This window comes from Myotis myotis, unplaced genomic scaffold (assembly GCF_014108235.1).
Source record: "Myotis myotis isolate mMyoMyo1 unplaced genomic scaffold, mMyoMyo1.p scaffold_m19_p_4, whole genome shotgun sequence".
NCBI lineage: Eukaryota > Metazoa > Chordata > Mammalia > Chiroptera > Vespertilionidae > Myotis > Myotis myotis.
The window spans coordinates 60,324,447-60,468,625 of NW_023416346.1; the positions used below are offsets into that span (position 1 = coordinate 60,324,447).

General features: G+C 42.1%; 3 protein-coding genes and 1 pseudogene across 5 annotated transcripts; 3 read left to right on the forward strand and 1 right to left on the reverse strand.

Annotated features, from left to right (window-relative positions):
- The first annotated feature begins 2,237 nt into the window (after nucleotides 1-2,237).
- SYTL4 (synaptotagmin like 4) lies at nucleotides 2,238-83,612 on the forward strand. Of its 2 annotated transcripts, XM_036305514.1 has the most exons (18): nucleotides 2,248-2,354; nucleotides 3,524-3,618; nucleotides 37,550-37,729; nucleotides 38,590-38,805; nucleotides 38,939-39,048; nucleotides 39,275-39,377; nucleotides 53,264-53,365; nucleotides 53,854-53,929; nucleotides 59,304-59,394; nucleotides 59,510-59,613; nucleotides 60,123-60,233; nucleotides 61,373-61,551; nucleotides 61,770-61,872; nucleotides 72,338-72,499; nucleotides 76,467-76,575; nucleotides 78,646-78,745; nucleotides 79,544-79,752; nucleotides 81,697-83,612. In XM_036305514.1, the coding sequence occupies exons 3-18, from the start codon at nucleotides 37,620-37,622 to the stop codon at nucleotides 81,870-81,872; spliced, it is 2,061 nt and encodes a 686-aa protein (XP_036161407.1). In that variant the 5' UTR covers nucleotides 2,248-2,354; nucleotides 3,524-3,618; nucleotides 37,550-37,619; the 3' UTR covers nucleotides 81,873-83,612. The 2 variants fall into 2 exon arrangements, with proteins under 2 accessions (XP_036161406.1, XP_036161407.1); XM_036305513.1 differs by lacking the exon at nucleotides 3,524-3,618 and having other exon boundaries at nucleotides 2,238-2,354; nucleotides 81,697-83,611.
- Nucleotides 66,653-67,732, forward strand: LOC118654242 (annotated as a pseudogene).
- Nucleotides 83,613-95,038: 11,426 nt separating the features above from the next.
- Nucleotides 95,039-118,629, reverse strand: SRPX2 (sushi repeat containing protein X-linked 2). Of its 2 annotated transcripts, XM_036306075.1 has the most exons (11): nucleotides 118,228-118,629; nucleotides 115,708-115,925; nucleotides 111,063-111,143; nucleotides 105,246-105,437; nucleotides 101,546-101,722; nucleotides 101,118-101,244; nucleotides 100,548-100,669; nucleotides 99,313-99,492; nucleotides 98,832-98,965; nucleotides 96,626-96,747; nucleotides 95,039-95,565 (listed from the first exon to the last, which is right to left on the reverse strand). In XM_036306075.1, the coding sequence occupies exons 2-11, from the start codon at nucleotides 115,787-115,789 to the stop codon at nucleotides 95,385-95,387; spliced, it is 1,398 nt and encodes a 465-aa protein (XP_036161968.1). In that variant the 5' UTR covers nucleotides 115,790-115,925; nucleotides 118,228-118,629; the 3' UTR covers nucleotides 95,039-95,384. The 2 variants fall into 2 exon arrangements, with proteins under 2 accessions (XP_036161968.1, XP_036161969.1); XM_036306076.1 differs by lacking the exon at nucleotides 105,246-105,437.
- A 12,172-nt stretch (nucleotides 118,630-130,801) lies between these two features.
- Nucleotides 130,802-137,907, forward strand: TSPAN6 (tetraspanin 6). Its single transcript, XM_036305690.1, has 8 exons — nucleotides 130,802-131,024; nucleotides 131,996-132,184; nucleotides 132,434-132,508; nucleotides 133,344-133,442; nucleotides 134,012-134,146; nucleotides 134,543-134,626; nucleotides 136,046-136,151; nucleotides 137,106-137,907. The coding sequence occupies exons 1-7, from the start codon at nucleotides 130,938-130,940 to the stop codon at nucleotides 136,112-136,114; spliced, it is 738 nt and encodes a 245-aa protein (XP_036161583.1). The 5' UTR covers nucleotides 130,802-130,937; the 3' UTR covers nucleotides 136,115-136,151; nucleotides 137,106-137,907.
- Nucleotides 137,908-144,179: the final 6,272 nt, after the last annotated feature.

Below are 144,179 nucleotides of genomic sequence, written 5' to 3' on the forward strand. Positions count from 1 at the left end.
GAGCATTATGCTGAGTGAAATAAGCCAGTTGGGGAAAGATAAATACCACATGATCTCACTCATTTATGGAATATAATGAGCAACATAAACTGATGAACAAGAATAGATACAGAGACATAGAAGCATTGAACAGACCATCAAACCTCAGAGGGAAGGCAGGGAAGGGAGAGGGAGGGGATAAGAGATCAACCAAAGGACTTGTATGCATGCATATAAGCATAATCCATGGACACAGTAGGGGGGTGAGGGCATATACTGGCGGGTGGGAGTGGCCAGGGAGAGGTCAATGGTGGAAAAAGGAGACATTGGTAATACTTTCAACAATAAATAATTTTAAAAAAATTTTTTGAAGAAAAAAAAATAGGTGGAAACATGCAATGCCTAGTGTTGAGCAGAGAAGCCTTGAGGATGGAGTTGGGAAAGCTAGACAAAACAAAAGGTTTTTCTTTTTTGTTTGTTTGTTTGTTTTTTAATATATTTTATTGATTTTTTACAGAGAGGAAGGGAGAGAGATAGAGAGTTAGAAACATCGGTGAGAGAGAAACATCGATCAGCTGCCTCCTGCACATCTCCTACTGGGGATGTGCCCGCAACCCAGGTACATGCCCTTGACCGGAATCGAACCTGGGACCTTTCAGTCCTCAGGCCGATGCTCTATCCACTGAGCCAAACCTGTTTCGGCCAGTTTTTCTTTTTGAAATGGCTTCTTTGCACTTCAGGCTGTAGGCAGGGTACTGAAGAATTCAGGTATGTAAGAAAACACTTGGTAGACCCTGGGAGTTGAATTTTACTGTTTTGTCTTCTAGAAATAAAATGATTTTTTTTCTTTCTCTATTAAAGAGTTTCAAAAAACATGTTTTATATTATCAAAGCTATACATGCTCATTATAAGAAAGTTGACAAATACAGAAAAGTAGGAGGAAAAGGAAAAATTCATTTAGTTCCAGCACCTAAGATGGCCACTCTTAATATTTTGCATAATTCTTTCTAGCCTTTTTTTCATGACTATCTCCCCATTTCCATTAATTGTGATTATATTTTGTATTAAATGTTGTATCCTACTTTCAATTAATATTAGACACAAGCATTTTCTTGAACTATGTGTGAACACAGTATTCCCCATTATCTGCCAATTTGCATTCTATGATTTCAGTTACCTGAGGCCAACTGCAGTTGGAAAATATTAAATGGAAAATTCCAATAATAAACAATTCATAAGTTTTAAATTGTGTGCCATTCTGAGTAGTGTGATGAAATCTCATGCTTTCCTGCTCCAATCCATCCAGGATGTGAATCATCCCTTTGTTTAGTGTATCCATACTGTAAATACTATCTGGCCATTATTAATGTCTGGCTGTCTAGATTATCAGATCAACTGTCACAGTACTGCAGTGCTTGTGTTCAAGTAACCCTTATTGTACTTAATAATGGCTACAAAATGCAAGAGTAGTGATGCTGGCAATTTAAATATACCAAAGAGAAGCCATAAAGTGCTTCCTTTAAATGAAAAGGTATGTATAGGAAAAAAAATCATAGTATATATAGGGTTCAGTACTATTTGTGGTTTCTGGCATCCCTGGGTGCATTAGAATATATCTCTCATGGACAAGGAGGGACTATTATGCCAGTTTTACTGGCTATATAATATTCTGGGTCCCGTGGTGTGCCCCAGACTCTGACAGGAGGAAGATTTTCAAACCTTTGCCAATCTCATTATTATTCCAATTCGCTCTTCTTTTATTATGCTGAGTTGAATGTACCAGTTGTGTCCCTGTGTGAATTTAGTCTTATGTCCTTTGCTCAAAATGTTTCTATTTTAGATGGACATTTTTCTTTGCCATAAAAGACGGAAAGTCAAATGATCAGAATGGTATCATTTTATTTCCCCACATTATATGGTCTACTTTAGAGTCTTCATCTTCGTAAAAGAACACGACAAGTTTGATAACTTTTGGCTCAGTTGAGTGGCAGAGGCAGGTAATTTATCATCTGAGAGAGTGATCACAGATGGAAGTGAGAGTGGGGTCAGGTCTAGTCTTAGACCCTTATCTTTAGTCCTCAAGCGCCCTTTCCTAACCCGGGAGGACATCCGTCCAGTGCTTTAAGGCTTTGGCTCCAAGAGCTCTCCTTGGAGTGGCGCGATCCCCCACTAAGGAGCCCGGAGCCCTGTGCGGCCCCTTTAAGAGTCCAGCTCCTCCCCGCTCCAGGGAAAGTTGCAGCTTTTTCCGCCTCCCAGGAGGGTGAGAAGGGCCGGCCGCCTGAGCGAGATTGCAGTCTTCCCGGAGCTGTAGACCCTGTTCTGAATCGGACACTGGGACGTCTCGCCCTCTCGTGGCACCTGTTGCAGGTGACAGGTAGGTCCGCGGCCAGAGGCCGCCACTTCGCCGGGCCCCCACTCCTCCCGGGCCCCCAACCCCTTTTCGCTGCGCCCCCACCCCCATCTGAGGGACCTGCGCCCTTCCCAGTCTTTCCTGTCCCTTCCCCTGCCTGCCTCTCTGGACCTCAAGCCCCAAGCCTTCACTCCTGTCTGCTTGGGGTGATCCCTCCCCGCCAGTTGGCTTTCTCCCGGGGCCCCTTCCTTTCCCGGACGTCGCTAAGGCGGGCTGTGCCCCTCTGTGTACCCTGTCTCGCCTCGCGCGGAGTGGCTGGCTTTTCCCGCCTGCGGGAGCTGGGGCACGTCCCTGGGGCGGGGGTGGGGCCGAGTTCCTAGCGGGAGCTGCGCCCTCGGAGGCGTCGAGTCACCTTTCGCTGGGTCCTCTGGCAGCACCCAGCCTTTCCGCGTGGTCTCAGCCCCGCGCTTCTTCCGGATGGAAGGACGGGCCGGGCTGGGCCGGGCCGAAGTCTGGTAGCGTCTGCTTCCCGTGCCGGCCGGCCGCAGGTAAAGGCTGCTGGCCCTAGTCCTGCCTTAGTGGGCTTCCTCAGTGCTTGGGGCCCGGACGCAGCTGTGTGCTCTGGAGCTGAACTGCTTTTTCTCACCACCCTTCAAGCAGGCTTCAAGGATTTGCTCCTGGAGGAGGGTCCCCAGAACCCCCAGAAAAGGCACAGAACACTTCTGTCTTCTGTGATGGTTTGTAAAGGGGTAGATGAACGCCTTCAGCCCTTAATGTAGAGTGAAATGGTTGATTTTTTGGTGGGGAAATCATTTGGTTAGAACAAGTGATTGAACAAATGATCTGTTTCTCACTAACTAACCTCTTCTTCCCCCAGTACCCTGCTTCTTCAGAACCAGAGGACCTAGCATTCCAGAATACAGCCTTTACCAGGGTGGCCCTAGACCTTGAACATTTGTGGCAGAAATTAGTCTTCAGTACATCCTAGACCTCCTAGTTTTAATTGGCTTCTTTTCTGCTTTTTCAGGTTCCTACCTCCACCCTTCAATAAGTCCATTAATATTGCGGTATTATTGACCTAATGTGTTTACCCGCTGGTTTGTGGAGAGAACAATGTCTGATGCAAAGAATTGGGGCCCTGAGGAAGTATTTTGTTGTAGTTGTAGTTGACTTTTTTTTTTTTTTTTTTTTAGCATCTGCTGGAATTCCTAGCAGGAAAAGACCACCAATTTGGTGTTTGAGACTTTTCCTGGCAGGGGGTGAACATTTCTGGTAACACAGCTTCCAGGTAATAGCTCTAGGTCAGAGTATGTTGAGGGATAATTGGTCTATGAGCATATGTAGCATTCTGGATGATACTCTCTGAGCTTTTCCCCTTAAAGGCTGCTACTAATAATGGTTGTTAGAATCCACTGAGCCAGGCACTTTGATAAATTCTTGACATAATTATCTCATATAATCCTCATAACTCTATGCAGTAGGCACTACAATTATAACTGTGTTGTGATGAAAAGGAGACTCAAAGGTTAAGTGCCTTGCCCCAAGTCACCCAATAGATGAGGGGCAGAGCTGGGTCATCTGACTGAACTGCTGTGTTCCTATCCCCTGTCACACCACCTCTGCTGTATTAGATGTTAGAAACACTAAATAGCTCACAAGTAAGGACAAGTGATTAAAAATTTCCCAAGCTGAAGCATACATAAGTTTTGGCCCTTGATTCCACCCTGGATGCACTGTGGAGACTTTGGACCATTTACCTCACTGGTGTCTTACTCACTTCACCATTTCACTTCCAATAGGGGTCCAGTCACCACATTGCCACCATAAGCACACAGCCCTGAATGTACCTAGCTGAACGAAACATCTGGGGCTCCTAGCTCAATAGTAATTGTCCTGAAGTTAGGAATGGGTAATTCTGGATTCTAGGGATATGTGTTCTTGACTCAACTTCTTTTTTTGCTGGCTAGGGGAGAAATGAGGATGTGGTATGTGAAAAGGATTCCCCAACAGCCAGTCCAGAGAGCCTGAGGGGGAGTGTTTGCTTGTTTTATGGTGGGATGGGAGGGGTACCTCAGGCAGGGACAGTCCAGTAGAAAATGTACTCCTTGATCTCACCTTTGGGCCTTCGTTCAAACTTCTCCTTTTTTCCCCCCTGAAAAGCTAACTTGCTACCCATACCACTCCCCTGCCATTAAATCCTATTCATCTTTCAAGATTTAGCTCTAAAGTTGCTCATTTTGTTTACACCTCAGGAAAGCCCTTAATCCCTGTCTTAATTGTTTTTTTCACCTGGAACATTGTAACCTCTTTAAGGGCAAGGTCTGGATCATAGAGCTCCCTTTGTTTTAGGCACAAGAAATTAACAAATATCTGTGCTAGGAACTGGGGATACCAAGCCTTCAAGAGCCTGAGGTTTGGTGATGGTGGGGTTGAAGTACAAAAGAGGCACTTAAAATCCGACAGCTAGGAGTTTGTACTTAAATGTCATCTCCGTGGAACCTTCCCTAATTATGTTTAAACTTGCAACCCTTCCCTGAACATCCCATGTGCCCCTTCCTTACCTTATTACTATAATATATCATAGTGTGTATTTCATCCATTTTTCTTTCTTATTGTCTGTTCCTCTCCCCTCTCCATAATGTAAGTTCCATGTGGTTAGGGTTTTCTGTTTGTTTTATTCACCAGTGAACCACAGCATCCATAAGGGGGCCTGGCACATAGGTGCTTACTAATATTGTTAAATGAATTAATGCATGACATTACTGTTCTAGGAATCAGCACTTTTTTTTTGTGGCCTCCCGGAACTGAAATCGAGGGAACCCTGGCTGTCACCCTACAGCTGTAAGGTTGCCCTGGGCCAGTTCTCACTGTTTTCCTTCTGAGTTTTGCTTTGAGATTGCATTCCTGATAACAACTTTGACCTAGTTGGAAGTACTTCCTCTCTCTTTTTTAAGGCATGAGTCTCTGAATGGAAACTTCAGAAGTTTAAAGTGGAAATGTAAAGATACTGTGCTTCAGGTGGGTAGGGAGGGAGGCTGCACTGAGAGGATGGGGTGTGGATTGTCAGATGTCTTGAGGCATTGTAGGCATTTGGTGAGCTCAGTAGAAGCTGGAGAAAGTTACTGTGCAATAGGGAAGTGAACAGCCGAAAATTATAAAAGATGCCACAAATTAAGCATCTGGTCTCAGGTCACCTTTAGCCTTTTAGGCCTGAGGTAGTTACTGGATTATGAATTTATGGAAAAGCCATTGCTGAGCATTGTATAGTACTTGACTAGTTTTTTAAAATTGATTTTTAGAGAGGGAAGGAGGAAAGACAGACACACACACACACACACACACACACACACACACACAGAGAGAGAGAGAGAGAGAGAGAGAGAGAGAGAGAGAGAGAGAGAGAGATATCAAGAGATCAGTTGGTTGTGTCCCATATATGCCCTGACCAGGGATGTAACCTGCAACCTAGGTATGTGCCCTGATCGGGAAATCACACCCGTGACCTTCTGGTGCACAGGATGATGCTCCAACTAACTGAGCCACACTGGCCAGGGCAGTACTTGACTAATTTTATGTTAGAATTATACTGTGAGGAAACCATAGGAAACATAAAAGAATAAAAGTACTGTTCTGTTTAAATGTGCTTTGAAATATTCAGAAAAAAGGGGCTAGAATCCCTTAAAAGACAAGCTTGCAAGGAATTTGGCCCTTGATATGGTGGTAAATATGTGATTCTTCACCATTTGATGTATGTTAACTTATTCGATACTCAAATTTGTACAGAAAACTTCTGCTTACCCCCCCTATTCTACTAAATTTAGCTCCCCAACATTTGAACATTGGAGTGGCACAGGACTCAGTTCATGGACTTTTCACCATCCAAAATCTTCCTAGAAGCATTCATCCAGCCCTATGGCTTTAAATACCATGTATATATACACTCATCACTCAGAAATTTATGTCTCTCACCTAAGCCTTTCTTAGAAGCTACAGCCTCATGTATCCAATGGCCTTTTCGACGTCTCAAATGTAACATGGCCAAAACAGTACTCCCGATTCCTCTTACATCCCCAGCCCCTTCCCTCAACTTCCCCTATCTCAGTAAAATGGCACCAGCATCCATTCTGTTGCTCAAACTAAGAATCTGGGGTTACCCTTCATTCCTGTCTTTCTCTCAACCTCCCAACATCCAATTCATCAGCAGGTCCTGTTGACTGAACTTCTAAGTGTGTCATATATTCTGTCATATGAATCCATCTAATTTGCCTGTCACTCTAGTCTGAACCATCACAATGCTGAAATAAGTATCTTTGCACAATGCTCAAGGAGGGATATAGATATAAGATGCACACACATACAAATATTTATGTAGGATAACTTTCTATTAGGAGAATTGTTATGTCAAAGGATATATATTTTTAAAAATGTGAGTGGGCACTGCTGAAGTGACATCTAAGAAGGTTTATATTGTCACCATGGAAAGTGGCTTTTCTTATGTCCTTGCTAAGGATGGACTTTCTTTTTAATTTTTGCCCATCTGATAGGTGAAAAATAGTATATAACTGATTTATTTTGCATTTTTCTGATCACTGGGGTTATATTTTCATGTATGTTAACTATTTGTATTTTTCCTGAGACTTGCTTCTTAATATCCTTTGCACATTTTTCTTTTGGCTTATATGTTTAATTTGTTTGCAAGATCTCTGTGTTTATTAGGGATATTTACCCATTGCCTGTCATATAGTACAAGCTTTTTTTTCTCTCTAGTCTGTCATATGTCATACTTTGTTCATGATGTGTATCGCTCTTGTAATCAGATAAAACACACTATAAAACATTTAAAAACATGTTCATTAGATTTGGCAATTAGGAGGTCAATGACGACATCAGTGCAGCAGGAGGAGAGAAAGGCAGATTGTAGAGAGTTGGGGAGTGAGAACTGAGGACTGATAAGGAATATGGTATACACTTTGAAGGGGCTTGGCTATTATGGGAAGGAGAGAGTGTTTCTTATAGACAGTCAAGAAGATGTTGTTATTTTTGTTTTGTTTTAAATATAGAAGAGGGGTGAGCCCACTTATGTGTAGATGGCACAAAGCTTGATGATGTGAGGTTGTTGAGAAAGCAAGAGGATGGGGGCTCCGGATTGAAAGAGGTGAAAAGACTAGCCTTAGAGGAAGAGAGGTGGCTCTTCCATTGAGACAGGAGGGAAAGAGGGTGGTATTGGTGAGGCTGTGGAGAAGGAAGGAGCTGTAGAAGGACAGGATTTTGAGAGAGGTCCCATCTGATGAGAGTGGTGAAGAGTTGGAAAGGCATTTGAGAGGGATGGAAAGAGGAGCCCATTAGAGGCATATCATCCAGATTGCCACATCATAGCAACCGAAGAAAGTTTTGGATAACTTGAATGTGTTTTTGCCCCAAGTCACCGAACCCTATATCCATTCTCTCCAGCACTCACCAGCCTAGGTGTAGAAACAGAGTCTAGACAGTCTAGTTTGGGAGATTTTTCTGGGTGGCTGTGACAGAAATATAAGAAGGCATGAGATTGGACACTGCTGGCAGAATAATTGAAATGATGGACCACTGTGGCTTTCATATCTGTGACTATCTAAATCTACCTTGAACTTAAGTAATTCTTAAGACCTGGAAAATTTCCATGGCATCTACACTGTTTCTTGTTTGTAGCTCTATCAATTCAGGTATCAGAATAGCTTTAGTATCAGTGTCTTTAAACTATTGCTTGCAACTTTTAAGAAAACATGAGTTGATTTACTGAGGGCCTACAATATGCCAGTTTCTAGGCTAGGTGCTTAAGATGTAGTGGAGAAGAAGATAGATGATGGCTTTTTTTAAAAAAAAAAATTATTAAGTTATTACATATGTGTCCTTATCCCCACATTATCTCCCCATCCCCCCCCACTCATGCCCTCATCCCCCTGTTGTCTGTGTCCATTGGTTAGGCCTATATGTTTGCATATAAGTCCTTTGGTTGATCTTTTAAATCAGAGGTTCTCAACCTTTGGGTCGTGACCCCTTTGGGGGTCAAACGACCCTTTCACAGGGGTTGCCTAAGACCATTGGAAAACACATATATAATTACATATTGTTTTTGTGATTAATGACTATGCTTTAATTATGTTCAATTTGTAACAATGAAAATACATCCTGCATATCAGATATTTTTTTTGCATATCAGATATTTACATTACAATTCATAATAGTAGCAAAATTATAGTTATGAAGTAGCAACGAAAATAATTTTATGGTTGGGGGTCACCACAACATGAGGAACTGTATTAAAGGGTCGCGGCATTAGGAAGGTTGAGAACCACTGTTTTAAATGGAACATATTTTAGCAGGGGAAATATGTGTTAAACAATGTATCACATAATCAATAATTTAATCACAATTGTGATAGTTCTCTGAAGTTCAGTTTTTTTTAGAAATCAATTGTTACATTACTTACTCTAACAGGTTTTACCAATTTACATTTTATTTATTAATTTATTATTGACACTATTACAGATGTCCCCTGCCCCCTCACCCCCCTTTGCCCATCTCTACATAGTCCCCCCTCCTACACTGAACATTGCCCACCTCTACGCAGTCTGCCACCACATTGCTGTCTGTGTCCATGTGCTATGCATATATGCATATACTTTCTTTGGTTAACCTCTTCCCACCACCACCCTTCCCTCTGAGATCTGTTAGTCTTTTCCATGCTTCCATGTCTCTGGACCTATTTAGTTTGTCAGTTTATTTTGTTCATTAGATTCCACATATAAGTGAGATTATATGGTATTTGTCTTTCTCTGGCTGACTTATTTCACTTAGAATAATAATCTCCAGGTCTATCCATGCTGTTGCAAATGGTAAGAGTTCCTTCTTTTTTACAGCTGTGTAGTATTCCATTGTGTAAATATACCACAGCTATTTTATCCATTCCTCTACTGATGGACACTTGGGATCAATGTCACCAATTTATACTTGCAAACAAAGTATTAGAGTACCTCCTACATCTTCCTTCTTTAAAATTGAATATTGTCTTTTAAAAAATTTGCTGAATTGATAGGTAAATAAAAAATGTTATTACTATTAAGAGTTAAACTTTTACTTTTTTATATCTATTGGTCATTTGATCTTCCTCCTTTAAGAATTATCTGTTCATTCTCTTTGTGTATTGGATACGTATCTCTCCTTGTTTTTAGTGTATCACTCTTTCCATGTTTGAAATCATTAATCACCCTTCTCTTTCTCCTCCCTTAGCTTTGGAAACACTAAAATAGATTTCACCCAGTCTCTTAGGCCATTCCCTTTCTAGCTCCTTTGAACTTCTTTCTTAATTATTTTGGAAATGTTGGTGTGCTTATGGACTGACTATATTTTTATTACTTGACCCCAGAAAGATAACATAAATCTTCTGTTCTCCTCGCCACATTCCACTCCCTAGAGGTAACAATATTAAATGTGTATTTCTTTCCATTTATATATGACTATATAAACATTTCTTTCCTTCCTTCCTTCCTTCCTTCCTTCCTTCCTTCCTTCCTTCCTTCCTTCCTTCCTGCCTGCCTGCCTGCCTGCCTGCCTGCCTGCCAGTATGCACATAAATGTTAAAAAAATACAAATGGAATAATAATATATGTTTTACAGTGTATTGTTTCCTTAATACTTATGACAAGTTTTCAATGTCAGTATATATAGAACTACATCTGTCTTTTTAACAGTGACATAGTATTCCATTATATGTATGTACCATACTTTTTTAATCAGTTCCCTATTGGTAGATGTTTAAATTATTGTGTGTGTTTTTTTTTTTTTTTTTTGCTGGTTCAAACATTGAGCAGTCTTATGATATGTATTTGTGAATCTACTTGAATATCAGTAGGATAAGTTTTTCAAGATGGAATGGCTCCATCAAAAACTGGTCAGTGGTGCTAAAGATTCAGAGAGGTCTAGGAAGATAAAGACTGATTATTGTCCATTGGATTTAGAAGGTTCTTGGTGACAGAGTAATTTCAGGGGAGTGGGGGGCATGGAATTCTAGACTTTGGTAGGTTGAGAAATGATCGGGATATGAAGGAGTAGAGGCAGTGAACATGGATCATTCCTTAGAGAAATTTGGCTCTGAAGAGCAGAGAGAGGGTGGTAGTAGGGGAAGGGTTGAGATCGGGGGAAGTTTTTTCCCCCCTTTTTTAAGTTTAGAAGGGACTTACTAGTAGATGTCTTTAAAAGCTGATGGTAAGGAAGGGATAATTGATAGAGCAAAATCCTCACAGGGCAGAGTCCTTATGCCAGATGGAAAAGGATCCAGAATGAGGTGGAGGGATTACCCTTAAATAAAAGGAAGGTCATTAGTGTTGGGGAAAACAAAAGTGAATATAGACGAAAACAAGTTTATAGATTTGACAGAAGGAACTTACCTGAGAGCATTTTTATTTCTTGATGATATAAGAGAAAAGCTCATCCTTTTAGAGCAGTGGTTGGAGTGGAACAAAGTTTGGGTTGGAGATTTGAGTTACTTGAGGAAGGTTTGAAATAGTTATCATGGTGACCAGGAGAGCAAATTAGGATCAGGGAAGCATACTTTGAGTGTCAGGCAGTGTTGAGGTGAGCCTAGTGTCTAAGAATTGATATTGATAATAATCCACCAGATTGTGATTTTTATTTTCTCCAGTAGATCTCAGGAGTTCTAGTCATAAAAGCACAACAGTTGGGCTCTTTTAGGGCTATATTTTTGTAATCAGATATTTTCAATGAAAATATGGGTTATTGAGGATATTGACAAGAGTGCAGTTGAAACAACAGAATGCAAACTGTCTAGGAAAGGAAGAGAAGACAGGAAGGAGCTGACAGGGTAAATGTAGAAGGGTCTATGGAAAGACGAACCCTCCCCTATGGGGTCTAAGAACCAGTGGGAGCAGTTTAGAAGGATAGGGGATTGTAATTGGAGTGAAGTATTTGAATTAATGATATCAGAAGTGGAGAAGTTCTGGGTTATAAACTCTTAGGTGTGGCTGGGTATGATATATGGTATTTTTGATATCAGCTTATTCATTCAACAAATATTTATTGTGTGCACATTATGTGGCAGACAGTGCTCTTGGCACTGAAGGTATAGAGATGAATAAAACAAAGTCCCTTCTCTCACACAGCTTACTACCTAGTGCAGGAAATTATTCATTTTTATAAAATAAAAGGGAATCTTCACTGATATGCTGATTATTGAATGTGTAGTTCTATTTAGAAATAATAATAATGTCAAGGTCAAATATTTACATATATGGGGCTAGGAATTCCAGCTTGACATTTTGAATTCCTTACTTTATTGTACCTTACATTAACTGAATTATGAAAATTCCTACTTCCTCCTCCTTTAAAACATTTAAAGGTACTTTCATATGTTATGTCAGAATTGAAGATAAAACAAATATAACACATGTAATTTATAATTTTAGTACTTTAGTATTTTCTAATGTTAGGACATTTCTTCTAGCTATTGACCAGATGTTGACAATGCATGTACTAATCTTGTTCTAGGGATTTGATGTAATGTGTAAAGTAATTTTGGTTAAGAAGGCAGTTTAGTAGGGAAAGAGGGCTTACGGTATGTTAATATTTTACCTTTATTTTTTATGTTCTAATATATATCAACTCCTTTGTGTATGTATACTCATGTATGTATTTATTAATATTTTATTTGAAATAAACTAGTATTTATTTTATGTCTTATTGGCCTTAAATAACACGTTAAAATTATCTGCTATGTATACAGTTCAATTTAAGTTCAACTACAGGTTGGTTGATTGTGTTTAAGGTTTCTGTGGCCATAGCTAGATCACAGCATCCCTAAAATTAAAAAAGAAACCAAATGCGTGAAATCACAGTTATGTGTGAACATGGGTTGGATTAGTCACGAACCATCATGATTTCTCGTTTAAGGGGACTGTGTGGGTGATTTTTAGGTGACGTGGCCTGCAAGAAAGAATTAGATGGTAGCTAGAGTTCAGTTTAGAAATCCCCGCCATCTGTGATCCTGGCAAGGAGAAGAGGGTCTTCTCTGTGGGGGCTGCGGGTTTATCAAAGCTTGTTGACTAAGGAAAGATAATGGTGTTTCACAGTGATGAGGCTTATCATTGAAAAATGACATGTCAGGTGTCACCAGACTTGAAAAAATATTTTGTGCATATAAATGACCTGGATTTTTAAACAGTCTGTTCTTTTAGTTGGGGATTTTTTATCTTTTTAAGCTTTGACGCTATTAAGGAAAGGGACTTTGGCAGAGGAGAGGATGAACCTGCCATCCTTCACCTACCGACTTCATGGGGCCCTTGTCAGTCCACTTGGCTCATGTGAGAGGAAGCCTCAAGTGTAAGTCTTGCAAGCTGAAACACCAAATGGGATTTGTCTTAATATGCATTCACCCTGCCGGGGGGGGGGGGGGGAGGCGTGTATTTGCATTCATGGTTCCCTTTTCATAATATTTTCTACTTCTATGTACCATGTTTATGGAAATATGCCTCTAGGATTGGTGGTAGGTTTAAGGCATCTGGAATTGCTGAGGAGCAGGAAAAAATGTGAAATCATGAAAATAAGGCCACATTTCCATGTATCCAAGTAACCACTCTGCAGGAGAAATTTATAAACACACACACACACACACACAGGTGGGGCAAAAGTAGGTTTATAGTTGTTCGTATGAAAATAATACAATAATTAATAAATAATAATACAACAATAAATTCTGTTTCACATACAACTGTAAACCTATTTTTGCATATATATATATTCCCTCTGGGATTCACTTTAGAGAAGTATATATTATTTTCAGTGGGAATTTCTTCAAGCCATTTTTGAACAGAATTTGGTGGTATGGAAAGGTAACTTGAAATATTGGGGGGATCACTTTATAAAGTATGATTATCTAACCACTATGCTGTATAACCAAAACTAATAGAAAATAAGATTGAATATCAACTGTAATTGAAAAATTAAGTTAAAAAAGGTAGCCTTGTGGATTCAATCTATAGGAACTTGTACACTCTTATGATTCTGAGGACTAACAAAGGAGTTTATATTTTAGTTACTCCCCCACCCCCATATTCTCCTATCATCCTTGAGAAGGAATTTCCTGGATGAGGAGAATGGATCCTTTCCCATGTGTAAAGTTAATCTGAACCTGTTATACATCATTGCATGGGAAGGTCAGAGAACTGAGAAAATAAGCTGGACCGAGGGCCTCTCAAATGTTCATCTGTTATTAGCTGAGGACTTAAAAAAAAAAAAACGATGCCTCTAGTTCTAAATAGGATGTCCCCTTTCCCAAATAACACCATGTATGAACAATATTATCAGAATATGAAGACACTGTTTACCATAGTGGTTAAGAGCTCAGACTCTGGAACTAGACTGACTGGGTTCAAAAACTAGACTATCGTCACAGGGCATATGACCTTGGCCAAGTTATTTGCTCGATGTGTTCCTCACTTTCCTCAATTGTAAGACATGATAATATAGTACCTACCTCATAATATGATTGTAAGAACTAAATGATTTCATATATGTAAAGTGCTTAGAAATTTCTTGGTACATAGTAAACATTATGGAAATGTTATCTGCTTTCTTCTTACCCTCCCCCACCCCTCCTCTTCCTTTTCCATCCCCATCATCATCACTATTATCTTAAAAGGAGCTAAAACTGCAAAATACCTCAGTATATGCAAACTCCACTTTTGTAGAGCCTGTGTTGAAAAGGATTGTGGGGGCAAAAGAAAGTGAAAAACCAAAATCAGAATTTTGTAAAATTGAGAGTTAGTTATAAACATTTTGTTGTTAGAGGGGAAAAAAACTTGGCTACCATAATACTTTTGAGAATGGACCCTGTGTGGGCAGGCCTAGGTATGTTGTCTGAGGCATGGGTGTGCTCCATGGGTGGGCTTGCTAGAGTCTAAAACTCAGATGACCACTGGGAAGCCTCATTTGCCCTTTGGTTTTAGAGCCTGAATTCTGACTCTACTTTGTGTTCCTACTCTTGTTTTTTTTTCTTCCTTTTGATCCTATTTTTAAAATTTATGCTATTTTGTTATGTTTTATGTATTTTAGTAAGTCACTTTAAATCCTGTCTGGAACAGTGTATAAATAAGTACCTTTTAAACTGATCATATCTAATTACTAACATTTGCTTAATATTTATGCTTGTCAGCCTGCTTCTGTACAAAGAGGTACGGTAGCTTTCCATCTGGGCAAGAATACTGATTAGATTTCTCAAATTTCATAGTAAGATGTCAAAAGAGCCATATGCTAATATATTTTCCAAAGCATATGGTTAATATAATAATTCAAATTAAATAGCTACCAACATTGGGTGCTTATTCTAGACCAGGCTCTATTTTATGCCTTTAATGATGATGTACACTTGAATCATCATAGCCTTAGGCAGGAGCTCTTGTTATTAACCACTGTTTTTACAGCTGTGGAAGATGAGACTCAGGGAGGTGGAATAACTTGCCCATGGTCACACAGCTAAAAAGTCGTGAAGCTATGATTTGAACCCAGGCACCCTGACCCCAGATCCAGTGTTCACCTGCGCTAGTCCATGCTATACTACTCTTAATAAGAAATCCAGCACATCAGAACTCTAAGTCTTAGTAGAAACGGCTGTTCTGTGTTAGAAAACATTCACAGGTTCTGCACATTTTAACTCCGTGTTATGTCTTCAATATGCCCCTTTCCATCTCTGCTACCAATGTCCTGTACTTGGGGCTTTCACCATCTTTCCCTCACATGTACAGCCACTCCAAATCTATATTCTGCATAACTGTCACAGTGATCTAACAAGTCCTTGCCTTATCTAAAATATTTCAATGGTTCCCATTGTCTAAGGCTGATTAGCCATGTTGCTGAGCATAGCCTATCAAGATCTTCTGACCATGTGATGATTCCCACCTGTCTCTTCCACATCCTGCCTTACAATTTACTATGCAGTATCACTGCACTGCTTGCCCACACCATGTTGCATTGTGACTCCATACTTTTATAAATGCTGTGCACGCTACCTGGTTAACCTACTGGTACACATTATTTACAATCAGTTCATATCCTATTGCTGGTATCTCTTTCTAGTCCCCTTCCTCCAAGTTGGAGTAGGTGCCCTACTTTGATATTCTCATAATACCTTGTACTCATGTTTCTTTGATTGCCATGCTCTTTTTATGATTATTTAAGTATCTCCTTTGATAGACTGTGTGCTCTTTGTGGGCAGGGTTTATTCATTATTCCTTTTGCTGCTGTTGTTAATCCTCACCTGAGGATATTTTTCCATTGATTTTTTTAAGAGCGAGGGGATGGGAGGGAGGGAGGGGAGAGAGAGAGAGAGAGAGAGAGAGAGAGAGAGAGAGAGAGAGAGAGAGAGAGAGAAACATTGATGAGAGAGAGACACATCGATTGGCTGCCTCCTGCATGTGTGCTGATCAGGCCTGGGGATCAAACCTGCAATCCAGGTACATGCCCTTGACTGGGAATTGAACCTGGGACCCTCCAGTGCGTGGGTCGATGTTCTAACCACTGAGAACACTAGCCAGGGCTATATATTATTCTTTTATCCTTAGCCAACTAGCGCAACACTTAGCACATAGTTGGCCCTTCTAACTAATGAGCATTGTGTAAACAGTGCAAAATACAGAACTTCAGGTCAGTGAAAGAAGTAGGGTTTTGAAGGTCTGAAACCACATGCAGAGATAGTTGTCCTTGCAGAGATAACTGCAAGGACAGCAGAGGGAGGTTTTACAGAGGAATCTTTGAGGCCAGATGCATTTACATTATTTAATCCAGGAGCTGGAAGTGGCTTGGGATGATGGAAGGGGGTCCGTATCCAAAGAGAACTTGGCTAGATCTGAGAAACCAGATAGTAGCTTTGTAATTAGAATCTACATTAAATTTGTCTGAGTGACCTTGATTAGAAATCCAAGATAGACACATTTTAATAAACATATTTTGAATTGTTTTTTGGAAGGACACCATCTTAATATTGAAATGAAGAATTGACAAAATAACCAACATAGTTTTCAATGTCAATTTTATTGACTATAGCAATGTTGCATGCTTACTCAGCTGTCACCAACCAAAAAGATATCAGTCCTGGCCTGTATACTCAGTGGTTAGAGTATCAGCCCACACACCAAAGTGTCGCTGAGTCCCTGGTTCAATTCCCAGTCAAGGGCACATACCTGGGTTGCAGGTTTGATCCTTAGCCGCAGCTGGGGGCATGTGTGGAAGGCAGCCATCCGTGTGTCTCTCTCATATTTCTCTCTCTCTCTCTCTCTCTCTCTCTCTCTCTCTCTCTCTCTCTCTCTGGAAAATATCCTTGGGTGAGGATTAGCAATAAATAAATAAATAAACACATAGATGAATAAATAAATAAGATGTTATTAGTGGATACCTTTGTGCATAGGTGACTGGATCCAAACAAGGGTATTCAGGGAATATTGCACCCCTGGAAACTTTCTTTTCTTTTTCTAAATTTTTAAACATTTTAAAATTTTTTATTGAATTTATTGAGGTAACATTGTTTAATAAAATGATATCGGTTTCAGGTATACAATTCTACAATACATCATCTGTATTTGTATTGCGTGTTCACTACCCAAAGTCAAGTCTCCTTCCATTACCATTTATCCCCCTTCTCCATCTCCTACCTTCTCCCAACCCCCTTTCCCTCTAGTAATCATCATACTGTTGTGTGTGCTTATGAGGTGTTTTTTTTTTTCTGAGTGACCTTCACCCTTTTCGCCTAGCCACCAACACCCCTCCCCTCTGACAGCTGTCATTCTGTTCTCTGTATCTATGAGTATGTTTCTATTTTTTGTTTGTTAGTTTATTTTGTTCATTAGATTCCACATATAAATGAAATCATATGGTATTTGTCTTTCTCTTACTGACTTATTTCATTTAGCATAATAATCCCCAGGTCCACCCATGCTGTAGCAAAAGGTAAAATTTCCTTCTTTTTTTTATGGCTGAGTAGCATTCCATTGTGTAAATGTACCACAGCTTTTTTATCTACTCATCTAGGGATGGGCACTTGGACTGCTTCCAAATCTTGGTTGTTATACATAGCTATGTTATGAATGTAGGGGTGCATATATTCTTTTTAATCAGTGTTTTGAGTTTCTTCAGAGATATTTCCAGAAGTGGAATTGCTGGTTCATAAGGCAGTTCCATTTTCAATTTTTTGAGGTAACTCCATACTGCTTTCCATAGTGGCTGCACCAATCTTCATTTCCAACAGTGCACAAGAGTTCCCTTTTCTCCCCATCCTCGCCGACACTTGTTGCTTGTTGATTTATTGATGATAGCCATTCTGACATATGTGAAGTGATATTTCATTGTGATTTTAATTTGATGATTAGTGACATTGAGCATATTTTCCTGTCTATTGGCCATCTGTATGTCTTCTTTGGAAAAGTGTTTATTCATGTCCTTTGCCCATTTTTAAAAAATATTTTTTATTGATTTCAGAGAGGAAGGGAGAGGAAGAGAGAGATAGAAACATCAATGATGAGAGTCACTGATCGGCTGCCTTCTGCACGCCCACCACTGGGGATCGAGCCCGCAACCTGGACATGTACCATTGACTGGAATTGAACTCGGGACTCTTCAGTCCGCAGGCTGACACTCTATCTATACACTAAGCCAAGCCAGCTAGGGCTCCGTTGCTCATTTTTAATTGGATTGTTTGTTTTTGGTGTTGAGCTCTCTGAGTTCTTTATAAATTTTGGATATCAACCCCTTATCAGATGTATCATTGGCGAATATGTTCCCCCATTCAGTAGGTTGTCTTTTCCTGTTGTTTATGGTTTCCTATGTTGTGCAAAACCTTTTTAGTCTGATGTAGTCTCATTTGTTTATTTTTTCTTTTGTTTCCCTTGCCCGAAGTGATATATAAAAATGTCAGAGATTTTACTGCCTACGTTTTCTTCTAGGATGTTTATGTCCTAGAAACTTTTTTTCTACATGGGGACTGTTTTTTTTGTTTGGCAGACACATAGTTTGTATTTTGTCTTGGTTTTCCATGCTTTAAAACCCACTCTTTTTTAGGGTAAAGGAGGAATAAATGGTGATGGAAGGAGGCTTGAATTGGGGTGGTAAATACACAGTGCAATATATAGGTGATGTATTGTAGAATTGTACACTTGAAACCTATATAATTTTATTAACCAATAGACACCCCAATAAATTCAAAATTAAAGAAAAAATTGATTTTCAAATAATTAGTTTTTCCCCCAAAGGGAGCTGGATTTTACTAGCCTTTAGTGCTATGCTTTACCCATGTTTTGGAAACTCAGATACATAATAGGTATTAATTCTGAAGTACTTTAGATTGGTCTGCTTCAGATCCTGCAATTGCCTTGGTCACAATTAGTTAATAGAGTCCACTTTGGAATGTACCTTATGGCAGCACAAATCCTTATTCATTATCCTGCTCTACTTGCATTAGGGCAACTCCATTACAGTCATCAGAATGATTTATTCTTTCCTAATTGACATACATTATAACTTTAGGCAAGCAGAATCATGATAACATATGGCAATTTGTAAGAATGGTTTGTTTCCTTTCTCCTTCCTTTAAGCAAAGGGTTTCCCAACTTTTTGATCACTCTCCCTTACCTCCAAAAATTTTGATCAACCCAAATATACATAGGTTTATTTTTAAACTATATATTTATCGCTGTGGTAATAGTATATACTATAAAGCATTCACAAAAATGAAATAAAAAGGATGAAAGATGAAATGAATACTATATACAATTAATTTTAATATTCATTGATATTATAATAACTTTGGGGTCTCATTTCAATTACAGCAGTGACATTGCATGCTTCATTTAAACAATATCTTGGTTTATGATAGAGCTCTTTGAAGGTCTGATTCTAAGTTCTGTTTATTTTTATACTTTATTTTAATGACTGTCGTAGCTGAGAAAGATACCTCACAAAACATATCCTCTTATCTAATAAAAGAGAAACATGGTAATTAGCGTACGACCGCTACCCTTCCCATTGGCTAATCAGGGCAATACACAAATTAATTGTCAGCCAGGCAGCTTAAAGCGAACATGAGGCTTGCTTGCTTCAGTGACGGAGGACTCCAACGTTCCCCGCCTGCTGCTGCAGGCCTCTGAGCTGCAACTCTAAGCAATTATGTTACAAATATAGAAGCTAAACAAAACCCCAGAAACCTGCTTTAGTCCGCTGGGCTTCAGCCAGCAGGATCGCAACATTGTTTCAAATACAGAAGGTAAACAAAGGCCAGAAACCTGCTTTTAGCAGCGGAGGCCTAAGAGCTGGAGCCAAGCCTCAAAGCTAAAGCTGGCCCAGAATAAAAAAAGAAAAAAAGAAAAAAAGAAAAAAAGGAGTGGTTGGGAGCTTCAGTCACCCGCCAGCCTGAAAACAGCCCTCAGCCCCTCACCCAGACTGGCCAGGCCCCCCAGTGGGGACCCCCACCCTGAAGGGTGTGTGACCAGCTGCAAACAGCCATCATCCCCTCACCCAGGCTGGCCAGGCACCCCAGTGGGGACCCCCACCCTGATCCAGGACACCCTTCAGGGCAAACCAGCCGGCCCCCACCTGTGCACCAGGCCTCTATCCTATATAGTAAAAGGGTAATATACCTCCCAGCACTGGGATCAGCGGAGCCGAGAGGCCTCCTGGCACCGAGATCAGCGTTACAGGGGGCAGCGCACAAACCCCCTGATCGCCCTGCGGCTCTGTGTGTGACAGGGGGTGGGGCCACAACCTCTCCGCCCAGCTCTGTGCGTGACAGGGTACAGAGCCCCAACCCCCCTGATGGGCCCTGCTCTGTGCGTGACAGGGGGCAGCGCCCCAACCCCCTGATTGGCCCTGCTCTGTGTATGACAGGGGGTGGCGCCGCAACTTCCCCATCGACCCTGCCTTGAGTGTGACAGGGGGCGGTGCTCCAACCCCCCAATCGGCCCTACCCTGAGCGTGACTGAGGGTGACATCGCAACCTCCTGATCCTCCCTGCTCTGTGCATGACAGGGGGCGGCGCCCCAACTCCCCAATCAGCCCTACTCTGAGCCTGACCAGGGGCTGCACCTAGGGATTGGGCCTGCCCTCTGCCACCTGGGAGCAGGCCTAAGCCAGCAGGGCGTTATCTCCCGAGGGGTCCCAGACTGCGAGAGGGCACAGGCCAGGCTGAAGGAAGCCCCCCCCCCCCCCGAGTGCACAAATTTTTGTGCACCAGGCCTCTAGCACATCTATAAATAAAAGAAGTGCATTGTTGGATGTACTCACTAAATAAAATTGTACTCATATTATAGTTCCAGGAAATAATTAGACATTTGGTGCTGTTCCATCTTCCTGCTCTTTCACATTTTAAACAAATGGTTGAAAACTCTCTGAAATTGCTCATTTGGAAGAATGGGAAAATAAAACACATATTTAGGCAACAAAATTAAGTAATAATGGAAACTATTTTTTAGATTATCCAGGTAAGTGAGATCATACAGTATTTGTCTTTCTTTGTCTGATTTATTTCACTCAGCATAAAAAGCCAAGGTCACAGATACGGAAAACAGATTGGTGATTGCCAGAGGTGGAGGATAGGTGTAGGCAAAATGGGTGAAGGGAATAAAAAAGTACAAATTCCAGTTATAAGCCAGGGGATGTAATGTACAGCATGGCTACTATAGTTAAGTTATACTGTATTGCATATCTGAAAGTTGCTTAAGAGAGTAAATCTTAGAAATTCTCATCACAAGAAAAACATTTTATAATTATGTATAGTGACAGATAATAACGACTTTTTGTGGTGATCATTTTGCAATCTATACAAATATTGAATCATTAGGGTGTATACCTGGAACTAACATAATGTTTGTTAGTTATATCTCAATTAAAATAATAATAGAAATATTTTCAAACCTACTCTGCTTTAGTTATTATCTATGGAAGAAAACCCATCTTTGACATAAAACAACATTTTATTAGTTGAACTGCCTTACAGATATTCTGAGATTATAAAACTTCTGATTACAATAATGATTAGTTACATTTAATCTGAGTTTAAAAAACAATTAATTGAGGTATAATTTACATACAATAAACTGTAAACTGTGTATAATGAAAGTATACAATTTTATAAATTTCGCCATCTGTATATACCACGAAACCATCACCAACATCAAGTTAGTGAAAATATCCATCCCCTTCAAAAGGTTCCTTGAGCCATTCCTTTCCTTCCTGGCCCTCTCTGTACTATATCCCCCTGCAACCATTGATCTGCTTTCTGTCACTGTAAATTAGTTTGAATTTTCTAGAGTTTTATATAAATGAAATTATGTAGTATGTGTTCTTTTTGTCTGACTTTTTTTCAGTCAGCATAATTATTTTGAGATACAGCCATTATTGCTGTGTGTCAGTAGTTCACTCCCTTCTGTTGCTGAGTATTCCATTGTATTGAAATACAACAAATATACCACAGTGGTTTTTTACATCCATTTACCACTTGATGGGCATTTAAGTTGTTTCCAGTTTTGGGCTATTACAAATAATGCTATTATTAGTGTTTATATGCAAGTCTTTGCATAGACATGTGCTTTTGCTGTCCTTGAGTAAATTCCTAAAAGTGAGAAGGCTGAGTCATATGAGAGATGTATGTTTACCTTTTTTTAGAAAGTACCAATCTGCTTTTCAGTATGGTTGCAGCATTTTTACATTTCCACTGCAGTGTCTGAGAGTTCCAGTTGCTCTAAATCCTGGCTAATATTTGGTATATTTTAAAATTTAGCCATTCTAATAAAGTGTAGAAATATCTCATTGTGGTTTTAGTTTGCTTTTCTCTAATGATTAGTGATGTTGAACATCTTTTTTTATGTGATTATTTTGCTATTAACATATCTTTTGTTGATGTAATTGTTCAAATCTTTTGTCCACTTTTAAAATCTGCTTTTTTTAAGTTATAGAGTTTTTATTGTTGTTAATCCTCACTGGAGGATATTTTTTCCATTGATTTTTTTTAGAGAAGTAGAAGGGGAGAGAGAGAGAGAGAGAGAGAGAGAGAGAGAGAGAGAGAGAGAGAGAGAGAGAGAGAGGTGAGAGAGACGGAGAGAGATGTGAGAAAGATGTAAGAGAGACACATTGATTGGTTACCTCCTGCATGTGCCTGACCAGGACCGGGGATCAGGGATTGAATCTGCCCCTCAGGTATGTGCACTTGGTGCAGAATCAAACCTGCAACCTTTCAGTGTGCAGGACAATACTCTAACCATTGAGCTACTGGCCAGTGTGTAAATTATAGAGTTTCTAGAGTTCTTTATATATTCTGCATATAGGTCCTTATCAGATATACTATTTGCAAATATTTTCTTCGACCTTATGGCTTATCTTTTTATTTATTTTTATCATCTTTCAAAGAGTACAAGTTTTTAATTTTAATTAAGTCCAATTTATCCAGTTCTGGATCATGTTTTAAGTGACATATTAGGAAGTGTTTACATTTATTTGCATATGGATATCCATTTTTTCTAGCACCATTTGAAAATACTGTCATTTCTCCACTCTACTGAATTCCCTTGTACCTTTATGAAAAATGAAATGACTATAAACATGATGATTTACTTCTGGATTCTATTCTGTTCCATTGATTTATTTGTCTATCTGTATGTCAATACCATACTCAATTGACTACTGTAGATTTAGAATAAATCTTAAAATTAGGTTTTGTAAATTTTCAAACTTGGTTCTACATATGTTTTGAATCTCAAAATATGTTATTTAAATATCCTTTAAGATATAATAGACTGCTTAGAACAAAAAATATTTTTATACATATAATTAACATTCCATGTGTTCTTCATTCTTTTTTGTAGACCCATATTTCTACCTGGTATTATTTTTCTTCTGCCTGAAGTACTTCCTTTAATATTTTTATAGTATGGGTCTGCTGGTAATTAACTATTTCAACTTTTGCATGTTTGAAAAGTCTGTATTTTACCTTGGTTTTTAAATATTTCACTGGCCTTAGAATTCTAGGTCGATAGTTTTTTTTTCCTTTCAGTATTTTAGAGGTGTTCCACTGTCTTCTCATTTGCATTGTTTTCAGTGATAAATTTGCTTTATTCAGTATCTTTGTTCCACTTTATGTAACGTCCTCCTCCCCTGGGGTTCCTTTTATGTTTTTCTCATTATCTTTGGTTTTAAGCAATTTGACTATTATGTGCCATATGGTGTAGTTTCCTTTATAGTTTTGTGCATGAAGTTGATTGAGCTGCTGGATCTGTGAGTTTATAATGTTCATCAAATTTAGAAAAATTTTAGCCATTATTTACTCAAATATTTTTTCAGTCTCCCCATTTCCTTTGGTGACTCAATTACATGCACATTATGCAGCTTAAAGTTGTTACACAGCTCATTAGTGCTCTGATCTCCTTTTTCAGTCTTTTTTCTTTCTGTTTTATGGATAGTTTTTACAGGGTGTTCCCAAAAATGTGTACACACTTTGAATAATTATTAATTCCATTAGGTTAAATCTGAAAAGAAGCATCAATTGAACTGTTACGTGTGTATACATTTTATGAGACACCTATATTGGTATGTCTCCAAGTTCACTAATCTTTGCTACTATTATGTGTAATCTGATGTTAATCTCATCCTGTGTATTTTTTTTTAATTAAAATTTTTTCTTGTTAATCCTAACCCAAGGATATTTTTCCATTGATTTTTTTAGAGAGTGTGTAAAGGAGGGGGATAGACACACAGAGAGAAACATCTGTGTGACAGAGACACATCGATGGTTGCCTCCTGCATGAGCCCCGAACAGGGCCAGGGATCAAGCCTGGAACGGAGGTATGTGCCCTTGACTAGAATTGAACCCGGGACCCGTAAGTCCATGAGCTGGCACTCTATCCACTTAGCCACACCGGCCAGGGCTCATTCTGTGTATTTTTCCTCAGTTTTTAATCTCTATGTTTGATTTGCGGCTTTTAGAATATTTTTCATGTCTTTATTATTTTGAAATATGGAATGCAGTAATAATATTTTAATGACTTTGTTTGCTAATTCTAACATTTGTGTCAGTTATTGGTCAGTTTTTTATTACTTTTTCTCCTCATCATGGACTGTACTTTTCTGCATACCTGTTAATTTTTTATTGGGTACCAGATATTTTACCTCACTGGGTACTATATATTTTTATATTACTATACATATTCTTGAGCTCTGTTCTGGGATGCATTTGACTTACCTGGAAACAGATTGATCCTTTCAGGCTTTGCCGTTTAGATTTGTTAAGTAGGACCAGAGCAGTGCAGTTTAGGGCTAATTATTTCCCATTACCTAGGCAAGACCCTTCTGAGTACTCGGCCCAGTGCCCTGTGAATCATGAGGTTTTCCAGTTTGGCTGGTGGAAAGGCACTAATCTTGGACCTGTGTGAGTGACAGGCTCTGTTTTTTGAGTCATTTTAACTGGTTCTTTCCCTGGTACAGGGTAATATCCTCACAGGCATGCCATGCACTGATCAGTACTTTGCTGACTACTTGAGGGAGACCTCTGCAGCTCTCTGAAGATTTCTCTTTGTGTGGCTGTCATTCTCCTATGAACTGTAGCCACCTGGGTTTTCCTATACTCTCAGCTCTGTCACCTCAACTCATGGAGTTCTCCAGGCTCTGCCTACACTCCTCCCTGCATAATGGCCTGTAAACTGTCTCAAGACAGTGAGCCTGGAAAATTAAGAGGGCTCACCCTATTTGTTTTCTGTCTCTCAGGGATCACATTCCTTTATTGTCTGATGTCCAGTGTCTTGGAAACCACCAGTTTCATGTATTTTATCCATTTTGTGAGGAGAGGGGGAGAAGTCTGGTTCCCTGCAGGGTGGAAATCCATTCTGTTTTGCTCCATTGTGGCCAGAAGTAGAAGTCCATTGACATTTTATAATCCCAAATTTTAATGACCAGTCATAATTTGTAGTCCAATTTCAATTTTAATCTTTCAAAATTGTGGACACCATCAGGCTTCTTGACATGGCTTGACCAGTTCTAAATATCTATATTCAAATGTATACAAAATCTGATACCCAGCAGTATTTATCTTCACACATCACTCATCAGTTTGTATGTAAAACATAGTATCATTTGCTTAACAATAACAGTTTAATTCAGGGCTTCTTGGTTAAATGAATATCCTTTGAAAGACTCTAGTTCAAATTTTCATGTTCAGTGAGGTGTACATTTTACCAAAATTATCCATTGTCCTTTGTCCTTGGCCCAAACAGTAAAATGCTTTTATCACATCACTGTTGTGGGATATAACTGATAATTCAGTAGAATTTATATGCAAAACAATCACATAATTACTACTTCTAAGTTTAGCAGAGTAATTTAATACATCTTCAGTTGTTTTACTCTTGAGCATGTATCACTCTTTCTGAAATTCTTCTGTTATCTCTAAAATTGTCTAAAGCTTAGATTTTCACTTAAAAAAATTCCCGAAACTTTAGATGGTGTCTAGATGCAGTTACTCACAATTCATCTGTATTCTTTAAAAGGAAATAAATGTCATTATGCAAGACCCATTTAAGTCTTAAAGTGCAAATGCACATATAAAAGCTGACAAAATAAAAATACCAGTAGCTAACATTTAGCTTTCTCTGTATTCACATTACTCTAAGAACTTTACATATTTTTTAAAAATATATTTTATTGATTTTTTACAGAGAGGAAGGGAGAGGGATAGTGAATTAGAAACATGGATGAGAGAGAAACATCGATCAGCTGCCTCCTGCACACCCCCAACTGGGGATGTACCCACAACCAAGGTACATGCCCTTGACCGGAATCGAACCTGGGACCCTTCAGTCCGCAGGCCGACACTCTATCCACCGAGCCAAACCTGGTAGGGCAGAACTTTACATATTTTTAAAACGCATTTAATCTTTATAACAAGCCCATGTTATTATTTTCATCTTATAAATGAGAAATTTGAGGCATTGAAAGGTTTAGTAATTTGCCCAAGGTCACACAGTTAGTAAATGGCAAAGTTGGGATTCAAATTCAAGCAGTCTGGCTCCAGAGTCCATGCTCATAACACCTCAGGAAAACAAAGCCACCTTTCTCTCAGCTCTATTACCGCTCTTCAGATTCTGTGAGTTTTAAGTTTAAACATATAAATAAAAATACACACCTGGGTAGACATTCAGTGAACATTAATTGAATTCATGCTGTGTTTCAGACACTCTGCTAAATAAGCTCCTAGGAGTATGAGGTCCAGATACAGTGGCTGCCCTCAAGGAGGTCACATCTGGTAGAAGATTCTAGTTTGAGATAAATATCACCATTTTCACATGTATATGTGTACTGCATGTTTGGAAAAGGGGGGTACCCATGTGTGCAACAAATTAAACACAGCAAAATCTGTATTATTTGCTACCCAGTGCAAGAACATTATTTGGTAGTGTGTTTTTTTTTTGTTTGTTTTTTGTTTTTTTAGAGGTAGGGAGAGGGAGAGAGAAACACTAATGTGAGAGAGAAACATCAATCGGTTGCCTGCCATATGTGTCCCTACTAGGGATCAAACCCGCAACCTGGTATGTACCCTGACCTGGAATCGAACCTGCAACCCTTTGGTGCATGGGACAATGCTCCAACCAACTGAGCCATACCAGCCAGGGCTATTTGGTGTTTTTCTGATTCAGATCAGTTTCCATTTTGAGAGCACCAACAATTATTTCAAAGTTAAGTACTATTCTTAAAAGGAATTCCATATTCTATATATTCTATATTCTGTATATAATATTTTTTATATTCTAGGCCCTTGCCCAAGGTCATATAACTAATAAATAGAAGAGCTAGGATTTGAACCCAAGTCTGTTTTACACTACTATATTCCTTAATTCACGTTTCCTATCAGTTTGGCTCAGTTTTTCACTTTAAAAACTGGTCTTCAGAATTTAAAATAATTTGAGATATCTCTCCCCACCCCTTCATGAAAACTAGCTGTGTTAGTGTTAGTGTTAATGCTCATTTATTATTATTATCTCCTAATCTATAGGATTAGGTTATAAATGGGACATATCCACTTGAATATATAATTCTACATATTTTCATTATATCAAACTTATTGTTTTGTTCAACTTGTTTATATATTTGCAACTTTTTATCTGGTTGTATGATTAGTAATTAAGAAGGGTATGTTAACCTCCCATTCTGATGGTATATTTTTCAGTTCCCCCTTTCTTTTGTAAGTATTTGCATTAAAATATTATCCTGAAGTTTTAGAAATAGATGTATGTAATTTTCTAACTAAACAAACCACCTTTTCTAAAGTATCTTTTTGTGGGCATGAAATCCCGCAAGGATGCAATATATTTCATCTGAATCTTGTCACCCTACCATTAACATGGAACAAATTGTCCATCAGAGCTCAGGTTCGGACACGTGTAATTTGAGCTGTGGTTTTCTCAGTAGATAATCCTTGCCCTTTTATATTTTTCTGGGTTTTTTTAAATTTATTGAATTTGTTGGGGTAACATTGGTTAATAAAATTATAGTTTCCAGGTGTGCGATTCTATAATACATCATCTGTATATTATATTGTGTGTTCACACACCCCAACTCAAGTCTTCTTCCATCACCATGTATCCCCTCTTTACCCTCTTCTACCTGCTCCTACGCCCCTTTCCCTCTGGTAATCACCATACTGTTGTCTGTGTCTATGAGTTTTATACACACACACACACACACACACACACACACACACACACACATATATTGTTTAAAGTATTACTCCTTTTTCCCCGATTGACTCCCCCCCAAGACAAGCCCCCACTGCCCCAGTATCCGTGTCTATTGGTTATGCTAATATGCATGCATATGAGGTTTTTGTGTGTGTATTTTTTGCTTAATCCCTTCACCCTTCTACCCCAGCCCCCAACTCCCATCTCTCTGACAGCTGTCAGTGTATTCTCTGTTATCTATGAGTCTGTTTCTATTATGTTTGTTTATTTTATTCATAATCCTTGCCCTTTTTACTATACACCTGTGAGTAAATTTCAGTGAGGGCCTTAACAAGTTTTCTTGGGCTTTAGTTTTTCTACTAAACTCTAGTGTCAATCAATTGGGAAAATATGAATGATCACAAGTTTTCTCATTTCAAATCTGCCTGGTTTTCTTACTTGTGCTTCCCTTCTTGTTCTGAGTTATATATTTTTAAATGTGATGTACCATTTACCATAAAAATATATCACATAACTCACTGTATGTGAAAGCATTATTATTTTTTAATGTTTTTATTGATTTTAGAGAGAGAGGAAAGGAGAGAGAGAGAGAGAGAAAAAAACATCGATGTAAGAGAGAAACATTGATAGGCTGCCTCCTGCACACCCCCTGTTGGAAATAAAGCCAGAAACTCAGGCATATGCCCTGATCTGGAATCAATTTGCCAACCTTCTGGTGCATGGGACGATGCTCAGCCAACCATACTGGCCAGAGTGAAAGCATTATTTTCTATATTTTCCTTTTTTAATTTCTAGAAAATATTCTATCCTGTGGTAAAGGGGTGATGAGGGTGGTGAGGCAGGCAGCAGGTTTCTTTTTGAAGATGTTAATGATAGATTTAGTACAATTATGATTTGTGTTTAAATTTCCAAAATGTATTGGGATTAAAAATATATTTTATTATTGAATTCATATTTAATTTCCTTGAGGTCAAAGACTCTGGTCTGTAAGAAAATGATTTCTTTGAAATTACCAAGATTTGCATTATAACCTAATACAATGGTCATTTGGGGGGAATAAATGTTCCATATGTGCTTGATAAGAATGCAGTTCTCCAACTGGATATAGAAGTCTACATATGCCCATTAAATTAAGCTTATTTTGTTCAGCTTTTCTATTGCTGGGACTCCTCACACGGGGCACCACCTTGCCAGGGCTGACCAGTAGCCCCTGAGCGATGGTGAAACTGTGAAAGAGAAGGCTAAGGGGTTGCCTGGCTCAAGGGACCAAGCAGTCTCAATTGCCTGCCTCATTAGGCTTTTGTTGTACCAGCAGTTTAAGATGAAGTTTATCTTTTAGATACAATCAGCAGGGTAAGTAATATTGGGAGGACACATATGTTTGCAATGTCCTTTAAGCAAGGACACCCAAAGATTAGGTATAAGGATTCCAGTAAACACCCAGCGGTCTGCTAGTGCACAGACTTGTTTGGAAAGGTCAAGGAATAATTAGGAGCACCACCTTCGACACTCCCTTAAGTCTCCCCTAAGTCGAAATTCCGATAAACAGGGCAGGTGGCCTTCCACACACTTCCCTTTTCTAAGAATGTCCTCCTTACAAACTTTCCACCCAAGTCTTGTGTGCTCCCCAACAGACTATAGCAGGAGTGGGCAACCTTTTTGTGAGTGCGTGCCAAAACCAGCAAAATCTCTGACTCAAAATTCTTCTGCGTGCCAACCCTAATTTTTTGAGACCATGTTATGCCTACTTGATATCTCTTAAGGTGTACGTATGTGAAGAACCTTGAAGAAATACTAAAATTCATTCAAGTGACAAAAACACAGTATATGATGAAAAATACATTTATTTTTTAATGTATACATGTACACTGATAGTCTGACAGAAAACTTTATGACTCTGTTTGATATTATCAGTGGGACTTTTGCTGCTACATCACTGATGACAGAGATTTTACATCAGGTTTATATTTCGTGACCTTCAGAGATATGCATGAGCTACTACCTTCATCCGTCAGGCTACTCCTATTACGAGACTTAACAAAATTCATCACTGAGAACAAAGATTCACAAGCGTATGAAGATGAAAACATGGAGAGTAACGCTGTTGCAAAGTTTTTTAAACAGAAAAACTTTTCTGGAATGGCATTCCAAGTCCTCAATAGTTCGTTTTCGACACTTCTCTCTGGTACTCCTGTCTCTAATCGCTCTTTTTTTTAAAAAAAAAAATCTTTATTGTTCAGATTATTACATTTGTTCCTCTTTTTTCCCCCCATAACTCCCCTCCTCCCAGTTCCCGCCCCACCCTCCGCCCTCACTCCCCACCCACTGTCCTCATCCATAGGTGCACGATTTTTGTCCAGTCTCTTCCCGAATCTCCCACACCCCTTTCCCCCCCAAGAATAGTCAGTCCATTCCCTTTCTATGTCCCTGATTCTATTATGATCACCAGATTATTTATTCACTTGATTCTTAGATTCACTTGTTGATAGATGCATGTTTGTTGTTCCTAATTTGTATCTTTACCTTTTTCTTCTTCTTCCTCTTCTTAAAGGATACCTTTCAGCATTTCATATAATACTGGTTTGGTGGTGATGAACTCCTTTAGCTTTTCCTTATCTGTGAAGCTCTTTATCTGGCCTTCAATTCTGAATGATAGCTTTGCTGGATAAAGTAATCTTGGTTGTAGGTTCTTGGTATTCATCACTTTGAATATTTCTTGCCATTCCCTTCTGGCCTGCAAAGTTTCTGTTGAGAAATCAGCTGACAGTCGTATGGGTATTCCCTTGTAGGTAACTGAGTTTCTTTCTCTTGCTGCTTTTAAGATTCTCTCTTTGTCTTTTGCTCTTGGCATTTTAATTATGATGTGTCTTGGTGTGGTCCTCTTTGGATTCCTTTTGTTTGGGGTTCTCTGCGCTTCCTGGACCTGTAAGTCTATTTCTTTCACCAGGTGGGGGAAGCTTTCTGTCATTATTTCTTCAAATAGGTTTTCAATATCTTGCTCTCTCTCATCTTCTGGCACCCCTATAATTCTGATGTTGGTACGCTTGAAGCTGTCCCAGAGGCTCCTTACACTATCTTTGTATTTTCGGATTCTTTTTTCATTTTGCTTTTCTGGTTGGGTGTTTTTTGCTTCTTCGCATTTCAAATCTTTGCCTTGATTCTTGCGCTCCTCTGGTGTGCTGTTGGGAGTCTGAATAGTATTCATTATTTCAGTCAGTGTATGCTTAATTTCTAGTTGGTTCTTTATCATTACATCGAGGGTCTCATTAGATTTCTTGAGGATCTCACTACATTTATCGGCAGCTTCTAGACAGTTCTTAAGAGACCTTAAAAGTGTGGTTCTGAACTCAATATCCTCCATTGACAGTTTTGTCCTGTTTCTTTGTCTCCGCATTTTTTATGCTTTCTTGGTGCACCCCCTAGTGGTCTTTGTGTGCAGTCTTGTTGTAGTTAAGCCTTGATTGTTGTCGGCAATACCGGGGGTGATTTGACCTCCAGGCTAACTGGCTATGAGAGTCCTCTGTGTCTGCAGTGGGAGAGCTTCTGTGCTGGATCTCTAGGGCGGTGCTAATCTAGCGTTTGCCTGAGGCTATCCGGCAAATGGCTCTAGGCAGGGCTTGGGCGGGGCGGGTCCCCGGGGATCTACAGGGCAGGCTGGAGCGAGCAGTTATGGCTGCTCTCAGTTCCGTCCCTAGGGGCTCTGCCTCACAGAGTCCCAGCAACCGCTGCAAACCTTGGAGAGAAAGCTACCTTCGAGTTCCGACCAAAGCCAGACAGTCCCGCTTCTCCCGTTTGAGTCTGGGTCCCTAGAGACTCGCCCGGATCTGGAGCTCAGAGTCTGAAACTCCCTCCCGATTGAAAACAACAACCGCGCCCTCCGCCTCCAGCCCGCTCCGCGTGCACTCCGTACCTGAGTATTTCACTTCAGCACTGCGCCTCCTCTGAGTCTGGGTATGATATTCTCTTTCCTCCTAGTTGTAGAATTTCCACTCAGCCAGCCTTCCTGTGGTTCCGGATGATGTCCGTTCCATCTTTTAGTTGTTTTTCAAAGTGATTGTTCGAGGCAGCAATCTCCGGCATTAACCTATGCCGCCATCTTGGTTTCTCTAATCGCTTTTTTTCAATGTTTTCCAGGTCAACTCTAAGGTCAATAAACTTCTTCTTCCAAACTGAGCTACTCTGAAATTCAATCAACTGCATTTCAAAGTCAGCCATGTCTATCCATGAATACATTTGTAAGTTTAGTTTCTCCAGTTTCATGCTGTCTGGAAACCTCATGAATTTTGCTGTCTCTTCCTTCTCTGAATTTCACAAATCTTGAGAAGAACTGCTCAACAGTTGACTCGATGGTGTTTAAAAACAGCTTTTGAAGGCTTTGACAGTCTGTTCTGTTATCTTTTGGGAGGTCTTTGATGTGCCTGTTGAGATTTGGGAAATATCTAAATCTCTCACCATCCACATCCCTCTTAAAGACTTCCAGTTTCTTTTCAAAAGCCTTTATGTAAACAAACATAACATCAAGTGTCTTGCCAGTTCCTTGTAATTTAACATTTAAGTCATTCAAATTGTAAATGGAAGATTATAAGAGAGGGTTTCGCGTGCCAGCAAAAGTTACTGGCATGCCATGTTTGGCATGCGTGCCAAGGGTTGCCCACCCCTGATCTATAGGCTAACTAATTTTTTATCTGATTGTACTAGCAATACAGTCATGCAGCGCATAATGTTTCAGTGAATGACAGACTGCGGTGGTATACCATAGCCTAGGTGTGTAATAGACTCTCCATGTAGGTTTGTGTAAGTACACTATATGATGTTCAAATAATGACAAAATCGCCTAGTGACACATTTCTTAGAATGTATCCATCATTAAGTGGTGCATACTATAACTGAAAGAGGTATGTTAATCTCCCATTTTGATGGTCGATTTTTCAATTTCTCTCTCTAGTTGTACATAGTCTTCTTTTATATATTTGGAGGTGTTCTATTAGTGCATATGAGTTTATTTACTCTATGTAGTGATCTTCTTTATCCTTTGTAATGCCTTTGTCTCAAAGTTTTATTTTTTAGATATTAATATGTCTAACTCAATTTTCTTTTGGTTAGCATTTACCTTATATATCTTTTCCCATCTTTTTTCCTTTTAATCTTTCTTTGTCCTTATGTTTTAGATGTGTCTCATAAAATGGCACCATAGCTGACTTTTAAAATTGTATAGAGTGTGTTAATCTCTGTATTTTATAGGGTAAATTTTGGTAACTTACGCTTTTCAAGTTTATTTATATATTGAAATTTGTTTTTACCTTCTCACTTTTTGCTTTCTATTTGTCTAATTTTTTCTATGCTTTCCTTTTTCTGCTTGCCTTCAATATTGTGTTTTCTTCTCTCCACTACTGATTCTGTAAGATCTCTTCTCAAGTTAGTTGGCTGTAAAAGGATTAATGTTGGAAATCTCAGCAACCCATAGTTGAAGGTAGGGCTGGGGATGGGATGTGGATTTTCTGAAAGATTTGCAAGTGATGGGGTGATGGGGGAGAAGAGACAGGGAGATGATGGAGGTAATGGATGACTGAAGCTAATATATATATATATATATATAGCAATTGTGAGATAAGGATGTCTGATAGGACTTGAGGAATGGGAAGTGGGAGGAGTGTGAGATGAAGCCTTAAAATAGAACCTGGCCCATCTGGTGTGGCTCAGTGGTTGGGCGTCGACCTATGAAGCAGGAGGTCACTGTTCGATTCCCGTTCAGGGCACATACCCAGGTTGTGGGCTCGGTCCGGTCCCTGGTGTGGGGCGAGTGGGAGGCAGCTGATCGGTGATTCTCTCTCTTCATTGATGTTTCTATCTCTCCCTCTCCCTTCCTCTCTGAAATCAATAAAATAAAATAAGGGACTAGGTAAGGGAACTGAACTAAAAGCTAGTAAAAAGATAATGAGGGTCCAGCTGAGTTTGGAGATCAGGAAATTGATGATACCTGTGTAATCCAGGAGCTGCTGATTTGTTGACCAGTGCTTCTGCCATAATCACACATATGATAATTCATTTCCACAGTGCATTTGATTTTTCTGTTCAATATTTTATAATTGCTTTGGCCATTATCCTGCCTGATTCAAGCCAGTAAAGCACTAGCTCTAGAATCGGAATGCCTGGGCTTGAATCCCAGCAACTTCACTTACTTGCTGTTTATTTATGGGAAAATTAACCTAAGCTCTCCTGAGTCCTCATTTATAAAATGAAGATTATAGTACCTCACTCTCGGAGTTGCTATGAAGATTAAATTAGTTAACATGTGTAAAGTACTTGCTTCTTGAAATACAGTAAATTCTCAATAAATGGAACTGTTGAGGTGATGACAACAATGATTATCAGTAATAGTGGTGCATGTGCAATGCTTTGTGCCAAGTTTTGTGTTAGGTTCTGGTCCAGATACATAGAATAAAATTGACAAAGTCCTTGTTCTCATGAAGAGTTTATATTTTCCTTGGGGATAAGAACTAAGATGATTTCCTCAAAACTATCTAGGAAAAGGCCTAGGAAAGAGGCTGTTGTATAGTTCAATAAAGACTAAGAAATAGCCAAGTTGAGGAAATGTTAAGGTTTCAGGAACTTGTATAGCTTTGCTGTCTTTATATTTCTACTAGGGGCTCAGTGCACGAATTCGTGCACCTTGAAAGGAACTGTGGGCCACGAGGCTGTGGTAGGCACAGGAGCGGGTCTTGGCCCATCCTCCGAGCCCATGTCTGGCCCCCAGTCACCTGTTGGCTGGCAGCCCCGCTCCTGCCGCTGCTCCCACGCTCTGATGGTGCTGGCCCCGCTCACACCCGCTGAAGGCGCGAAGCCATTGGGGCCAGCACCAGCAGTGGGTGTGAGTGACAGCTCCTGCCCTGATCACCCCTCCACAGCAGGGGGAGATGGAGAAGCCCTCAGGGGTGATCAGGGTCGGCAGCTGTTGCTCACACCCACGGATGGTTCCAAGTGATCAGGACCGGTGCCAGGCACTGGCAGTGGGTGCAAGCTGTGGCTCCGGTGCCGGCTGTGGGTGCGATTGGGGCCAGGGCTGGCAGTGGGTGTGAGCGGGGCCATTGCTAGCAGCAAGAGCGAGAGATGGCTGCCAGCCCTGATCTCCCTCAGGAGCAGGGGGAGGTGGAGAAGCCCTGAGGGGCCATTGGGGCAGACAGCCGCTGGCTGACGGCACCGAGCAACTGGCGCTCCATCTTGGTCTGATGCCTCAGCTCACCTATTATCCCACTGTGGCTGACACCTGCCATGCTCCACGCACACCCCCTGGTGGTCAGCGCATGTCATAGCAACCAGTTCTGGTTGTTCCACCATTCAGTCTATTTGCATATTAGCCTTTTATTATATAGGATTATCCAGTAGGTAATTAGTAAAAATTCACACCTTAAGTTTAAAAGGGTTTGTTGTCTAGTTTTAAGGGAGAGCAGAGAAGGTAAGTATGAACCTCATATCTCTCTCCTGGGTTCTGACTCACATGACTACCAAATATATATTTTCAGCTCTGTGCCTTCAACATCCTGTGTCTAATTACCTGAATACGCTGTATGCAGCACAAACTCAATATGACTAAAACTATGCTTCTTGCCTTACTTCTAAACCCATTTCTTCTCTTATAGCTCATACAAATGTTTAGATAAATACCAAAAAAGATCATTCAATATTTTCCTGCAACTACTTCTTTTCCACTCAGGGATGTATTTTCATATAGACCTACCACATTTTAAATGGCCACATAGTATGTTGTTATATGGAAGTAGTATTTGGTTTAATGATCCATTTGTTAAAGAACTTTTTTCTCTTGCAAATAATGTTGCAGTAACATTCTTGTACATATACCCTTGCATTCACATTTGTGTGAATATTTCTATTAGGTAGAGTCTTAGAAGTGGTATTGCTTGACTAAGAAGTATGCATATTTTACAATGTGTTATGTACTACCAAATTGCACTTCAGTCTGTCCTAAAATCAGTCTTTTATATTATAGCTAATTGATCTCTGTAAAATGAATTTGATCATGTGACTTCCCAATATAAGAAACAAAGCAGCAACAAAGATGTTTGATGGATTTCTATTGTCTCTATAATGAATTTTAAAATTCTTAATTTTTAAGAGTATTTGAGATTTATATAATCTCATCCTGACCTATCTCTCCTACCATTGTCCCCTACTGGCAAACATATACTCTGTTGTATAAGACAAAATTCACCTCTTCTGTAAAGCCTTCCATGTATGCAGTGCTCTCTTTTCCCTCTCTATGTAAGTTAGAATTATTTACTTCCTTCTCTAAGTTCCATAGCATTTAATTTATGATCCCTCTGATAGAACTTAGTACATTGTACTGTATTTTTATGTATCTGTTTGCCCTACTACGCTGTGAACTTAAGGCAGGAACTGTTTTACGGATCTCTCTATTTCTCACACTTTGCACAATGATTGTCAGAGTGGGTGCTCAACAAATGTGCATGGAGTGGGTAAAGATATACTTGAGGTAGTGTTAGCAATAAGAAATCAACCAAAGGACTTGTATACATGCATATAAAGATAACCAATGGATGCAAGACACGGGGCAGGGGGTGAGGGCATGTGCGGGGGCGGGGGTGGGGTAGAGGGGCCGGTGGGAGGTCAATGGGGAAAAAAAGAGACATATGTACTACTATTTGTAATACTTTAAACAATAAAATAAAATTAAAAAAAGAACTTTGGGAGATAGAGTAGGTTATGGAAGTTTTGAAATGTAGCAGAAAGCTGAGTGAATCCTGGGAACATGGAAGTTGGTCAGGAAAGGAAAAATGGGCTTCAAATGGCAGGAATCCTCATGTGGTTTTCTCTTCTACTACAGAGACCAGGTATCTGATTTTTTGCATTAATAGACTTGGGGCTTGAGAACATTTAATGTATTGAAAATTGGATGATTAAGGATCTGCTTGGTGGAGGAGAAGTTTGACTCATTTGGTCTGAGCTCTTTCCTGACCAAGAAGAAAGACCCAACTCTTTCCCAGAGCCATGAATAAGTTTTTCTACTTGAAAAATCAAAGCCTCTTAATGTTAACTCAAAGCCCCATCTTTAATTCAGGTGAGGTAGGAATGGTAAATAAGTCAGATAATTCTACATAATCTCTTTTTAAAAATATATGTTTTTATTGCTTTCAGAGAGGAAGGGAGAGAGAGATTGAATCATCAATGATGAGAGAGAATCATTGATTGGCTGCCTCCTGCACACCCCACACTGGGGATTGAGCCCACAACTGGGGCATGTGCCCTGACCAGGAATTGAACCATGACCTCCTGGCTCATAGGTTGATGCTCAACCACTGAGCAACACCAGCTGGGCTGCATTGATTGTCTCTTTAGCCTGACTCAAGGGGAAAGTGGTCTACTAAAAGCCTCTAGAGCTGTGGGCCTATTCTGGAGTAAATTATCTGTGTGAAGTTAATTCTTCACTTATTTCAGGCAACTCTGGGAGCTCTCCTATGCTGGTTGCTTTGAAGAAAGAAGAATAGAAGGAAAAATAGAGAAAGTCATGTCGGAGATGCTTGACCTCTCTTTTCTGTCTGAGATGGAAAGGGATTTGATCATTAGTGTTCTACAACGAGATGAGGAACTCCGAAAAGCAGATGAGAAAAGAATTAGGTAAGAGTTCCAGAAAAAGCATGGGTTCCCAGGCTTTTGACCAATGATATCCAGACTTCTTCTTATAACTCTCACTAGAAGCCCAGTGCACAAAATTCGTGTATGGGTGTATATGTGTGTGTGTGTCCCTCAGCCCAGCCTGCACCCTCTCCAATCTGGGACTCCTTGAGGGATGTCCGACTGGGCAGTAGGACATCCCTCTCATAATCCAGGACTGCTGGCTCCCAACTGCTTGCCTGCATGCCTGCCTGATTGCCTCTAACCACTTCTACCTGCCAGCCTGACCACCCTCTAACCACTCCTCTGCCAGCCTGATCGATGCTTAACTGCTCCCCTGCCGGCCCGATTGCCCCTAGCTGCCCTCCCCTGCCGGCCTGGTCTCCCCCAACTGCCCTTCCCTGCTGGCCTGGTTGCCCCCAATTGACCTCCCCTTCCGGCCTAATCACTCACAACTGCCCTCCCCTTCCGGCCTAATGGCCTACAACTGCCCTCCCCTGCAGGCCTGGTCACCCCTAACTGCCCTGCCTTGCCAGCCTGGCCCCTCCCAACTTCCCTCCCTGCTGGCCATCTTGTGGTGGCCATCTTGTGTCCACATGGGGCGGCCATCTTTGATCACATGGGGGTGGCCATCTTTGTGTTGGAGTGATGGTCAATTTGCATATTACCTCTTTATTATATAGGATATGACTTTCAGAGGAACTTGTGTATGATGTTTACAACTCTTCATTGGATTAGGTTGGGCTCTGAGGTGATTGCTTTCATAGAACTAAATAGTTTTACTGTCTCTACTCCACAACCCCTCTCTCTCTAACCTGTGCAGATCCTTAATCAACTTGTACTTCTTTTTTGGGTCTCGGCAGGCGATTGAAGAATGAATTACTGGAAATAAAAAGGAAAGGGGCCAAGAGGGGCAGCCAACACTATAGTGATCGGACCTGTGCCCGGTGCCAGGAGAACCTGGGCCGTTTGCCTCCTAAGACCAACACTTGTCGGGGTTGTAATCACCTGGTGTGCCGAGACTGCCGTATTCATGAAAGCAATGGTACCTGGAGGTGCAAGGTGTGCGCCAAGGAAATGTGAGTGTCACTTAGGGCTGAGTAGAGAGAAGAAATGAGGCCCTAGCTGTGGTGAGACTTTCTCCTCTCAGCCTTCATTGGTTGAATGACAAGAACCATTATCTATCTGTCATTTTCTTATATTCCTTCCCAGAGAGCTGAAGAAGGCAACTGGAGACTGGTTTTATGACCAGAAAGTGAATCGCTTTGCTTATCGCACAGGCAGTGAGATAATCAGGATGTCCCTGCGTCGCAAACCTGCAGGTACAGGATCTTTCTGGAGGTGGTTCCTTAAGGTGTTTGACCTCAAGTCATAGATTCTCTGGTGTGAAATCCTCATGTATTCTTATTGGTGGTATCTTACCTTCATGGGCTCAACCTGATTGTGGGGGAACATAAAGATTATATTTCTATCCCTTTTGCAAGTATAATGTGTTTCCCTTTCCCCCCTCATCACCACCACTCTGCCATGTTTTTGTTTGTTTTGAAGTGAATAAAAGAGAGACTGTGGGACAGTCCCTCCATCATCAGTCACAAATGGGTGATGTCTGGCCAGGAAGAAAGATCATTCAGGAGCAACAGAAGGATCCCAGGTAATAACCGATCATTTCAAGAACTGCTACACATCTCTTTAATTCTATTATTTTTTATTTTGTTCTGTCTCTAAAATAATAGAATGTTCATTGTAGGAAAATTGGGAAAGTACAGAAAATAAAGAAGGAGGGAAAAATCCCTGGTCAATGTGGCTGTTAGTTGGATATTGGCCCATGCACCAAAAGGTTGCTGGTTTGATTCCTGGTCAGGGTACATGCCCAGGTTGCAGGCTCAATCTCCAGCAGGGGTCGTGAAGGAGGAAGCCAATCGATGTTTCCCTCTCACATCAATGTTTTTCCTTCTCTCTCCCTCTCCTTTCCTATCTCTCTAAAAATCAATGAAAATATTTTTAAGGGAATAAAACAATATTCCTAATCCTACTACCCATATATAAACATTAATACTTTGGCATATTTACTTTATAAGGACAATTTAAAGATAAATACAAATAACACATACTCATTATTGAAAATGTAATCAATATCTATATATATATATAAAATCTTAACACATTGTATGCGGGAAACGTATTTATACGTTTTACTTATACATTTTACGTTGACTGGTAGTAGAGCGCGGGACACGTATTAATACGTTTTTTTATAGACTAGCGATAGAATGCGGGTAACGTATAAATATGTAAACTAAAGTTATCGTAATTTTACTGAACGTTGCCATTTATTCAAAAAATTAGCAAAAATGGCCACCTGTTAGCGCACGATAAAAACTACCCACAAACAATGTGTTAAGTGACCGTTCAGCTGCTCGACCAGTAGCCATGATGTGCACTGACCACCAGGTGGCAGACTTTCAATGCACAGGCATGGAAACATGGAACAGACTGATGAATCTTAGAGGGAAGTGGGAGGGGAGAGGGCGGGAAGAGATTAACCAAAGATCATATGCATACTAGAGGCCCTGGTGCATGGATTTGTGCATCAGGCCTCTAGTAGGAAATAATAAAGAAAGCAACAAATCACCCAAATTCCTTTTTCAGGGTTCACATTATATGAAAATTATTTCATATATCTTTTTTTGCATATCTAGACATAGAGGGAAGGGTGAATGGGTACATAGAAAATCTTTGTAATATAGGATTATAATAAATTTAAAACATTTTGTTTAATTTTACTTGATTTATCAGACTAAAATACTTAAGTAAAGTTGAAGAATTGCTAATCTTCAGACAAATGTGTTTTTTTAACCATCCTATATAATAAAAGGCTAATATGCAAATTGACCAAACAGCAAAATGACCGGTCACTATGATACACACTGACCACCAGGGGCAGATACTCAATGCAGGAGCTGTCCCCTGGTAGTCAGTGTGCTCCCACAGGGGGAGCGCCACTCAGCCAGAAGCTGGGCTCATGGCTGGCTAATGCAGCAGCAGTGGTGGGAGCCTCTCCCACCTCTGTGGCAGCACTAAGGATGTCCGACTGATGGCTTAGGCCCACTCCCTATGGGGGACATCCCCTGAGGGTTCACAGACTGCAAGAGGGTGCAGTCTGGGCTGAGGGACCCCCCCACTCCGAGTGCATGAATTTCGTGCACCGGGCCTCTAGTAAAATATACCAGTCATTAACATCCCTCTAAGGCTAAGAAAAAATATTATGAAAACATTGAACAGTTATTAATTTTTTTCTAATGTCTTTTTGTTAAGGAACCTTTCGAGATAAAATTCACATACCATACAGTTAATCCACTTATAGTGTACAATGCAGTGGATTTTAGTATATTTACAGAATTGTGCAACCATTACCCCAATCGATTATAGAACTTTTCATCACCTTTTTTTTTTAAAAAAAATATATATTTTATTGATTTTTTACAGAGAGGAAGGGAGAGGGATAGAGAGTTAGAAACATCGATGAGAGAGAAACATCGATCAGCTGCCTCCTGCACGCCCCCCACTGGGGATGTGCCCGCAACCAAGGTACATGCCCTTGACCGGAATCGAACCTGGGACCCTTCAGTCCACAGGCCGACGCTCTATCCACTGAGCCAAACTGGTCAGGGCGAACTTTTCATCACCTTAAAAAGAAACCCTATATCTTATAGCTATCATTCCCCGCAGCCTCCCTATCCTTCCCCATCCCTAAGCAATCACTGATCTACTTTCTATCCTATATAATAAAGAGCTAATATGCAAATGGTCATCAAGCCTTCGCGCCCTCGCGCCCTTGCAACAGGACCAGGGGAACTGAGGCCAGGCGGGGGGACCTGAGGCCGTGTCCCCCACCCCGGCACCGGGGCCAGGGGACTTGAGGCTGTGCCCCCCACCCAGCGGGGCTTGATGGGGGACCTGAGGCTGTGCCCCCAACCCTGCAGGGCTTGATGGGTGGGGCCAGCCGGGTCTGGGTCTCATGCAATTTCAAGGTGCACACGGGTGGTCGGGGACTTGACTCTGGGACCTGCGGTGCACCCCAGACTCTGACAGGAGGGAGATTTTCATATACATTTTACTAATTGTCTTTTATCTCTGACACTTCTATTATAGAGAAAGGGCAAATATCAATATTAAAATATTTCCTCTAATACTTCCCTTTTAATGTGCACAAATTTTGTGCACTGGGCCACTAGTTTTTATATATTTACCTATTCAGAATGTTTCATTTAAATGGAATCATACAATATGTGGTCCTTTGTGACCATCTTTTCTCATTTAACATTATGTTTTTAAGGTTCATCTATGTGGTGGCATGTATCAGTACTTCATTTCTTTTTATTGCCAAATAATATCCCATTATATGTAGATATCACATTTGTTTATCCATTCATCTGTTGATGGATATGTGGGTTGGTTCCACTTTCTGGCTTTTGTGAGTGATGCTGTTATGAACATTCATTACGAGTTTTTGTTTGCACATATGATTTAATTTCTCTTAGGTAGATAGATACCTAGATGCTGGGTCAAATAGTCATTTAGTCATTTTTTAAAATCTACCTATTTCAATATTGCACATTATAAGTGGACTGTCTGCTATGAAAGAGGAGATTAGGTTTCTTACACTCCCTCACAACTTTTTCCCCTACTCCCAATTTTTATTACTCAAATTATTATGGCATTTACATTCTGTTATGCTATCATAAATCATCTGTTAGTTTTATCTTTTTTATTTTTAGTTAATATTTAAAATGATCGTATGCTTATAACCATGCACGGTACCATGACTTCTCTGCATTTCTGAGTTCTTTACTTTGATTTATTTCTTAGTTACCTGGTAACTACCTGGATTTTTTCATTAAGAAATTCCTTCAAGAAGGGCTTGTGGGTGCTATTTTTATTTCATTCTTTCATGTTGAGAGTGTCTGTCTAGTGCCTTTATACTTGAATGATATGTTGGCTGGATATTATATTCTTGGGTCACACTTTCTTTCCCTCAGAATGTTGTAGACATTATTGTCTTCTGCCACTGGATGTAACTGTGAAGAAGTCTGAGGCTAGCTAGCTAGTTCTTATTTTTCTCCCTTGTAGGTAACTCATTGTGTGTGTGTGTGTGTGTGTGTGTGTGTGTGTGTGTGTGTGTGTAAACAAATTCCTTTTATTTTTCTTTTAAAAATATTTTTTATTGATTTCAGAGAGGGAGAGAGAGAGAGAGAAACATTGATGAGAGAAAATCACTAATCGGCTGCCTCTTGCATGCCCCCTACTGGGAATCAAATCATGATCTCCTGGTTCATAGGTCGATGCTCAACCACTGAGCCACACCAGCCGGGCTAGTTTTCTTGAAGTTTAGTAACTTAGCAAGGATATGTCTCAGTGGTGTATCACTTTTCCCTAACATGTGGTATACCCTTGATGAGTTCTTTCTTCATTGCTGGACAAATTTTTTGTACTGTATACTCTGAACTTTTTTCTTTTTTAATTAGTTAAGTTCTCCACCTCAGGGACATTGGATTTCCTTGTTCTCCATTTCTGTCCTTTTCTTTTATTATTAAATGCAAGATGAATAGTAATTAAGCATGATTAGCCCAACCCTTTCCTCTGTGCTATTACTTTGATTTTCAGCCAGTTTTCTCTTCCCCTCCTTCCCTTATTTCCTCCCTCCCTTCCTTTTTGCTTTTCTAATTATTTGAATGGATTATCTTATTTAGGTTTTAATTTGTTCTCTCATTTCAATCTTCCTTTTCCTCTAATTTTGTTACTTTAATAGCTAGTATTTGAACTCTTGCATTTTATCAAGTCTATATTCTTATTCAATTCCTGTGCAATGTAAAAGATTCACAAGAAACCTACTTATTTTCCTAGGGCTATATTATTCTCCAGAATGGGTTCTTTGTTCATTTTTCAAGTTATTTCTCCCCCCCTCACACCTAATGGCATATTTACATATTTGCAAGATCATTTCTTTTCATTTTTCTCATGCTTAACATGGGAAGTTCTGCCTTTTTTTTTTTTTTTTGCTCTGATATAATGTGCGAATTCTTCTTGACAGGCTTCTCACCTCAACTTGAAACAATTTATCTCTTCCCACTCCCCACTACATTTTGATTTAAGGGTAAAATATTGCTTTCTATATACTTCTTCTTTTTTTTTTTGTAACCCTAGGGGAGGGGCAAAAGGCAAGTTGGGGGTTGAGCATTACAGTCTCCTAAAATTATCTTAAATATCCCAGCTCATTCAGCCCAGTTACAGATGTGTCCTCTAGCTCATACCAGTGCCCTGAGAGATGACATATGCCGGTGGTCTTGTCTGCCTCAGTTGGGGTTCCCCAGGGATATCTGGGACTACAAATCTTAAAGACTCTGTTTTCCTTGACTTATTCCAGGACTGCTTAGTCACTCAGTTTGCACATCTCCATATTGGAAGTTTTACTGAGCTATATCTTTCTTCTGTTTTCTTAGCCATGATCTTTTGAACTTTATGAGTTGAGACTTTACTCCTTTCCTCACTTGGTTGCTGCTGGTGAATTTTTGGCTTTTTATTTGTGCTTTATTTCTAACTTTCCCTCAGCCAAAGACAAATAACTCTCTCACATTTTATATGGTTGTTGAAAAGCAATATGGAAATATATTAAATGTGTAACCACACCGCTTCTGCCCCAGACAAGAGTTGTTAATAATTTTGGTATATGGACTATCAGACTGTCTAAATGTACACATATGGGATAGATTCTTAAAAAAATTTTTGGTTTTATTTTTAAATTACAGTTTACATTCAATATTATTTTACATTAGTTTCAAGTGTATAACATAGGTAAGACAGTCATATACTTTACAAAGTATTCCCCCTGATAGTGCCAGTATGTACCTGGCACCACACAGAGTTATTAAAATATTATTGACTACATTTTCTATGCTGTATTTACATACTCATGACTATTTTATAACTACCAATTTGTACTTCTTTTTTCTAATATGTACTTCTTAATCCCTTCACCTTTTCCACTCAGTCCCCCAAGCTCCTCTTCTCTGATAACCATCAGTCTGTTCTCTGTATCTATGAGTCTGTTTCTATTTTGTTCATTTATATTGTTATTTAGATTCCACATGTAAGTGAAATAATGTGGTATTTGTCTTTCTCTGGCTGACTTATCTTACCTTTAGTGACAGTATGGATGGACCTAGAGGGTTTCTTAAATTTTTAATTTACTTTTTAAAATGTTATTCTAAATGCACATTACGTGAACAAGGAAGAACTTTAAAAACTCAATAATACAGATAATGCGATAGAAAATGGACAAAAGATTTGAACAGACATTTCACTAAAGACAATATACAGGTGTGCAATACGCACTTTAAAAAATGCTCAACATCATTAGTTACTACAGAAATGCAAATTAAGATTATAGTAAGATGCTACCATGTACTCACTATAATGGCTAAAATGAAAAATACTGAGCATTCCAATTGTCTGTAATGATGTAGAGCAACTGGAATACTCATACACTGCTGGTGTAAATGTACAATAGTCAAGCCACTTTGAAAAGCAGTTTAGTAGTGTCTTAACAAGTTAAATGTACACCTATCTTGTGATTCAATCATTCCATTCCTAGGTATTTACTCAAGAGAAGTGATAGCATATGTCCATATAAAGACTTATACATGAATGTTCATAGCAGCTTTATTTGTAATATTCAAAACCTAGAAACATCCCAAAGGGATAAATTGGCATTTGTTTATACAGTGGAATACTACTCAGCAATGAAAAGGAATGGACTACTGATACATGCAGCAACATGGATGAATCTCAGAATAATCATGGTGAGTGAAAGAATCCAAATAAAAAAGACACACTGTATGATTCTGTTTATATAAAATTCTAGCAAATGCAAACTAAATTTGAGTGACAGAAAGGTGGATGGATTACCAAGGGGCACAGGGAAGTTTGGGTAGTAATATATGTGTTCACTAACTTAATTGTGGTAATGGTTTCACGAGTGTACATACATGTCAAAACTCATCAAATTGCACACTTAAACATGCAGTTTATGTCAGTTATAATTCAAGTTGTAAAAAGGAAAAAATATATAGGATAATATAACCTTGATATCTTTCTATGTCAGCACCAAGGGTCTACATCATTCATTTTGCTATCTGTGTAGTATTTCCTTGTATGTATATACAACAAATCCTTAAATAACATTTTTTCATTCAACGTCATTTCCTTATAATGTTGATGACAAAAAACTTGATTCCAGGCCAAGGCTACTGTCTGTGTGGCAGTTGCATGTTCTCCCCATGTCTATGCGTGTTTTCTCTGGATACTCCAGTTTCCTCCCACATCCCAAACCCGTGTATGTTAGGTTAAGTGGTGTATAAATTATCCCAGTGTGAGTGTGAGTGAGTGTAGCTGGGTGTGAGTGTGCCCTGTGATGGAAGGGCATCCTGTCCAGTGCAGGTTTCTGTCCTGCGCCCTGAGCTGAGTCTCTGGCCACCAGTGACCATGAACTGGAATAAGCAGGTTGAAAAATAATTATCTTACTTGTTCTTTTTAATTTTTCTTAAATGTATGTATAGCTCACATTTAATATTAGAAGTGCTGTGGGTTTTTATTTAGAAGTTTGGTGGTGTTTTTGTGATCAGAAATATGCCATAAGTACTTAACCGTTGTTTATATCAATTAGCCTGTGATAAAATTGGTTTTGTTATACGCCGTTTCAATTAAAGTCACAGTTTCCAAGAACCTATGGATGACACAAAGTGAGGAGTTACTGTATGTAGTGTGATTTTATCCACACAGCCTTGGGTGGGTGACTCATCTGTTTTAGGTGATGAGGCCCCCTTTTTCCTTTGTGGATAAGGATAAGAATGGCTTCATTTCCTGAACTTGATTAACACATCTGACATCATCGGTTAGAATGTAATTTCTGAATCCTATTGCTTCTGGCTGTCTATGACTTTTTGTCTCATTGGATCCAGAAAACTCTTATTTATTCTAAACATGAAAACAGATTAAGTGGCCATAAATGATCTTTTCCATAAAATTATGGCGCTTAAGAGATAATCTAATTCAACCCCCTTATTTTTTTTACAGAAAAGAGGGCAGGATAAGTGATTTACTTAAGATCATAAAGATAGTTAGAGCCCAGGACTCCCGTCTCTTTATTTTTTTACTGCACAGATGTCAAATAATTGCTTTTTACCCCTAGGGTTGTTTGTATTAGCTCTGGATCTGTATATATTAATCTTTAGGGAAAAATACAAGCAGAAAATACTCTCCATGGACCATTGTTAAACTACCTCTCTGGAGGAATAGTTTTACTTTGGGTTATTTATTCTGTGGAGCAAAGGAGGGAAAAGAATATTTCCCAAGTAAAAGTAAAATCAAGCTCCCTGCTGTGTCTTGGACTTTAAAAATGACTGCTGTTCACTTCTTGCATTCCCTAGGATTTCAACCAATCCTGTTTTCATAGAACTACCTTAAACACCAGTTGATAACTTGGAAACTTTATTGCTTACTGCCTAAGACAGATTTTGCTTACTTCAGTCTTTGTTCATTTACTGTTTAGTTTATTTGTTAATAAATACCCATGAATGCCTACTATTTGCCAGGCATTGTTTTGAGCAGTGTGACACACTGATGAATACAACAAAGTCCCTTCCTTGTTGTATTCAAGGAAGCTTAAATTTGGGGGTAGAAAACACAGACAATAAATAATCAAGTAAATATATTGTATACTAGAGGCCCGGTGCACAAAAATTTGTACACTCGTGGGGAAGGGGAGATCCCTCAGCCCGGCCTGTGCCCTCTCACAGTCTGGGACCCCTCGGAAGATAACGACCTGCTGGCTTAGGCCTGCTCCCGGGTGGCAGAGGGCAGGCCCAATCCCTAGGTGCAGCCCCTGGTCGGGCTCAGAGCAGGGCTGATTGGGTAGTTGGGGCACCGCCCCTGTCATGCACAGAGCAGGGTGGATTAGGAGGTTGCGATGCCACCCTCAGTCACGCTCAGGATAGGGCCGATTGGGGGGTTGGGGGACCGCCCCCTGTCACACTCAAGGCAGGGTCGATGGGCAGGTTGCGGCACCACCCCCTGTCATGCACAGAGCAGGGCCAATCAGGGGGTTGGGGAGCTCCCCCCTGTCACGCACAGAGCAGGGCCCATCAGGGGGTTGGGGCTCCGTACCCTGTCACGCACAGAGCAGGGTCGATCAGGGGGTTGGGGAGCTCCCCCCTGTAACACACAGAGCAGGGCCAATCAGGGGTTAGGGAGCTCCCCCCCCCGTCACTCACAGAGTAGGGCCGATAGGGGAGTTGGGGCACAGCCCCCTGTCACACACAGAGCAGGGTCGATCAGGGGGTTGGGGCGCCGCCACTCTCACACTCAGGGTAGGGCCGATGGGGAGGTTATGGCTCTACCCCATCACACACAGAGCAGGGCCCATTGGGGGGTGTTGGGGTGCCGCACCCTGTCACACACAGAGCCGCAGGGCGATCAGGGGGTTGGGGAGCTCACCCCTATCAGGCACAGAGCAGGGCTGATCAGGGGATTGGGGTGCCTTCCCCGTCACGAACAGAGCAGGGCAGATAGGGAGGTTGTGGCCCCGCCCCCTGTCACACACAGAGCCGCAAGGTGATCAGGGGGTTTGGGCGCTGCCCCCTGTCACACTGATCCCGGTGCCGGGAGGCCTCGTGGCTCCGCTGATCCCAGTGCTGGGAGGCATATTACCCTTTTACTATATAGAATAGAGGCCTGGTGCATGGGTGGGGGCTGGCTGGTTTGCCCTGAAGGGTGTCCTGGATCAGGGTGGGGGTCCCGCTTGGGTGCCTGGCCAGCCTGGGTGAGGGGATGATGGCTGTTTGCAGCTGGTCACACACCCTTCAGGGTGGGGGTCCCCACTGGGTGCCTGGCCAGTCTGGGTGAGGGGCTGAGGGCTGTTTTCAGGCTGGTGGGTGACTGAAGCTCCCAACCGCTCCTTTTTTTCTTTTTTTTTTTTATTCTGGGCCAGCTTTAGCTCTGAGGCTCCAGCTCTTAGGCCTCCGCTGCTGAAAGCAGGTTTCTGGTCTTAGTTTACCTTCTGTATTTGAAACAATGTTGTGATCCTGCTGGCTGAAGCCCAGTGACTAAAGCAGGTTTCTTGGGTTTTGTTTAGCTTCTGTATTTGTAACATAGTTGCTTAGAGTTGCAGCTCAGAGGCCGGCAGCGGCAGGCGGGGAATGTTGGAGTCCTCTGTCACTGAAGCAAGCAAGCCTCATGTTCGCTTTAAGCTGCCTGGCTGCCAGCCGCCATCTTGGCTGGCAGTTAATTTGCATATTGCCCTGATTAGCCAATGGGAAGGGTAGCGGTCGTACGCCAAATACTATGTTTCTCTTTTATTAGAAAGGACTAGAGGCCTGGTGCACAAAAATTTGTGCACTAGGGGGGGAAGGGCGGGTCCCTCAGCCCGGCCTGTGCCCTCTCGCAGTCTGGGACCCCTTGGGAGATAACGCCCTGCTGGCTTAGGCCTGCTCCCGGGTGGCAGAGGGCAGGCCCAATCCCTAGGTGCAGCCCCTGGTCGGGCTCAGAGCAGGGCCGATTGGGGAGTTGGGGTGCCACCCCCTGTCATGCACAGAGCAGGGTGGATTGGGAGGTTGCGATGCCACCCTCAGTCACGCTCAGGGTAGGGCTGATTGGGGGGTTGGGGTACCGCCCGCTGTCACACTCAAGGCAGGGTCGATGGGGAGGTTGCAGTGCCACCCCTTGTCACGCAGAGAGCAGGTCCCATCAGGGGGTTTAGGGCTCCGTACCCTGTCACGCACAGAGCAGGGTCGATCAGAGGGTTGGGGTGCTCCCCCCTGTCACGCACAGAGCAGGGCCCATCAGGGGGTTGTGGAGCTCCCCCCTGTCACTCACAGAGTAGGGCCGATAGGGGAGTTGGGCCCCCCCCCCCCCGTAACACACAGAGCAGGGCGGATCAGGGGGTTGCGGCACTGCCCTCTATCACTCACAGAGCAGGGCCGATCAGGGGATTGGGGCGCCGCCACTCTCACACTCAGGGCAGGGACGATGGGGAGGTTATGGCTCTACCCTGTCACACACAGAGCAGGGCCCGTGGGGGGGGTTTTGGGCGCCACACCCTGTCACACAGAGAGCTGCAGGGTGATCAGGGGGTTGGGGAGCTCCCCCCTATCAGGCACAGAGCAGGGCTGATCAAGAGGTTAGGGCGCCTTCCCCTGTCACGAACAGAGCAGGGCAGATAGGGAGGTTGTGACCCCCCCCCCCCCCGTCACACACAGAGCCACAGGGCGATCAGGGGGTTTGGGCACTGCCCCCTGTCACGCTTATCCCAGTGCTGGGAGGCCTCGCGGCTCCGCTTATCCTGGTGCTGGGAGGCATATTACCCTTTTACTATATATGGTAGAGGCCTGGTGCATGGGTGGGGCCGGCTGGTTTGCCCTGAAGGGTGTCCTGGATCAGGGTGGGGGTCCCCACTGGGGTGCCTGGCCAGCCTGGGTGAGGGGATGATGGCTGTTTGCAGCTGGTCACACACCCTTCAGGGTGGGGGTTCCCACTGGGGTGCCTGGCCAGTCTGGGTGAGGGGCTGAGGGCTGAAGCTCCCAACTGCTCCTTTTTTTCTTTTTTCTTTTATTCTGGGCCAGCTTTAGCTCTGGCTCCAGCTCTGAGGCCTCTGCTGCTGAAAGCAGGTATCTGGTTTGTTTGGGTTCTATAATCGAAACAATGTATAACTCCAGCTCTGAGATCCTGGCTCACTGAAAGCAGGTTTCTGGGGTTTTGTTTAGCTTCTATATTTGTTACAATGTTTCAAACTGCAGGCTCAGAGGCTGGCAAGGCAGGCGGGGGAACGTTGGTTTCCTCCATCACTGAAGCAAGCAAGCCTCATGTTAGTTTCAAGCTGCCTGGCTGCCGGCCGCCATCTTGGTTGGCAGTTAATTTGCATATCACCCTGATTAGCCAATGGGAAGGGTAGCGGTCGTACGCTAATTACCATGTTTCTCTTTTATTAGATAGGATAAGATGTTAACAAGTGCTATGGAGAAAATGAAGTAGACCAAAAGGATATGGGGTGCCAGGAAAGCATGTGTGTACATATACTGTTTTATTAAGGACATCCAGGGAAAAGTCTTAATAAGGTAACATTTGAACAAAGATGTCAAGCAAATGAGGGAACAAACCCTGAGAGTATCTGGGGGGAAAAGCATTCTAAGCAGAGAAAGCAAAAGATATAAAGACCTAAGGTGAGTTTGTGTTTGGCATGTTAGAGTAGTCTGGAACTGCATTAGAAGGGGGGAAGGGTAGGATATGAAGACAGAGATAGGGTGAAAAGCAGATCATGTAAGACTTTGTTGATACTGTAAGGACTCTGTCTTTTACTCCAAGTGAGATGGAGGGCTCTGAATGACTGATACTATTTTTTTCTTTTTCTAAATTGAAGTAAAATTCACGTAGTATAAAATTAATAACTTTAACATTTTAAAAGTATGTATTTTAGAACATTTTCATCAATCCAAGAAGAAACCCTGGACCTATTAAGCAGTCATTCCACATTTCTCCAAGCCCCTCACCTGCTTTCATTCTCTATGAATTTGTCTATTCTGGACATTTTGTATAAATGGAGTCAATGAAATGTGGCCATTTATGTCTGGCTTCTTTAAATTAACATAATTTTTCAATGTTCATCCATGTTGTAGCATGTATTAGAACTTCATTCCTTCTTACTGTTGATAATATTTCAATTTATATATAGACCACATTTCATTTATCCATTCATCCATTGATGGACATTTGTGCTGTTGGCTATTGGGAATAATGCTGCTATAAGCATTTGTGAACAGGTTTTTTTGTGGAAACATGTTTTCATTTCTCTTGAGTGTATACCTAAGAGTGGGATTGCTGGGTCATATGGTAATTCTATATTGGATTTATATTTTAAAAGCTCATTTTAGCTGTTGAGTTGAGGCTACATTGTGGGGGATAAGGGCACAAGTAGGGAGTTTGGTTAAAAGGCTATTGCAGCCATCCAGGAGCTAGATGATGGTGGTTTGGACCAGGGTAATAGCAGTGGAGGGGGTGAGAACTGGTTAGATTTTAGACATACATTGAAGATATAGCCCAGAAAATTTGCTAACACATTGGTTTTGTATTGTGAAAAAACAATGGGCATCAAGGATGATTCTTAAAAATTTTGACCTGAGAAATGAAAGGAGGGAGTTGCCATTTGATGAGATTGAGAGAAGAGCGGGTTTGGGGGAGGATTAGGGCTTTGGTTTCAGACTTGCTATGTTTGAACATCCAAGCAGTCAATTAGGCTCTTGAAAATATAAGTCTGGCATTTGATTGAGATATAAATTTAGGAGTTATTAATTTACTAACATGTAAAGAATATGAGATTAGATAAGATCACATAGGAATAATTCCAGGTAGTGAAGAGAAGCAGTCCAAGGAATAAGCCTGGACACATCCAAAGATTAGAGGTCTAGAACATGAGGAAGGACCAGCACAGGAGATTGAGAATGAGTAGCCAGTGAGGTCAGAGGACCAAGAGAGTTTGGAGTCCTGGCAGCCAAATGATATTACTTCAGATCCTTGAGGGGAAAAAAAAATTTTTCTTGCTACTCTCACAAATTCCTAAAAGTAAGAGGTCTAGGAATTGTGCTCTTTCCTTTAGAGATGAGGATTGCTCTTTTGAATGACTTGTTCATTTTCATTAAGCTGAAAAAGAATTCTGGTCTTCTGAATACTGTCTTCAAATTATATTACTTATTTTTGTATATACTTTAAGCCCCACTGAGGGCATTTAGTCAAGAATGTAGTCAACAAATATGTGAGTGCCCACTCTATGCTAGTTTCTCTTCTAGGCATTGGGAACACAACAGTGAACAAGATGCATGCTCACTGATCTCACAGAAATTAGGCTAAGGGAGAAAGACATTAAACAAAGCATTTGTTTAAATTATTGAACAAATTAAATAATTTCTTTAAAAGACATAAATAATTAGGTATGTGATGACTGTTACCAAGAAATGAGGATGCTTTAAGAGCACATAGGAAGGTTACTAATGCAGACTTAGAGCAGCTTGCCCAGAGAGATATGGAAGGATTAACATATAAGGAGAGACCTGAAGGAGTAGATTTAGCCAGATGAAGAAAAATGGCCATTGTGAAAAGAATATCCATGGCAGAGAAAAGAGGGAGAGTATTGTTATATTAGGGGAACCAAAAGAGCCTCATCATTCTGGAATGTAAAATATAAGGTGAAGTGGAGGGTAAAAGATGAGTCTGGAGAGGTGAGCAGGGGTCAAGTCATTAGGATTTTCTTGACATGCTGAGTTTGAACTCAATCCCAATAGCAGTGGGGAACTGCTGAACAATTTTAAAAGTATACTCAGATAATTATTCTAGAAAGGTCACTTAGGCTACCATTGTGAATAGGTTGGAAGGAAGGCTGATACTCATCAGGAGAGCCCACTTCCTTTATATCTTGGCTCTTGGGTTTTATTCTAGTGTACCAATCGAAGTGCCCAAGCCGAAAAGTGGAAAGAGTGCACTGGAGGCTGAGAGTGAGAGTCTGGATAGCTACACGGCTGACTCAGATAGCACATCCAGGTGAGATCCCTGCAAATCCCTGCACATCTGTTCAACCAAACTTCCCATTTTGTTCTCTAGCATCAGAATGCAAGGCTCCTATGCCTTCATTGTTCCTGACTTCTCTTCAGCAAGTTGAGTGAAATCTTGTCTCTGACCTTACTACAAGTCTTTCATTAGCACTTCAACTGTTGTCTCCAATCACAGCCTTCAGGAGCACACTAACTTCCACAGGCTACAGTGCCTTGGAGGAGTGTTCCTGGGCCAGCAGCAACAGATGCTGCTGTCCTTTAGGAATTGGTGTGTGTGTGTGTGTGTGCGCGTGTGTGTGTGTGTTTGTGCAAAGTTGCTTATCTGATCATCTGCATTACTTCAAGGAAAATCTGATGTGAAGTTTATCTTATGGATTTGGTGAGAGCAAGCCAGTTGCTTTCCTTCCCTAGAGCTTGGGTCCTTAGAAGAGGAAAGGGAGGAGGTGGTTTTGTTATAACTTCTGTATCTACCTACAGGAGAGACTCTCTGGACAAATCTGGCCTCTTTCCAGAATGGAAGAAGATGTCTGCTCCAAAATCTCAACTAGAAAAGGTAATCTCCCTCCCTCTCTCCCTCCCTCCCATATTCCCTCTCTCTCTCCCTCTGTCTCTGCTCTTTCATTTCTCAGGAAGAATTTAAAGAAAAAATTCAACTAAAAAAGTTTAGTTCTGATTCACTTGGGAACATTTTCTAAGGTTTTGCTTGAAACATTTGAGAAAATAGGTTTTGTACTACTTCCTAGGATTAAATTAAATTCCTAAGATTAAGCTTTTCTTTATGTTTGTAATAGTTTAGTGAAACTCTGAGCCTTATTCTTTTTTATTTTTATTATTAAAATTTTTTTCAATTACAGTTTACATTCAATATTATTTTGTTTTAGTTTCAGGTGTACAACATAGTGGTTACATAATCATGTACTTTGCAATGTGATCTCCTCAATATTTCAAGTACCCACCTGCCACCATTAATAGTTATTACAATATTATTGACTATATTCTCTATGCTGTAATTTACATCTCTGTGACTATTCTGTAACTGCCAATTTATACTTCTTAATCGCTTTACCTTTTTCACTCAACCCTCAAACCCCTTCCCTGTGGCAACCATCAGTCTGTTCTCTATATCTGTGGGTCTATTTCTACTTTGTTTGTTCTCTTTTTTTTGTCCTTTAGATTCCACATTTAAGTGAAATCATGTGGTATTTTTCTTTTGGTATCTCACTTATTTCACTTAGCATAATATCATCTAGGTCCATCTATGTTGTTACAAATGGTAAGAAAGACTTCATTCTTTTTTATGGCCAAGTAATAAATATATACTGAGTGGCCAGATTATTATGACCACCCCGTCAGTACTTTGTTGGGCCACCTTTTGCCTTCAATACTGCAGCGATTCTTCTTGGCATTGACTCCACGAGATGTTGAAAGGTGATGTGAGGAATCTGACACCATGCCTGATGAATAGCACTGTCCAGTTCTGTGAGATTTGATGGTTGTGGAACAAGTTGCCTGATGGCTCTTTTAACTTCGTCCCACAAATGCTCAATTGGATTGAGATCTGGTGATTGTGGGGCCACCTAAGCAAGGTAAAGTCTCCCTCATGTGCTTGAAACCACTCCTACACAATACAAGCACCGTGGCATGGTGCATTGTCTTGTTGGAAGAAGCCATCTCCATTGGGTTATGCCATCAACATGATAGGATGAACTTGATCAGCAACGATACTTAGGTACGTTGTGCTATTCAGGCATTGTTCCATGTGAATTAAAGGGCTCAAATAATGCCAGGAAAACATGCCCCAAACCATAACACTGCCCCCTCCAGCTTGAAGGGTTGTACTCATGCATGTGGGGTGCATGCTTTCACGCTGTTTCCGCCAAATTCTCACTCTGCCATCTGCATGATGCACTGGAAACGCGATTCATCAGACCACATGACTTTTTTCCAACGCTCAACTGTCCAATTCTTGTGTTCCTGTGCGAATTGGAGATGTTTTATCTTGGTAACTGCGGACAGCAAAGGTGTTCGAACAGGCCTTCGGCTTCCATATCCCATACGATGCAGTGTACGGCTAATTTGCCTACAAACGTCAGGTGGACATAATAATCTGGCCACTCAATACCACTACTTACTTATCCACTCTTCTATAGATGAGCACTCAGGTTGCTTATATATATTTCCTGTTGTAAATAACACTGAAATAAACATAGGGGTGCATATATTCTTTCAAATTACTGTTTTCGGTTTCTTTAGATAAATCCCCAGAAGTGGAATCGCTGGGTCATAAGGAAGTTCCATTGTTTTGTTTTGTTAATCCTCACCCAAGGATTTTTCTTCCCCCAATGATTTTTAGAGAGAGAAAGGGAGGGAGGGAAAGGGGAGGGGAGAGAGAGAGCGAGAGCGAGCGAGCGAGAGAAACATCGATGTGAGAGAGACACATTGATTGGTTGCCTCCTACATGTGCTCTGACTGTGCCCTTGTAACACAGGTATGTGCCCTTGACTGGAATGGAACTCGTGACCCTGCAGTACATGAGTTGATGCTCCAACCATTGAGCCACACTGACCAGGGAGGAAATTCCATTTTTTATTTTAAATTTTTGAGGAACTTCCACAATGTTTTCCAAAATGGATGCACCACCAACAGTACATGAGGGTTCCCTTTTTTCCACATCTTTGCCAACACTTTTTATTTGTTGATGATTTATTGATGATAGCCATTCTGACAAGTGTGAGGTGATAGCTCATTGTGGTTTTAATTTGCATCTCTCTGATGATTAGTGACATTGAACATCTTTTCATATGTCTTTTGAGCATCTGATGTCCTCTTTGGAGAAGTGTCTATCCAGGTCCTTTGCCCATTTTCTGTGTTCTTTGTTTTGTTGTTGTTGTTGCTGAGTTGTATATATATATTTTATATATTTTTTTATATTAATCCTTTATCAGATGTATCATTAGCTAATATTTTCTCCCATTCAGTAGATATTCTTTTCATTTTGTTGATTGTTTCCTATGCTTTACAAAACCTTTTTAATTTGGTAAGTGCCATTTGCTTGTGTTTTCTTTTGTTTCCTTTGCCTGAGGAGATATATCAGAAAAAATATTATTAAGAACAATGTCAGACAGTTTACTGCCTATGTTTTCTTCTAGGAATTTTATGGTTTCCAGTCTTTCCCTTAAGTCTTTAAACCATTTTGAGTTTATTCTTGTATGTTGTATAAGAAGGTGGTCTAGTTTCATTTTTTATTTTGTTTTTTTTTGCATTTATCTGCCCAATTTTTCCAGCACCATTTATTGACCAGATTGTCTTTACCCCTTCTTGCCTCCTTTATTAATTGACCATATAGTTGTAGGTTTATTTCTGGGCTCTCTATTCTGTTCCACTGGTATGCTGGTTTGATTACTATGGCCTTGAGGTAATGGTTTATATCAGGTAGTGTGATAGGTCTAACTTTGTTCTTCTTTCTCAAGATTGCTGAGGCTATTATGGGTCTTTTGTGGTTCCATAGAAATTGTTGGATTATTTGTTTTAGTTCCGTGAAATGTACCATTAGTATTTTTATACTAATTGCATTGAAACTATAGATTGATTTAGGTAGTATGGACATTTTAATGATTTTAATTCCTCCTGAGTATGGCATATGCTTCCATTTATTTGTATGTTCTTCAATTTATTTCTTTAGTGTTTTATAATTTTATGAGTACAGGTCTTTTATCTCTTTGGTTAAATTGATTCCTAGGTATTTTATTTTTGATGTAACTGTAAATGGTATTGTTTTCTTAGTTTCCCTTTCTGATATTTCATTATTGGTGTATAAAAATGCAACTAATCTTGAATATTTATTTTGTATCCTGCTCCTTTACTGAATTCATTTATCAGTTCTTATAGTTTTTTTTTTTTGATGGAATCTTTAGGGTTCTCTATATATAGTATTATGTCATCTTCAAATAATGACAGTTTTACTTCTTCATTTCCAATTTGAATGTGTTTTACTTTTTCTTCTAGTCTGATTGCTGTAGCTAGGACTTCCAGTACTATGTTGAATATAAATGATGGCAGCAGACATTCCTGTTCTTGTTCTTAGTGGAAATAATTTTAGTCTTTGCCCATTGAATATGATGTTGGCTGTTGGTTTGTCATATATGGCCTTTATTATGTTGAGGTATGTTCCCTGTGTGCCTCTGGTACCCCTAAGCTTGCCTGGAATTCCTCAAAAGTTTTTGAAGGAAGACTATAATGCAGGTTCAGGCTGGTCGCCACCAGCAGATCCCACAACCTTTTGTGAACTTGTTTGGGTGGGGCTTCAGGGAATTGGCAAGGTTGGGCTAACATAGTTCTTCAGGCTGATGCTGAGGTGAGGTTTTGGGGACCCAACACAGCAACAGTCGTACCAGTAAGGCATGTGGGACTGGGGGGAGGTTGGCCCTAGCCCTAAAGCCACACAACTCAGTCTCTCCCTGTGTGTTTCTGGCACCTCCTGAGGTTGCCCTGAATTCCTTGAGAGTTTTTTTTTTTTTTTTAAGAAAGACTGTAATTCAGGCCCAGACTGGTTGCTGCCAGCAAAGCCCACAGCTGAGTGCGAGCTTGGCAGGGTGGTGCCTAAAGAAGTTGGCAGGGTGGGATTTGTGTAGTTCTCTCCTGGCTAATGCCATATGGAGGGGAGTGCTTGACCCAGGATCAGATGGCATCTGTGTGCAGTGTGGGAGAGGGACTCAACACAGGGACATTGGTGGTTTTCCCTCTAGCCCTGTTCCTGAAACCACACAATTCAGTTTCTCCCTGCATGATGTCAGCATCCTATAAGTTGCCATCCCTCCACTAAGTGAGTGCCTGCAAGTGAGATTTTGTCACTTCTTTTTTTCAGAGGGTGCCTGGGTTTCCAGCAGTCTCTCATCTCACCTGGGTGGGCAGAATCCCTGCTAATTTTCAAAACCAGATGTTATGTGTACTGGTGCCCTGGTCTGGGAAACCTGACATGGGGTTGAGACCTCTCGCTCCTCAGGGGGGAAACTCTGAAGCTGAGCTATCCTTCTAGATTCTCAACCATGGGTACAGGAGCAGCCCTTTTTGTATCTCCACTCTTCCTACCAGTTTTGAAGTAGCTTTTTCTGCAAATCTTTAGTTATAAGACTTCTGTTCAGCTAGTCTTAAGATGGTTATCCAGGTTGATTGTTTTATAATCCTATATAATAAAGAGGTAATATGCAAATTGACCCTCATGCCCTCACAAAGATGGCTGCCTATGACCAGGCCGGCAGGGCGGTTAGTGAGGGACAACCAAATGACTGAACAAGCAGGCTGCGTGGGGCAACTAGGCCGGCAGGGGAGTTAGTGAGGGACGACCAAATGACTGAACAAACAGGCTGCGTGGGGTGACCAGGCCGGTGGGGGGAGGCTGTAAGGGGCGACCAGACCAGTGGGGGGGGGGCAGTTAGGGGTGACCAGGCCAGCAGGGGGGGCAGTTGGGGGCGATCAGGCTGGCTTGGGAGGGCAGTTGGGGGCGATCGGGCTGGCAGGGGAGCAGTTAGGTGACAATCAGGCTTGCAGGGGAGTGGTTAGGAGGCGATCAGGCTGGAAGGCAGAAGTGATTAGGGGCAATCAGGCAGGCAGGCAGGTGAGCGGTTAAGAGCCAGCTGTCCCAGGATCGGGCCTAAACTGGCAGTTGGACATCCTCCAAGGGGTCCCGGATTAAAGAGGGTGCAGGCTGGGCTGAGGAGATCCCCCCACTGCATGAATTTCATGCACCGGGCCTCTAGTTTAATTATAATTTTGATGTGGCCCTGGGAGGAGGTGAGTCTAACTTCCATCTACTCCGCCATCTTGGATCAGTTCCCTGAGCCTTATTCTTTATGAGGTTATTCTTCCTTACTCCATCCTTTCACTTATCCAACTGTCCTTTTCCATTTCCTTGCCCTATTCTTTCCTAGGAAACTCAATCTGGAAGTCAAAATGTGGTATCTGTCAATGAGGGTGAAATGATATTCAAGAAGAACACCAGAAAAATCTTCAGGCCTTCAGGTAGCCGTCTTTCTTTCATGGCCTTTTGAGATTGAAATTCTGAGTGCCCTTGATGGGTTCTTAGTATGGAGAATAGTATGTCTCTTTTGATTTGGTATTTTGGTCTTCCACTTAGAATATACTAAATCTGTGATTGATCTTCGTCCGGAAGATGTGGGGCATGAATGTGGCTCCTTGGGAGACAGAAGCAAATCTGTCCCTGGACTCAGTATGGATATGGTAAGTATCTTTCTATTTCACATGGTCACTAGGTGAAATTTTATATATCTAGAATAGACTTTAGTACCTGATAATCTCAACCAACCTGTTTAATTATTTGGGAAAAGGCAACATGAATCTTTATTTTCCCAAATTACTAAAGTAAATCTGGTTGCTGAATTGCTTAAAGAAAGACTGTCTTCACTGTCTCTTTTATCTTCTAATACATTGTTTGATATATGGTTGGGTGCTCAAATAAATACTTATTTTTTATTAAAATGTAAACGGATGGCTGGATTGGGGCAGTCAAATGGGAAAGAGATATTCTTAATCTTATTCTTTGATATTTGAGAATGATGGAATATAGCTTGGAAGCTTGAAATGGGGGGACAAAAATAAGGATATGTGCATACATGTTCACATGACACCTCAGGGCTTAGCAACAATTATGGCTTCCACTAAAGGAAGAATATTAGTTTTTGAGATATTTCTTATTTTTATTAACTCTGAATTTATACTTATTGCTTTAGGAAGAAGAAGAAGAAGAGGAAGAAGAGGAAGAAGAAGAAGACATTGACCACCTGGTGAAGTTGCATCGCCAGAAACTAGCCAGAAGCAGCCTGCGAAGTGGCTCCTCCATGGTAAGTTCTATTAGTTCTTTGACTGTAGACATGTTTGGATACCAGGAAGGAAGAAAGTGCCACCTTGGAGCAGAGTCAGGACCTGGGGAAACATTCTAGTCACTCTTTCTAGGTAACCTAGAAAGGTGTTATCAGGGGAGGCTAGTTGGGGGTGATCAGGCCGGCAGGGGAGCAGTTAGGCGTCAACTTAGACTAACTGTTCCTGTCCTCAATTTAGATCGTAGTTGCTTACTGCACAGCTAGGTGACTTCCTCAGCCTCTGTCCTAGAGATTAATATGTCACGTAAGAATTAGGGATAGAGACGTGTTTCATCACAGCTTTTTGAACAGTAACCCTTAGCTTCTTTCTTAAAGAGTTACTCAGGCCATGAAGTGAGCAAGATCAGATTTCTTTATCAGAACCCAACCCAAATCTCACATTCAAGGATAGTGAGTGTCATGAGAAGGGCCCTGGCAGTATTAATTGGCATTAGCGTGTGATTAAGGAGCAACAGTACCAATCATAATCATGAAGTTAAAAGAACGTTTAAGAATTAGGGCCTAGCTAAATCATAAGTATGAAGATTGATGTTTAGGAGGAACAAGAGTCAGGAACCAGAGTGATTAGAGTTTGTTCCTGCTCACACACAGGAAGAGAATAGCAGGCTTGCAGAGTTTATCACAACCTGAGAAGATGTATTTTTACCTCAGGTGGGATTTTGATCCTTTCACTTTTTTCTGTAGCCTTTGATAGGAATAAGATAGGGAAAAGAAACACACAGATAATTAAGGCACTTTGTTTTAAGTAGTAACTGTCCCCTTATAGCGAGTGTTTTAGCATATATAACAAATACCAGAAGTGAGATTATGTCTTGTATGCCTTGCCCACCTTCTAAGGCAGGTGAAAATTAACAATAAAATATGTAAAAATAGGGGAAGAGGAGAAACTAAGAACCTATAAAAGTCATGAGCTGAAGTGAGAGTGCTACTAGATGTCTCTTATACTCTGAGTACAAGAGTGTTGGTTTACTGGCTTGTTGTAGGAACTTTGGAAATTTTTGTTTTATTCAGTGACTGTGGTTGTATCATGAGGAAAGATGTGAGCCATGTGGATGGGGGAGTATGCCTTCACCAGATGTTTGTGGGTGCTTTATCTTCAGAGTACAATAGGCAGCACAATGAGCATCTATAGTGAAGCTGGTGATTTCGGGAACATCTCTGTGACTGGCAAGATTGCCTTTTCCCTGAAGTATGAGCAGCAAACACAGACTTTGGTCATCCACGTGAAGGAGTGCCACCAGTTGGCTTATGCTGATGAAGCTAAGAAGCGCTCTAATCCGTGAGTGTTTCTAGAACTTGACTGATGCTCTGAAATGAGCGCTCAGACCTTGTCATCTATTTGGGAACTCTTGAACTGAGATTATCCCTTCCTGGACGAATAGGAATGTGTGATTGAGAGTGGTTAGGAGAGATGTGGGAAAGGGATCACGATCGGGAAAATGCAAGAATGGCATATCTAAGAGGGTTTGATATGACATTTTAATTTCTGGTTTCCAGATATGTGAAGACTTATCTGCTGCCTGACAAGTCCAGGCAAGGAAAAAGAAAAACCAGCATCAAGAGGGACACCATCAATCCACTATATGATGAGACCTTCAGAGTAAGTATCCAGATCCAGAGGGAAGGGGAACATGTTCTATCTTGTGCACTAAATAAGCTATAGCTGTTCTACTGCTACATGGCTGGTTGACATGGTTTTCAGTGGCCATGTCTGTGTCTAGGAATACACTATGGGCATCTGTTCACATCCAGGCCACCAGAGAAGAGAACAAAGGTGATCTGGCTTTCATGGATTGTTGTGAAGATAGATATTCACATGGCCACAAATCTCCATTTAAGAAGTCATTTGGGGGATCAAAGATGGTGGCAGAGTAGATAGAAGTTACACTTACCTTCTCCTAGGACCATAGCAAAATTACAACTAAACTACAGAACAATCAATCTGAATACCCAACTGAAGACTAGCTGAACAGAAGTCATAACTAAGGATATACAGAAGGCATGTTGAGACTGGTAGGAGGGGCAGAGACATGAAAAGGACTGACCCTGTACATGCTTGCTGTGGTTTAGAACTTGAAGGGATATTTCTGCTGAAGAGGTTCCCTCATAGGAGCAAGGGACCTCAACTACATGCCAGACTCCCTAGCCCAGAGTACCCTAGTTGGGAAAAGGAGCTCACATAATATCTGGCTGTGAAAATCAGCAGGGAATCCATCCACCAAGGTGTGATGGGAGACTGCTGGAAACCCAGAAATCCTCTTAAAGAACCAGTACACGAAATCTCACTTTCAGGCACTCACCCTGGGCTCTATGGAAGGGATGATGGCTCGAAGGAAGGAGGAGACTGGTTTCATACAGGAAGAAATTTGATTGAATGACTTGGGGAAAGGGCTGGAGGGATAGCCACCAATGTACTTGTGCTGGGTCTGTCTTTTATACTGCCCATTGATGCCATCTTTCCTGGGTCAAGCACTTCCATCCATACAGCATTAGCCAGGAGAGATGCACTGGCCCCTCCTCACTGAGTACCTGAGGCCTGCTCTGCCAAGAAAACTCCAATGGAGATATATGCTCAAGGCCTACAGCCTGGACCTGCATTGTAGTCTTTCTTGAAAAACTCTCAAGGAAATTCAGAAAAACTCAGGGAATGCCAGAGACACACAGGGAGAAACTGAGTTGTGTAGCTTTGGGGTGAGGGCCCATTTTTCCCACATGCACAAGGAGGCACCACCATTCCTGTGTTTGGCCAGTTTCCACGATCACACAGCATGAGCCTAGGGAGAGGCATTAACCCCTCTCTGCCAATTCCCTCAGGGCCCACCCCACTGCAAAGATCTTCAGGCCTCAGGCAGGTAGCAGCTGGCCTTGGCATACCCTGAGACTTTTGCTGAGTGGCCTTAGACCCAGCACTGGTGCCTACTTTGTATAAAATACGCACCCCTACCGGGTAACTCACTGAGAACCTGCCTCATGCAACTCATGTACTGCCAGAGACTCTTTTAGAGACTGAGTCTAATAGGCAGCCAGCAGGTGGTGATGAGTTTTGGGGTGCCTTGGGACTTTTGGTGACCTGCCCCAGACTCAGTACTGGTGTCAGCCAGCCTTGATGCACAGCTTGGCCCCTCCAGTAAGAACTCAGGCCATGCAAGAGCAGCTACCAACCGTGGATTTCCTTGTGGTGCCTAACAGGTAACCTGGGACCAGCTACAGACTGTCTAAATTGATGAGCACTGGAGTCCCTTCCAAGAGGCCTCAGAACCAACACATTGTTGGCTAGCTTGAGACCACATCAGAACATGGCACACAGAAAGGAGGTCTGGGCATATAACACAACCTGCAGGTGCAAGTTCCATCTCAGGGGTCAGCAGCTCATATACTGTGGTTGGGGTCAATTCTCACAGGCTGAGCCTACCTGAGGGTCAGCTCCACTCACTATTGGGCCAACATCATTAAAGACTCAAATGCAACAGGAGGGATCATATAACCCACACAAGACACACTCCTAAAGCACCCAGCTCAGGTATCATAAAACTGCACTGCTAAGGCCCACAGAACACCAACTACATAAGACCACCCTACAAAACCTGGGAGAAATAGCATATCTACCAAATACTTAGAAACAATCACAGAGAGGCATCCAAAATTGGAAGATAAAGACACATGTCCCAAATAAAAGAATAGAAGAATTCTCCAGTAAAAGAAATAAATGGAATGGAGGCAAACAATAAAGTGATACAGAGTTCCAAGTAATGGTTATAAGGATGCTGAAGGAACTTAGAGGAAGACTGGATGAACTCAGTGAGAATTTCAAAAAAAGAGCTCCTAAGCATAAGAAAGGACATAGAAGCCATAAAAAACAGTCAAAATGAGTAGTACAAATCTAAAATGAAGAATAAACTGTCAGAAATCAATAGCAAAGCAGGTGAAGAGGATTGCATCAGTGATTTGGAATACGATGTAGCAGAAAACACACAATCAGAGCATTGAAAGGAAAAAAGAATTTAAATAAAATGAAGATTCAGGGACCTCTGTGAAGACATTAAGTTTAACAACATCCATATCATCTGGGAACTAGAAGGAGAAGAGAGAGTAAGGGATTGAAAACCTATTTGAAAAAATAACAACTGAAAACTTTCCTACCCTGATGAATGAAAAAGACACACAGGTCCAGGAAGTACAGAGTCCTAAACAAGATGAACCCAAACAGACCAACACCAGTACACATCATAATTAAATGGCAAAGGTTAAAGACAAAGAGAAAATCATAAAATAAGCAAGAGAAAGACAGTTACCTGCAAAGGTACCCCCATAAGACTGTGAGCTGATTCCTCAACAGAAACTTTTCAGGCCAGAAGTGACTGACATGAAATATTCAAAGTGGTGATAAATAAAGACCTAGAACCAAGATTACTCTACCTGGCAAGGCTACCATTTAAAACTGAAGGAAAATAAAGAGCTTCTCAGAGAAGAAAAAGCTAAAGGAGTTCATCACCACCAAACTGGTATTACAAGATAGGTTCAAGGGCGTTAAAGAAAAAAGAAAGTAAAAACAGAAAAATAAATATGAATGAAAATAGCAATAAATAGGTGCCTATAAATAATCACTTTATATTTAAATGGATTAGATACTCCAATCAAAAGACATAGGGTAGCTGAATGGATAAGAAAGTAAGATCCTGCTGTCTACAAGAGGTCTACTTCATATAAAAAGACACACAGACTGAAGTAAAGGATGGAAAACAATATTTCATGCAAATAGAATATAAAAAAGGCTGGGATATCAGTACTTATATCAGACAAAGTAGATTTTAAAGGCTATTAAAAGACAAAGAAGGACATTACATAAAAATAATTGGATCAATCCAACAAGAGGCTATAACCCTTGTTAACATTTATGCACCCAACACAGGAGCATATAAATATATAAAGGAAATATTGATGGACATAAAGGGAGAGGTCAAGAGTAATACAGTCATAGCAGACTACCTTAACATCCTTTGACATTAATGGATAGATCTTCCAGATGAAAAATCAACAAGGAAACAGCAGCCTTAAATGACACATTAGACCAGATGGATTTAATTAATGTTTTCAGATCATTTTACTCCAAAATGGCAGAATATACATTCTTTTCAAGTGCACATGGAACTTTTTTGCAAAATAGACCACATGTTAAAACATCTCAATAAATTTAAGAAGATTGAAGTCATATCAAATATCTTCTCCAATCACAATCTTTTGAAACTAGAAATCAATTACAAGAAAAAATGAAAAACACACAAACACATAGAGGTTAAATAACATATTACTAAACAATAAATTGATTAACAACAAGATCAAGGAAGAATTCAAAAGATACCTTGAGATAAATAAAAATGAAAACACAACAACCCAAAATTTATGAGACACAGTGAAAGCAGTCTCAATTGGGAAATTCATAGTAATACAGGCCTACCTCAAAAAAAAATCTCAATACTGTACAAGAGTTCCCTTTTCTCCGCATCCTCGCCAATACTTGTCACTTGTTGATTTGTTGATGATAGCCATTTTTACAGGTGTGAAGTGCTACCTTGTTGTCGTTTTGATTTGCATCTCTCGGATGATCAGTGACTTTGAGCACATTTTCATATGCCCTTTGGCCTTCTGTATGTCCATTTTGGAGAATGCAGACTGGTGCAGCCTCTGTGGAAAACAGTTTGGAGTTTCCTCAAAAAATTGAAAATGGAACGCTCATTTGACCCAGTGATCCCACTTCTAGGAATATATCCCAAGAGATCAGAAACACCAATCAGAAAGAATATATGCACCCCTATGTTCATAGCAGCACAATTTACAGTAGCTAAGATTTGGAAATAGCTTAAGTGTCCATCAGCAGATGACTGGATTAAAAAACTGTGGTACATCTACACAATGGAATACTATGTTGCTGTAAAAAAAAGAAGGAACTCCTACCATTTGCAACAGCATGAATGGAACTGGAGAGCATTATGCTAAGTGAAATAAGCCAGTCAGAGAAAGATAAATATCACATGATCTCACTCATGTGGAATCTAATGACCAACATAAACTGATGAACAAAAATAGATCCAGAGACATAGAAACATCGAACAAACTGTCAAACCTCAGAGGGAAGGCAGAGGAGGGTGGAGGGGGGAAGATATCAATCAATGAACTCATATGCATATACGCATAACCCAAGGACACAGACAGAGGGTGGTGAAGGATTGGGGTGGGGGGTGGGAGAGTGCAATGGAGGAATAAAAGGGACATATGTGATACTTTCAACAATAAAGATCTATTTTTTTTTAAATCTCAAATAAACAATCTAACCTTACACCTAAAGGAACCAGAAAAAGAACAACAAACAAAGCCCAAGTTGAGTAGAAGGAAGGAAATAATAATCAATAGCAGAAATAAATGAAATAGAGATTAAAATAAACAACACAGCTTTCTGCCAGTAGACGCCAATGAGTAAGCATCATTAAAGTCCCCCCCCCCACCCCGCAGTCCTCATGTCTATGTCAGAATCTCCCCAAAAGCCTGAACAGATGCAGAAGCTCTTTAACAGAGGTTTGGGCTTTGGAACAACCATTGAGAGTCTGAGGAGTGAATATGAGCAATGGGGAATGTTCACAGACTGTGTGGTGATGAGAGATCCAAACACCAAGCACTCCAGAGGCTTTGGGTCTGTCATTTATGCCACTGTGGAGGAGGTGGATGCAGCCATGAATGCAAGATCACACAAGGTGGCTGGAAGAGTTGTGGAACTAAAGAATGCTGTCTCAAGAGAAGATTCTCAAAGACCTGATGGCCACATAATTGTGAAAAATATTTTTGTCAGTGGTATTAAAGAAGACATTGAAGAACATCACCTAAGGGATTATTTTGAACAGTATGAGAAAATTGAACTGATTGAAATCATGACTGACTGAGGCAGTGGCAAGAAGAGAGGTTTGCTTTTGTAACCTTTAATGACCATAACTCTGTAGACAAGACTGTCATTCATAAATACCATAATGTGAATGGCCATAACTGTGAATTAAGGAAACACTATCTAAACAAGAGGTGGCTAGTGCTTCATCCTACCAAAAAGGTCAAAGTGGTTCTGGATACTTTGGTAATGGTTGCAGAGGTGGCTTTGGTGGGAATGACAACTTTGGTTGTGGAGGAAACTTCAGTGGTCGAGGTGGCTTTGGTGGTAACCATGGTAGTGGTAGATATGGTGGTAGCTGGGATGGCTATCGTGTATTTGGTAATGATGGAAGCAATTTTGGAGGTGGTTGAAGCTACAATTATTTTGGCAATTACTGGCACAACAATCAATCTTTAAAGTTTGGACCCATGAAATGAGGAAACTTGGAGGCAGAAACTCTGGCCCCTATGGTGGTGAAGACCAATCCTTTGCCAACCCATGAAACCAAGGAATCTATGGTGGTTCTAGGAGCAGAAGAAGGTTTTAATTACTGACAGGAAACAAAGCTTAGCAGGGGAGGAGAGCCTGGGAACTGATAGGAAAGGTACAGGTTACAAGAGATTTGTGAACTCAGCCACGCACAGTGGAGGCAGGACCTAGCTACTACCAAGAAGATATGTTTTAGACAATAATAATGTGTATGGGCAAAAGAAACCATCAACAAAATGAAAAAGAAATACACTGAATGAGAGAACATATTTGCCAATGATACATATAATAAGGGGTTAATTTCCAAAATATATAAAGAACTTATACTACTCAACACCAAGAAGACAGACAACCCAATTAAAAACTGGCCAAAGGAAAATCCTCAACAAAATTCTATCAAATCAGATTCAGCATTACATCAGAAAGAGCATACACCATGACCAAGTAGGATTTATACCGGGGATGGAAGGATGGTACAATATCCGCAAATCAGTAAACGTAATATATCACATAAACAAATTGAGAAATAAAAATCACATAGTCATATTAATTGATGCAGAAAAAGCATTTGGCAAAATCCAACACCCTTTCTTGATAAAAATCCTCAGCAAAGTGGGAATAGAGGGATCATACCTCAACATAATAAAAGCCTTATATAACAAACCTACAGCCAACATCATACTCAATGGGCAAAAACTAAAACCATTTCATCTAAATACAGGGAGACAGGGATGCCCACTTTCACCACTCCTGTTCGACATAGTTCTGGAAGTGCTAGCCAAAGCAATTAGACAAGAAGAAGAAATAAATGGTATCCACATTGGAAAAGATGGTGTAAAACTGTCATTATTCGCAGATGACATGATACTATACATAGAAAACGCTAAAGACTCCATCAAAAAATTATTAGACTTAATAAATGAACTCCGCAATGTAGCAGGATACAAAATTAACGCCAAGAAATCTATGGCATTTCTATACACCAATAGTGAACTTACAGAAAGAGCGACTGAAAAACAATCCTATTTACCATCTCACCAAAAAATTAAGATGCCTATGAATATACTTAACTAAGGAGTTAAAAGACCTGTACTTGGAAAAACTACAGGACACTGAAAAAAGAGATAGAGGAAGACATAAAAAGATGGAAGAACATACCATGTTCATGGGTTGGTAGAATCAACATCATTAAAATGTCCATACTACCCAAAAAAACTATAGATTCAATGCACTCCCCATTAAAATACCAATGGCATATTTCACAGACCTAGAACGAACTCTCTAAAAATTCATCTGGAATAAAAAAAGACCCCGAGTAGCTGCAGCGATCCTTAAAAAGAAGAACAAAGTAGGTGGGATCTCAATACCAGATATCAAGCTGTATTACAAATCCACTGTTCTCAAAACTGCCTGGTACTGGCTTAAGAACAGACATATAGATAAAAAATAGAATAGAGATCCCAGAAATCGACCCAAACCACTATGCTCAATTAATATTTGACAAAGGAGGCAAGGACATACAATGGAGTCAAGACAGTCTCCAATAAATGGTGTTGGGAAAATTGGACAGATACATGCAAAAAGATGAAAGACCACCAACTTACACCATACACAAAAATAAACTCAAAATAGATAAAGGACTTACACATAAGATGGGAAATCATAAAAATATTAGAGGAATTCACAGGCAGCAAAATCTCAGACATATGCCGAAGCAGTTTCTTCACCAATACAGCTTCTAGGGCAATCGAAATTAAAGAGAAAATAAACAAATGGGACTGCATCAAAATAAAAAGCTTTTGTACTGCAAAAGAAACCAATAAAACAACAAGAAAGCCTACTGCATGGGAGAACATATTTGCCAATGTTATCACCGATAAGGGTTTAATCCCCAACATTTACAGGGAACTCATACAACTTAACAAAAGGAAGATAAACAACCCAATCAAAAAATGGGCAACGGACCTAAATAGATACTTTTCGAAAGAAGACATAAGGAAGGCCAAGAGACATATGAAAACATGCTCTAAGTCACTAATCATCCAAGAGATGCAAATCAAAACAACAATGCGGTACCATCTCACACCTGTCAGAATGGCTATCATCAACAAATCAACAAACGACAAGTGCTGGAGAGGATGTGGAGAAAAAGGAACACTCGTGCACTGCTGGTGGGAATGCAGACTGGTGCAGCCACTGTGGAGAACAGTTTGGAGTTTCCTCAAAAAATTAAAAATAGAACTCCTATTTGACCCAGTGATCCCACTTCGAGGAATATATCCCAAGAAACTAGAAACACCAATCAGAAAGGATATATGCATCCCTATGTTCATAGCAGCACAATTCATCATAGGTAAGATTCGGAAACAGCCTAAGTGCCCATCAGTAGATGAGTGGATTAAAAAACTGTGGTACATCTACACAATGGAATAATACACTGTGGTAAAAAAAGAAGGAATTCTTACCATTTGCAACAGCATGGATGGACCTGGAGAGCATTATGCTAAGTGAAATAAGCCAGCCAGAGAAAGATAAATATCACATGATCACACTCATTTGTGGAATATAATGAACAACATAAACTGATGAACAAAAACAGATCCAGACACAGAGAAGCATCAATCAGACCATCAAACCTCAGAGGGAAGGTAGGAGAGGGTGGGGGTAAGGGAGAGAGATCAACCAAAGGATTTGTATGCATGCATATAAGCCTAACCAATGGACACAAACACCAGGGGGGTGGGGGCATGAGTGGGGGTGTGAGGACTATGGGGGGATGAGGACACACATATGTAATACCTTAATCAATAAAGAAAAAATTTAAAAAATAAAAGTGGGCAAAGGACCTGCATAGACACTTTTCCAGAGGACATACAGATTGCCAATATACATGAAAAGATGCTCCACATCACTAATCATCAAAGATATGCAAATTGAAACCACACTGAGATATCACCTCATGCCTGTCAGATGGCTCATCAATAAATTAACAAGTGCTAGTGAGGATGTGGAGAAAAGGAGCTCCTGGGGAACTGCTGGTAGGAATGCAGACTGGTACAGGCACTGTGGAAAACAGTAAGCAATTTCTTCAAAAAACTAAAAATGGAACTACTTTCTGACCCAGTGATCCCACTTCTAGGAATATATCCAAAGAAACCCAAATTTGTAGCAGGTTAAGAGCCCTTGAGTGATCTCAGTTTCCCCAGCAGCCTCATTCAAAGAGCCCAAACTGAATGAAGCATCAGTTTAGCCCAGTACTAGTCCCACAATCCTACAAGGGAGGCATTACCATAATTCTATTTTACATATGAAGGAACTGAAGTCCAGAGTGGTTAAACCATGTTTGTAAAGTCACACAGAAAGTGAGAAGGCTGGATGCCTGATTCCAAATCCAGTGCTCTTTCAGCCATAGTAGAATTGCCTGGAGCAGGATCAGGACCTAGTAGGTGCTAGTGAGAGAAGACAGTCAAGAATAGGATCAGGGAGATTGGGTAGATTATTCCAGTGGGGGAAATACATGGGTTTCAACTAGAGTTAAGAAGAAGAAGAAGAAAATAAAATAGAAACAGACTTACAGGTACAGAGAACACAGTGATGGGTGCCAGAAAGGAGGGAGGGTAGGGGGAGCTGGGTGAAAAAGGTGAAGGGATTAAGAGGTACTAGTTGGGCCCTAGCCGGTTTGACTCAGTGGATAAAGCATCAGCCCATGGACTGAAGGGTCACAGGATCCATTCTGATCAAGGACACAAACCTCCGTTGCAGGCTCAATCCCCAATTGGGGCACATGCAGGAGACAAGCAATCAATGTGTCTCTCTCACATGGATGTTTCTCTCTTTGTTTCGCCCCCTCCCTTCCACTCTCTCTAAAAATCAATGGGAAAATGTCCTCAGGTGAGGGTTAACAACAATAAAAAGAAGTACTAATTGGTAATTACAAAATAGTCATGGGGATGTAAGGTACAGCACAGAGATTATAGTGAACAATATTGTAATAACTTATGTATGGTGCCAGGTGGGTACTTGAAATGTTGGGGGGGCACTTTGTAAAACTTATGATTATCTAACTACTATGCATATACCGGAAAGTGATACCAAATAATGTTGAATATAATCTGTAATTGTAAAGTAAAATTTAAATAGCATCATTTGGGACCAAGAGTCTCTGGACAATTTTTTTAATGTTCCAGTATTCTCTTACCCACTCAAGGAAAATTAATTTCCAGGTTCTCCCATGGAATATGGTAGTTTTTTGTCAAATGGGGTAAGTGGAGGCTTTGAGTGAGGAAACTCATAGTGCTCAGGGACTAGAGCAGTGATGGCGAACCTATGACATGCGTGTCAGAGGTGACACGCGAACTCATTTTTTTGGTTGATTTTTCTTTGTTAAATGGCATTTAAATATATAAAATAAATATCAAAAATATAAATCTTTGTTTTACTATGGTTGCCAAGCTCAAAAAATTCCTATATGTGACACAGCACCAGAGTTAAGTTAGGGTTTTTCAAAATGCTGACACGCCGAGCTCAAAAGGTTCGCCATCACTGGGCTAGCGTAATGTGATGTTTGAGACTATGGACTTTGGGTATGGTTGCTCAGATTTTGGAGTAATCTTTGCTTAGGAATTATCACTAATTATCTTGGTTTTCTCCTTGTTTTTCACAGTATGAGATCCCAGAATCTCTCCTGGCCCAAAGGACATTGCAGTTTTCAGTTTGGCATCATGGTCGTTTTGGTAGAAACACTTTTCTTGGAGAGGCAGATGTCCAGATGGATTCCTGGAAGCTTGATAAGAAACTGGAACATTGCCTTCCTTTGCATGGAAAGGTAGTCTGTCTGCTTTTACAACTCAGGCAGTTTGCATCTGAGGTGGAATTGTTTGCAGTGTCCTCTGCTGGTACTTGTTGGTAACGTCTTTGAATGTAGTATGCTGTATAGTTCTAGCGCACTCTGCTGGAGTTTCTGAGTTTGACAGTAATTTCAGATGCACTTGTATGACCAGCAGATGAGCCATAGTTTTCTTTGAAAAGTCTTTCATATGTGTGCCACGCTTTTCCTCCTAAACTTCCAGAGTATGGCTATATCCTTACATCCTAAATTGCACCTCGTCCCCAAGCTAACCTTTTTGGCGTATCCTAATCTGCGCTCCTTTCCCAAGCTAACTTTTTCATTAAAGAAGTGGGAAGTAAAACAATTAATGGAGTTCCAATTACTGTGCTCTTGGTAACGCAAGCAATGGAAATGGAGATGGCACCTCAGGTAAGAGTTTATCAGTGTGTATAATAGTGGCTAAGATTTGAGTGCCGACCTAGATTTGAATCCTGGTCCTGCTATTTGCCATGTAGTTAAGTCATCTAATTTATAAAATAACTTAGGTAAGTCACCTAACTTCTGTGAACCTTAGTTTTTTCATCTATAAAATGAAGGTAATAATATTCCTATTTTGCAGGATTGTATACAAAGTACCAATTAATGCCCGGTACATAATGGACATTCAATAGGTTGCTGTCATTCTGGTTAAGATGAAGTTGCTAAAACAGAGTCAGGACTTCTTGATTATCATAATTGTTCAATTTTAAGGTCTTTCTGTAACACTTTTTTATACTAGCATTTTAATTGCTAAAAATAGGACGTGGCACATAGAATATTTCTGGAAAGATAGACAAGAAACTAGTAGTAGTGGCTGCCTCCAGGAAGAGAGACTGAGGTGGGAGGGTAATTTACTTTTCTCTATACTGAGTGGACGGATTATTATGATCAGCCAGATTATTATGACCACTCCATCAGTACAATGAATTGAATTAGTTATGCAAATACTACTAATAATAAAACCTTGAGAGTATTTGCTTAGGAAGTTTTCAATATTCAAACATTTCAATTGGAAGTGTCAATGAAGTACTGATGAGGTAGTCATAATAATCTGGCTGGTCATAATAATCTGGCCACTCAGTGTATATGCCCTTTTAAAGTGTTTGAACTTTTTAGCGTGTGTGTGTGTGTGTGTGTAATAACACTCATTAAACAATTAAGAATTTATATGTACATGGTTAAAAATTAAAACAATATAGACATGTATAAGAAGAAAAGTAGGTTCCATTCCCTAGAAATAATCACTATTTATCAACTACTTGGATAACTTTATAGAAATTTTAAGCAGCACAAATGTGCACATATGGATTTATATTTTTTTTCCTTTTTACACAAATGGCTCATACAAAACTCATTGTTTATAAATATCTTGATTTTTTATTTAGCAATTTGTCATTTATCATGGACATCTTTCTCTGCCATCACTTACAGATCTATCTCATTTTTATTGCTGTATAATATTCTTTCATTTGCCTATATTATAATTTATTTACCATTCCCCCACTGATATACATTTAAATTGTTGCTTCTTTTGCTGTTAAACCTTTGCTGTAATATATGTAACTATAGGAGAAATTTCTGGTGATGGAACTGCTGAGTCAAAGGAAATGTACATATAATATTTTGATAGCTTTTGCCCTCCAAAAACACCCAAAACCACCAGTAAAAATTAAATTTTCCCCTTAAATACTAGTAAAAACAGGAAACAAATTATCACAAAACTATAGCATATTGTTAGAAATTTAGAATTTCTTAAGCATTTGGCACACAAGTCGTTCTCTCAAGGGCCTACAGTTGATACAATTATATTGGAAATGGTAGTACAAACCATCATGACCTACTGCCAATAAAAATGGTTCACATCAATTTAAAGCTGTATTAAAATGGAGGTATTTGCTCTGTGCAATTATTTGGAACCAGAATGAAGATATATTACTGAAACAAACATGCCAATTTCCAACTAAGGCTAAATCCAATTCTTAACAGTCCGCTGAAATTCACAATTTAGAAATTTAAATTTTGTAGACATTTTATAAACAATACAAAGACCATTTCAATATTACATATCTATTTAACTTAAAACATTCTAAATTTATTGTCCCTAGTTTGTTTGTTTTTTCCCCCAGTAATCTTTTTGCCTCCCGATCAATATTCTCTTCCAGGCATCCACCACCTTTATTATTTTTTACATAGAATTTATTGGGGTAACATTGGTTAACAACATTATACAGATTTCATGTGTACAACTTTATAATACGACATCTGTGTACTCTATTGTGTTCTCACCACCTGAAGTCTAGTTTTCTTCCATCACCTTGCATTTGACCCCTTTAATCTCTATGGCCTCCCCCCAACCCCCTTTCTCTTTGGTAACCACTATTACCTCCTTTTTCTTTCTCTCACCCATACACTAAACTTTGTGCATTCTGGGGATGTGGTACATTTTTCTAAAGTTATAAGTATTATGCCCTCCTGGCATTGATGTCTTCAATGATGAGGACCTCATTTAGAGGAGCCCTGGTGAACACAGGCAGGTGAAAGGGCATTTCTAGTGTGCATCAGCTCATGCTCTAGGTACTAAAGCATAAAGAGCAGAGGCATGCTGAAAGAGCCAATAGAGTGAAGCAGTTCTGCTACCCACAGCCCAAGATGAAAGGCCACTCGCTGTTCATCCCGGACATTCATTCATTCACTTTTGCATTCATTCAGTCAATATTTGTGGAGCATGTACATGCCAGGAACTTTGCTAAATGTTGGGCATACTAGGATGAACAGGCTTGATTCCTGTACTTCTGGCATTTAGATTCTAGTGATAGAGACAGTCATTAATCAAAAGTAACATAAATTTGAAATAAAAAATTGCTACATATTCAAGTCCTTGTAACAGAGTTCCATCTAGCCCTCAATTTTTTTATGAGAAGCTTTCTTTAAGAAAATGTTTCTTTGAAGATCATTCAAGTGATACATGCTATTCTCTATATAGACATATACAGAATAAAATGTGAAAGCCCTATTTTCTTTCACCATTCCATTCCCTTCCTTACAAGAAATAGGTGTTAAGTTTATCTGTATCCTTTGGGGGTTTTCTATGCAGTGTAGTAGAGTGGTTAATGTCTGAATTTGAATCCTGTCTCTGCCAATTACTGTGTGTACTTGGGTAAATTACTTAACCTCTCTGTTCCCCTGTTCCATAATCTGTAAAATGGGAACAATAGTAACTATTTAATAGGAACTGTTTTGAGGATTAAACAAAATGATATACTTATAGTACTTATAACAGTGCCTGGCACAGAGTAAGTACTATTTAAGTGATAATGATAATAATCATTTCTTACATACATATATACACATTACATATATAAAAATATGAGTATATTTTAATATAAATGGGATACTTTTCTGAAGATTGCTTTAGTAACTTAACATGTTGGATATCTTTCCATGTCAGTGTGTACAGATTCACCACATTCTTTTGATGATTGCATGCCATATGCCATATGAGGGCATTAAAAACATTCATTTAACCTTTCCTATATTGATTGACATGTAAGTTGTTTCCATGGCTTTTACTAACAATACTCGTAGCTAAATCCTTCATCATGGTGTTAGTACCCTATGAGTTTGTGCGACAAGCATGCTGGAAGACCTGTGAGAGTATTTGGAATCTAGTAGGTGTAGCACCAAGTAGTAAAATAGTGGGCATTGCAGAATACTTTTTGTTGGTTCTTCTGCATCTCCTTCTGAAGAAATTACCTTAGAAACCTGTGGCTGCCATGGCCTAGGGACCCTGGATTATATTCATAAGGAGAAGGATCCTCATGCTGTGGAGCTGTTTGGGGGGATAATTTTAGAATCTCCTCAGCAAGAGGCCCCAACAACTCCTGAAAGCTCAGCTTGACCTTGTGTTTGTTTCCATGTGTTTCAGATCAGTGCTGAGTCCCCGACTGGCTTGTCATCACACAAAGGCGAGTTGGTGGTTTCATTGAAATACATCCCAGCCTCCAAACTCCCTGTTGGAGGTGACCGGAAAAAGAGTAAGTTTTCTTTGGCGCCCTGGGTTTAGCCCTTATCTTCTGTAAAGGATCTGTATGAGGTGGCTACCACTGTTGGAGAGACCAGATTGAGATGAGCCCTGGATCATCTTCTAGGGAAGATTCATTTACTTACTAAGTAAGCCTTTTCTGCATTTTTTAACCAGAAGGGAATGCCTCAGGGTTGGCATTTAATTTTTTAGGTTATTAAACTAACTTGGTCTTGGTCCAGCTGTGGCAAGCTACAGAACAGAAACCTTGGGGCTTAGAAAGGAGTGGTGGTGAAGAATGAGGGACAGGAAGGTGAAGGCTGAGGAAGAGTGAATCAACATACCAGCCACTGTGCTAGTGACTATGAATATGTAGATGAATGAGACATGATATTTGCCCCCCTTGAGAAGCTTAGTTTAGCAAGAAAGACAGTCATATGCAAAAAGAATACAGATGCAGGAGTGATAAATTCTTTCTGGTTAAATTTGGGATAGCTTTAAAGAGAAAGTAATGATGAAACTGGACTTAAGACTATCAGGCAGAAAAGGAAGAGGACAGGGTGAGAAGAGCATTTCCAGAAGAGAAAATAACATGATCATGGTAAATGTGGGGTGTATGTGAGTGTGAAGGAATGAAGTCCTTTTTTCAGTGGGGCTGGAGTTATAGGATATAGATATGGGAGTAGGACTGGAATTGTTGGTGAGGCTGGAGCCCCACCAAAAAGGGCCTTGAACCTAATAATGAGTTGAAATTCATCTATTGGCAATAGAAACCCGAAGTTCTTAAAAAAGATACCTACATCAAAGTCTCACTATAGGATGTGGGGAATCAATGATATCCCCAAGGAGGTTGTGCAAAATGACTAGAGAAGAGAGGCAAGGATAGAGCCATGAGAAATGTCACCATTATAAAGGTTGAAGAGAGAAAGAAAAGCCAGTGATATAGGGGGTTATCAGGAGAGAGCAATGCCATGATAGAGCTTGAAGAAGGGAGTGGGGCTTGTCAACAGTACTGACACACTACTGGGAGGTTGGGCCCAATGAGGACTGAGAAGACATGGCTTATGGGTGTTAAAGCAGAAACCAGATTTCACTAGAAACTGGGCAGAGTGAATGAGGCAAAAGAAGTAGAGGTACTGAGTGTGGACTCTTTTTTTCAGGATAATTGATGGCAAAAGAAAGGAGGGACATAGAGAATAGCCTGAAAATGAGACAAGGTTGAAAGGCAATTTTTTTTTTTTGAAAGGCAATTTTCTTAAAATATATTTTTACAAGGAGAGATGAGATTAGCAGATATTTAGACTGAAGGGAAGGGACCAGTGAAAAAACAGATATTAAAAATGGGAGATGGGGGTTGAAATTGGTGATGCCTGACGAATTCTGTGAAGTGGGAGTAGAATCAAGAACATAGTGGAGGAGTCCTCTTTTTTTAGTCATTCAACTAATATTAGGCAACTTTATTTCTCTAAGGCTCAATTTTCTCACCTATAAAATGAGGACAATAATAGTGTTGTTGTAGATAACTAGAGGCCTGGTGCATGAAATTTGTGCATTGGAGGGTGGGATCCCTCAGCCCAGCCTGTACCCTCTCCAACCTGAGACCCCTCGGAGTATGTCCAACTGCTGGTTTAGGCCTGATTTCACAGGGATTGCCTGCCTGCCTGTCTGATTGCCCATAACCATTCCCCTACCAGCCTGATTGACTCCTAACTGTGACCACATGGGGGTGGCCATCTTGTGTCCAAATGGGTGTGGCCATCTTGTGCGAGGGTGTGATGGTCAATTTGCATATCACCTCTTTATTATATAGGATAGGGTTATTTTAATAATGAAATGCTTAACATAGAATCTGACACACAGCAAGATTTCTATAAGCATTTATTGCTGTTGTTTTTCTTAATTGAGCGTTTATTGCTTACTGTCAGGCACTCTGCTAGGTACTGAGAATCCAGGCCAGGTGCAGTCCAGTTATGGAACTTGCTGCCTTCAGGAGCAAGGGAAGGAAATGCTATGTAGATAAAGCTCAAGAGAAATCTGGAGGTGTAGGGGCTCACTTATTTGCTGTGGCTGACATCCCTTACAGGTAAAGGTGGGGAAGGGGGAGAGCTCCAGGTATGGATCAAAGAAGCCAAGAACCTGATGGCTGCCAAATCAGGAGGGACTTCAGACAGCTTTGTCAAGGGGTGAGTCCCTGGACCAGCATGAAATTAACCAATTTTAGGATAAGAGAGCTAAAGGAGAAGCCCAATTTAACCTTTCTCTGTGGATATTATATTTGTGTGTTCTACCACCTCCAGCAACCAACTTTCTTTCCTGAAATTTATGGCAAAACCACCACTACATTTGCACTGGTCTAAGCTCAGTTTGGACTGGATTGTAGTGCTGATTGCCAAAGAGAAGGGTGGTAGACAGATGGGTTTGGCTTTTCCTTTGTTATAGACTTATACTATTAATTAATCCTTAATAATAATAATAATAAACCTCTGTCCCCTGACAGTTAAGATTTGAGGGCTCATTACTTTGTTCCCTACAATATTTAAGCAATGCTAGCTTTCCCCAAATTATAGATCACCCCCTGAATTAAGTTCTCAAGTAAATCATGTTTGGCTATGTCAATAGTTACTAACATTGGTTTTATTTAAAGAGAACCTAGCCCAAAAGAAATGTAACCAAATATTTAAAACCCATTTTTAATATAATTAATATAATATAATATAATATAATATAATATAATATAATATAATATTTTAAATAGAATAACATTATATTACTTTTCTCTCCTGGTTGAAGGAATTGAATCAGATGAATGATCTAGTGGGGTTAGTAGGAACTCTGCTTCGGATTCAAAGGCAGGAATATTTATATTAGGATTTGAGCATTTGCACACATCCCTGAGCTAGGCCTGTAGTAGTGGAAAGGAGAATTTAGATACATATTGCCAGACTTGAGTAGGTTGTTGATTACTCCCCGCCCTCTGCCAGATACCTCCTTCCTGCGAGGAACAAGGCCAGTAAGCGTAAAACTCCTGTGATGAAGAAGACCCTGAATCCCCACTACAACCATACATTTGTCTACAATGGTGTGAGGCTGGAAGATCTACAACACATGTGCCTGGAACTGACTGTGTGGGACCGGGAGCCTCTGGCCAGCAATGACTTCCTGGGAGGGGTCAGGCTGGGTGTTGGCACTGGTGAGAGCTTCTCCCCTTCCTCACTACCTTAAAGGCCTTTCATACATTTCACTCCCAATATAACTAACTTCCTCGCTACAAAGCTTCTTTATGACAGGAGTTTTCTTCTTTGAGTTAATGTTCAACCAATATTTATTGAATACCTACTATGTGCAGGCCTAGAGGAATATAGCTCATGTACTCTTTCTTATGTGTACAGATAAATGTGACCCTGATTGCCAGGAACACCATCATCTTCCCACCACAAAAAAATCTGAAAACCTACTTATATCTGTACCTATAATTTCCATCTTCCATCCTGTCATAATGAAAGAAGGGCCCTTTCTAGCAAAGGTCAATCTTTTTCCAAATATTCTGAATCATATCCTCACCTCTCAATGACCTCACTTCTGGAATCTCCTCTCTCCTGACTGATCAGTTTCATTCTCTCTGCCTCTCTACTGGAGGTGAAAACAGATATGCTCTGGTATTTCTGATTTTGAAAAACATAAATAAACCTCCCCTTGATCCTTCAACTCCCTTCTAACTTATTAAAAATAATTATCTCCACTCCCTCCCCTCTTTTTTAGTCTTCAATCCACTGTGAGCTGACTTCTGTCCCATTACTCCACTGAGCAATTGCTTCTGCCAAAGTTTTGTTTTACTCTTACTAGAATTTTAAGTGCTATCCAACATAGCTGATCACTTCCTTTTTCTTGAAATACTTAGCTTTTAATCAAGACATTATATTCCCTTTTAACTCACTGCTCACCTTCTCAATGTTCTTTGTAGTTTCCTCATTCTATACACAAACTCTAAATGTTGGTGTTTCTTAAGTCATAGTCTTAGATCCTTTTCTTTTCTCTATAGTCTCCGCATTCCTGTGGCCTTAAATAGTAATTGTATATTAATAACTCATACAAAGCATTTAACACAAAGCATCTAGGATGATGTTTTTACAAATATAAGCCAATTCATGTCAGTTTCTGCTTAAAAACCTTCAGTGGCTTCCTATTGCACTTAGAACAAAGTTCTCAGCATGCCTACAGGCCCCATATGATCTAGACCTTCTCTGTTGCTTTATGATCCATCTCTGCATCTCTCCTGCTTACTCACTATGCTCCAACCACAATGACTTTCTTTCTGTTCTCCAAATATCTCAATCTTATTTCCACTTTATAACCTAAGCAATTAGTGTTCTCCCTGTCTGGAAAGGCTGGTTCCTTCCTATCCTTCAGATCTTGACTCAAGTGTCTCCTTTTCATAGAGGCCCTCGGACCACTCCATCTAAAGGATCTCCTGCTCTAGGCACTACAAATCACCTTGCTTACTAACTTCATGACATTTACCTCATTATCTAAATTACTTTTGTTGATTTACTTGGATATTTTCTGTCTTTCCTATTCAAATGTAAGCCACCTACAGGCCGGACTTTTTCTGCTTTGTTCATCACTATATTCCCTAGATCCTAGAAGAGTACTGGCAAATAGTCGGCACTCAATAAATGTTTATTGAATGAATGTACAAGAGAATAGGAATGAGGCCATGTACAATCCTAACTTCAGGCCTGGAGTTTACAGCTAGAGAAAAAAGGTGTTCAGCTTCTTTATTAAAAAAAACATACAACACCACACAAAACATTTAAGTCAAGTTGGCAATACCAGAAGGGCAACAGGTCTGGCATGAGGTGAGTTGTCCAACACCAGAGCTCCACACAAGCCTCAAAATAAGAGGCCTCTAACTATTGGTGCCCCAGTTGGAGGCCCATTTCATTAATCAGAAGCCTCTTGACAGAGTCTCAGGAATAGAATCATCAGGGAATACTTCCCAGACTGCTGTCCCTATTAGCCCATCTACATAGCACACTGTCATTTATGGGGTGGCTGGCTATCCTTGTAAGCCCATATTTTCTGGTGAGCTAAGGGGTGGGATCCCTGTTCAGGCTCCTCTGGTGTTTCTTTTCAGGGATCAGTAATGGGGAAGTGGTGGACTGGATGGACTCGACTGGGGAAGAAGTGAGCTTGTGGCAGAAGATGCGACAGTACCCAGGGTCTTGGGCAGAAGGGACTCTGCAACTTCGTTCCTCGATGGCCAAGCAGAAGCCGGTTTATGAGTTGGCCAGAGAAAGTCAGAGGAAGTGAAGAAACCAAGAATAAAGATTTATAATTTAATATGTGTATTATGTCTATGTGTATACAAATATGTATTTCTATAAATCTCACTGTGCTAGACTTGCTCCTCTTTTGAAAACAGGTTCAAGAATAAGGGTCTCTTTAATGTTTTTATTTGTGCAGAAGCTAGTATACTTGCAAAGTCCATTCTTATATCTCTGAGTTTTAATTAACTTCTAAAATGTTTTAAAATAACTTTTTATCTCCTGTCTTACTATCCTTGTTCCTACTTCCCTAGGAAGCCCTGGCTGCCTCTGGCATTAGTAAGAATCTATGTTTAAATGTGTTCCTGGTCTGAGGTCAAGGATCTGGGAAGCAGGGTTGGGTTACTAAAGATAGGAGAAGATGGTAGAAAGGTGAGTAGGTCCTCTCCTTCCTCTCTAATTTATGCTTTTAATGCCTTTTCTACCTTGACAAATTTCTAGAACTTTGCTTTTAACTCCTCTTGTTTTTTAAGCAATTTCCACCTTGCTTGAGTCTAATGGTTTTTGTGAAATGGTAAGAAAATTATTCAGTTCCTTCTGGTTCTAGACACCTTCACTATACCTTATAATGGGGCTGCTTTTAAAAAAGCACTTTAATTAAATAATAGCCTTTAGACCAAGTCATGGACATGATGGACATGAGCAGCAAGTAGTTCTTGGTGGTTCCAGAGGACCAGGGTGACTGAGGCTGAAGTGTCTTCCAGTCTGTGTTGAATTCTTTGCATTTAAACTGTTACAGTGGTTGTTGGAGAGCTCATTTCTCTAATGAAAGGCAAGACATCTTCATTCTCAACATGTACCACATCTTTCTTAGTGTTTGTGTCCACAATGTATTACCACACAGAATATGGTCTACATATCATTTTGTCCACCAGAATAGCCAAGTACTGTGTAAACTGGTCCAGTGTTTCTCCAGGCTGAGCACTGTTAGTGCTCTGAGATAATGTATTCTGAATTCTTTCTTGAAATGGTTTCAGATCTTACTTTTTTTCTACTGTTTCCTAATCTTGACCTAGATGTAAGATGTAACAGGGGAGTGATATGTTGAGACCTTTCTAAGAAGGATTTTAATGAGCTAAGGTTCGTTTTCTAAAACTTACTGTTCCAAACTGACCTTTTTATTCTTCCATGTGTATCTACACAGTCATTTGTGAAAGAAGTCTATACCGGAGAAGAAATACCTGTCAGGGTAGTCATGTGCTCACTCACTGACTCTCCTATATATATGAACTGAATGGAAGAGTGTTTTTAAAAGGTTTATTTGGTGTGGGTTGATATTGTAATGGAAGGCAAACTTGGGATACTGTGCTGTAACTTGCTCCTTTGTTCTCCACCCCCTGAAATATACTTGTTCTTCAATAAAGTGTTCTCACTTGTTAAGTGTTTGCATTTGTTGGTTCTGTGGATGCTTTTGTCTTTGATGTCCTGACTTCCTGTTGTTGCTTTTCAGGTGGCTTTAAGGATAAGGATAAGGACAGATGCCCTTCCCTAACCCTTGTGAACAGATTCATAGAAAATTTCCCTTTCCCCACATTGCTTCCCGATGCCTCCACTGAGCTCTGATCCATTGTATGTAGAGAAAGAACTGAGAAGCCATCTTAAAAGTGGTACCACTTTTCTCTCTCTCAAGTACCAAGAGAACTCCCCCTTTAGCTTTGAGCCCCCCAACCACATGCTGGAGGGGTGTACACAGGGGAGATGTTCCAAGCTGTCTTTCTTTCTTTCTTTTTATTTTGTTTTATTGCTTAAAGTATTACAAAGAGTATTACATATGTCTCCTTTTTTTTCCTCCCCTTGACCTTCCCCCGGCCTCCCCTACGCCCCAGTGTCTTGTGTCCATTGGTTATGCTTATATGCACGCACAACTGGTTGATCTCTTATTCCCGCCCCCCAACCCTCCCCAGCCTTCTCCCTGTAGTTTGACTAATAGTCTGTTCGATGCTGCTCTGCCTCTGTATCTATTTTTGTTCATCAGTTTATAATGGTCTTTATTATCCATAAATGAGTGAGATCATGTGGTGTTTATCTTTCTCTGACTGGTTTATTTCACTTAGCATAATGCTCTCCAGTTCCATCCATGGTGTTGCAAATTGTAAGAATTCCTTCTTCTTTACAGCAGCATAGTATTCCATTGTGTAGATGTACCACAGTTTTATAATCCATTCATCTGCTGTGGGCACTTAGGCTATTTCCAAATACTTCACTAGGAGGTATAGGGCCTTTTCCCTTCACTCCTACTGCTATTATTTTGTTTTGAGAGATAAATAACACATATGCTATGTAACCCATCTGAGAAATAAAGCTCTGGGTTTCTAGGTAGGTCCAAGTGACTTTTGACCTCTTGTGTTAAAAGGGCATCCTATCTAATAATAGACAAACATGGTAATTAACCATACCTCCGACATGCTTCCCATTGGCTAATCAGGGCGATATGCAAATTAACTGCCAACCAAGATGGCAGCGGCAGCCAGGCAGCTGAAGTGAACAGGAGGCTTGCTTGCTCCAGTGATGGAGGAAGCCAAGATTCCCCACCTGCCGCCGCCCAGCTCTGAGCTGCACTCTAAACAACTATGTTGCAATTATAGAAGCTAAACAATCCCCAGAAACCTGCTTTCAGCCAGCCGGGCCTCAGAGCTGGAGTTGCAACAGTGTTTCAATTATAGAAGCCAAACAAACCGAGGTCTCAGAGCTGGAGCCGAGCCTCAGAGCTAAAGCCGAGCCTCGGAGCTAAAGCCGGCTCTCAGCTCCAGTGACAGCCATAGAAGGTAAATAAATCCCAGAATAAAAAAGAAAAAAAGGAGAGGTTAGGAGTTTCAGTCACCCGCCAGCCTGAAAACGGCCCTCAGCCCCTCACCCAGACTGGCCAGGCACCCCAGTGGGGACCCCCACCCTGAAGGGGGTGTGACCATCTGCAAACAGCCATCAGGCCATCATCCAGGCTGGCCAGGCACCCTGAAGGGGGTGTGCCCAGCTGCAAACAGCCATCCCCTCATCCAGGCTGGCCAGGCACCCAAGCGGGACCCCCACCCTGATCCGGGACACCCTTGAAGGCAAACCAGCCGGCCCCCACCCGTGCACCAGGCCTCTATCCTATATAGTAAAAGGGTAACATGCAAACTGACCCTAACAGCAGAAAGACTGGGAATGACTGGTCACTATGACACACACTGACCACCAGGGGGCAGACGCTCAATGCAGGAGCTGCCCTCTGGTGGTCAGGGTGCTCTCACATGGGAGGAGCTCTGCTCAGCCACAAGCCAGGCTGATGGCTGCCAGTACAGTGGTGGTGGTGGGAGCCTCTCCTGCCTCCTCAGCAGTGCTAAGGATGTCCTACTGCAGTTTAGGCCTGCTCCCCGCTGGCAAGTGGACATCCCCCGAGGGCTGCCAGGCTGCCAGAGGGATGTCTGATTGCCATCTTAGGCCCAATCCCCCGGGGAGCAGGCCTAAGCCAGCAGGTGGTCATCCCCTGAGGGGTCCCAGACTGCGAGAGGGCACAGGCCGGGCTGAGGGACTTCCCCTCCCCCCCAAGTGCACAAATTTTTGTGCACTGGGCCTCTAGTCTATAATAATAAAAGTGTAATATGCAAATCAACCGAACAGCAGAACGACCGTCCAGATAACTGTCTAGATGACTGTCTGGATGACCTTCTGGACGACCACACTATGACACACACTGGCACCAAGCCAGCCAAGGCAGATGTGATGTGATTGGTCGGGGGCCTGGCCATCACCCCATGATCGCCCTGCAGAGGGAGGCCCAGGCCACTGACCAGCGGGCTGCGGCAGGTGGGCGGGGCCTACCTCTTTGGGGTGATCTATCGATCGTGGGGCTCCCAAACTGTGAGAGGGCACAGGACAGGCTGAGGGATCCTCCCCCCATACATGATTTTGTACACCAGACCTCTAGTTAGTATATGTTTAATAACTTCTGTGTAGAAGGCTTTATGCTAGATATATTACATATTATCGCTTTAATTTCTCCAAGAACCTTATGAAGTAGGAAAATTTACCTTTTTATAGAGGAAAGTCAAGGCAAGAGTTAGTATTTGAATCAAGGTCTGACTCTATACTTCCTGCAAGGATGAAGATTCCAAGGAAGGAATGCTTCCTCTCTTCTAAAATATCCCAAAGAAATAAGTTTAGTTTACAAAATAGGGCAATCAGAATGCTTTGGAAGTTACCTAGCCAGCTGACAGACTGAATAGTTTGGAGGAGAGTGGCAGAGAAGGGAACAGAGAAGAACAGAAGCAGAGGTATGGACAGGGTCAGGGTGGAGCTAGCCCCTTGGGGTCTGGCAGTGGGCCTAATTCTGCTCTCTTCTTTCCCTACTTAAAAAACTGAGATTTCATCAATCATAATTCAAAGGAGGTTACAGTGAAACTACCTAAAGAAAGCAAGACTGACTTGCCTTAATTATTGTAAAACAAAACACAAACTTCAATTTTTTAAAGCACTTATATGTGAGAGTCAGGCCCAGATGGGAACTCTGTTCAGGAGGCAGTATGTTATCATTGGGCCTTTGATTGCTCATATGCCCTGGCTTGCCACTTGGCATCCTATATAATAAAGAGGGAATATACAAATTGACTGTCACTTTGCCACAAAGATGGTGGTGTGTACAGAAGAGGCAGGGGATTCTGTAACACAAGATGGCTGCACCCACAGTGAAGGCAGAGTTCCCGTAATGAGCCTTAACAAGCAATCAGCAGGGACCTGAGGCTGCGCTCCCCCCCACCCCTGTGCGGCTTTACAGGGGACCTCAGGCTGTGCCCTCAACCCTGGCACCAGGCCAGGGGACCTGAGGCCACGCCCCCCACCTGGCAGGGCTTGACGGGGGACCTCAGGCTATGCCCCCCGCCCCAGCACTGGGCCAGGGGACCTGAGGCCGCACCCCCTGCCCCAGTGCCGGGCCAGGGGATCTGAGGCTGCGCCCTGTCTGGTGGGGCTTGACAGGGGACCTCAGGCCACACCCCCTGCCCCGCGGGGCTTGACGGGGGACCTCAAGGTGTGACTCCCCACCCCAGTGCTGGGCCAGGGGACCTCAGGCTGCTCCCCTAGCCCTGGGCTGGGGGACCTCAGGCCATGTCTCCTGCCCAGCGGGGCTTGACAGGGGACCTAAGGCTGCTCCCCCCTCCTGGTGGGGCTTGATGGGGGACCTGAGGCTGCACCCCCTGCCTGGCGGGGCTTGACGGGGGGCCTCAAGGTGTGCCCCCTGCCCTGGCCTGGGTTGGGGGACCTCAAGCCACATCCCCCACCCTGGTGCCGGGCCAGGGGGCCTGAGGCTGTGCCCCCTGCCCAGCGTGGCTTAACAAGGGTGGGATCGGCCAGGTCTGGATCTAGCCAATGGTGGGGCAGGCCGGCCAGGTCTGGGTCTCATGCAATTTTGAGGCACATGTGGGTGGGTGGAAACTTGACTTTGGGTCCCATGGTGTGCCCCAGACTCTGACAGGAGGAAGATTTTCATATACATTTTACTAATTTTCTTTCATCTTTGACACTTCTATTATAGAGAAAGGGCAAATAGCAATATTAAAATATTTCCTCTAATTAATCCCCTTTTAATGTGCACAAATTTCATGCACCAGGCCACTAGTATTAATGATAAAGGTAAGGAAGGGCATTCATTTTCCTTTAGAATCATAGACTCTATCTGACTGGAGACTTCCGACATTAACTCGTCGTATTTTTCCTTTTGCTCATAACTTCCCTCCTTCCTTTCACAACTCCTATACTTCCCTGGAGGGAAGAGGAAGAAAGGGACCTTTTTGGTCCAAGTTTGATAATTTCTTCCATGTCTAATTCCACTCAGCAACTGCCTAACTTTTGATTTTGCACTTTTAAAAGAAGATTTCCACTAAATCTCCTAAGCATTTCTATGACTTATCCCTGCCCCCACATGTTCTGGGCTCATGATTTATGTCCCATTGCCCTGCTTTGGGAAATGAATTTTCACAACTTAAGAGCCTTTTATATCCCTCTCCTCCTGGGTCCACTCTGAAGTCTTGTGTCTGAGCAAGATTATATATAGAAGGTGAAATATTTCTCCTTGCTTAGAGCTGTCAGCTGTCTTTAAATGAAAAGTAGAAAAAGAGGTAGAGGCAGTATAGCATAATGTTTAAGAACATTGACTCTGGAGCCAGAATACTGTTGTCTAAATCCTGACTCTGCCACTACTAGCTGTCTGGTCTTAGGCAAGTTGCCCAACTTCTCTGTGCTTCAGTTTCCTCATCTGAAAAATGGGAATAATAATAGTGCCTATCTTATAAGCTTCTTGTGAACATTTCAGAGTCAATCAATAGAATGTTTAGAATGGCACCTGGCATATAGTGAATGCTCAAACATTATAAGCTCTGCCTCTCTACCCAGCCTGATTCCTTTTCTCTAATTTTTCACTGATGACCCCCTGGGTAGAGCTAAATCAGAAAGTGTGCTGGGTCTTAACCATGATACTGGGTCCCTTCCATGAGTGTGGAACAGAAGGTCCTCTGCAGCACAGAGAAGAACACTTTTCTTTAAAACACTGACAGACTGAAGCCAGAGCAGGGGTCTGAGTATAGCCCCACTTCCCAATAGCCTTGCCTTAAATTTACTTTCATGCCTGGCCCCTAAGACTAGACTTTGTGCTGCTGTAGCTCCCACCTGCTCTATGCTCATCTCTTAAAAGTGATTATCTGATGAACTTAATAAATTAGGCTATCTTTTTTTTTTTTGCCTTTTCTATTGTTTGGTTTTACTGAGACTTTCAGTGGTGCTTTCAAGTGTTCCTAGATCATGAGCTTGGAGCTCCTCTGATGAAGGGACAGCTTTGACTACCTTTTACTATGGGACTGGAGGCTCAGTAAGAAGAGATTGGAGGGGCCAAAGAAAGCATTCTGCTCTGGCCTGATTTTTCTTCCTAAGCTCCCACACCCAGTAGCATTTTCCCAACTCTTAGATGAAGCAATAGTAAACATAGCACTTGTCGACTAATGCCCTAAAAGGTGAAATGATAAGTTCCAAGAATGTTTTGAAGCTTCTCCCACCACCAATGACACAGTTAACCTATGAGGAAAATTCAGCTCACTTGCTAAGGTGTCCTGTTTGTTGTGATGGTGCTGCCCTCTGCTGTCACCTCAGGGTAGAGGAACCATTTAAAACACGGTTGGTTATTGGTGATCCCATCCAGAGACATGTTTGTTTTGGGGGCAGTGTACCAACAACAAGGAATGGCATTCCACAGACAAGCTAAATTGGCATTCAAGAGCCAGGCTCCTGGCTTTGAGTTCAAGATGGTGGAGTAGGAAGATCCTGAGCTTACCTCCTCTCATTGACACAAAAACTACAACTACATATAGAACAGCTATCTCTGACAATGGCCTATAGACTAGCAGAAAAGATTTTCTACAACTACGGATATAAAGAAAAAGGCACACTGAAATGAGTAGGAGGGGTACAGTCTAAGTCTAGTCACGACCTATCCTATCCTCCACTCTCCATGTGGTGACTCACAAGTGGGAGGGGTATCACAACAGTGGAGGTTGTCCTAGAAGAGTGAGGGGTCCAAGCCCTAGCCTAAGAACTGCACTAAGAAAAGGAACCACCATAACAACTGGCTTTGAAAAATCTAGGCTAGGGGCTTATGTCTTGGAGAGCCGAAGGGCTGTAGGAAACGCAGGTTGTGCTCTTTCTGAGTCCTTGCACAGAGGCAGAAGTTTGAAAAGCACCTATGTCATATATCAAGGTGATACATTGAGACTAATTTTAGGGTATGTACTGGAGGGACATGGCTCTGTTGGAACTTTCTCCTGAGTTAGAGTTGCTGGTAGGTGACAGTTTCCCCTGTTTCTTTGGTCAGACATGGCAGGCACTATTTCTCCATTAAGTTTGCTAACACTATTCACCCCTCCTTGGCATGAGAACCCACCCAGGCTAGCACTCTTTGAAATAGCTCCTGATATGCTACACCCAATGGGGTAGGTAAATGTGGTACTCACTGCCTCCCACAACCACATCAAAATTACAACTAAAATACAGAAGAGCCATCATTCAGAACCACCTGAAATCTGGCTGAATGGAAGACCTACAACTAGAGAATTAAAGAAGAAAGCACAATGAGACTGGTAGGAGAGGTGGAGGCTGAAATGGGCTGGTCTGACAACCACATGTGGTGTTTTTTTAATTGGGAGGGATATCTTGGCTGTAGATATCCCAGCCACACACCAGACCCTCAGCCCAGAGTTATAAGTGCTGGAAAGAGAAGTCCCTGTAACTTCAGGATATAAAAACCAGCAGGGATTGTGGCTGAGTGACACAGAAGTTGCTGGAGACCCAGACAGTTCCTCTTAAAGGGCCAGCACTTGGACTCACTCCTTTTGAGCTCCAGCGCTTGGGCAGTAGCTTGAAAGGATCTAGGGACATATGGGGAGGAACTAAATTGTCTGCCATCAGGGCAAGAACTCAGGGGCAGCTTTCTCCCAGACAAAAGTTCTTGCAGAGGTCGTTGTTTGTATGCTGAAACTTTCTCCACCACAGAGCTGAGTGGCAAACACCATATCTGAGTCTCCATCATCTGCCTCACACTGTTTTCCCTGCCCTGGTGATTCCCTGAGACCCTGCCTCACCCAATTTGCTTCCCTATCCAAGCTGTTTGCAGTGGCTTTTCCATATGAATGGACAGTCCTGGTTCAGGTTTCAGACTTCCCTAAAATCTCTCAAACAAGTAGCAGCTGGACTCAGCATGCCCCATATCACTTGATAAGCAGTCCCAGGCCCAGCACTAGCAGAAGCCTGCCTTGGTTCACAGTTTGGCCTCTCCTGGTCACCTCCAAACCCAACAGAGGTAGCAACCAAATGCAGATCACTCTGTGGCTTGTGCAGGGCACAGGCAGTGGCTGACTTTGAACCTCTAGGAAGCCCCAGAGCCAGTACACCTGGTGGACAGCTTCAGATCATGCCAGATTACAACTCTACACATCCATAAGCGACACACTCAAGGGGCAGACTTAGTGAGCACCAAAGCCCCACTGAAGCAAGTCCTGCTCCATAGGGGTATCTCCTGCACAGCAGCTCTTTTGCTGTAGTCACAGTTGGTCCTCACTGCCAATTTGCCTGGACGTAAATCCCTTCCATTGATGCCAACAGCAATCAAGGCTCAACTATAACAAGACAGTGCACACAGCCCACACAAGGGCATACCTAGAGGGCCCAGCTCAGGTGACTGGGGGGGGCTGAGCCACTGGGCCCTACAGGACAACTATTACACAAGGCCACTCTACCAATTCCAGGAGACATAGAAACTCTAACTAATGCATAGAAACAAATACAGGGAAGCAGCCAAAATGCAGAGACAAAGAAACATGTCACAAATGAAAGAAGAGAAGAAATTTCTAAAAAAAGAATTTAATGAAATGGAAGCAAGCAAACTCCTAGATACAGAGTTCAAAAACAATGGTTAGAAGGATGCTCAAGAACTTAATGAGAGCTTCAAGGGACTTAGTGAGAATTTCAAAGACATTAAAAAGAATCAGTCAGAAATGAAGGATACAGTAACTGAAATAAAGAATAATTTATAGGGAATCAACAGTAGAGGACGCAGAGAATCAAATCAGCAACTTAGAATATGAGGAAGAAAAACACACACACACACACACACACAATCAGATGAACAAAAAGAAAAAAAAGACTAAAAAAATATGAAGACAGTGTAAGAGGCCTCTGAGACAACTTTAAGCATATCAATATTTGTATCATGAGGGTGCCAGAAGAAGAGAGAGCAAGCAAGATATTGAAAATATATTTGAAGATATAATGACAGAACACTTCCCCTACCTAGTGAAAAAAATAGAATTACAAGTCCAGGAAGCATGGAAAGTCCCAAACAAGTTGAATCCAAGGAGACCCAGACCAAGACACATTATAATTACACTAGAGGCCCAGTATATGAAATTCGTGCATGGGGGGGGGGAGGGGTCCCTCAGCCTGGCCTGCTCCCTCGCCAATCGGGATCCCTCTAGCAATCCAGAACCACTGGCTCCTAACCACTCACCTGCCTGCCTGTCTGATTGCCCCTAACCACTTCTGCCTGCCTGCCTGATGCCCTCAACTGCTCCCCTGCCGACCCAATCATCCCTAACTGCTCTCCCCTGCTGGTCCGATCCCCCTAACTGCCTAATTTCTCTCCCTTCCTGGCCTGATCCCCCTAACTTTCTAACTGCTCTCCCCTCCTGGCCTGATCCCCCTAACTGCCTGACTGCTCTTCCCTGCTGGCCTGAACCCCCTAACTGCTCTCCCCTCCTGGCCTGATTCCCCTAACTGCTCTCCCCTCCTAGCCTAATCCCCCTAACTGCCTAACTGCCACCTTCTCTCTTCTCCCTTCTCCCACAGTGCTGGCCTTTTTCCTTCTGCCTTCTCCTGCAGCACTGGCCTTCTCCCTTCTGCCTTCTCCTGTGTCACTGGCCTTCTCCCTTCTCCCTTCTTGTGCATGGCACTGGCCTTCTCCCTTCTGCCTTCTTCCACAGTCTCTGCAAAAGGAACCACGGCACTGGACCGACCCTCGGCCCTCACAGCTGCCGCGGCTGCCCGCCCTTGGTCCTTGCAGCTGTTGTGGATTTGTCTGGAAGGACATCCAGAAGGACGTCCAGAAGATGTTCATCGCAATTAGCATATTACCCTTTTATTAGTATAGATTGTTAAACATTAAAGAGAATTTTATAAGCAGCAAGAGAAAAATAACAACTACTTTCAAAGGAATGCCCATAAGACTATCAGCTGACTTTCAACAGAAAGTTTGCAGGCCAGAAGGGCGTGGCACAATGTGTTCAACACAATGAAAGGACAAAACCTACAACCAAGAATTCTCTAACCAGCAAGGTTATCATTCACAATTGAAGGAAAGATGAAAATTTTCCCAAACAAGCAAAAGCTAAAGGAGTTCATCACCACTAAACTGGCATTATAGGAAATGTTAACGGGAATTCTTTAAGTGGAAAAGAAAGCCAAACTAGAAATTCTATATAATGAAAGTGTAATATGCAAATCGACTAAACGACGGAACAACCGGTCACTATGATGCACACTGACCACCAGGGGGCAGATGCCCAATGCAGGAGCTGCCCCCTGGTGGTCAGTTCACTCCCACAGGGGGAGCACCACTCAGCCAGAAGCCGGGCTCACAGCTGGCGAGCACAGCAGTGGTGGCGGGAGCCTCTCCTGCCTCCGCTGCTGCAGGCAGACATCCCCCAAAGGGTCCCAGACTGTGAGAGGGCACAGACAAGGCTGAGGAGCTGCCCCCAGTGCACATTTCTCATGCACCGAGCCTCTAGTAAGGAAATGAATGAAAGAAAAAATATTACTAGGAAAGATAAAGATTATTTCCAATAGCCAAGATATGGAAGAAACCTAGGTGTTCATCAGCAGATAACAAGTTAATATATATGTGTATACACACAAACATCCAACTCAGACACACTGGAATATTTACTCAGTCATGAAAAAGAATGAAATCTTGCCACTTGTGACAACATGGATAGACCTAGAGGATATTATGCTAAGTGAAATAAGTCAGAGAAAAACAAATACTATATCATTTCACTTTTGTGTGGAATTTAAACTAAACAAATAAACAAACAAAACAGATTCATAGATACAAAAAACCTGATAGTTGCCTGAGGGTTGGGTGGTGGGGGTATGGGCAAAAGGTAAAGGGATTAAGAGATACAAACTTATAAAGAAGTCACGGGGATGTAAAGTACAGCATAGGGAATACAATCAATAATATCACAATAACTTTTTTATGGTGATACTAGAGGCCCAGTGCATGAAATTCATGCACGGGGAGGGTGTCTCCTCAGTCCAGCCTGCACCCTCTCTAATCTGGGACCCCTCGGGGGATGTCTGACAGCCAGTTGAGGCCCGATCCTAGGGATCAGGCCTCAACCGGCAGTCAGACATCCCTCTCACAATCCTGGACCTTTGGCTCCTAATTGTTCACCTGCATGCTTGCCTGGTCACCCTTAACCTTACTCCCTCCCCCCCCCCCACTGGCCTGATCACCCCTCACTGCCTCTGTGTGCTGGCCTGATTGCCCCCAACTGCCTCCCTCTGCCAGCCTGGTTGCCCCAACTACCCCTCCCCACTGGCCTAGTCATCCATCACTGCCCCCCCTGCCAGCCTAATTGCCCCCAACTGCCCCCTATGCTAGCCTGGTGGCCCCAAACTGCAACCTTCTCTGCCAGCCTGGTTGCCCCTAACTGACCCCGCCCCCCCGCCAGCCTGGTTGCCTCTTACTGCCCCCCCCTCCCCGCTGGCCTGGTCACCCCATGCAACCTGCTGTTCAGTTGTTTGGTCATCCCTTACTAACCCCTGCCAACCTGGTCATAGGCAGCCATCTTGTGAGGGCATGAAGGTTAATTTGCATATTACCTCTTTATTATATAGGATAGTTAGTGGACTTTTTGTGGTGATCACTTTGTAAGGTGAATAAATGTGAAATCTAACTATGTTATACACCTAAAACTAATATTATATTGTATATCAATTATACTTTAATTAAAAAGATTTTACATTCCAGAAGAAAAATTAGACATGAAGCCAATGTTTTGCTTACTCTCTTTTAAAAAGTGCTGTAAAATACCCAAGGTTGTTTATACTTAATTTCAGAGAGAAGAATCCCATGCCATAAAAAATTTACAATCTGAATTTGGAACAAAGTAACTGGGAACTGACTGGGGCTGGGACATTACCCAGATCTTGTCCATGAGCTTGTTCACCTCCTTGAACAAAAAGAAGGGAAAACCCATTATAGAGCGGCTTTTTTCCTTCAGGACAGGAAGGAATTGCTGTGGTTTGACCATACCGGTTGAAAATAAAGCCTCTCATCATTGTGCAGGTTGCAAGGTAGTCTGGTGTCACCAGGTTTCCCCTTAAAACCTGGCAATCCGCCTAATCCAGATGGCCCTTCAAGAAAATAAATTATACATGTTGCAACACAAACAACCTCAAACTTGTTGTTTCAAAGTACTAACTTAAATGTTTGTGTATACTGGTAAGCCCCAAATATAGAAAGGAGTCACAAAGAATAGTGCTATAAAAAATGACCAAACAATATTATTAAATGCTTACTAAAGTAAAAAACAAACAAAACAACAAAAGACATCACACAAAACCCACAGCCAGTTAGTGAATAAATTTAGGATTTACTTATCTAGAAGACTCTGAAGAGCTGGGAGAAGCCCAGCTTAAGAAAGGAAAACCTACCACCAACCCACTGCCCAGGGCCACTTCTCAGTCTCTACGTAGCTTCTTATGCTCCTCCAGTGCTACCTAAAGCAGAGACTTGTTTAGGGAAAGTATTATGCAGCTCTAAAAAGGTTCCTGAAAATGTTCCAAGATTGGTGAACCTCATCTACCTCAGAGTCCTGTCCCTAGAATTATGGGAAACCATTTCCTCCTTTTATTAGACCCTGGTTTCAGCCAACTAGGGGAGCTTTTCCTTTGACCTCAACCATGCCCTGGCTCAAGTTTACTCGCACACGTCCCTTTGTTCCAGACGCTGGGTCAGCTCCTGATTGCTCAGTAGGTAGTCATCAATGAATGTGAAGATTTCCTCCGGGGTGACAGGTTCCATATAGCGTTCCCGGTCAATTCCCTGCTTGTCAATCAACACCATGTTGAAGTAGGAGCGAGTGAGGTGCTGGAATTGCCTAGAGAGAGGAGTCCAGGGAGGTGTGAGATCTTGTCTGGGCTTCATTCCATTAGGCTATATTACCCTTTGACCTTTTGTAGCTCCACTGATGGACTAATTCCTTCCCCAACCGAGTCCTTGTCTCCACTACCTATCTCAAAACCCTTTGTTTTTCTCTGCTCTGACCCTGCACTTGCTGACCTTGTATGTCTGGCTCTGCTAAGCTGTCCCTTCCTCACCACAGATGGAGCAGCTACATTATTACTAGGTGATGTTTCTCTCATGTAGTAATGTGGGCTGCATAGAATAAGTCCAAGGAGCATCAGTCACAGTGCTTTCTAGACTAGTGTTTTCTAGAATTGAGCTGGGCATACTTGCACAACCATACATGATAGCTCAGAGGTAGATCAATTCACCTGATCAACTCTTGCATCTGTAGCTGCAAGTCTACAGTCTCCTTCCTCTGAGTGTTTCTCAGCGTCTCCCTACCTGGGACTGAATCTTTCTGTCACTATGGAGAATGAGACCTAGAGGCAGGTAGTGTATCTAGAAAAGAGAGGTGTGGTGGCTTTATTGGCTCTGAGTATATGTGGAGGCATTGGAAGGGTGATAATGGATAGATAATGAGAAAAGTCAACTTCTACCGCATGTCACCAATAGTTTGTTCTTCCCCCAAGGGTAGATAGATATGATTCAGATTTCACTGCCTATTGGAGGTCCAAGTTTAAGAGATGAGGCCATGAGGCAACAGGATCAGAGGCCTATCTGAGTCATGCTTGGGCCTGTGACTCAGCTCTGGCTATACTTCAGAGTCAGGGGATATGCCTTATTGGGAAAAAAAAAAAAAAAGCACAGAGTCCTGAGATGGTTTGGGATGGGGCCTGGTCCTCTGTATTTTAAGCCCCCTCCATTTGATTCTGATATATAGCCACTCTCTGATCTTAACTAATGTACCCAAAGAGTTCAAACATGGTAGTGCCCCAAGAGAGTAGTATAGTTGATTCTCCCACACACTCCTGTTGCCAGTGTTTCAACTAGGGTTTCTGCCCACCCCTTCCCTGTGGCCCTTCAGCCTGGACCTGAGCTCCTCGATGATGTTGGCTGACAGCTGTTGCTCCCTGATGCGCCCCACCTCCTGAGGTGGCTGCCCCACCAGCTCGATGATGGTCACATGCCGCAGGTCCAGTCCACAGGTGGATTGCTGGGAGGGGAGAGAAGGTTTTATGGAATAGGGCCTCAGACTCAAACCTAAGACTACTTCGTTGATTCTTCCAGGGACCACAGTGAGGCAGTGTGGGAAAGGAGGTTCTTCTCTCCCAAACATCACATGATGGGGCCTACAACCTCTTCCCTCTGTCATTCCTGATTTACTTGCCCTAATGGTGTTTTCTTTATTCTAATTAAGTGTATGAAGCTGATTATAACATGTGGGGTAGAAAAGAGAAATATAATTTTTAAATTGCAGGAACACAATTCCTACTTCCTTCATTTTTTATGTTTTAAACTATGTAGGTTATTTTTTTAAATTGAGATACTAATTGACATATAATATTAATTTCAAGTATACCACATAATCATTCAATATTTGTATATATTATGAAATGATGTCTAGTTAACATCATCACCATACATAGTTATATTTTTTATTGTAATAAGAATTGTTAAGCTCTATTCTATTAGCAACTTTAAAATATACTAGTACAATGCAATATTATTAACTATAGTCACCATAACTTATTTATATTACAGTTGGAAGCTACATAGGTTCTTAATGGATAGCTATTGTGATATGATAATAATGGCTATTATTTACTGAATACACATACCTAATGTTTTGCAGGCATAATCTAACTTACCCCTAACAAGGCAGGTGATATTCTTATCCTGTAGAGTAAAAAAGTAGCTTGCAAAAACTTGCATGACAGTAAAATTCTTAGCCAAGATTTAAACTTAGGGCTGCTACTGCCTACCCAAGTGTGTGCTCCTTACCACTAGGCTACAATCTCTGTCTCCAGGATTTCTCAGAAATAGTGCCAGTGTTCTCATTACCCTTTGTTGCCTTCCTCACACCAGGCAGTACACCCTGTAATTCTACCCTAGCTCTTTGTCCTGCATTTCCTTGCAGGGTTATCTCTGAGCCAGTTACCTGGGGTGAGGTTTAAAGTCTCAGTGAACACTCTCTGGTGCCCAACCCCTTGTCTAATCTTTGGGCTACTCCTCTAGTCCTGACTTTCAGAGTCACTGTCCTTATTGGCTGGTTCCAGTTCTTGTTCTTTCTTTCTGTTCAAGCTGAGGTATTGCCTTTGCTTGCCTTTTTTTTTGCGGGGGGAGGGGATCCCTGGAGGAATTTGGTCCTTATTGGTCTAGATACCCAGGGTCATGCTTTTTATAAAGCTGCTTCCATCATGGGCCTCTTGGAAACTTAAAAGATTCAACCTTTAGAAAACACCTTTGTAGCTCCTTAGAGCTGGTTCTCTTAGTCTTGTCATCATACCCTGAGTTCTCTTCAAGATCCTAGTCTATTTTCTTTATAAATCCCAATGTTCATATCTATTCTGTCCTATTCACCTTTCCTTCCCCATAAGTGCCTTTGGCTAGGTATCTCAGCGTGTTAAAAATCATTGTGCAATTCCCTCATTTTACTTTGAGATATTACAATACTTGTCTTTCTCTTCTGTTACAAGTATTGGTTAAGAGCACAGATCCTCGAGTCAGACTGAGTTCAATCCTAACCCAGTCACTTACTAGCTAGTGATATTGGGCAAATCTTTAACCTCTCTATGCCTCAGTTTCCTTACCTTTAAAATGAGGATAGTAATAGTACCTACCTCTTAAGGATTGTTTTGAGAATTAAATGAATATACATAAAACACATACTTATATACCTGGTATCCATCTAGCACTTGCCATATAAGTATTTGTTAATGCTATTATTCCTTGAAAACATAAACATAATTTCATCCCAACATTTACATTTAATCATACTTATTTTACAAGTCTCTCTACAGTGCTCCACCATACTCCCTTCCTACCCTCACCAAGCCCCCTGTAAGTCATACCCACCATTCCAGGTTCCTCACTGCCTTTTTAGTAAAAACATAGCAGTTTTGAAAGTGTGATAAATTTGTCTAGAGTAGAACTGGTCAACTGTCCATAAAGAGTTTGAGGAAATAGAGTTTGTGCTGTAGAAAAAGCAACTCTGATTTGGAAGAGGTAAGGGAATAATGGGGTGAGGTTAGGGCATATATAAAGAAGCTAAGCCTGAATTAGGGGATTAGGTCTCACCTGTAGCATAGAGATCTGCATTTTGTAATATCGGTTGGAGGGATCAGGAGCTGAGATGATGAGGAGGCGTTGTTTCTCATAGAACTGATCCAGAAGGCCAGCAGCTGAGTTGACATTAACATTAATCTTCATAGCTAGGGCAGAAGCAGATGGCCAGTCAGAGTATGGCCTTCTCCTTCACCCCAGCATGGGTAACAATATCTTCAGGAATTCCAGTCTTTCAGGATAACCTTTTTTGGTTGTTTCTCCCTTTCCTTGGGGGAAATCCTGAAAGAACACTTGGAAATTTTAAACCCTTCATCTTGGAGTAGGACTGTCCAGAAAGAAAACACTAGCCCCTAAAATAAAAACATTTTAGAGCACTCCCCCATTCTCATATCACACACATTACTATTGAATCCCTGTGCTATACACATCTGGAGATCCTCCAAGGTAGCCATGATCAATATATTCACTCTCCTCATTCCCTGGTTTCACTCACGAGCACAGATGGGCGGTGATCCTGACCACTGGCGGCTGGACTGGCAGACCCGGGAGGGAGTCCCTTGGCGCTCATAACCTCCATCACAGTGATATTCACAGGTGGCACCATAGTTGTTCCCGGCTGAGGTGCAGGTGAGGTAGCCATGCTGTGGTGGTTTCAGTGATGGGCAGCGTCTCACTGTCAGTGAGGAGTTGAAGTTAGGGGCTATGGTAGCTCTTTTAAGAAAAAAAACGGTTAAGAGGGTGCTCATGCTGGGTTTTCTAGATCAGGAGACCTAGGATGATCAGAATGAATGACTTCTTCATATTTCCAATGACTGAAGATAAAGGCTGAATTTTCTTAAGGAATTAAAAATGAAATGTAGACAAAGGTGTTCAAAAAATCTGGAAGGACAAGTGAATATACATATTGTCATCATTCTGTAAAATAAATATTGCCACTTTTGTTTTCAGACTTTGTAGACACCCTATATAAGGATGACCACCTTATAAAATTAATTTTAATATTAAAAATAAATAGAAAAAGACTTAAATATCCATCAGTGGGAGAAATATTAAGCAAATTATATTATTAGAAGTAGATTATTATGGTATCATTAAAATATTTCTGAAGAATTTTTAAAGAACATGGGAAATTATTTGTGTTATAATGAAAAGGGTGATCTGAGATTGGATATACAGTATGATCTCAACTATATATTTTTTTAAAGTATGTGTAGATAAAAGACTAGAAAGAAAATACTAAAAGGTTGCTTCTGGACAATGGGGTAATATATTTTTTTCCTTTGTATATTTCTATATTTTCCACATGTTCAAAACTGAGTATAGATTATATTAATAATGAAAAAGCAAAACAAAACAACACTAAACAAAGGGGTAAAATCAGGCATGCAACACCACCAATTTTAGCAAAGGTGAAAGACTGAGGATGCAGGCTGATTAGATTTGATGATTAGAAGGCCAAGAAAAGGGATACAGAATATCTTTGTAAATTTTATCTAGATTTAGGAGAATGAAAAAATCCTGTTGGGAGGTCAGGGTTCCTGAAACATATGTATGCACAATATCATGCAGGCTTCCTGAATAACCCTTTTTAGTGAACTTGTTTTTCCCCTCTCCCATGAGTGTCTGTTTCAGGCATAGAAAAGAGAGGGTTGTGGTGAGCATCTACAAGGTCAGGGCAGAGCAGGAATAATGAACAATGTGGAAATGGAAGACTTCTTTTGGACGAACCTTGTACTTTCACAATGAACTTGCAGCTGGCCCGGTTGTAGGCTCGGTCATAGGCAGTGTAACGAATTACATGCTCTCCTTCGGGAAAGTGAGAACCAGGCTCAGGACCCCGAAGTGTCACCCTACATGGGACAGAGTGAAATAATCACTAAGGCAGTGGTTCTCAACCTTCCTAGTTCCACGAGCCTTTAATACAGCTGCTCATGTTGTGGTGACCCCCAATCATAAAATTATTTTCGTTGCTACTTCATAACTGTAATTTTGCTACTGTTATGAATCGTAATGTAAATATCTGATATGCAGGATGTATTTTCATTGTTACAAATTGAACATACTTAAAGCATAGTGATTAATCACAAAAACAATATGTAATTATATATGTGTTTCCGATAGTCTTAGGCGACCCCTGTGAAAGGGTCGTTCGACCCCCAAAGGGCTCGCGACCCACAGGTTGAGAACTGCTGCACTAAGGAAAGAGACTCTTAGGATCAGGGGCACATCATCACAGTAGTCTCAGCCTGAGAGTGTGGGAGAAGCTGCTGGGAGGCATAAGGGGCATCTATTACTCACCTGGTGATGGTACCATCAGCAGAATCTTTCACCAAAGGTGGGTCCCAGTATACTCGAGCAGTCAGTTTCTCCGGCTCTGCCATTTTTTCACGTGAGTGGGGACAACGGATCTTGGGGGGATCTATGTCTGCCAAGGTCAGAAATTAGGTGCTGACTCATGGGCCCCCTGTCTTCCCTGAAGGGAACCCATAGAAGTAATATTGCACCACTGGGTAGGTAAAACATACACTCTCTATTCAAGACGCTTAATGAAATTGGGGGAAAACACCAGTTGCAGGGGAAATGATCACTTCTTTAAGCATGTGTCCAGAGTGCCATCCTCATAGCAAGCAGAAAAGCCTTCTGCTATAAGGATTCCACATCCTTTGTGGACACAATACCAAGATGACTCTTTGCAGCAGTACAACTGGGAGCAAACCAACATTTACCTACACATACAGGCTCGCCTCCACTCCATTGACCATCTTCCATACAGATTCTACTGCGGTCACCTTCCAGGTGGTAGCCACTGGAACAGCTGTAGTCACAACGGGAGTCAAGAAGCACCCCATTTGTGCAGGTGTAGGTGCCACTCGTAATGAATGGCAATGTGTGGCATCTCATCTCTAAGAGAAAACCAAGTAGAAAGCTCAGTGGCTTATGGGACTATCTGGATGATGGCATCTAGCACAGGGAGAACCATATCAGAGATAGCATAAAATACAGAAAACCCTACCCCAAACTGCCCTTACATTTTTGTGCCTAATTGGCTCTTTTTACTAATTGCTTTCTTATTTTTATACTAGAGGCCCGGTGCACAAATTCATGCACCACTGGAGTTCCTCGGCCTGGCCTGTGGGATCGGGCTGAAACTGTCTCTCCAACAACCCTCAAGGCATCCCGGATTGTGGGATGGTGCAAGCCAAGCCGAGGGACCCCATGATGCATGATCGGGGCCAGGGAGAGATGCAGGAGGTTGGCCCGCTGAGGAGGGACCCCAAGAGGGCTCCAGGGTGTGTCTGGCCCATCTTACTCAGTCCTGATTGGCTGTACCCCAGCAGCAAACTAACCTACCAGTTGGAGCATCTTCCCCCTGGTGATCAGTGCACGTCATACCAACTGGTTGACTGTCTGCCCCATGGTGGTCAGTGTGCATCATTGCGAGCAGTTGAGTGGTTTTAGCATATCATTAGCATATTACACTTTGATTGGTTGAATGGCCGACTGGTGGACCGGACACTTAACATACTAGGCTTTTATTATATAAGATTATAAGGTACAGTAGTGCTGGGGAGGGGTGTTTCTCAAAGAAGTAAATTACTTGTCCAAGTGAATGGACTTGAGAATCACACCTGAGTTTAGATCCCAGCTCCACTAATTACAAGCTCTCTGACTTGAAGTTACCTCATCTCTCTGAGTCTCAGTGTTTTCACCACTAAAATGTGGATACTTCAGCCTGGCTGGTATGGCTCAGTGGTTGAGCTTCAACCTATGAACCAGGAGGTCACAGTTCGATTCCCAGTCAGGGTACATGACTGGGTTGCAGGCTTGACCCCTAGTAGTGGGTGTGCAGGAGGCAGCCAATCAATGATTCTCTCTCATCATGGATGTTTCTATCTCTCTAGCTCCCCTCTCTCTCCCTTCCTCTCCCAAATCAATAAAATATACATATTTTTTAAAAATGGGGATACTTCATAGAACTTCATAAAAGGGATAATGCATATAAATGTCTGGGCTCATTTAGGGCCTCAGCTGCTATTCATTTTTACCTCTTGTTCCTCAAATGTTAGATATCCTTGAGCAAATTCAAAGCTCCTTTTTGAATACTAGAGGCCCAGTGCATGAAATTCTTGCATGGGTAGGGTCCCTAGGCCTGGCTGGTGATCAGGGCTGATCAGGGCCTTCTGGCTGCCGTCTGGGGCCTTCCTTCCAGCTGCCAGCCAGGGCTTTCCTTCCCTGGCTGCTGGCTGCCAGCCAGGGCCTTCCTTCATTCTGTGCCTCCTCCTGGTGGTCAGTGCACATCATAGTGAACGATCAAACTCCCGGTCTCCAGGTTGAACTCCCAAGTGGACAATTTGCATATTAGGCTTTTATATCTATCTACATAAAAGCCTAAGCGACCATTGCAACTGAATGGACGACTGAACAGGCTGCATGGGGCGACCAGGGCGGCAGGGGGGTTAGTGAGGGGCAACCAAACAACCGAGCAGCAGGCTGTGTGGGGCAACCAGACGGGCGGGGTGTTAGTGAGGGATGATCAAACGACTGAGCAGCAGTCTGCATGGGGCGACCAGGCCAGCAAAGGGGCAGTTGGGGGCAACCAGGCCGGTGGCGGGGGGGACAGTTGGGGGCAATCAGGCCAGCAGGCAGAGGCAGTTAGGGGCAACCAGGCCAGCAGGGGGGGCAGGGAGAGGCAATCAGGTGGGCAGGCAGAGGCAGTTAGGGGTGATCAGGCTTCCACAGGGGACAGTTAGGGGCAATCAGGCAGGCAGGCAGGTGAGCGGTTAGGAATCAGCGGTCCAGGATTGTGAGAGGGTGCAGGCTGGGTTGAGGGGACCCTTCCCCCGCCCATGCACAAATTTCGTGCACCGGGCCTCTAGTATATCGATAGTTTTGGTATTGCCACAAACACTCCTCAGCTGAGGCCCACTTACATGTGAAAGTAGGTTGGCCCTCTCACTGTGTGAGAATACAAGTCAGGCCAGTGCCTGGAGGGCCAACTTTGGCTAAAGGGGAATCCGTATGCTTTAGATACCACATGTGCCAGAAGTGGAGACTGCTACCATGAGGTGATTGTGAGCCTATGCTTACCAAAGTCTAGCTTGAGATATCTGATACTTGAAACAAGTGGGCAAGCCACACATTCCTTTACATTTCTAAGTTCTAACCCTGCATAAATTCAATTACTGGAGCTTTGCATAAAGACTCTATAAGCTATGTTCATTTTGCTTCTTGGTCAAACCAGACTTGAAGGTTATTGCCTTTTATGTTTTTAGTATTCTGCATGCAAAAATTACTTCCTTGAAATCAGGGCCAAGAAAAACTGTTTGTCTTTGCAGATGAATTTGTTTTCTTAGTATTATATGACAGTAAAAATGATACATCCAAAGCATTCGCCCTTTTGTCACTTATGAGAAAGGGCAAAGTCAGATTCACTCTTCAAATATAGTAATTAAGTCATTCTAGGCACCTGGAAATATGTACATCTCCATTCTTTTAATTGGTTTTATGTTCATTTATAGGCTTATATTATTTCAGTTTGTGAGGCTAATTCTAATTTATTTTGTAAACAATGGCATCCAACTCTTAAAATAATTAATTACAGACATCTAAAGGGGTGTAGTGGCTTCCTTATTTCTGACTATAATGCTTTTCTCCTCCACAGCATCTTTTCTGACTAACCCAATATCTCTGAATGCTCAGCACTATGTGTCTGGTCACACTGCCTTCATGTGCACATATTTGTGTTCCTATCCATTAGTCTATAAGCTGCCTGGGAGGAATTGAGATTTGAGTAAGCTCCTGAAACAACCAATACAGAGCCCTGCACACATGGGGGTCCTTCAAATGTCATTCAGAGATAGACATATAGACAGACAAAGCTCAGCTGCTAAAAAAGGGTAGCCTGTAGCGCTGGAATAAGATAGAGATTTGGAAGCTGAGAGGGACATGGTTTGGAATGTGTGTATTAGCACCCCCAAATACTAGCCTAAGCACTCTTTGTGGCTTTCCGAAGAAAATGAAGAATAACAGATGTCTCATAGCTTCACTGCCAAGGCCTCCTAAGGCCTTAGGCCAGGAAGTATAGCAGTGTGGGAAAGAGTCTGAGACCACACATCCTTGAGAGTGCCAAAAGAAGGCCTAGGTCCACATAAGCCCCAGGCCCAAGTCTTACATGCACTCATTTGCTTCCCTGAGCCAGAAGAGCCGGTTGCTATTTAAATGCTCATGTTAATTGGGCAATAAACACAAGGAGAGAAAATGAGCTAAAATGTTAGGATGGAGAAAGGCCATTTTGGGTGCCTGTGAAAAATTCTTAATTTTCACTTGACAGAGGGCATAGTAACGCCTCCAGGCATGTACACTCAGTGGCTGGCTTGCTGACCTTTCTCATATATACACATCAGCATCTGCACATGCACCACTTACGTCTGCAATAGGCAGTTCCAGACCAGCGGCGGCTTGGCAAGCATTGCACCGACCTTCGCCCAATCAGTCGAAAACCCCGGTCACAGGAGAGCTCACAACGAGTGCCCAAGCTGCTGTGATAATTCCCTCCCCTTGGTGAATAGCATGTGGCTTCTCCGTCTTGGATATTTAATGTATAACACCATCGGGGGACTGTAACAATAGAAGAAAAGTAAGCTGAAGTACAATAATTAAGACAGTGTATTGGTGAAAGGGTAGACACATAGATCAATGGAACAGCGAATAGACCCACACGAGTATGTTGAAATAATTTTTGACAAAGATTCAAAAGCAATTCAATGGAGGGAAGATAACCATTCAAACACATGTTGCTGGAGCAATATTGAACTTCCATAGATAAGAAGGAGGAGGAGGAGAAAGAGGAGGAGGAGGAGGAGGAGGAGGAGAAGAAGGAGGAGGAGGCGGAGGAGGAGGAGAAGAAGGAGGAGGAGGCGGAGGAGGAGGAGGAGGAGGAGGAGGAGGAGGAGGAGGAGGAGGAGGAGAAAGGAAAAGAACCTCAATCTAAGTCTCATACCTTATATAAAAAGATAATTAAAAATGGATCATGAATTTAAATGTAAAAGGTAAAATTATAAAACATTAAAAAAATAGGGCAAAATCTCTGGGATCTAGAGCTAAGAGTTTTTAGACATGCAAAGCACAATTAATACAAGGAAAAAAGACAATAAATTAAACCTTGTCAAAATTAAAAACTTTTGTATTATGAAAAGCATTGTTAATAGATGAAAGACAAACCACAAACTTGGAGAAAATATCTGCAAACCACACATTAAACTAAGGACTGGTATCTAGAATATATAAGTAACTCTCAAAATGCAAAAGGAAAAAAGCAAACAATCCAGTTAGAGCATGGACAAAAGACATGAACAGATATATCACTGAAGAGGATATACTAAAGAAAATAAGCACATGAAAAGACAGTCAGTATTATAAGTCACTAGAGAAATGCAAATTAAACCACAACAAGATACCATTATGTACCCATTAGGATATCTAAACTTTAAAAAACACCAACAAACAAACAATAAAAAAAACTGGCAAAACCAAGTGTTGGTGAGGATGGAGAGAAACTGGAACTCTTACACATTCCTGGGGGAAATACAAAATGACACAGCCACTTTGGAAAATATTTTGGTAGTTTCTTCTAAAAGTAAACATACACTTGCCATGCAACTTTGCAATCCCACTTTAGGTATGAAATGAAAACCTATGTTCATACAAAATCCTGTATATAAATGTTTTAAAATACCTCTATTCAGAATGGCCAAAGCTGGCAACAATTCAAATGTTCTGTGGGCGAATGGTTGAGGCCTGGGATAACCTCAAAGAGGCAGCCCTGGGCAAGTTCTTGATGTGATGAAGCTGTTTGGTATCGTGGTGGTGTTTACATGACTATGCATTTGTCAAAACTCATAGAACTCTGCACCAAAAAGAGTGAATTTTATAATAGGTAAATTTTTAAAAAAATTAAATGATACAAATATGGAAGCTAGAGAGAGGAAGGGAATGCAATATCAAACAAGGCTGCTTAAGAATGAAAGTCCAATCCCAAATCAATACTGAGCACAAAAGGTAATAGGGCCATCTATAATAATATAAGTGTAATATGCTAATTAGACCGGACAGCCAAACGACCTTCCAGGTGAAGCCAGGGCCGCGAGGGCTGAGCCCCTTGCATGAATTTTGTGCATTGGGCCTCTAGTTAAATCATAAAAGCATCATAAAGTCATCTCATTGGCTACACAATAGGAATGACTTTTTAGCAGGTTCAGATTTTAAAGGAGCACCTATAAATAGACAGAGGGCCACCTGTCCAAGGATGCATACACAGTATGACATAAATCTGTTAGTCTCAAGTCGGGAAGGCTAAAGCCCCATATGAGCTCATTCAATTCCCAAATCCTAAGGGACAAAAACAAAGGGAGTTTGAATAAAAGTGCATCAGGAGTTAAAGGAAGAAAGGCTGGAGCCTCCACTTGAAGGCAGCTAAAGAATGAAGACACTAAGAACGCTATCCTTCAAGCAACAACACACTTGTGGCTTTCAGCATTAGTTTTGTGCCTGTGGCTGTGACACAAGGCTGCCATCTGGAGACACCATCTCCAAACTACATAAAGTTGGAAGCACTACAGTTGCAGAGCTGTTAATTTTGTGATCACAACACATACCATAAAGACTTTATATGGGAGGCTGGGGCCTCAACAATCACTCCTGTCCTATTTCTCTCCAACATTCTATCAATAAAAATACACATTAGATTGGAAGAGATAGAATAAGAAAACTTAGTAAAGGTAAATATAGAGCTAAATAAGTTCAAATTTGTAGGTTCAGAGGAATCCTGGTATAAAGAAAACATGTTGGGAAGCTGAAAAAGAACAAAAACATTATCCCAATTTTCTTTTTCCACCCAGAATTATTTGAGGTATAATTGACAAACAAACTGTATATGTCTAAGGTGTACAATGTAATTTTTCAATTACAGTTGACATTCAATATTATTTTATATTAGTTTAGATATGCAGCATAGTGGTTAGACATTTATATAATTTATAAAGTGGTCTCCTTCATAAAAGTCTAGTACTCACCTGGCACCATACATGAACTATAGTCACCATGCTGCACATTAGATTCCCAAAAGGAAGAAGAATGCAGCTTCTGGAAACTATAGCCTGGTAAGAGCAACAGCACTGATAGCATAGTATTTAAATACAGGCTTATGAGCAGTTAAAAAGAGAAGTGCTGATCTCCAGGTGTCCTCAAGAACAAGTCATTCAAGACTGACCTCATTTCCTTTTTGGTTAGAGTCACCAGACTGGTAGAGCAGGGGAAATTAGAGGATACACTATGTGGAAGTCAGTGAGGCATATGACAGTGCCCTTCATGCCATTGATGTGGATGACATACAGAAATACAGGAGAGATGACAGTACAGTTATGGAAGTTCACAACTGGCTGAGCAACTGTACCCAAAGAATGCTGATGGGAAACTGAAACCATGCTAATTATGGCATGGTGAAGATGTCTTGCAGGAAATGTGTTAGTCATTACTGAGTAGCTTCTGTGCGGTAGGCACCATGCTTTATATTTTCACTTCACATCCATCATCTCAAATAGTTCTCCCAAAAGCCTTATGTTGCAGGTGAGGAACTAACTTGCCCACTGTCCCTCAGCAAGTAAGGAGCAGAGATTTTTAACCCAAGCTTTGACTGGCTCTAAAACCATTTTTTTTCCTAACTCTATTATCTGCTCCTGTAAGTATGCTAGATTTTTATTTTGAAGTATGCATTTACATTTCTGAATAGGTAATATAGCCACATGGTCCAAAATTCAAAAAGTATAAAATGTTACAGGGTAAAGCCTCTCTCCCACCCCTGTTCCAACACATACTGCTACTTGGTTCCCCCCATAAAGAACCACTGTTAATAGTGTATGCATATCAAGCAACTAAAGCAACTATTACTACATATTCTTATTTTTTACTCCTTTTAAACATTTAGAATAGTGTAGTATGCTCACTGTTTTCACCAATGCTTTTCTAAAATAAACAAAATGTTTTAGAGACCTTCCCATATCATTATAAGCATGCACCTTACTTAAATGAAATAACATTTATAAAATACACTAGTGGCCCGGTGCACAAAATTTATGCACATTAAAAGGGGATTAATTAGAGGAAATATTTTAATATTGCTATTTGCCCTTTCTCTATAATAGAAGTGCCAGAGATCAAAGAATATTAGCAAAATTTCTATGGATATCTTCCTCCTGTCAGAGTCTGGAGCACACCATGGGGCCCATAGTCAAGTCCCCACCCACCCATGTGTGTGTCAAAATTGCATGAGACCCAGACCCGGCCGGCCCCCTCCCCCATTGGGCTAGATCCGTGGTCGGCAAACTGCGGCTCATGAGCCACATGTGGCTCTTTGGCCCCTTGAGTGTGGCTCTTCCACAAAATACCACTAAATACCACGTGCGGGCACACATGTACAGTGCGAATGAAACTTCATGGCCCATGCGCAGAAGTCAGTATTTTGTGGAAGAGCCACACTCAAGGGGCCAAAGAGCCACATGTGGCTTGAGAGCCGCAGTTTGCCAAGCCACAGTTTGCCTACCACTGGGCTAGATCCAGACCCAGCTGGTCCCACCCTTGTCAAGCCCTGCTGGGCGGGGGGATGCAGCCTCAAGTCCCCTGTCAAGCCCTGCTGGGCAGGGGCACAGCCTGAGGTCCCACGTCAAGCCCCGCTGGGTGTGGGGCATGGCCTGAGGTCCCCTGTCAAGCCCTGCCGGGGGGGATGGGGTGCGGCCTCAGGTCCCCTGGCCTGGCAGCGGGGTGGGGGGTGCAGTCTCAGGTCCCCTGGCCCAGTGCCAGGGTAGGAGGTGTGGCCTGAGGTCCCCGTCAAGCCCCACCAGGCAGGGGTCACAGCTTCAGGTCCCCCAGGCTGGTGCTGGGGCAGGGGTCACAGCCTGAGGTCCCTCATCAAGCCCTGCTGGGTGGGGGGCAGAGCCTGAGGTCACCCGGCCTGGCACCAGGGCGGGGGTTGCGGCCTGAGGTCCCCTGTCAAGCCCCACGGGGGTGGGGGGGCACAGACTCAGATCCCTGCTGATTGCTTGTTAAGGCTCATTATGGGATCTTGGCCTCTGCTATAGTGCAGCCGTCTTGTGTTACAGAAACCCCCACCTCCACTGTGGGCGCCACCATCTTTGTGGTGGAGTGACAGTCAATTTGCATATTCCCTCTTTATTATATAGGATAGCACAGTGTCTGGCATATAAAGGTGTTTGTTTGGGGTCAAAGAGCTGGAAGGTGGAGTAGCTGGGACTTGAGCTCAGTCCCACAGCCTCTGAACTATGCAACTATTCACCTATCACTTTTCAGGGATAATAAAGGAAACAAAGTGCTTACAACAGGGTTAAAAGGGCCTTCTCTGTAATTAACTTCAGATAATGCTGGCAGAGTTACCAGCTTGCCCAGGGCTGAACTAATCCTCAGGGAAAGTGGAAGATATTGCCTGCTCTAACTTTTTTTCTAGTACAGGAATAGTTATTCAGGATTCATCACAGGCAGTCCTTCTGCCCCTCCTTAGAAGAGTCTTGTAGATTATAGAGCCTTTCCTAATTTGGTCTCACTCTATTATATTCAACTTTATTTTCTGCTACTTCTTCCACATCCCATTTCCTCCAATCAGGCTGGTTTCTTCCTAGCTCCTTCCTCTAAGTGGGTTTGTTCGTACCACTATATCTGTGGCCATCTACTTGTCTGAATGCCCTCCCCTCTCCTTTCCAGTTCTCAAAATTCACCCATTATTCAATAACTAGTCTAAATGTCATTTTTCATGACCCTTTCCCTGACTTCTTTTTCTTAACATTTATTGCATTTACTGCTACCACATAGTTTCACACTTACTTGCTCTAAATGTGCTAATTTTATTGCCTCCTCACTAATCCTTCCCAGCAGAATGTAAGCTCCTTGGTGGGTACAGTTTTTGTATCATCCACAGGTTTACCTTGTACAGGACTAGGTTTACCGGAGGTACTCAGTCCATATTTAATGGCTAATAATAGACGGGCAGCCTTAGTGCTAGAGAGGTGAGGTCAAACAAGTCAGTAACCAAGTTAATGACTGGAAATCATGGCCCCTAATTCTCTGAGCTTCAGTTTTGGCACATATAAGCCAAGTTGGATGAGGATGCTTCAGGGAGGGCCTAGGCCTTAGGCTAGAAAAAAACCTTTTCTGAACCCGAGAAGCAGTGAGTATTACCTCGGTAGTCTAGGGCAGGGACCTGTGGGACCTCTTCAGCATATACTTCATTGTAGCTTTCATCTGGGTAGTAGCCTGAACCTAGAATGAATAAGACAATATTAATATGACATATTGATTTCTCACTCAAGTCCTCCCAAACCATTCCCCCTTTCAACTTGGTCCCTTACTGAGGACGGGGCACTCCATATAGGGTTGGCGAGCCAGGTGGGTATTTAGTGGGAAAAATTCTTCCTTGTAAAGCAGCAGAATTATTATGGGTAAACCTCAATACCTTAGGTGCATAAAGGGGGAGCTAATGGGGTTGGGAGGGGGGCACTGGTAGCACTAAAAGCCTCCATTCGAAAGAGAAAAAGGCTAAATATCTTGATCATCAGTCAATCCCACCAGTCTGGGCTATAAATGACCCATTTCCTTGGTGAGTCACTAATAACCAAGCTCTGAGGTTGGACAGCTGTCATGGATAGGAGGAAAAAATAGAACCTGAGTAAGGGTCTTTCCACTAGTGACAAGCCTGCTCACAGTCCTCAGAAGGATGTGATTCCTCAAGCTCCCACTAGCCCACAGGGCACCAACCTTTTGCCACCTGGTTGCTATTGCTAAGAGTGGCATGCCAAGACAAAGAGAGAGGGCTCAAAGGGCAAGGGGAAATGAAAATAGTTTTATGTCCTGAGTGGTTTGTCCTGGTTTGGAGGAAAAAGCAAGCAGAGTTCTTTCTGGTTCCTCTAATCAGCAGGAGTTTTACAGGGAGCTGATGAGCTGGAAAACATTTCCAGTCCACCCCCATTCCGTTAAGTGGCCTAGTCCCTGGTACAGGCAGGTCTGCGGCTGTCTGGGAGACTAAACAGTGTGTTCCACTAGACGGCAGGAAATCAGTCATGAACACAAACTAATTGGAATACAACTTGGTGCTTTCCGGAGTGAAGTTTCAGGAAGTGCTCCTTCCAGCCTCCCTGAGCCCTAATGCACGCACAGGAATACAACAGCCAGTCATGCTGGAGTCAGAAGACAATTCCTCACTTCCAGGAAAGGTTGTGTTTCCAGGACAGGGCTGGGTTTTAGTTCTGGAGCCCTTGGCCTGTGTAAACACTCAGACCACAAAGTGCCTGCCTCCTCTCTGGGAAGAAGCTCAGGGCCCCCTACACAAAAGGTTGGAGCAGATGGCTACATGATGAAGCTCCTCCATTCCCCACAGACTGGGGGTGGAGGGTATTGGGAAACCAGTCCAGCTTGATGAACAAGGGAATGAATCAAATAGAAAATTTGCCTTATGAAATCATGTCCTCACTGGTTTGCCCTCATTCCAGAGGAAAGACTTCATTTTTTCTCTTTCCCTTGACTTTTTATATTTTCCCATTTCAGTTCTTCTGGCTTCCCTTTATTTCTCCCCAGGCTTGCTCTCACTTTTCTCACATGGGAGGTTTCTTCATGGAGGCAAAAAAACTCTCACCAGCTGTTTCAGTTTAGCATTAGCTTCAAACAGCTCTTGTAAACAGGAGGCCAGATGTGTGTGATTCCCTAAAGCAGTGGTTCTCAACCTTGGCTGCACATTAGAATCACCTGGGAATCTTTTTAAAATCCTGATTTCTGGGCCTCATCCTCTGGAAATTCTGTTTCTTTGTTATGGGGTGGGGCCACAACATTAGTAACAAAGAAACAGAATTTCCGGAGGATGAGGCCCAGAAATCAGGATTTTAAAAAGATTCCCAGGTGATTCTAATGTGCAGCCAAGGTTGAGAACCACTGCAAAGGATTCAGTCCCCACACTCCTGTTCCAGAGCTTGCTTGTAAGGAAATGACCAGCAGGGAGCAAGCCTCTGTTTCCCAGACCAGCAAACAGGAATGACAGAGGCCTATGGCTGGATAACAACAATGACTGCTAACATCACTCATCACGTGTTCTGTGTTTAGCCCGTTACATGTGCTATCTCATTATGCCATCCTAACATCTCTGAAATTGACACCCTTATTTCTCTCTAATGCATAAATGAGGAAATAGGTTCAGAGGAGTGAAGGAGTAGCTCAAGTTTCCCAGCAAGCAAGAAGTAGAGTGGACATTCCAGCCCAGGGCTGTTTGACTCTCTCAATACCAAACTCAGACACCCCACTAAAGATGGCAGTCGGGGAAAACTTTGAACAATGTCCAGCAGCAGGGCTAAAAATCCGAAATCTTTTTTGCAATCCAGCTTTTTTTACTCTGTGTGTGTGGGATGTAAAGCCAACAAGTATTTTACATCATTCTAGAATTACAGGGGATGTGGGAAAGCTGAGGGAAGACTCAGTCAGATAATTATAGTCTCCACCAGGGTGCAGAGGTAGCTGCACCGGTGCCAAGTTTGCTTTGTGATGGCAGTCACCTTACTACTTTAAGCCTTTCCATTTTCCCTCTCTGCCTGTCATTGGGTATTTTCTATGAATATTAGGATATTGAGATGAGACATAAGAAACTAGAAGGGCACCCTTTCTACATTGTTCTATCTGCTTGTCCCTCTTCAGCCCCGGGGTAGAGAGATTTGGGCAGCATTCTTCAGTGGTTACTGTAAGGTCTATTACTGGGTTCCATAGTACAGACGCTCTAAGCACTGCCCTTCACAAAGGTATGGTTGGAAAAGTAACTGATATTTGAAGACTATTTCCAGATCCACACTAATGCTTGGCTTATAATAGCAAATATGCTCTGACTTTCTGAACTGCATAGATATGCCAATATACACTTCTAACCCACTGTTTGCTTTATTTATGTTCTTAACCATTCCCGACCTCTGGCTGATTATTCCTGGGTCCTTTTACTGATTATCCCTGCTTTCCTTGTGCCATTCCCATTTGAGAACAAAGCTATAGCTGGGAACAAAACCGTGCTGGATGCATATAGAGAAGTCAGTATATATAGCGAATGCATGAATAAATGAGTGGAACAAGCTCAGACAGCTGAGCTAGCAATTTGGAGAAAGATTATTGGAAATTTTCCAAATTTCTCTCATCATATAGTCTCCTAAAAACAGAATAGAGAAGAATGAGTGGGTTTGCAGGGCTGTAAGAGATTTCCCAGTCTGGGCTCCTCAGAATGAGTGGTGACCTTGGTGATTCTTGTGGGAGTGGGAGTGCCAGTGCCACCTTTGCAAACAGCCCTTTGAGAAATTCAGATAGGTCTAAGTTTTAAAATAAAACTGCCCTTTCCTCAAGACTCCAATAGCTCAGGCTTTCACCCTGATTAAGGTAAAGGCCTTTGTATTCCATGAGGTTTCTTACAGGTGTTCAAAATCGGGCTTTGAGGCATCTAATCTCCACTTCCTTAAGTCCTATGGTCTTTGGCTGGATTTTGGTGTTATGTACTTGAACTGAAGCTTTGGAAGTTGGGGTGGATGGCTCCTTTAACTCCAAACAGTGTGTACTTTGCCAAGGGCTTGACTTGAATTTCTTCATCTCAATGACATCCCTTGTGCTTCACCCCCTACAAAGCTAGGTTAAGCCAAAGAGGAGAAGTTTGCATATTTGTTTGAAAGCTTCATGCAGCTGTTCCAGACAAACAGAGCTATTGCCAAAGTCCTCCATCAGGAACCCAGGACATGTGGAAAATTTTAGCTGCAATGACTGTGGCTGTGATGGAAGCAGTTTGTTATTTACTCATCTCTGGATATTTTCCTAATTCCATTGGTTGGGCCTGTCTCCTTCCCCTACTCTCCCCCAGCCCTCCATGAGGGCAGACACTGCAGGCCACAGAATATTCTTAGCACTTGGAATTACAGCTGGACTCAATCAAAAACCTCTGTCTGCCCCCTCATTATCTTTCCATCATTCTTCCTACTCCCCTTCCCCCTTTCCTCACTGACTCTGTTCTCTTCAGCTCCCTATGTTTCTAGGGGCAAAGGATGAAACATTCAGGAATCCAGAACTGCCCATACCTTCTGAAGCAAGGAACAAGCCAGAAGAAATTGGGGGATTCCTGTTTAAGAGAATGTGATCTGTATTGTCATTAAAATCGTTGGTAGAAAGGGGCTTTAAAAATCTCATCCTATCAATATGATCTGGGGTGAGAGAGAGAGAGAGAGAGAGAGAGAGAGAGAGAGAGAGAGAGAGAGAGAGGAGAGAGGAGAGAGAGAGAGAGAGGGAGGGAGGGAAGAAGCTAAGTGCAGAAGCAGGTGAAGCAGGTGAGATAATGGACTCAAAAGCCATGTAGTCCGACCTTCTCATTTTTGTTAATCCTCACCCAAGTATATTTTTTCCATTGATTTTTTAAGAAAGAGTAGAAGGGAGGGGGAGAGACACACAGAGAGAAACATTGATGTCAGAGAGACACATTGATTAGATGCCTCCTCCATTTGCCCCTACCGGGGCTGGGAATCAAGCCTGCAACTGAGGTACGTTCCCTTGACCAGAATCAAACCCAGGACCCTTCAGTCCATGGACCAGCACTCTATCCACTGAGCAAAATCCGCTAGGGCACAGGCTGTTTTCAAATATCTTTTAGTTTGCCTCAAAGCCTCCCTTAGTGGCCTATTACAACGTTTAACCATCTTTGTTGTTGAGAATAGTTCTTGGTATCTAATTTAAGTATCTCTCATTGTAGTCTAACACTTCCCTTCTCCAAGACTGGTCCAGGCCCCACCTTCCCTGGAGATAATGGGCCACAGCTTCTAGAACTTACCTGCTAACCATGTTGGTGTCACTGCTTGAGCAAGGAAGAGCAGCAGAGAGAGAGCTCCTCTTTGAGTTATTTTACCCGACATCCTTTTAAAGGGTAGGGATTGTTAGGGAGACAAGAATAGGAGTAGATGGCCAGAAGTACCAGAACAAAGGAAAATAACTTTCATAAATCAGCCATCAATGAACTTCCAAAAGTGAGAGGAAGCAGAAATGTGGGATCTGTGAGGAAGAAGAGATTTTTAAATTAATGAATGCCTATTTTATCATCCCCCTTTTGTAAGGATCTTCCACTTTATAGAATAACAAGACTCTATTTGTTATTTATGGTATTTTTCCTTCCCAGAAGAAGGATATAAAAACAATCAATTTTCAATTGACCTTGGTGAGCTCAGATACAAATATTCCATGGTACAAGTTATAGTGAGGGACACTGAGGTACCAAGACCAGGAAAAGGCCAACATAAAGTCATCCTATGTAATAAGACAGGAATATGCTAATTAGCTGTTATACCCTGAGGCATAATGACCAAGCAGGTCAGGACCAGATCAGGGATCAGCAGGAGGGTGGACCAGTGAGGTACAAGTGGGCTGCGGAGAGCTACAGGAGGGGGCAGGGCAGCAAGCTATGAGGGGTGGGAGGGTGGGGGGAGGGGGATGGGGAAGGAGCTACAGGAGGGTGGCAGGGAACTACTGGCTACAAGCCGGTGACTGAGAGTTACAGAACAGGGCAGGGCAGCAAGTAAGCTCAGCAAGTAAGCGGGAAGCAGAGAGCTACAGGAGAGGGCAGGGCAACAAGTTATGAGGGGGAGCGGGGGAGCTACAGGAGGGCGGGGCAGCAGGCAGAGAGCTACAGGAGGGCATCAGCAACATACTGGCTACTAGTATAGAATAAAGATGAAATCCTGTTATCTAAATGGTTTAATCAATATAGCTGGTATTTCCTTAACCACTAATCTGGGAAAGCATTAGCTTGTATGGACTAAGCTTGAACACTAGAGTTATACAGATCTGAATATGTATTCAATTCTGTCCCTATAAGGTATGGGGATATGGGCAAATTCTTTAACTTCTCTGAGCCTCAGTTTCCTCATCTATAAAATGAGAATAATAATAGTATCTACATTCTTTCCCAGCTTGTTAATTTTTTTCCTATTTATTGGGGTGACACTGGTTAACAAAATTATACAGATTTCAGGTGCACAATTCTACAACATGTCATCTGTACATTATATTGTGTTTTTACCACCCCAAGTCAAGTCTTCTTCCATCACCTTTTATTCCCCCATAACCTCTTCTACCTCCCTCTCCCCCACCACTGGCAATCACCACATTGTTGTTCATATTTATCTACCTTATAGAAAAATTATTACCTGGAACATAGGGAAACAATCATTATATATTAGTTATTATTACCAACTTTGTATTGGACAGGACTGAATGTCTCCTATCTTTAGTTAGTAAATATACCCTACCTATGTTCATAGCTTTGGTTTTTGAAGCTTAGTGGTTTGGTAGTGGCTTCTGGCTTTCAGTTCAAGTCTAACCTTCTAGTTTTACCCTGCTGAGCCAGCAGGAAGTCAAGTGAGGTTGGGAAGAACCTACTGAGGTACGTGAGGAGAGGGTGAGCAAGCTCCAATTGCCTTCTCATTTCCTGTCCGGGTCTCACTCTGGTGGGATTAGAGTTTTGTGGTTCCCAGTAGGCAAATACTTCATAAATGACAGTATTAAAACTTGCTGCCCATTGGTATAAACTGGCCACTGGACTTTTCAGTAAATACCTATTCACCCACATACTTTCAAAGAAATGCTGTGCTCAGGGGAAGGTGTCAGTCCCAGAAATGGAGAAACAAAAAGATGGCAGATTATGGCCAGAGTCCTCAAGGGACACAAGAAGTCCAGGAATGGCATGAATTCATCTTCCAATTTATTGCTACTTGACTTCAGACTTTGTCTAGACAGTGGCAAGGAAGCAGGATAGAGAAAAGGTGAGAGCAAGTGAGGGAGGCAGGGAAAGTGGAAAGATGTGAGAGAGAAGCTAGAAAGAAAAGTAATCTGCCAGAGCTGAAGGAAAGAGAGAAAATCAGAAAAAGAGAACCAAAGGAGAAGGAGGAGTTTAAAGAAATTCAGGAACATGAATAGCTAGATAAACTAATCCCTGAAACCGCCTCCCACATGCAGCCTCAATCCAATTCCTTAGTTCAGGAGCAAGGACTTTCCTTTCCAGACCCAATGCTCTGAGACTATGACTGCTTCCCTGCCCACCTCCTCCACAATTTCAGACTGAGAATTTGACTCACTGGAGTCAGCCATCCCACTGCTGAGGATTGGGAAGGTGGTGGGAACCTGTATCTGCAGCCAGGTCACAGCTCAAATGAAAAATAGCATATGATCCAGTTTCATAAAAGAACTTCTTTCTTCCCCTCCACCCCCAGCCATGTTGCCCAAGTCATGAATCTTGTTACTCCCCATGGTTGTAAAGTGAGAGTAGTGTAGTGGAGAGGGATTAAGCAGCAGATCTTACCTGTTTTATAGGTTTTTGTGCTGTCTTTTTCTCTCCTTGTTCTCTTTCTCCTTCCTCTCTGCTTCTCTCATCAGTTGAAAAAACTTCTAATTTAACATTCCTAGAACGAGTGGCTCCCGGTCTGTCCGGGCCTCCGGGATTCTGTTAAAACTGCCCAGATGTTAGGACATCCGCATCTGCCAAAAGTTTCCTTAAAGCTATATTAGCCCCCAAGCTATAGCTATTTCTCCCTCAGAGAAGGCTTTTAGAGAGGTTGGGGAGAAGGAACACAAGGATTAGAAGAACTCAGTCTGTCTGCTGCAGAACAGGGGAAAGTGTGAATGGCGCTGGCCCCATGCCTGTGCTTATAGTAATGACTAACAGAGGCTGGCCTCCCTAGAGATGTGGCGTACTGGAGAGCGCGGTCTTTTTATGACTCAGCATCACATCAAGGTTGAATGAAAAGGAATTTCTCAAATTTGAAGAAGAGCATAGCTGACTCTGACATTCCTTGAAGATTTCCCTGTAGTTCCTTAGTACTCACTATTCCTAGTTGCCTTGCGATATACCAGGGTTAGATACACTTTTAAACCCTAGCACTGATTACCTAACTTCTATGGACTTCAGTTTCTGATAAGATTATGTTGTTTACAAAAACTACCATGCACTTCTTGGCTGAAGAATAAAGACTGATTTCCTGTAATGAGTGGAGGGAAAGCATGCTTAGAGAGGCTTTAGCTGAAGGCTGTTTAAGTTAATCTAGATGTTCTGTTCATGGCAAGGTTGTAGCCATTGCTAAGCTGTTTCCCAGTGTCTTCCGATGGAGGACTATATTTCTTTTCACTAAGCGAGATTTCTTTTTAGTATCTGATAACTATTCTACTATAGCGCAGGCCAACTCCTTATATTCTCTGTCACCTCAGAGTTGACATTTCCATCCTTAAAAAAATCAGTGGTCATAGTAGAAATATTTTAACTGCTATAGAAAGGTGTTCTTCCCTGTATGTGCAAACAAATTGGTAACTTCTTTTCAGCTATGATAACAAAAAGTTCAGTAACAAGCCTATTTAATTTCCAATCTATCAATCATAAATATGAATTGAGTGTCTACCATGTGTTCAACAGTGATAGTGGTATAAAGAAGCTGAAGATATGATTGTGGCCTCATTAATTCAAAAAATTTATCAAACATCTACTGTGTTAAGGATGGTAGACAAACAAAAATTTCTGAAATCTAGATCCATAATTAATTTAAGAAATATTTTTGAGCACCTATTATTTGCCACACACACACTTCTAGGTGCCTGAGAGACATCAGTGAACCAAAAAGACAAAAATTCTTGCCCTGATGAAATAAAGGAGACAGACATTCAAAAAGATGTTCTTGATTACAATTGTGTATGCTTAGGGAAGTGACCTTCTTTAGGCATCTATTATAAGTTATGAACTAGGAGACAGTGGTGAGTAAGAACTGTGTGATCCTTGATTTTAAGGAGCTTACTCTCCAGCTTCCAGAGGGTTTATGTTTAGTAGAGGAGAGAAAGGGTACAAACAATTAGAAAATAGTACAAGACCATATAAAGTTCCAAAATATATGGTATAGACCAGTGGTCGGCAAACTGCTGCTCGCGAGCCACACGCAGCTCTTTGGCCCCTTGAGTGTGGCTCTTCCACAAAATACCACATGCGGGCGTGCATGTACAATGCGATTGAAACTTCATGGCCCATGCGCAGAAGTCGGTATTTTGTGGAAGAGCCACACTCAAGGGGCCAAAGAGCCGCATGTGGCTCGCGAGCCGCAGTTTCCTGACCACTGGTAGAGACTGTAAAGATTCTCTGAGCATCCCGTGGGAAGAGGCGGTCCTTAGTCTGTTCTCCAGAAAGGAAAATTATATAAACAAGAGCTCATTGTTAGGTCAGAGGGGTTTGGGCTAACTGGTTAGAGGGAAGTACAGGAAGTAGTAGGGAAAAAATTGAATAAACAGGATAGTACAAGATTGTAGGGCCCTTGAAATCAAAATAAGTGTTGACTCTAAGCACATGTGTTAGAAAATAGTGAATCTATTAAGTGTGTGTGTGTGAGAGAGAGAAAGAGAGAGAGAGAGACAGAGAGAGAGACTGAGAGAGGGAAGAAAAATTTTATGAGGGTTGTTTTCTTTCTAACAAACAAACAAACAAACAAACAAACAAACAAACAAACAAACCTTTCACTGGCTCCATCTTGGCAAAGAGCATAGTCAAACTCCTTACAGAGCATACCAAATCCTTCACAAGCAAACCCTACCTATGTCCTCAGATTAGTTTTAATAATTTACCTCATGACTTCTCATTCTGGACACGCATAACTTCTTGCTCTTCCTTTCACACCTTAGTGCCTTTATACAGACACTAGAGGTCCAGTGCATGAAATTCGTGCATGGGGAGGTGTAGGGTGCGGCTATAGGGTTAAGCCTCGGACTGACCTGTTGGCAAAGCCACAAACAATTCCCAGCTTAGAAGGCACAGTCCTCTTAGCATAATTAGGCTTGACCTTATGACCTCCCTAGATCCTTCCTAGGTAGCTAATGGGCTGTGGGAGGTACAGCAAGTGCTGCCAAAACAAGTGAAACGCACAAGAACACTGTAACTATGGTGACCACTACCTTGTTTACCTCTGACTATAAAATAAAGGCTCAGCTTGCCTCTGGATCTCTCTCTGTGGCCTCAGCCAGGCACAGGAAGATCCACCTAGACCAGGGGTGGGCAAACTTTTTGACTTGAGGGCCACAATGGGTTCTTAAACTGGACCGGAGGGCCGGAACAAAAGCATGGATGGAGTGTTTGTGTGAACTAATATAAATTCAAAGTAAACATCATTACATAAAAGGGTATGGTCTTTTTTTTTTTTTAGTTTTATTCATTTCAAATGGGCTGGATCTGGCCCACGGGCCATAGTTTGCCCACGGCTGACCTAGACCCAGCTTATTCTCTTTGTCTGTCATTTCTTCATCCTTCTCCACCCTCACTCAGGCTTTCGAACCCTTGGCTGAGCTGGCTCGGCCCAGGGAGGTGTCCCTCAACCCAGCCTGCACCCTATCCAATCTGGGACGCGTCAGTGGATGTCTGACTGCCTGTTTAGGCCCAATCCCTCTCACAATATGGGATCACTGGCTCCTAACTGCTCGCCTGCCTGCCTGGCTGATTGCCCCTAACTCCTTCTGCCTGCCAGCCTGATTGCCCACAATTGCCCTCGCCTGCCAGTCTGATGGCCCCCAACTGCCCTCTCCAGACAGCCTGATTGCCCACAACTGCCCTCCCCTGCTGGCCTGGTCACCCCCAACAGCCCTGCCCTGTCAGCCTGATCGCCCACAACTGCCATCCCCTGCCGTTCTGAGGGCCCCCAACTGCCTTCACCTGCCAGGGTCTGATTGCCTCCACTGCCCTCCCTTGCTGGAATGATTACCCAAGCTGCCCTCCCCTGCCAGGGCCTGATCGCCCCAACTGCCCTCCCTTGCCAGTCTCATCGCCCAAAATATCCTTCCCAGCCAGCCTGGCCGCTCCCAACAGCCCTCTCCTGCCGACCTGCTCACCCCCAACAGCCCTTTTCTGCTGGCCTGATTGCCCATAACTGCCCTCTCCTGCTAGGGTCTGATCGCCCCCAACTGCTCCCCATGCAGGCCTGATGGCCCCCAACTGCCCTCCCCTGCCAGGTTCTGATTGACTCCAACTTCCCTCCCCTGCCAGTATGATTGCCCCCAACAGCCCTCCCCTGCTGGCCTGATCACCCACAACTGACCTCCCTTCCCAGAGTCTGATCGCCCACAACTGCCCTCCCCTGCAGCCTTATCACACCCAACTGCCCTCCCCTGCCGGCCTGATCATCCATGACTGCCCCCCTCTGCCGGCCTCATCGCCCCCAACTGCGCTCCCCTGCTGGCATGATTGCCCACAAATGCCCTCCCCTTCTGGCTTGGTCACCTTCAACAGTTCTCCCCTGCCAGTCAGATCAACCCCACTGCCCCTCCCTGCTGGCCTGATCACCCCCAGCTCCCTGCCAGCCTGGTCACCTCCAAAAGCCCTCCCCTGCTGGCCAGATTGCCCCCAACTGCCCTCCCCTGCCAGCCTGATCCCCCACAATGGCCCTCCCCTGCTGACCTGATCGCCCACAACTGCCCTTCACTGCTGGCTTAATGGCTGCCAACTGCCCTTTCCTGCAGGGGCCTGATTGCCTCCAACTGGCCTCCTCTGCCAGCCTACTCGCCAGGGCCTGATCGCCTCTTCTGTCAGCCTGATGATCCCCAACTTCCCTCCCCTGCAGAAGCCTGATAGCCCACAATTGACCTCTCTTGCCTGCATGATCATCCCCAACTGCCTTTCCATGCCAAGGCCTGATGGCCCTCAACTGCCCTCCCATGCCAAGGTCTGATTGCCCCCAGCTACCCTCCCCTGCCGGCATGATTGCCCCCAATTGCCAAACCTGCCAGGGTCTGATCGCCCCCAACTGCCCTTCCCAGCTGGCCTGATCGCCCACAACTGCCCTTCCCCATTGAGGCATTTCTGTCACCAACTGCCCTCCCTTGCCAGCCTTATTGCCCCCAACTGCCCTCTCCTGCTGGCCTGTTTGCCAACAACTGCTCTCGCCTGCCGGCATGATGGCCCCCAACTACCCTCCACTGCCAGCCTGATGGTCCCCATTGCCCCCTAATGCCAGGGCCTGATCGCCCCAAAGAGCCCTACCCTTCAGACCTGATCGTCCCCAACTGCCCTCCCCTACCAGCCTGATTGCCCCCAATTGCCCTCCCCTGCTGGCCTGGTCACCCCCAACAGGCTCCCCTGACGGCATGATCGCCCCCAACTGCCAACCCTGCTGGAGTGTGATCATCCCCAACTGCCCTTCCTTGCTGGCCTGATCGCCTACAACTGCCCTCCCCCATTCGGGCCTGATTGCCCACAACTGCCCTCCTCTGTTGGCCTGATGATCCCCAACTACCCTCCCCTGCATGGACTTGATTGCCCCCAACTGCCCTCCCCTGCCAGGGTCTGATCTCCCCCAACTGCCCACCACTGCTGGCATGATCGCCCACAACTGTCCTCCCCTGACAGGTTCTGATCACCCCTAACTGCACTCTCCTGCCGGGGCCTGATCGCCCACAACTGACCTTCCCTGCTGTCCTGATTGCCCACAACTGCCCTACCCTGCTGGCCAGATCACCCTCAATAGCCCTCCCCTGCCAACCTGATCACCTCCTACTGCCTTCCCATGCTAAGGTCTGATCACACTCAACTGCCCTCCCCTGCCAGGACCTGATGGCCCCCAACTGCCCTTGCCTTCTGGCATGGTTGCTCCCAACAGCCTTCCCCTGCTGGCCTTATTGCCCCCAACTGCACTCCCCTACAGGCCTGATTGCCCCCAATTGCCCTCCCCTGCTATCCAGGTCGCCCCCAACAGGCCTCCTCTGCTGGCAAGATGGCCCCCAGATGCCCCCCCTGCCAGCCTGATGGTCCTCAACTGCCCTCCCCTGCCAGAGTCTGATCTCCCTCAACTGCCCTCCCCACAAGGGTCTGAACACCCCCAATTTCCCTCTTCTGCTGGCATGATCACCCACAATTGCCCTCTCCTTCCGGCATGATGGCCCCTAACTGAACTCCCCTGCTGGCATGATGGCCCCCAATGCCCTCCACTGCTGGTCTGATGGCCCCCAATGCCCTCTACTGGCAGGGTCTGATCGCCCCTAGCTTCCCTCCCCTCTCAGGACCTGATTTCCCCCAACAGCCCTACCCTGCTGGCCTAATCGCCCCCAACTGGCCTCCCCTGCCGGCCTTATTGCCCCAACTGCCCTCCCCTACCGGCCTGATTGCCCCCAATTGCCCTCCCCTGCCATCCAGGTCACCCCCAACAGGCCTCCTCTGCTGGCAAGATGGCCCCCAAATGCCCCCCCTGCCAGCCTGATGGTCCTCAACTGCCCTGCCCTGCCCTGCCAGGGTCTGATCGTCCCCAATAGCCCTCCCCTACAGGCCTGATCACCCATAACTTCCCTCTCCTGCCGGCATGATGGCCCCCAAATGAACTCCCCTGCTGGCATGATGGCCCCCAATGCCCCCTACTGCCAGGGTCTGATCGCCCCCAGCTGCTCTCCGCTGCTGTGGTCTGATCGTCCCTAACTGCCCACCCCTGCTGGCCTGATCACCCACAACTGCCCTCGCCCATCGGGGCCTGATTGCCCACAAATGCCCTCCTCTGTTGGCCTGATGACCCCAACTGCCCTCCCCTGCCGGGGCCTGATCATCCCCAGCTGCCCATCCCTGCTGGCCTGATCACCCACAACTGCCCTCGCCCACTGGGGCCTGATCGCCCACAACTGCCCTCCTCTGTCAGCCAGGTGACCAGCAACTGCCCTCCCCTGCAAGGGCCTGATTGCCCCCAACTGCCCTCCCCTGCCAGGGTCTGATCTCCCCCAACTGCCTACCCCTGCTGGCCTGATTGCCTCCAACTGGCAACCCTGCCAGGGCCTGATCATCCCCAACTGTCCTCCCATACTGGCCTGATCACCCACAACTGCCCTTCCCTCCAGCCTGATCGCCCAAAAGTTCCCTTCCCTGCTGCAACCCGCCTTTTTTGCTGGAACCCGCCTCCTCCATGCAGGTGGCAGAGATGCTGGGATCAGCCTCCTCCATGCTGTGCATAGCCATAGCCGTGGTACCCCCAGGCCTCACCCCTGGAGCTGCCACTGGACCCCGCCTCCACTGTGTGCAGCCACCTTGTGGCGGCTATCTTGTGGCCACGTCACATGAGGGCATCGCATGAGGGCATCATGTGAGGGCTTCGCAAGGGCCAGATGCCACCTAGGCTTTTATTATATAGGATTTTTACTCTACCTTGCATTCTTTTCCCTCCTTTCCTAGTCTTGGAAGTCATATCCATCTTTGCTGCTGAGAAGTTGCCCTCAGCCCACTTCAGCCAGAGATGGTTTACTTCACCTTCCTTTCCCCCCCCCAATCTTTAATTTCTTTATTGATTATGGTATTACATATGTGACCTCATTCCCCCCCCCATAAACCACTCCCCCACTCATGCCCTCGCCCCCCTGTTGTCTGTGTCCATTGGTTGGGCTTATATGCATGCATACAAGTCCTTTATTCACCTTCTTTTTTATCACATCACTTTGTTTATGTCTCAGTTATAGGATTTATCACACTTATTGTTCACCTATGACAATATCTGTTCCTTACTACACTAGTCTGTTCATCTCAGACTATACTCTGTCCCCTACTTGATTGTGAGTGTTTAGTCTTCATTTCCCCAGCACCAAACGCAGAGCCTAGCATACACTAGGACAGTGATGGCGAACCTATGACACGCGTGTCAGAGGTGACACGCGAACTCATTTTTTTCATTGATTTTTCTTTGTTAAATGGCATTTAAATATATAAAATAAATATCAAAAATATAAGTCTTTGTTTTACTATGGTTGCAAATATCAAAAAATTTCTATATGTGACACAGCACCAGAGTTAAGTTAGGGTTTTTCAAAATGCTGACACGCTGAGCTCAAAAGGTTCGCCATCACTGCACTAGGATGAGGGTGCTGCCTAAGACCTTATATCCCACTTAGAGCTGGAAGGAAAAGACAAAGGGGTGGCAGAGAGTGTTTAAAGAAGAAAGAGAAGGGGGGAGAATATGGAAATCATAGAGAGAACAAAGTAAGGGGATAAATGAGAGAAGAGGGACAGCATTCTGTGAAGCATAATATATATAAAGAGCTTACCCAAAACAAGCAGGGTTAATTAAAAAAACCCCACAACATTTCTTCAGCATTTACTCTGTGTGGATAATACTGTTAGGCACTTTAAGGATGTAAAGTCAAATAAAACACCTGTCCATATAATTTGGTGGGGAAGATAAGACAAAGACAAAGAAAATAACAGCACTGAAAAATATAAATTTCTTAAACTTCTTAAAGTTCAGTATCATTTTCAACTTCAAGATTTTTAATATGAAGCTCCTCAGAGTTAATAACATATTGTTTTTAAAAAATATAATTTTATTGATTTCAGAGAGGAAGGGAGAGGGAGAGATAGATAGAAACATTAATGATGGGAGAGAATCATTGATCAGCTGCCTCTTACACAGCCCCCACTGGGGTTCAAGACCGCAACTCAGACATGTGCCCAGACTGGGAATAGAGCCGTGATCTCTTGGTTTATAGGTCATCACTCAACCACTGAGCCACCAGCCAGGCAAGGTATCGTTTTAAGAAAAAATTAGATTTAGTGACTGACTTGCCTAGCTGAGATCTCAGCAAAGCTTATCAAGCTAGACTAGACACAACTTTCTTAGAAAAGGGACTAATGAAAATCGACCTGGAATTGTGAATTTCAATACTATTTAAGAGTATTTCTCATTTCTATGTGTCCCAAGTTGTATAGTATGAGCTTTTTTTTTCTTTTTAAAAAATATATATTTTATTGATTTTTTACAGAGAGGAGGGAAGAGGGATAGAGAGTTAGAAACATCGATGAGAGAGAAACATCGATCAGCCGCCTCCTGCACACCCCCAACTGGGAATGTGCCTGCAACCAAGGTACATACCCTTGACCGGAATCAAACCCGGGACCCTTGAGTCTGCAGGCTGACGCTCCATCCATTGAGCCAAACCGGTTACGGCGATGAGCTTTTTTTGAAGAAGGCAAGATCATGACTGAAAAAGGAGGAAAGGATTCATGGATAATCTGAAAGGAGTGAATGGAAAAACAATGAATGAAAAATAGTCACAGAAAAGAATTTCAGAGAAGGAATAATGAGAATATGTAAGAGACAATAGAAATAAAAGATATTCCTATTTAGGAAACTGATTTTTAAAACTGTACATATGAATTATTTATTTAAATGATGATGTTTGAATTATGTGTTTAAATGATGTTTATCTGGTGGTAGTAATGTAAAATGAGATTTTAATAAGTAGGAGGTACTTTAAAATTTTATGATAGGCACTTAGACAAAGGTAATTGAAGGGATTCTAGAAAAGGTATTAGAAAAATCAAAGTGATAAAGCTCTTTATGTAAATAAGAGATAAAATGTATTCTTTTTACTGATTCCTAAGACAGAGTGTAGTAATGTCCCAAGACATTATGCAGCAGTTCAACTTAATTTTTCTGTTTTATGACAATATGATATTGGGATGGCTTAGACATTTAATTTTTAAAATTTAACTTAATTAATCAAATCTGAGTCGCTACTAAGGGATTAGCCTCACAGACCAGCTCTGACCAGTGAGCTCAACAGGGATTGGCTGAGCACCAAATGAGGTCATCAATTGAGCATTGTGTCCTAGGGTGCTGGGAGAGTATAAAAGGGGGTGAATAAGCCTGGCACACTGGCTCTTCAAGTAGTTTCTGAACATGTAGGCAGCAGGGCATATTATAGGTAAGTAGAGAAGAAAACAAGTACCAGGTACTGTAGTAACTAAGTGTCTGAGTTAATGTGAGTGGTCAGACTGGGTACTGATGTTAGAGAAAGGTATGTGTGTGGGGTGATGAGGGGGTGAGAGGAGGTGGAGGGGTAATGGGAGATGGGAGGTGGGGGAAGATAGGGGTGGGGTTGGGGTGAGGAGAGGTGGGAAGTGGGAAGGAGGAGCAGTGGTGGGGGAATGGGGATTTGTATTGGTGGTGGAGAAAGGATGATCTCTTTGAGTTGGGGTTGAGTTTAACCTTAAGTACTTAAGTAGGGGGCAGAAATTTTGAGTAAGGCAGGAGGGTGGGAAGGGAATAGGGAATGTCTTGTTTATTGGGGAGATAATCATAATGTGTCTATTTAACATTGGAAAAGCAGTAGGAAATAAGTTGATACCATATTTGCTGGGGGAAGCATAGTTTAAATGCCGAAGAAAAACAAGTAAACCTAATCTCCAAGGTTACAGGAAGTTAATAAGGTAGGTACAAAGATTCCTACTAAATATTTAATGTAAAACAAGCAGCAACAATAGTTAAGAAAATATTCTCCTTGTTTCCCACATTTCCAGTACCAAACGTGTTTTTGTAATTAGGAAGAGGGAGAAACTAAGAGGTTGAACCAGAAAAAGTACTGAATGCTCTACACGCCACTCTGGGAAGTGAAAGGGTAACTTTTTAGGTATTTGGGCTATTAGAGTGAAGGCAAAAATAAAACTCAACAAAAAACTCCAAATACAAGGCAAAATTGGGGAAATGATTGAGGTTCTTGTATTTCAAGGGCTCCAAAGAGCCCTTTTTCATGGCTAAATGTCTGAGTACAGCAGTCTTTGGTAGGGTTATTCCCAGCCGAGACGGCCGTTTATACAATGGCAGCCATGTCTCATTACAGAGAGTCCTGTTTCTGATGGAAATAGAAGTTGGCAGGGCTAGTTCTAAGCAAGGTACTTAGCCTCTCTGAACCTGTTTCTTCATCTGTAAGTTGCTGCCAGTAGTAGTCTTGACATCACAATAATGGCTTTTATGATGTATATATATTGTGACACATGTTGAGTGCTTAGCAACTGTGGTTGGTACATAGCCAATGGTCAATGCTACAGTCATCATTAATACTTTAAAGAATAAATTTATCTTCTGACCTAGAGAATTACTTCTTATATTGCCTTAGATGTGATTAGATGCCTCTTTGATCTGGGTTTGGACTCAAACCCACACCTAAATTTGAACTAAACTGAACTGAGTTTGGTGGCATGGTGGGGCTGGGGGTGTAGCAGGGTGGGAGACAGAGGTGCAAGGTGTTGTGGCCACAAGAATATTAAATTCCACGTCAGCTTCTGGTTTAATTTGGCACTGACTGCTATTCAAACAAAGCAGCGTTGTGAGTGTCAGAGGAAGGGAGAAGAGAAAAATCAACACATTTTTGGAAATAAGATGTGGCTTTTGCTTTGACTATTTTGTTTTTTCTTCAGCCACAAAAATATTTCTTTGCTCTGGGGCTTACAACGAAAATCCCTTCCAGGACACTGTACAAACCTAAATTTCAGAGGAAACTTCCATTTAAGATGACAAGGAATTAGCAGGATTTCCCTTGATACTTATTTGATAGGAGAACCTCTCAGAGAATATTATCTAGCCTTAGAAGAAATCTTTATATAATATACACTTAGAGTCCCCCTTACAGTTATTTCCTGTAGCTTTGGCATATGTGGTACTTGAAAAGGTGATGTATGCTATGGTATATTTCCTGGTGACCTTGCCTCAGTGCTAATAGGATTATAGATGTATCATTTACCCATTCTCTGCATGTATTTATGTATTAGGCTTTTGTAATTTTAGGATAAAATTCTAGGGTAAAGCCTGGCAGTACAAGTAATTCATTCTCCAATAGTTGCTCTCTAGGGCCTCAGACATCTGGCAGGATGCTAAAAGGAGCTGGTCCTAGGTCAATATTTGAAGCACAGGGAAGCTCTGTGTGACCAAATCAATGGAACATTCCTGTTTTCTGGTATACGTTTAAAGCAAGGTTTCAAGTAAAAAGGTTTGGGCATTCGTCTCTCTTTCACTTTTTGCCATAGCAAACTACTCAATGCCCATTTATGATGTTAAGCTTGTGTCAGTTGGCTAGGCAACTGTGGTCCTCTAGCAATAACACCCACTCACTAGACTATCAGCCTCTGCCTTCAAAGAGCTTACACTTTAGTTGAGGAACCAGACCTTACTACATGTTCTGTGTTCATGAAACATAACATGGGGACATGGAGCTACCTACACATATGATTTAAAAGGAAAAATAATACTAGCACAGTAAATTTTGGTTTTGCTATTAGCTGTGTGACCTTAGATGTCAGCCTCTTTATGATCAGCTGGTTCTTGATCTGAAAACCCAGGGGTTGGAATATAGTGTGCCTTTCAGTTTTAACATTTAAAAGGGGATCACATTTACCTGGCATTCTCTGTAGCACCTTCCCTTTTTAAAAGTTTTCCCTAATGGCTGAACTTCCGCTTCAGCATTAATTACTTTTAAACACTTTCCCCTCAACTTTCCAATTACTTAGAGAATGAGAAGAGGAAATTCTAAAATGTATTATCAATCTGTCATACCTAGCTTGGAATTCTTTCAACAAGCGATTATTTCTCACAATCCTTTCATTTTTATACTCTCTCCCCACCACATAAAACAATGCTCAAAAATTGAAAAGCACAAAACAAGTGAGAAACAAAGCAGCCTAATCCTGCCCCTCAAGTAAATCGCACTTTTCCCTTCAGTTTTTGTCTCAAAACGTGTGACTGCATGTATCGCTTCGCAGCCCGCTTCCTCCTTGGAAATACATTTCTTGTGGGTATTTTGCCATGTAATGAAAATGTTCTTAGGTCACTTGTAACTTTTTACTCTTTTCTTTCCTTCTAGGGCACTAAGGGCCGACGAGGCCGAATCTCAGCGCGGGCGCTGATGATGATAGAAACATGAAGTTATAAGAACCGCGGAGAGGCGGGGCGAGGGGGGCACCGGGGAAGATTTTTAGTGCAAAAAGGAAGCCAGGTACACTGAAAGATCTAAGAAATTCCCAACACTAGAACCTTTGTATATAGTTTTCAGTAACCTTCGGCAGGGGGCGCTCGGAAATTGTCGCACTTTCCGGGCAACCTTCAGGACTTCGCCCTCTAGAAACTGAACAGTGTTTCCGGCTCTTCTCAGTTGCGGACGCTCGTAAGTGCTCGGCAGTTTCCGGGGAGACTCGGGGACGCCGCTTTTCGCTTCCTCGGCTCTGATCCCCAGTTCGGCGGGCAGGGTCCAGGGCTAGTCATGGCGTCCCCGTCTCGCAGACTGCAGACTAAACCAGTCATCACTTGTTTGAAGAGCGTCCTTCTGATCTACACTTTCATATTCTGGGTGAGAGACGGAGACGCCCGGGAACGAGAGGGGACCCTGGGTTTGGGTTGGGGGTGTGACCCTGAGCGGAGGGAGCTCAGGTCCGGGATTCCAGGGGAGACATGGGGTGGAGAGATTTGGGCAGAGGTGCTGTGGGGACTCAGGCGACGAGTTGCTGGGGCTTGAGCGCGTGCATCTCGCCCTTGCCGGGGTCGTGGTGCGGACTGGCGGCGGCCGGTAGGCTGAACTGAGGAACCCAGACGTGCCCAGCATTCAAATTCGATGCGGGGTGGGGTGGGGAGGGGGGCGGCGAGGAAGGGAGTTTACCCTCCAGGGTATGCAGAGGGTGTCCCCGGACCTTTAGAGAAGCAGGGCTGGGCTGGCCACTCTGAGGGCTTTTGCTTGCATAATAGTCTCTTTCTTTTCACTGCTTCATAAGAGGGGAGTATTTCACAGGTAAGTATGGTAATGGCCCCATTCCCGCCAATCTATCCTTGGACTTGCTTTTGTGTACCATCCCTTTGTACTCATCGCTGATGTTGGGGGAAGGGGAAGTTTCTGGAATTCATAAAAATACCCCGCCCCTCCAGGAAGGTTTTATTAAGCAGGAGTAAGACAGTTAAGAAACTTTTGATCCCTCGGGCAAGTATACCCTGGGTTTGTGTTTATACAGCAAAACAGATGAAGTTTAAGGATTTTATTAAGCTGCCTTCTCTAGCTGCCCCCTGGCTTCACCCTGGCTACCTGGGCTGCCTAAAATGATCCAGCTGTGGATTTATAAAGGCCTGCCCTTTTGAGCAGATCCCCTTTACACCCCTCCCCCTCCTTGTCTGGTACATCCCAGCCACAGCTCTGTGGCCATGGACTGCTAAATAATTGTCACACCTATTGTTACTTAAATACCTAGTGGTTTGTGGTTTGAATATACATAAATCACTTTTAAGTCTATTCAAATCAGTGTATAACTTTTTATTCTCTGATTTCCCACATAGATCACTGGTGTTATCCTTCTTGCCGTTGGCATTTGGGGCAAGGTGAGCCTGGAGAATTATTTCTCCCTTTTAAATGAGAAGGCCACCAATGTTCCCTTCGTGCTCATCGGCACTGGCACTGTCATCATTCTTTTGGGCACCTTTGGCTGTTTTGCTACCTGCCGAGCTTCTGCGTGGATGCTAAAACTGGTGAGTCCTTATTTTCCTTAGAAGTGGGCTTTGCTTTTTTGGAACTGGCCATGGCCTTTTAAGATTTCTCTGGTTCCTTATGAAAACTTACCAAGTAATAGTTCAGCTGCCAGTTACCACTTCTGTTGTGCTTTCCCTGTCCTTTTCAATAAAAAACACGCTGATTGAAGAGACCATTTTCCCTTGACTCCCTTTGCTGTTGTGATGTATCTAATTTATGCTGACTTAGACTTTTTTTTTATCCTGCAGTATGCAATGTTTCTGACTCTCATTTTTTTGGTTGAACTGGTCGCTGCCATTGTTGGATTTGTTTTCAGACATGAGGTAAGCCAGAGTTTAGGAGATAAAAATGGATTCATTTAAATCACAGAGTTAAAGACAACTTTGACTAGTTTAAAAATCACTTACAGTTGTGTTTTAAAGCCTTATTTTTGCAACTCATAGCTAACAAGAATGGCTTTCTTGTAAAAATTCTAGTCCACTTTTAATATAAAAGAAAATTTTAAAAAATGGTGAAGACTAACAATCACCAGAACAAAATTAAAGATGCCCATAATTACATGTATTTCTAGTAATTTTTCTGTGTATAAGTACCTATTAAAGTGGAGATGGTACAGTTTATAACTTGGATAGGAAACTATTTAAAGCACAAAATTGATACCATCTCCATTTATGCCACACAGAAAAGACTGGATATACTTAATGCACATCATGAAAACCTTAATATTGAATTAGGAATCAGCATTCCACTCTCTTAAGCCTGGGGCTACTAAATGATTCAGTGAGTAGTGAAGGCTCATCAATGAGAGTATTTTTTACAATGTGGTAGTGCATCCTCCCAAAGTGAAGTAGCTTAAACATTCCATAGGCATCAAATTTGTGCTATTAAAACTGGATAAAGATTGGGGTGGGGTGAATACAGCAGTACAGAGCTGCCACTTGAATAAATACATGCTCCCATAGCACTTTGAACTTGTAGCGGTTATCATCTTTTATTGTAATGTTTTGCTTACAAACATTAGTAGTCCCCTCGGCTAAACTATATCCCTTGAAGGACAGGATTGGTCCATAGAAGTTAATTACCATGCATATTGCTGCTGTCAGATGTAGGAATTTCTTATTTGACTTTGTTTATTGGCCTTGTGTTTCTTTGCTATAGATTAAGGACAGCTTTAAGAATAATTATGAGAAAGCTTTAAAGCAGTATAATGCTACGGGAGATTATAGAAGCAATGCAGTAGACAAGATTCAAAGTACGGTAAGTGATCATTGGAGGTGTCTTATCAAGAGGGGGGCACAGTCCCTATCCCCTGAGAGAAGAAGATAGGGTACACTTGTCCTATGCTCTCATTATAATCTTAGATCAGTAGAGAATGAAGATATTTCCCTGAAAAGAAGAGTATGATGATACTAAGGGACGTATCTCCATTTTCTCCTCATCATTCTCCTCACATGTGCAACACTTCATTCCCCACTGACATCACGGCCCAAGTCCTGTTAGCACCAACAATAGCAGGAAAGTAAGGCCAGTCCAAAAATGTTAGAAACATTTGGTGTTTGAAACAAGTGTTCGTCTTTTGAATTATAATGCCAATTAAGGACAGCCACACAAAAAATAATTACATATAATAAATGTTTTTTAAAATTTATCTTTATTGTTGAAAGTATTACCAATGTCCCCTATTTCCCCCATTGACCCCCTCCACCCTGCACCTGTCCCCGTCCCAATGTTGTTTGGAACACAAATTATAATCTAAGATGATAGGTTAAATGTTTGACTACAAAGTTGTAATGTGAAGTATCATTGTTTTTGTTGGGATTTTTCAGTTACATTGTTGTGGTGCCACAGACTTTAGAGATTGGAAGGATACTAATTATTACATAGAAAAAGGATTTCCCAAGAGCTGCTGTAAAGTTGAAGATTGTTCTCCTCAGAGGGATGCTGATAAAGTAAACAATGAAGTAAGGAGCCTTTTATAATTTTTTTGAAGATATTAACTGAATACAGAGTTGCCTCACTTTTTAGTTTTTAATCACAATACACATAATCCGAAATAAGGCAGGTATTATTCTCATTGAATAAATGAGGAAGTTGAAACTCAGAAAAGGTGTGACTTGAGTTCATACAACTAGCAAGAAACGCTTTTTAAATGTATAATCCAAAAGGTGGAACTTCTGTTCCTCAAAGTTCTACCAAAAACACTGTGCTTGAAAGGAGACAGTGTTTGTTACATGAAAGAGTAAACTTTAATAAAATGGAAAAAGGCTAGTGTATCCAAAGCTCATCTTTCTGCCAACATGTATGATCAAAATATTATTGCTTGTGCTGTACTTAATAGTTTTTTTCTCTCCCATTAGGGTTGTTTTATAAAGGTGATGACCATTATAGAATCAGAAATGGGAGTTGTTGCTGGAATTTCCTTTGGAGTTGCTTGTTTCCAGGTAAATCCATGTATTTAGGAACTGTTTCATCACTCTTATAGGTGTCAGCTAGAAGATTTCCACTTTGAAGGCTTCAGGTTTTCACTTCAGGGCCTTGGATAGTGGGCATTTTCAGAGAAGTTACATTTTCACAACTCTCAGTTGCTCATCACAGTACATGAAGCATATGTAGTAAATCATTTATGATTGGGTTTTTATTTAGCTTATTTGGAAAGGAATATTTTGGCTTTTTCATTCCAATTTTTTGATGTCTTAGCTCTTACATTTTTCCATAACTACAGATTTAAGTTTTTATTACCATTTTACCTCTTCTTTTTACATGGCCAGTCATTCCTTGAAACTACAAAAAGCAAGGCTTAAAATTAACTTCTAGCCGTGTATATCTTTGTAAAGCAGTTAACTGTAGAAAGACCTGGTGCCCTCTTAGTTATGGCATCTTTCCAGCATCACAGTTCATTAAACAAAATATGAGATAGACCGGAACCTTGCTTTGCTCTGCAGTCAGTCAAGATTCTAAAACATTATTAGAATCTCTTTTTTCCTGAGCTGCAACTCCGATGAGTTGCATGTAAGTCCCAGACTATTAAAATTTAGATCATACAAACTCACATTCAATATGTGCCTATTATTTTAGGTGGGTACTATGTTGTGGATTCAAGTTGTATTTCTGGAGTTTTGCTATGTCTCACTGTAGCATGAAAAGTCTATATTGTGGCTCTAGACAACTTACTTAGGGGGTATTTTTCCTATTAAACATTGTGGAGATAAGACTAAAAGCATTTTGACCTATGTAATTGATGAAGTCTAATCTTAATATATTTCTAAAGTAGTAGGCATAGCTATATCTGAATCTGCTTTGTCTAAGAAAATATCCACTAGCTACATTTTAAAGGTTCTGTTTCTTAAATAAAATTTAAATTTTGTTTCTTCAGTTACTCTACCCCTATTTGAAATTTTGAAAAGCCACAGGTGGTCAGTGGTGATCTTATTGGACAGGAGAGGTATTGGTATTACACACCATTGCCAGCACTGCAATGCTGCTCTAGACCCTCCAGGAAAATCTCTGTCCTCACAGATGGAAATTTTACTGGATGAGATTCTTATTCTAAGTCATACCCTTTTTGTTCTGATAACAGAGGAAGAGGAAGAAAAGTTTCCCCAAAACTATGATATTTAGACTTTCCCTTGGGTGATTTTTGTCAGTTACAGTTGTGAAATTCCAGGTCACAGTAGTAGTAGAACTTCGCTTATATCCTTTGAATGTGACCTAGATGCTGCATAGTATCAAACATAACTATCCAAAAAAACTTCAGGAAGGAAGTCATTAGTGAATTAGAAGTTAAGGAGACTATACCTACACCCTGAGGTCTTTAAGCTCTTTGGTGTGTGTATTTAATTTTGCTTGTATTTTATTTCCAGCTGATTGGAATCTTTCTCGCCTACTGCCTCTCTCGCGCTATAACAAACAACCAGTATGAGATAGTGTAACCAACATTACATATGCTTACTCCTTTCCATCTTTAAGGTATGTTCATTTTGGTCCTCCACTATATCAGTGTTGGTATTTGCTTCAGCCTGTGCATGTGATAGATGGAGTAAATTTGCCAAAAAGGTATTGTCCAGTAGTGCCTTCAAATCTTATTGGTACTGTTAGCCCCACATAGACAGCTCAGGTCTCTAAATTCAAGGCATGACCAAAAAGGACAGAAGGGCCTCTTTTGGTTTACCGACACATGTCCAGCCTGAAGATCCTGAGTGATGGTCCCCTTTCTAACAAATTTGAACCTAGAGTGAAGAGCAGGGTTGGGGAACCTTTTTTTCTGCCAAGGGCCATTTGTATATTTATAACATCATTGGCTTAACATAATTCACTTAATATAAATTTATGTTGCTATGAAAAAAGCTCCTAGATTTGTTGAATTTCAAGTCCTGCCTGTGGTTGCCTTGGCAGGGCCAGATCAAATGATTTTGCAGACCTTATATGGCCCTCATCCCTGGTGAAGAGAAATGAGGTTCCCTGGGAAGTACATTCTGCTCTTGACCAATAGTGGCATTTCCCCTAAGCTTTGGCCTAGTTCTCATTATCACAATCATCTAGAGACATAAACTCATCTGGACTAACCAGGAACTGGATTTGGGGGAAATGTATATTTCAATAACTTCAGTATTTAAATGGTAAAATGTAAGGACTGTTGCTAGCTGAATTAATCCCTAGAGCACCTTCACATTTTTTCTTTGAAAAAATATAGTTTATTAAAGAACTATCAAAAATAGGTGTATATATGGTATAAAATAAGACCTTATACTCCATAATGGCAGAGGCGGTGCTTTAGTGCTGTTACTCTGGCACTTTGAAAAGTGATTAGGGCATAGTGGGAACATATGAAAGTCTTTATTAGTAGAATAGATTAGAATGTGTGCAAGTGAATACAGATATTGATAATTGGGTTGAAAGTAAATTTTTTTTCTTTCATTTTAGGATATTTACATTACCCTCTGTGAGCTACTAGATTGCCTGGTTTGGAAAACTGCCCCATATTACCCATTGACCGAAAAGCTATACCAATAGTCTGATTCAATTTAGACATTTGTCCAGTATTGTATAAGTCCACCTTTTGTCCCTATCATCATGTAAGATCATTGAAACTTTCTTCTCTCTATGAAACACTGGAAGAGCTAGTAAATTGTAAATGAAACAATGTTTGCTTGTTCCTCCTGATTATTGTTTTTCTTAATGTAGGGCTTTGAAAGGCACTGTGGATTTTCTGTTTTGATGTACTGTTATAAAATGAGAAATTGACCCCTTTGAACTGGCCCCTTCTGAGCCAAGGTTTATGTGATTTGATTGCATAATTTGCATCAATAAGGTAAAATGTTTTCATTAGTCTCTCTCTGTTCTGATAGGCATTGTGTAATTTAATTCCAGCCACGAGTTGGATGGCACCCATCAGAGTTGCCAGATGGTGGTAACAGTCTCTGACCTAAGGTACCCAAGACTAAAGGGCACTACCATTTCTGTGACACATCAGATAGCAGCACACTTATACTTTACATTTCTTTGCCTCCAAGTTCAGGTGTTTATATTTCCTCCATCACTTGAAAGGTTCTAATTAATGGTGTTAGAATTAGTGTGTTTTCCTGAGAAATTTAAAGCAACTCATCTTCATTAGCTTTAGCTGGTATTATCTTACCAGATTGATATGACTTAATTATCAATATCATGGTCAACTTTAATAATCTTCGTTTTGGTTTATGCCTTTGATTCATAAATATGACTTTTACACAAGAAATATTGTTTTCCTGTAAATTCGTATTTAAATTTACTTTTAGAAACTACTGAATGGTTATTTTCTACTGAGAAAGCTAAGCCCCATATTTCTATTTGGAATACAGTTTTAGATATGAAATGTAGAACTGAGCTATTGACTATGAGGTTTTTTTTATTCATTTATTGCTTTCAGTTTTATATCCCACATATGAGTGAGATCATATTGCCCTTAACTTTTTCTGTCTGACTTATTTTGCTTAGTATAATATTCTACTTAAAACCTATGTAATCTTATTAATCAATGTCACCCCAATAAATTTAATTTAAATAATAAAATTGCATGTAAAACATTAATGTCTCTGTTTACAGAAACTTATTCCCTGTGAAAAGATTACTTTCCTTGTTATGAAATAGCAAATTCTTAGCATTCTCCCAAAGATCAGACTTTTAAAATTAGACCTGAAGATGGTGACTGGCAGGAAGGTAGGGAGGGAGAGAGTGTGAGAGAGTGAGGGAGCGATAGAGGAGTGTGTGGATGTGTGTGGTGTGTGTGTGTGCATGAGCTAGGGACAGCTAGATTCTGCAGGTCTTCCAAGGGGCTGCCAAACCGGGCAGTCTTAGATGGTGGAGCCCTGCTCCCAGCATGGACACTCCTGGGTGGCCAGCACAGGCACAGAGACCACGCCATCTTGAGAAACAGAGCTGCCTGAGACTAAGATCCTGGCCTCAGCACCACCCAGTCTGGTCTCAGACGCAAACCAGGACCCTGCAGCCACTGGGGACAGAGTCCTGTGACCACAGCTGCAGACCCACAGACACCAAGAACCCAGACATCCCGGTGGCAGATCTCTGTGAGTCACAGAGCCTATCCCCCTCCCCGCAAGCTCGCGGGCAGCTCCATAGTAACTGATAGACCTGCCCCTCGTACACGGGCTGCAGCGCTGCTACAAGAATTTGAGCCTGAGAGCGAGCGGACACTGGGAATCTGTTCCCCGCAACACCGCTAAAGGTATTTGAGCCTGGGAGTGTGTGGACACTGGGAATCTGTTCCCCACAACCAAACCCGAAGCCCATGCAGAGTGGCAGTGCCACCTGACCTCGATTCTGGGCAAGCGCACACTTAAATCTGTTTTCCGCAGCGCAGGTTATGACCTCCTGTAGAAACAGTGCTACTCTGCAAGCCAGTCCCCCAAGCTGACCGGGACCCCGATTCTCCGGGCGGGAGACAGCACTGAGCACCAGTGACTTGATTCTGTTTCTTATCACGTGCGCCTGGGATCCCTGACTCCCAGTGCATTCACACTAAGAGCCAGTGACTCCAATTCTTGGTACATGCACCCACAGGGACCCTGATTCTCAGCGCAAGGTCGCATGAAGCAAGAGACTCTGATACTGGATTCTTGGGGAACTCTGACTCCTGGCACACGCTAGGGGGCTCTGATTTTCGGCACATGCTAGGGGGGTCTCTGTTTCAGCATGTTGCAGGCAGGGTCCCTGATTCTAAGTGTGCACATGAGGCCACACTGAGCGCTGGTAACGCTGACTCTGGGTGAGCCTGGTTCCTACCAACTCATGGAAGCCACACATCTTAGTGCCGGAGCTCTTCAGTGACACTAGGGTGTTGTGAAGCTCCCACTGCACATGGCCTAGGCCCACACAACTTGAAGTTTGAACCTTCTGGTGATAGAATGGGGAGATGACACTATCCCCAGAGGAAAGAAAATTGGGAATCGCCAAGAAAGGAAATTAGTGAAATTGAAGCATGCAACATGACAGAAAAAGAATTCAGAGTAATGGTTGTACAATTCATTCACAGGATGGATGAGAAAATCAACAACCTATGCAAGAATCAGGAAGAAATGAAAAGTGATATAGCTACAATCAAAAACACTATGGAAGCTCTAACAGGTTTGGCTCAGTGAATAGAGCGTCTGCCTGAGGACTGAAGGGTCCCAGTTTCAATTCTGGTCAAGGGCATGTACCTTGGTTGCGGGCACATCCCCAGTAGGAGGTGTGCAGGAGGCAGCTGATTGATGTTTCTCTCTCATCGATGCTTCTAACTCTCTATCCCTCTCCTTTCCTCTCTGTAAAGTATCAATAAAATATATTTTGGGGGAAAAAAACCCACTATGGAAGGTTTCAACAGTACACTAGAAGAATCAGAGGACTGAATTAGTGAGTTAGAAGATATGGTAGAGAAACAAGCTCAGTCTAAACCAAAACTAGAGAAAAACACTAAAAAGCAGGAGGAGAACTTAAGGGAGATTTGGGACAACATGAAATGAAGTAACATACGCATAATAGGGCAGCCAGAAGCACAAGAAGAGCAGCAAGGATTAGAAAATCTATTTGAAGAAATAATGACAGAAAACTTCCCAGATATGGGAAGAAAAAAGTTACACAACTACAGAGAGTCCCAAGCAAGATGAATCCCAAAAGACCCACACCAAGACACGTCATAATTACAATGGCAAATCTTCATGATAGAGAATCTTAAAGGCTGCGAGAGACAGAGAATTACCTACAAAGGATCCCCCAAGAGATTATCAAATGATTTCTCAACAGAAACACATCAAGCTAGAAGGGAACGGAAGGAGTATACAAAGTGTTGCAAAGCAAAGGACTGAATCCAAGAATACACTGTCCAGCAAGACTATCAATCAGAATTGAAGGGGAAATCAGGAGCTTCACAGACAAAAAAAGGCTAAGGGAGTTTATCACTACCAAGCCAGCAATGCAAGAAATGCTAAAGGGAATGCTGTAAAAAGAAGAAATAAAAAGGTAAGAAAGAACACAGGCACAAAAATAGAAATGACTACAAACAGGTACCTTTCAATAATAACTTTAAACATAAACGGACTAAATGCTCCAATTAAAAGACATCGAATGGCTGAATGGATAAAAAGACACGACCCATATATATGCTGTCTACAAGAGACCCACCTCAGAACAAGGGACTCACACAGACTTAAAGTGAAGGAATGGAAAAATATCTTTCAGACAAATGGAAATGAAAAAAAAGTTGGGGTAGCAATACTTATATCTGACAAAATAGACCTCAAAGTGAAGGCCATAGCAAGAGATAAGGAAGGCCACTTCATAATACCAAAAGGATCGATACAACAAGAGGATATAACCCTGATAAACATATAGGCACCCAATGCAGGAGCACCCAAATACATAAAAAAAAAAACTCCTGGAAGATATCAAGGGAGAGATCGACAACAATACAATCATAGTAGGGGACTTAAACACACCACTGACATCACTGGATAAATCCTCTAGACAAAAAAATCAGCAAATAAACAGCAATCCTAAATGACTCATTAGATCAGATGGACTTAATTGACATCTTCAGAACATTTCACCCCAAAGCCACGGAATATACGTTCTTCTCAAGTGCACATGGGACATTTTCAAAAATAGACCACATATTGGGTCACAAGCAAAGTCTACCCAAATTCAGGAAGATTGAAATCATACCAAGCATCTTCTCAGACCACAATGGCGTAATATTAGAAATAAACTACAATAAAAACAATCCAAAAAACTCAAACACTTGGAAGCTGAATAGCATGCTACTAATAATGATTTAGTTACCAATGAGATCAAAGAACAAATTAAAAACATCCTGGAAAATAATAACACTAAAAACACAATAAAAAATCTAGGGACACAATGAAAGCAGTCCTGAGAGGGAAGTTTATAGCTCTACAGGCCTACCTGAAAAAACAAGAAAAAATGGTAGTAACTCATCTAACTCTACAACTCAGAGAACTAGAAAGAGAGCAACAAGAAAAGCCCAGAGTGAGCAGAAGGAAGGAGATAATAAAGATCAGAGCAGAAATAAATGACATATGGACCAAAAAAAAAACACCAAAAAAAACAAAACAAAAAATAAATGAAACCAAGAGCTGGTTATTTGAAAGGATAAATAAGACTGATGGACCTCTAGCCATTCTCACCAAGAAGCAGAGAGAGAGGACTCAAATAAACAAAATCGGAAATGAATGAGGCAAAATAACAACAGACCCCACAGAAATTCAAAGGATTGTTAAAAAATACTATGAACAACTCTACTCCAACAAACTAGACAACCTGGAGGAAATGGACATATTCCTAGAAAAACACTACCTTCCAAAACTCAATCAGGAAGATTCTAAAAATCTCAATAGGCCAATAACTATTCAAGAAATTGAAGCAGTCATCAAAAATCTACCAGCAAACAAAAGCCTGAGCCAGACGGCTTTACAGGGGAGTTTTACCAAACATTCAAGGAAGAATTAAAACCTCAGACTATTCTAAAAAAATTCAAGAGGAAGGAACACTTTCAATCTCATTCTATGAAACCAGCATCACCCTAATACCAAAACCAGATAAAGACAACACAATGCAAGAGAATTATAGGCCAATATCCCTCATGAACATAGATGCCAAAATCCTCAACAAAATTCTAGTAAATCGGATCCAGCAATATATCAGAACGATCATACCCCATGACCAAGTAGGATTTATCCTGGGGATGCAATGATGGTACAATATCTGCAAATCAATAAATGTGATAAATCATATAAATAAATTGAGAGATAAAAATCACATAGTCAGAGAGAAACCAAGATGGTGGCATAGGTAAACACCTGAAATTGCTGCCTCAAGCAACCACTTCAAAAATACAACTAAAAGACAAAACGGACATCATCCAGAACCACAGGAAGGCTGGCTGAGTGGAAATTCTACAACCAGAAGGAAAGAGATAAAAGCACAGTGAGGCTCAGAGGAGGTGCAGAAGTAAAGTGCAGAAGTACGGAGGTGTTGGGGGCCAGATATAAGCTGGCAAGGTCCTTGCACCTGTAGGAGCTAGCAAGGCTGGGACCCGTACCCACACAGTTTTCCCAGACTTGTTTGGATGGCGATTATCAGTAGAATGAGAGCAACTTTTGTAGAATAAGAACAGCCTTTCATGGCTTACCAAGAAGTCTGTAACTATTTACTAAGATATGCTGTACTGAGAACTTGTCCTTCTGCTGTGTCTCTCAGATATTAAGAGGAACAAAGAATACATTCCTCTTGACAGACCTCCTATTCAGTGTGTTATGTATAAATAGGATTGTGTGGCTAATAAAGTTACTTCAGTTCTTTGAGAACTGGGGTCCTCCCGATCCTGCTTTCCTGTTTTTCTTTCTTTTCTCAATTCCCACCTCCTTGCCTCAGCCTGGCTCAACCTTGTCAGGCTGGCCCTGACACAGAGGCAAACGCAGAAAGGGCTGGCAACTGAGGACATGGTTGCCTTTTTCAATCAGGAGGGAGTCACAAGCTCCCGACTGCTCTGAACTCCAGTTACCGGCAAGACTCTGGGGACCCAGACTTATACGGGGAGAAACTGGACTGTCTGGCATTGGGCGGAACTTGACGGTGGTTTTCTCTCAGAGGTGCTTGCAGTGATTACCACAGGACACTGAGACCCGGGGCCTCTTGGGGCAGGGCTGAGGATCAGCCATAGCTGTTTGCTCCACCCTGCTGTTTTCCTGAGACCCCACCCCACCCCAGCTGCAGGCAGAGGCTTTTGCATATGAATGGCCTGGCCCTTTGCAATCTGAAAATTAGCTAACAAACTGCAGCTGAGTCAGAGAGACCCAGAACATCCAAAAGAAGGCCCAAGTCCCCACAGCAGCTTGCATTGCTTCACAGCTGGGCCTCATCTGGGCACCTCCAAACCCCAAAGAAGAGGAATCTGCAGATCTCTCCATAGCTCCTGCTGGATAGCCTCAGGCAGAGGCTAAATTAGCACCTCCTTAGAGATCCAAGAGCCAGTGTACCCAGTGGTCAAAGTGGGACCATCAAGATTACAACTTCTCAGATCCATAAGGGACACACTCAGGGGGCAGACCCAGTGAGCACCAAAGCCCCACTGAAGCAAGTCTTGCCCCATAAGGGTGTCTCCAGCACAGAAGTTCTCCCACCATAGACACAGCTGATTCTCACAGCCAATTGGCCTGGAGGTGAAATTCCTCCCAGTGATACCAACTACAATCAAGGCTTAACTACAACAAGACTGTGCACAAAGCTCACAAAGGGGTGCACCAAGAGTGTCCACCTCACGTAATTGGAGAGGCTGAGCCACTGGGCCCTATAGGACACCTAGCACAGAAAGCCACTCTATAAACACAGGGAAGCAGCCAAAATGTGGAGACAAAGAAACAGGTCACAAATGACAGAAATGGAGGAAAGAAAACTACTGGATATAGAGTTCAAAACCACACTTACAAGGTTTTTCAAGAATTTTCT

What these genes read in the sequence shown, in the direction of transcription:
- TSPAN6 (XM_036305690.1), top strand. Translation starts at nt 130,938, where the DNA reads ATGGCGTCCCCGTCTCGCAGACTGCAGACTAAACCAGTCATCACTTGT. An exon ending in TAGACAAGATTCAAAGTACG is followed by an intron (nt 133,443 to 134,011) that starts GTAAGTGATCAT and finishes GGGATTTTTCAG; the next exon opens with TTACATTGTTGTGGTGCCAC. An exon ending in CTGATAAAGTAAACAATGAA is followed by an intron (nt 134,147 to 134,542) that starts GTAAGGAGCCTT and finishes CTCTCCCATTAG; the next exon opens with GGTTGTTTTATAAAGGTGAT.
- SRPX2 (XM_036306075.1), bottom strand. Translation starts at nt 115,789, where the DNA reads ATGTCGGGTAAAATAACTCAAAGAGGAGCTCTCTCTCTGCTGCTCTTC. An exon ending in CCCTGCCCTAGACTACCGAG is followed by an intron (nt 105,438 to 111,062) that starts GTAATACTCACT and finishes CTATTGTTACAG; the next exon opens with TCCCCCGATGGTGTTATACA. An exon ending in GTTCATTGTGAAAGTACAAG is followed by an intron (nt 99,493 to 100,547) that starts GTTCGTCCAAAA and finishes CCTCACTGACAG; the next exon opens with TGAGACGCTGCCCATCACTG.
- SYTL4 (XM_036305513.1), top strand. Translation starts at nt 37,620, where the DNA reads ATGTCGGAGATGCTTGACCTCTCTTTTCTGTCTGAGATGGAAAGGGAT. An exon ending in GCCTTCCTTTGCATGGAAAG is followed by an intron (nt 72,500 to 76,466) that starts GTAGTCTGTCTG and finishes CATGTGTTTCAG; the next exon opens with ATCAGTGCTGAGTCCCCGAC. An exon ending in TCAGACAGCTTTGTCAAGGG is followed by an intron (nt 78,746 to 79,543) that starts GTGAGTCCCTGG and finishes GCCCTCTGCCAG; the next exon opens with ATACCTCCTTCCTGCGAGGA.